Here is a 144,179-nt window from a genome sequence, read left to right on the forward strand (position 1 = left end):
CATGCTAGTAACGGGTTGGACCCCCTTTTGCCTTCAGAACTGCCTCAATTCTTCGTGGCATAGATTCAACAAGGTGCTGGAAGCATTCCTCAGGGAGTTTGGTCCATATTGACATGATGGCATCACACAGTTGCCGCAGATTTGTCGGCTGCACATCCATGATGCGAATCTCCCGTTCCACCACATCCCAAAGATGCTCTATTGGATTGAGATCTGGTGACTGTGGAGGCCATTTGAGTACAGTGAACTCATTGTCATGTTCAAGAAACCAGTCTGAGATGATTCCAGCTTTATGACATGGCGCATTATCCTGCTGAAAGTAGCCATCAGAAGTTGGGTACATTGTGGTCATAAAGGGATGGACATGGTCAGCAACAATACTCAGGTAGGCTGTGGCGTTGCAACGATGCTCAATTGGTACCAAGGGGCCCAAAGAGTGCCAAGAAAATATTCCCCACACCATGACACCACCACCACCAGCCTGAACCGTTGATACAAGGCAGGATGGATCCATGCTTTCATGTTGTAGACGCCAAATTCTGACCCTACCATCCGAATGTCGCAGCAGAAATCGAGACTCATCAGGCCAGGCAACGTTTTTCCAATCTTCTATTGTCCAATTTCGATGAGCTTGTGCAGTTTGCAGCCTCAGTTTCCTGTTCTTAGCTGAAAGGAGTGGCACCCGGTGTGGTCTTCTGCTGCTGTAGCCCATCTGCCTCAAAGTTCGACGTACTGTGCGTTCAGAGATGCTCTTCTGCCCACCTTGGTTGTAACGGGTGGTTATTTGAGTCACTGTTGCCCTTCTATCAGCTCGAACCAGTCTGGCCATTCTCCTCTGACCTCTGGCATCAACAAGGCATTTCCGCCCACAGAACTGCCGCTCACTGGATGTTTTTTCTTTTTCGGACCATTCTCTGTAAACCCTAGAGATGGTTGTGCGTGAAAATCCCAGTAGATTAGCAGTTTCTGAAATACTCAGACCAGCCCTTCTGGCACCAACAATCATGCCACGCTCAAAGTCACTCAAATCACCTTTCTTCCCCATACTGATGCTCGGTTTGAACTGCAGGAGATTGTCTTGACCATGTCTACATGCCTAAATGCACTGAGTTGCCGCCATGTGATTGGCTGCTTAGAAATTAAGTGTTAACGAGCAGTTGGACAGGTGTACCTAATAAAGTGGCCGGTGAGTGTATGGTTATTATCTACCACTCAAACATTGCATTGAAGTATCATATAGATTCAGTAAAACGGTAACCAATAGACTTGGCTAATATAATGACGCTGGCTTGTAAACGTGAGCATCGTGATCATTTGTCGTTAAAAAAAATAAAACCCATGAAATGATATTCATATGACATGCTAAAAATTATATGTCACTCTACCTGGGATGAAGACATTTCACACGCGACGCAAGCAGAACACCTGCATGTGACCTCCTCCTACAGTGTTCAGGGCAATAACATGGTTGTTGTCAACAAATGCGCGTGCATGTAAGATGACAGAGTTTACGACAGCAGTAGAGGACAATACTGTTTCCCAACTGTAGGGGGACCCCGAGAGTAAAAAATACCTGGTGTTACTTTAAAAGCTGAGAGCCAGGCATACTGCGCAGGCTCAAACTGAGCCTGTCTTTTGAGCAACCTGTATGTCTTCTAGTAGCTGTGCCGAGTGAAATCTGAATAATTCCCTTCCGAATGTCACAGAGATGGAGAGAGTGAGTATTAGCTGTCCATGAGCTAGCAGCAGAATCAACTTTATGACTCTCTATGGGCTTCTGCCTTGACTTTATCGGACTTTATGCCTCCACGTAGTGATGGGGACGAGACCCGCCGAGTCCAAGTCAAGACCGAGTCTTTGAAGGGTTGAGTCGAGACTGAGTGTAACAAGGTGCAGGGAAGAAGGAGACAGGAACCGGATAATATTAAAAAATAAAACTTTATTTAAACAAAATAAACAAACAAATTACCTGCCAGCAGCCCCTCACAGACGACTGCTGGCTACCGAAAATAAAACATAAATACCGACCTGCAGCCCCTCGCGGACGACTGCTGGCTTACCAAATAAAATATAAAATACAAACAAAAGCAGGCCTGTTCCTTTCTCGATCATCCACTCCGTCGCCATCAGTTTTGATATACATAATTTAATATCACCCCAGTTAATAATCAAAAGTTAGGCCTACAGACTAAGCTAGATTGGGAATTGTTTAGAGCAGTTGTCTTACCGTCTTAAAGGGATAGTTAACTTTGAAATTAACTTTTGGTATGTTTTAACTTGCGTCAAGGGCACCCAAGATATAGGTGTCTTTGGCAGACTCGCTGCTCCTCTTGCCGCCGCTCACATCAGGCAGCAACTGAAGATACTGATGGCTCTGATGGCAGTATCTTTGCATTGCACCATGGGATGTCATTTCCAAATAATGCCCGTCAACATTGCATTTTATTATTATTGTTGTTATGTGTTGTGTGGTTTTTTAATATGAACATAAAAAATGCACTGGAAAAAAAATCTTGAGGAAAATTACGAGTCCTTCTCCTCCCACTGTGGTCCGAGACCGAGTCGAGACCGAGTCTTTGAAGGAACAAGTCGAGACGAGTCCGAGAAAGCAGAAAACAGTCTCGAGTCCGAGACCAGACTCGAGTACTACATCACTACTGTACCTCCACGTCCCCCCGATTGCCTGCGAGCTTCTCCTCCTGTCTATACGGTCATTTCTCTACTGTGTGACAGAGAGTCGATTTGTTATGACACAATCGTTAGCCTATTTTTACAAAAACTGCTTCTACGGGGCCATAACGTAAGATACAAGATAATGGAGCCTCTTTATACATTGTCATGTTTCTTTAAAAATAAATAATGGACAAATGAAGTCTTTGGACGCCTCAGATGTAAAGTTATTCGCTGTAAGTGACGCCAAAATGAATGGGAGTCAATGGAATGCTAACAGCAGGTGAAGATCTGCTACAATGGCGACTCGGTATTTATAGTCACACAAAACAAAAAAAAATCAGATAATCTCGCTAACTGCTTTAGCATAATCGCTGCCCTCTGAATCATACCGGTAATCGAATCGTGAGGTGCCTAGACTCCCACCCCAGTGGAACACCCCTGAAACAATCCCAACTACATATTTTACACCACTCACAAGGGAAAAGTCACTACTTATTTGGATTCCCTCGGTTATGGAGCTATTAATGTCTCATTCTAAGGTAATAAAAACATTACGGCTAATTAAGTAAGTTCTTTATACACCACTGAAAACATAGTTATGGATGTCATATTGCATTTCTGTTAATAGATACTCAACTTTGTTACACATTGCACCTTTAAGGCTGTTTCATCCGATTTAAAACTAGTTAAATTCATTGAGTGATTTGTAGTTTGTAAGAGAGAGGTGCGATTGAAACGCTTCTTACTGGATGTCGCAACGCTGTTTAATAATAGTGTCCGGGACCGGGAGTAAACACAACTCCTTTAAGCTTGCGTTTCGTTATCCACTGGACCGTGCTGCCTAGTTCAAAGTAAACTAGTGAAACGACTGAAACCAGCGCTATTTTGTTCTCTATTTGTTGTTACTGACCGAGAAACCGCTTCAGGTGGACAAATCCGAATCGTTTCAGACTGTTATGCACGCGCGTTTGGCCAATTCATGGAAAGGAAATAACCAAACCAACGAATGATTAATATCGCTGGTTCAGTCGACAGAAATACGGGACACACATAAGAACTGCTGAAATATTCGGACTGTAAACTTTTCTCTCAGGTCAGTCGGAGCGCTCATGGTACACACACAGTGCGGATAGTCGCCCAGCTGCACGCGCCACTACGGCCACGCGCGTATCTAACCAAATTAAGCCGCACCACCAGAAAATAGGAGGCGGGAGGTTGGGGTGCCCTCGGCCGTATGGAGATGATTGGCGGGCCGCACTTGGTCCGCGGGCCGCCAATTGAATAGCCCTGATCTAGATAGTAGCCTATAGAAAACTGAAAGATAGTGCTCGACTTGGCGACCCATACAAAATCTCCCGCGACCCACTTGTGGGTCGGGACCCCGCCTTTGGGAATGACTGGTCTAGCTGACAAGCTTGAGTGTAAGAGGGCATCCATCAATGCCCAACCCTTTAACAACCAGGATGTGCGCCGACACCCACAGCTGTTCGTTCGAGAGGGGGAAAGGGTGAGGGCTAGCCGCTCAAACCCTGTTCTCAACCCCCTGAATGTAGCCAGGGACTGGCAGATGCGAGTCGACCTAAGTCAGAAGCTCATTTTCCCTCCTGAGATTGCAACAACCAACCTGCGACCAGACCTCATTCTCTGGTCTAAGTCCTGCCGGCTCGCCTTCATCGTAGAATTGACCGTTCCCTGGGAGGATGCCATCGAAGAAGCGTATGAGCGCAAGAAACTGCGCTATTCCAACTTAGCAGCTGAGGCAGAAGAAAGAGGCTGGAAGATAAGGGTGCGTCCGGTGGAGTTGGGGTGTAGGGGCTTTGTAGCCAGCACAACAGCAAAGCTTCTTAGGGAAATTGGAGTCAGGGGGCAGGGTTACAGACAAGCCATCAAAGAACTGGCTAACACCGCAGAGAGGACGAGCCATTGGCTGTGACTGAAGAGGAGTGACACCACCAGGGCTGCTAAGGCGAGCAGCTAACCGCGGGACACACACCCAGGCTTGATCAACCTGTGGTGGGCCTGCCTCAGCAGAGGGTGTATTGTGATATTTGGCCGAAACACCCTGTGATGCTGCGGTACACAACTGACGATGTGTCCCGCTGGTAAAGCCCTATAGCAGCCATCCTTCAAGAACTTCCAAATTAGAAGTGGTGCAACATTAGGGATTGCAACATCTAGTCCTTTATCAATCCGTTAGGTGTGTGTATATGGACAAGCAGGACTTTTTTATATTTATGTTGTTTGTGTTGGAGTCTGTGTTGTGCTCAAGGCAGGTCGTTTTTAGGTGTTATCCAACATGACATCATGACTTTTGCGTAAACATACACGCCACTTTCGAGTCAAGTGTTATCTCTACGCATTTTGAGCTATCTGCGTGTATGTCTACGCCATTAACGTCTGAGTGATTCCGCGTGTCTGAACACAACTCACTCGACGTGCTGCAGAAATATGCGCATGCCCTTTCCTGCATATTCCAAAGGGAGTGGTTGATGCAAATGTGTGGGTTAGTGACGTACCATAACCCAGCTGTAGTCCCAATCGAGTCGTTTTTGTAGGCGTTTACACTTCCTGGTTTTTAAAAGACGATATCTCTGCTTACATTGAACTTTCAGCGCTGCAACTTTGCAGATACTGTTCATGCACCAACAGCAACATGACACACTATTTAAAATGAAAAAAGTGAAATCGCAGTCAACCCCCCCCCTTTAATAGTGCAGTCGATTCTGTTGTTTACATCCGAGTGCCTCCATAATGGCCGCTCATCCGGGTTACCGCCCAGAACGTGACGTCGGTGAAAACCCTCAGATCACTCTGCTAGCCCACCACTGCTAGTCAGCGAGTAGCCTACACTCGCAAATAGAACACTTATCTCAAACAATATATGTATTAAACTGTTCTTACCTCTGTAAACATAATGTTGACCTCCTTGCAGCAGATGACTTGTGAAGTGTGCACGTACGAGTGCGCGCTGTGAGAGTGAGCAGAAAGGAAGAGCAGTTCTGTTTTTTGGCCACAGGTGTCAGTCGCGAGTTTAAATTTCAGGAAAAGCCGCATCCTCGAGCTACAAAAGCTTTCTGGAACCACAACCACACCTGGGGACCCTTTGATGGACATGGGCTGCCAATACTGTCAATCAACACACTCTTAAACGCACCACGTGGGACTAGAGGAAGGACGGAGTAGGAAATGATGGAGATAGAGGGTGCGGGTGTGAGTGGAAATAAACGGAAGAAAAAGAGCTCATTGGAAATATCAGATGTTTATTCTGAGGTAAAAGATAGGGAAATGGGAAAAGAGTTTAATGTGTTTATCACACTAGTGCAGGAAGGAGGGACTTTTGATGTATGGAGTCCAATACAACTTTCGAAAGCCATACATAAGGAAGGTTGACTGAAAAACTCCACTATGCTGGCCACTATTGTAAATCATTTGCCACATTTAACACCTTCTCAAGCAGCTGATGTATCATGTGTGATAGGTGAAATGTGGATGGATGTAGATTTGCACAGATTATGTGCAGTACACTTTTTTTAAAGGCACATATAGACAGATGGTTATGCACACACAAATTAACTTCTTAACATACAGTTTCTTTATGGCGAGACAGTGCTGAACTTTACCCATAAAGTTCTGGCAGGTGATAAACTATCAGGTAACCACATCTTTTCCCTGCTCATAATCTTTTGTCCTTTTATAAATATTATCCTCTTGGTTAAAATGGTGTCTAAATACATTTACATTTGACTAACTTAATCATTTTTTATAAATTTCATGATTGCAGGGATGCTTTGAAAAGTTTTGCATTTCTGTTTTTTGTACCAGGGGGTGGCAATATTTCATTGATATTGGCTGATTTTGACTTCTAGATTGCTTGTTTGACATAAAATACATAAAAAATAGTTAAGTGTAATTTATTCCTGTGATCAAAGCTGAATTTACAGCATCATTACTCCAGTCTTCAGTGTCGCATGAGAAATTATTATGTTGCTCAAGAAACATTTATGATTATTACATTTAAATATATTACATAGATTTACATTTTTATTTCAGGATTTTTCGATGAATAGAAAGTTGAAAAGAACATAATTGATCTGAAATGGAAAGCTTTTGTAACATTAATCACTACCATTCAAAAGTTTGGGGTCAGTAAGAATTTATTTTTTTATTTTTGGGGGAAAGAAATTAGAAAATACTTTTATTCATCAAGAATGAGTTACGTAAATTGATCAAAAGTAACAGTAAAGACATGTATAATGTTAGAAAAGATTATATTTTAAATAAATGCTGTTCTTTTGAACTTTCTATTCATCATAGAATTTTGGGGGGAAAATGGTACACGACTGTTTTCAACATTGAAAATAATAATTTATGTTTTTTGAGCATAAAACCAGCATATTTTAGAATGATTTCTGAAGGATCATGTTACACTGAAAACTGATATGTAAACAGCAACAGTAATGATGTTTCAAAATTCAGCTTTCAAATTACATTTTAAAATACATTAAAATAGAAAACAGTCATTTTACAGTTTTTCTCAATTGCTTTGGCACATTTTTCGAAACGGTCTTAACATTCTCTAAACTGTGAGTGCAAATGTCACAACTGTTTGCAGGAACTTCAAAACTTTATATAGCATGTCTGCAAAATGTAGTTACTCACCCAAAACATTTAATTCATGCTTCAAAACCTAGTTATTTTGTCAATAATTTGGCCAAGGCCACCAAAATCTAAAGTATTTTTGTCATTGTGTGAGCCACACTGGTCAAAATGTTTAGTTGTTTTTTTACCACAACAGTCAACCATGAAAATTAAGGGTTTATTGTAAACAAATCTCATATTTGTTGAGAAAAGTCAATATTAGGTAGAAAAAAAAGGAAAAAACAGTGTTTACAGTGTTTATTTTTGTACTTCATGTGTATACACAATACAAGTGCATTTACTGTACATGTAAAGTAACTGACAAGAGTAACAAAATTTCACTTTACATTTCATATTTGTGTATTACCACAAATACACAAACAACAAATAACATTCATGGAAAAAAAAAAAAAGAAACAAATTATTCTTGGTGGACATCTTGTCGCTCACGTTGGTCAGGCCAAAGATTTTCATCAACATCACATCTGATGTTACCATTGCCACACACCATGGAAAAAATCTCCTTGAATGCTGCACCCATCCCCTGCAATGGTCAGATTTATGACATGATCCACAAGTGTGGCTCTGATTTCATCAGAGACTCTGACTCTTCTATTTCCACCTCTTCCTCGATTATTTCTTCCTCTACCGTATTCTAACACGCCTTCCAATTGCTCTTCCATGAGCATGTTGCTGCAGTTCAGGGTTGTGAATGTCCTCCATTCTATATATATATATATAATTTATATATATATATATATATATATATATACTCCCAAAGTTGATTGGTTAAATGGTTAAATGGTTGATTCATATTAGAGGTAATTTGCAATTCGATTGCGAATGCAATTAGAGGTCATGTGCCAATTTAGCAAACACTACAAACAATGTCAATGTCAGATACATTTTAGAATAAACAGTACATTCATGTGTACTAATAATGATAATTGAATAGATCGTTTTGAATGTGATGGCTTACACAATAAAAAATGTCTGAGAAGTTCTGAAGTGTTTGACAGTATAAGTGAGAATCGGGTCATCAGTTTTGAACAACAAGCCATATGCAATTATTTGTTGTCCAAACTGCAGACAGTTGTATGTACTCTTTGCACACATGTGCCAAAGCATTTGCAATTTGCTCAAATCAATAAGAAATTCCAATCTGATGTGAAAAAGAAGCGAATTGTTCAGAGATCTGAACTTAATGTTTTGGGAAATAAAAAAAAAACATTTGAGAACTGAGCCAAAGCAATTGAGAAAAACTGTAAATTGTCATATTATTTCACAATATTACTGTTTGTCATTTTTTTTTTCATCCAATAAAGCAGCCTTGGTGAGCAGAAGAGACTTCATTTAAAAACATAAAAAAAAAACTTACTTATCTAAAACTTTTGACCGGTAGTGTATATCAGACATATTATAGACGGACGGATGCTATCAGACAGACAGACAGACAGACAGACAGACAGACAGACAGACAGACAGACAGACAGACAGACAGATAGATAGATAGATAGATAGATAGATAGATAGATAGATAGATAGATAGATAGATAGATAGATAGATAGATAGATAGATAGATAGATAGATAGATAGATAGATAGATAGATAGATAGATAGATAGATAGATAGATCCTATACAGACAGTCAGAGATAGATCGATAGATAGATTCTGTTTGCTCCACATTTTTCATAGCGTTTTATTGTGCGTTCAAAAACGCAACTACAAAGCATGTAAAAACATAGAAAGGATATCGAGCAGATACCCGCTGTATGAGTTAGCCTAATGAAGCTTTAAGCGCTTCGTATTAAACTCCCCACGGCACATTCGAAAGTTACGGCGGAACCTGAGCGAGCTGGGCTTGTCTCTGCGTCAGAGACAGTTCACTTATCGATTGGCTGCTCCTTGTGCAACGAGGAGGCGTATAAATAGACACTTTTAAGGAATTTCACAGACATTTAGTGGGGCACACGGCGTGGAGGCTGGCTGACAGATTATCGTGAACAATTTTCGTTAATCTCAAGCGAAGAACATGCAGAGCTGCGCTAAATCCTGGCGGGTTGTCATCAGCAGGTCGATGAACGCTCGCGTGCCGTATAGGAATATCAGCAGCAAAGGGGATATTTTCAAGAAACTTCGCGGTTTAACTGTAGATTTGTCTGCAAATGTGCGCTGTATGGGCACCTCACAGGTTCTGTGGTCCAGAAAGATTGAAAGAATTCTGCCGAGACACGATGATTTCTCTGAAAGGCACATTGGACCGGGTGACAAAGAGAAAAGAGAGATGCTCAATACTCTTGGACTTGAGGTAAGACCTATTTATTCGAATTAAACCGCATATTTTAAACTAATATGCATCAATGCAAGTCAATTTAAACGCTTTAAATCTGCATTTTACCCGCATCTTCAACTTTCTAATGTGCAACAATTTTCGCGGTTTGTGTTGATACAATTAATAAACAATATAGGCTAATAGTTCACATTTTGATTTTGATTTCAGTCAATCGCTCAGCTAATAGAAAACACAATTCCCGCATCCATCCGCCTGGGAAGAAGTTTGAAAATGGACGATCCCGTGTGTAAGTTGCTCTTACTCTTCTCAGCAGCGGCAAACAGAGGAAACACGTGTTGTTTGTTGTTGTTAATTCATCATATATTTGCATTGACTGTCTGTGAAGCAAACCGCGAGGTTGCATTTCATAAAATGTAAAACTATTTTGGTGGCAGATTGTAGGGCAGCGGAATTATTAATTGCATTGTCTTTCTATCAAACATATATTTTTATTTCGAAATATTTCGAATTGGGGTTTTTCTAACGGACCAGACTCCAACAAAGGAGTCTATCTGAGCGAGGAATGTAGGTTACACGCTCTTTGTGTGCCAATAGACCTTACTGGAGGGTTTTTCACCGTTAAGTCTTCCTTTGAACATATTAGGAGTTGTTTTTGCGGAGCCCGGCGAGCAGCACCAATCTCCTGACGCCCTCAGCCGATGCCAATAGGATGACAATTAGAGTGTAAAGTTCAGCGTCACACGGCCAGTTTGATCTGGTTAGCAGTAGCATTACATCACGTGTGCACCGCTCAACATATAACTTTGCATAATAATTGACAATTTAATAAGAATAACGACGTGTAACAGGATGAACTTCGAGTTGATTTAGCAGTCATAACGTCTAACAATTATTTAAAAAAATATATTTTCTATAAAAATCGACGATTTACATAGAAACAACACCTATTAAACACCGGTGTGTGAATAACACGGTTTAATTTTAATTTCTGCTGACAATACGACTATTAAAATTTAAAACCAAATTTTTATTATATTAACACACTATGCAGATGTAAAAAAAAATAATAATAAGAGCAATATTCTTACACCACTCACTAGACTGTTTCCCCCCTTCCCAAATCATTGTTATGAATGACAAAAAAGGTTTTAAAAGAAATATGGTCTAATTTATTATAGTCACTACGAGCTTTGACATATGGCAGGAGTCAGTTTTCTCCTCTGCTTGTGTGTCTTCAATGAAGCAAGCCATGCTGAAGCTGATGGGGGCTATACTGGATTCTGCTGGTTCAGCTGCACAGAGCTTGAACTGCAAATCCTGCAAATTCACTGCTCAACAAGAATAGACTGCTTTGGCACTCTAGTTTCAAATTTGTAGTTTCCATAATGTGCGTTTCTCTAGCTGTTTTTACTACTGCATTATATTCGCCCCGCTCAGTTGCTGTGTTGCTAAGCTGCAACAGAATGCCTCGGGAATTTGTGTCTCGGTATGAACCGGCTACGGTGCCCTCAAACTACAACCATTAAACTAGTTCCCAAGCCATCAGAAAATGTCCCATATGTGCCCTTTATCTACTGTTTAACTGCTAAATTATAAATTGCAAAAACTCTTAATCAGTGAGATCACATGCTCTTGTATTATTCATCAGGTCAATGTAGGTCATATGTTGCAATTGGTGTGTTGTTTTTTTAGGGGTGTGCTTAAATACCAGGTGTGTGAAGGCAGTTATTAAGTACTCCTCATTATATTAGTCATGTGAGAAGCTTCCAAAAAATATTGTGGCCACAGTCACTTGTAAAATGAGGCTTATTTCAATTTGATGCAAGAGAAACCATGAGGCTATTTTTGTTTATAGAATGAGCTTCGATCTGAAAGACGTGATCAGATTTTTTTAAGTATGTGAGCACTGTAGGGAGTTTTACACCGTTTGTTTTAACCTCCGATATCCAAATCGTTCTAATCCCTGTACTTTAAATTCCACAGGTGAGAATGAAATTCTCGACTCACTCCAAAAGATTGCATCGAGGAACAAGTTGTGGAGGTCCTATATTGGAATGGGCTATTATAACTGCTCAGTCCCACAAGTCATACAAAGAAACCTGCTTGAGAATTCAGGATGGTATGTATTGTCTTGATTTATTTCACCTTTTGGTGGAGCACAGCCAAAAGGGGACCAACAAAACAATTTTGACACATCAACCCTTTGTTTCTGTAATGAGACTTACGTTCATTAGTTTCTCATGGTCAGTACAGTTCAAGTCAAATAGGAAATTGCATTTTGATGATTCTTATTACATAAAGGAGTAGCACGCCCAGCATCAGAAGTGTCTTGTGACTCAAGTGGAAGGTCTTTGGTTAGAGCTTTAGTGAGTTTATTTTGTGTGTGTGTGTTCTCTATAGGGTCACTCAGTACACACCATACCAGCCTGAGGTCTCTCAGGGGCGTCTGGAGAGCTTGCTTAATTATCAGACAATGGTCTGTGACATCACCGGAATGGCAGTAGCCAATGCATCGTTGCTGGATGAAGGTACTGCCGCTGCAGAGGCCATGCAGCTCTGCAACAGGTTAGTCCACCAACTGCTGGAAACATCTGTAAAGAACATGATGCCATTTTAGTTTAGACTTCAATTTTAGACATTTTTGTAAAATGCAATACAATATTAATCTGTGGTTTGTTTGTTCTCTTTAACCTTTATTTAACTGACGAAGAAAATATTTTCACAGTTTTCACTGACCAACTTATAAATGATAAATATAAACACATTTTTATTTTGATGGCTGCAAAACTCTCCTAAAAAGTTGGAATAGAGGCGAGAGGAAAAAAAAAAGAATCTAGAATATCCAAGTTAAACTCTTTTGAAACAGTCCACAATAAGTAGATGAATTGTTAAAGGGGTGATGAACTGAGAAATCAAATTTTCTTTGAGCTTTTGACATCTAAGAGGTCATCATATTATAAGAATATCCTGTAAGTTTCAGAACTGAAAACGTCCGTGTTAGTCCAATAAAAGCTTTTATTTACACCAGCCTCTGAAAACGTCTCGTTTTTAAAAGTGGGAAACTATGACGTCGAAGGGGTTAAAACACCACCCCCGCAGAAGAAGATCAACACCTACTTCAACACAGCCGGTTTAGCCCCGCCCACCAATTCGCGCATTACACGCATAGCTAAGTAGCCTAACATACATGCCTATGCCTATCTCGTGATGACAAACCGGATCGATCTAACGAGCAATACAGAATATTGTGCAGCGCCTTGTTGTGGAAGAAGACAGTCGCTGCATAAGCTTCCTGTGGATTCCAATAGGACTGTATGGATAAACTTTATTTTTAATGACGTTCCAGCTGATGAGGAAAACATCGTCGTCTGTTCGCTTCATTTCACTGAGGATTGTTTTGTAAACAAGACTGGATTTCCAGACCGATTAAGAGTAAAGAACAGTGCTGTGCCGTCTATATTGGATCTGACAGGAATGGGCTCTATGCACGGCGTTATTTCCGGTGAAGGATTAAGGATGCTCGATAACTTCCGCCGATCATAGAGTCCAATGCAATACCGAGAATTTATATTTAATTTTATACTCCATGGTTATACTAATGAAACGTTAGTCACAAAAACAGATAAAACAGACACCCCTCGTTGTGTTTATGCTTCTTTTTAAAATTATATTATATAAACATAACTATATATAAAATTACATCTAAACGTATGTACATTTCGTTTCAAAGACGGGAGGACAGCAAATATTGAAGACTCTGCCATAATCCCGTTTTCTCCGGTTTTCCTCCGCTTTAATCTACACAACCGGAAATGGACGAGCATCCTTACGTCAAATGCGGAACTTATGCGTGCATATAGCCCATTGTGCAACACACGGACTCTTGGTTGAACATGCATGGGCGAATCCGGTTACCATTTTACAACATTGGACGTTTTCCCCCACGTACACCGACGGGTGAGTTAAACTCATTATAACATGCAAAACTGTTATCCACTCACAGCAGTGGGTGTTTATTTCCAAGTCTTCAGTGCGACACGCCCATAAAAACCGACCGTTTTTCAGGAAGGCTCACAACTTGGGTACAAAATAGCCTATTACTTATTCATTTTGATGTTTTTGAATCCAAAAACCAAGCGAACGTCTTAAGTTGACCTCAGACAACAATATAATAAAATTTTAAAAGCCAGTTCATGACCCCTTTAATAGGTGATGGTATCGTGATTTAGTGTAAAAGGAGCATCTCAGTCTTTGCTAGCAAAGATGGGTCACGGCGCACCACTTTTCTAAATACCATGAGAGCATTGTCAATTCAAAAATTTCAACGATGCAAGATTACAAAGAATTTAGGTATTTCACCTTCTACCTTACATAATATTGTGAAAAGGTCCAGGGTATCCAGAGAAATCTTGAACATTTAGGGCAAGGCAGGAAATCTCAGTTGAATGTGTGTGACCTTTAAGCCCTCAGATTGCATTGCATTGCATGAGAAATTGTCATGCTACTGTTGAATACAGCTACATGGGCTCGGGAGTACTTTTGGAAAACCATTGTCATTTAACAGTCTGCTTCTTCATCAAGGAATCAATGCCACTTGAATCTGTGTTGTTCAAGGAGAAAGCTATACATCAATTCTATCCAGAGATGTTCTATAGGCCCAAGCCTATCTCAGGTGGTCCAAAAGACAGTGGAAATGTTTGCTATGGTCAGATGACCCCAGATTTCAGCTTGTTTTTTGGGAAAAAAAAGATATCAAGTCCATCCAGTCTTTCATTAGCGCCATCAAGATGACTTTCCTGGGAAGCAAGACAATGCCAGGCCTCATTCTGCACATGCTAAAACGGTTTATAGACACTCTACACTGTAGAAGGGATGTGCTATCTTGAAAAGAAGACCCCGAGAACTACGGCCACGGACTGTTGAGCAGATGTCTTGTATCAGGCGAGATTGGGCAAAAGTTCCACTTGCAAAACTTTAACAATTGGTATCCTCAATTCCTAAACATTTAAAAAATGGAATCAAAAGGTGATGTGACACAGTGGTAAACATGCCTCTGTCCCAACTTTTTTTGAGTGTTGCTGCAGCCATCAAAATCTAAATTTGTTTATATTTACGACAACACACTTACCCTGGGCAGTGAAAACTGAACAAAAAAAAAAAAAAAAGAATGTACTTTTGTTCATTCTCTTTAACGTTTACTTAACAGATTCTTGATTTAAGTGCATTGTACAAAATGTACCAACTTTTCTGGCTTTGTGGTTGTATTAACAAACACCTGAAACACTCATATCCCCAAGGCTTGGAGTGAAGATTAACTCACCATGTCATTTTCATAGGCAAAACAAAAGAAGAACGTTCTACATTGACCCACGCTGCCACCCACAGACTATTGCAGTTGTGCAAACCAGAGCCAAGTAAGGAAGTTCACCAATTTATAGAATAAAACATTCTATCTCTCCATCTATCTAATCCTAATGAAATGTTTGGATGCCATAGTTACATTGGTGTGAAGACTGTTCTCAAGCTTCCTCATGAGATGGACTTCAGTGGGAAGGATGTTAGCGGTGTGCTCTTCCAGTATCCAGACACTGAGGGCAGGGTGGAAGATTTCACAGCACTTGTTGATCAGGCTCACAAGGGTGGTGTATGTAACTTTCATTTTAATCTTTGTATATATTCGGTTTTGCATGAACCATTAACCTCATTTAACCTTGAGACTCATTCCCTCACCATTCCAAACCTGTATGACTACTTTCTCCTGTGTACAACCAAAGAGGAAAAACTGAAAACTTTCTTTCCATACTACTAAATAATGTCAGTTACTGATGTCAGACCGGTCGTCGTGGCATGTTTGAATATGTTGAAGTGAGATTTTTAAATGTTTCTTCGCCTGTGTTCCATGTAGAAAAAGTCTGTTTTATTTGGAGTGACATGAGGGTGAACTATCCTGTTTCCACTACAGAATCCATTTTGATTTTTTTTGTATACAGATGCATTATAGCACATGATTCATGCATGATTCAATTGATGTTTTTTTTTTTCAAAGGCACTGGCTTGCTGTGCTACAGACTTGCTGGCGCTCTGCGTGCTGCGTCCTCCGGGTGAGTTCGGAGTTGACATCGCCTTGGGCAACTCTCAGCGCTTTGGAGTTCCTCTCTGTTATGGTGGGCCTCATGCCGCATTCTTTGCAGTCAAAGAAAATCTGGTCAGGATGATGCCTGGAAGGATGGTTGGAGTAACCAGGTGAGTCTGACCCTTTTTTTTTTTTGCAATAGTCTCAGGGCCTCAATGTAGTTTGCCTCATCAGTGTTGGTATTAATCGTCAAATGTTTCCTTTTATAGAGATGCAGCTGGTAAAGAGGTTTATCGTCTGGCTCTCCAGACCAGAGAGCAGCACATCCGCAGAGACAAAGCCACTAGCAACATCTGCACTGCCCAGGTAGAGCTTAAATAATCAGAAAATACTGTGTGTGTGTGTGTGTGTGTACTTGCACAACTATCTTTGTGAGAATCGATTGAGCTTTGGCTTGGTCCTTACTTTCTGAGACCCCTTTAAAGGCCTGTTTGACTTTTTAAAATTAATGCATTACTATATCGCATTACTCCATAAAACAGTGTTTCCCAACCCTGTTCCTGGCGGCACACCAACACTTGCGCGTATTCTTTGTCTCCCTTATCAAACACACCTGATTCGACTCATCAGCTCATCAGATGGGTTAATGAGCTGATGAGTTGAATCAGGTGTGTTTGATTAGGGAGACAAAGAATACGCGCAGTGTTGGTGTGCCGCCAGGAACAGGGTTGGGAAACACTGCCATAAAAAATGGGTTATGTTGTTTTGCTTTGCTTTTCTTTGTTCTTTAATAACAAAAACTTTCGTTCATCTTTGGAACAAATATTAAAGGGTTAGTTCACCCAAAAATGAAAATTTTGTCATTAATGACTCACCCTCATGTCGTTCCAAGCCCGTTCATCTTCAGAACACAGTTTAAGATATTTTAGATTTAGTCGGCGAGCTTTCTGTCCCTCCATTGAAAATGTATGTACCTTATACTTTCCTTGTCCATAAAGGCAATACAGACATCATCAAAGTAGTCCATGTGACATGAGTGGGTTAGTTCGAATTTTTTGAAGCATCGAAAATACTTTTTGGTCCAAACATGGCAAAAACAATGACTTTATTCAGCATTGTATTCTCTTCCGGTTCTGTTGTCATTGCTCGTTCACGATTCCAATGACGCTGCTGACGTGTTATCTTGTGCGCCCGATTAGGACGATTAGGACATCCGCGACATGCGCACTTTCAAACCATTTTTTAAAAATATTGCAATACCAAAATACAAACAATATAGAAAAGCTTGAATACAGCGTCTCCATCAGACTGTAAACGAAGCTCGGGCGCACAAGATAACACGTTAGCAGCGTCATTGGAATCGTTCATGGATAATTCACCTCAGAGATTGAAATTAAACAAATGGAAACAATAATGTTGAAACTGTGAACAAACAAGTGTATTCTTTGACGGATTGTTTTAGTAATTTATGTTTAATAATGTTTAAATGGTGTCATGTTTGTGAATTTGATTTTCTTGCGATTGCTGTGCACTTCTCGTGAGACTCCGCCCACACACTGTTCTGATTGGCTGTGGGTTTTGACCGATTGGACAGAGAAATTATTTGTTGCTGGAATCTTGTTGCATCGCGTCTGGTTAGGACACGGTGTTAAGGCCCGTACACACCGGGACGAATATCAGCGCGCGTTATTCGTCAGCGTTTTTCAACGCGTTTTTTGTGTTCACACCCAAGCGTTTTTCGCTGACGATGAGCCGAATGAACATGTAAATTAATTCCCTGACATTAGATATGGTGCTTAATGTAAAACAGAAATAATAATAGAATACTATAGGGTGATCATATTCATGTCTCAATGTTTTATTATGACAGATGAAATAAATGAAATAATGAAATAGATGAAACGAATGAAATAATAGCCTAATGTCTTCTGTATTAGAAAAATAAATATATAAATAATAATAAATTACTAAAAGAAATGCCTCCAAATGTAACAAAAAATAGCTCTCACAAACTTACAAAAACGAACTAACAAAATCTATTTATATCTTTAGTTTTCATTCTCTTTATCTTGTTTTTCTTCCTCGTCCACCTTGTTTGCCCTTCTATATTTTGCTGTAGAACCGATCTTTCCCAGCAGTTTTTTTGAAAACCAGGACATGTTCATCACTTAAAAACAGCCAGGACAGGACGTGGAAACAGGACATGTGTAACGCAAAGTTGAGATGTCGCCCAGAGATAAAAACATAGCACTAGCTGTCGGATGAACAGATGCACGAGAGACGAGAGTTGTCATATTTCCCCGCGTTTAATAAAACCACTCAAACGTCACACTCGTCCTCCTCGTGATACATGGGGATCGAGCAAGAAAAAAAAACACAAACAAACATCTGGTCACAATAGAAAAATAAAATAAAAGAAAGAATACAAAGAGTCGGCAGAGCGGTTATCTCCTCTCCTCACTTGTCAAAATCTAACTGACACTACACACACTATGCGCAGTTCTCATCTCAACTCAGATTTCTATAAAGCACAAAGTGACCGTTTTACACATGTCCCGGGAAAACAGGACTGTTGGTCACCCTATCCCTATACTATACTATTATTACAGAAATACTAATATAAATATTATCTTATAGCTCTTTATGCTCCGAGACCAGCAGCTCAACATTCATCTTGCCCATAGGTATCTTATCTCTTCTTCACCGTATGTGTGCTCGGCAAGACCGTTTTGTGTTCGCGCGCCCCCAAGTTGTGTTTTACTGTAACTTCAGAAGTACCTGACACGTGAGCAAACCCGCCAATCTCGTTGGTCGGATAGGTTTTGACGCGGCGCGTCAAACCAAAAAAACGAACCCGAGGCGTTTTTTTAATAATGGCGCTTTTACGCGTGGCGATTTTCGCGTCGGTGTGAACACTCACATTGGCGCCCATTGTTTAGTCACGAGACGTTAAACGTCGACGAATAACGCGCGCAAAATTCGTCCCGGTGTGAACAGGCCTTTAGGCTAAGGAGCTAGAGGTAGCGTTGTGTCAATGAATGTTCTCACAAAGATGGCTGTTTAAGAATTTGTGTCTATTATCTGTGAAGTTACTAACTTTTTAATTTCTTTACTCAGGCTCTTCTTGCAAACATGGCTGCCATGTATGCTTTGTATCATGGTTCTCAAGGATTGAGGCACATTGCTGAGAGAACCCACAATGCAACGTTGATTCTCGCTGAGGGCAAGTTGTTTGACTCCTGTTGACTCTTTTTACAAGAATAGCTGGGTTTCAGTCACGTGATTATGAATGACGTGCGAAATTCAGATGGAGGGCAGGGAGTGAAGAGCGCAATGGACGAGGTGGAGGAAAGTCCATATTGTACTACTTTACACGCTATTACAAGAAAAAGATATAAACAAAAAATCAAACATATGTTGGACGTGATCCTTATTTTATGAAGAGGAGCGATTTTTCTACTGAATTGAGATTTTCCAGCCATCGAGGCGGCATATCAGCAATTACCTCGTCTTACAGACATAATTTGACTTTACAAAGTTCGGAAACGTTACACGTTACACAGTCACTTAAGTTTCATTAACTCACCTTTGACGAAGTGATCACTAACTTTACACACATGGGCATTATCCCATTCGGCTCCTCACGACCGCAGACGTAGGTTTGTAAGCCGTTTTTCCAGAGTTTTTCGATCAATTTCTTGCATTTTCCCCCCTTATGAACAACAACTTTTGGTACACGATAAAAACTCCTTGTGGTTTGATCGATTCAAGTAACCATAAATGATTCAAAACACAGGCATTTTGACTTTGTTCTAGTGCTTTCTAAATACAGCAAATCACTTCCTGCCCCCCATTTGTATTTTGCGCCATGGCAACGCAGTGACGTGACGTCATATGAAAACAAGCTATTGTATAGGGATTTTTGTGATGCTGATTGTTTCTTGTTGTGATAATAGGGCTGAAAAGAGCTGGACACAAACTCCAACACGAGAACTTCTTTGACACGCTGAAGATCAACTGTGGCGTGGCTGGCAAGGACATCTTAGAAAAAGCTACGCAACGGGAAATCAACCTGCGGTTGTACAGTGATGGAGTGGTGAGACCTTTGAACATTGTTAAACCCAAATGGACAAATATTTTTTTATTTTATTATTCATTTGTTTAATGTTTTTCATTTCTTGATGTGGTTTTAGCTCGGAGTGTCTCTGGATGAAACCGTCTCTGAGAGAGACTTGGATGATCTGCTCTGGATCTTCGGGTGTGAATCGTCAGCTGTAAGTTTTTGTCTGATTCGGAAAGATTTTCAATATTGCTTTAATCTGTTTGTCTTTGTTCCCTTATGATATATTGTGTTTTTTTTTAGGAACTTATTGCTGAGAAAATGAGTGAGCGATCAAAAGGATTGCTGGCAAGCCCTTTCAAGAGAACCAGCAAGTTTCTCACCCATCCAGTGTTTAACAGGTCTGTTTGCTGGTTTCATTGCTAGCTATTGTTTTTAAGAAATCTGTTTGTGACTGAAACTTTCTACTAACTGTGTGGATGTGCTTTTTTCTGTATCATAATTACTTGTATTGCTTTCAATTTCAGCTATCACTCAGAGACCAATATTGTACGTTACATGAAGCGCCTGGAAAATAAGGATATTTCTCTCGTACATAGCATGATTCCATTGGTAAGTCAAAAATCAGAGTATCACCGTTTACACTGGGATTTATTCATTGGGAAACATCACAGTAACACAAACTCCTCTTTTGAATTCAGGGCTCATGCACAATGAAGCTGAACAGTTCCTCAGAGCTCATGGTGAGTCGCTATTGCTCTGCTGTTCTAGAATAGCCCTCCTTTTTTCTCGTTCTTTTCTCTGACATCGCCTCACTTCAACCAATCAGAGCAAACTTGATCGTAGAGACCATTTGTACCAATGGTTCTACAATCTACTTCCGATGCTTCCGATGATTTTGAGAAAATCGGCCCTGATCTTTTCATTGTTTGACCGTAAACTTTTCCCAACAGCCAATCACCTGGAGAGAATTTGCAAACATCCACCCCTTCGTGCCATTGGACCAGGCTGAAGGTTATCAGCAGCTCTTCAGACAGCTAGAGAGAGACCTTTGTGAGATTACAGGATATGATAAGATCTCCTTTCAACCAAACAGGTAAGTGTCTTGCCTGAAATTGCTGTTACGATATCAAGCAGATGATTCATTCTGATTGCAAACAGTGGTCCTGTAGGCAAATCACGTGTCAACACGACTCTCAGTTTCATTCAGGTTTCTTGTGCTGATAAGTTTGGGGGTGTGTACGCATCTCGACGTTTTGCTTGGTTGACACTTTAACAGGATCATTAGTATACTGTACTCTTGGGCAAGAGCCATTTGAAGCAATCTTTGAACTCTGTTGTGCTGAGGCAGAATGGTTACATGATGCTTGCTATTGATTTCTTTGTCCTGTAGTGGCGCGCAGGGGGAATATGCGGGCTTGGCTGCAATCAAAGCCTATCTGAATTCCAAAGGAGAATCCCATAGAACGGTGAGTATCATCCTGCAGTAAAAAGCCCTGCTCATTTAACCTTAAAGGGATAGTTCACCCAAAACTGAAAATTCTGTCAGTAATTACTCTCCCTGATGTTGTTCCAACCCCGTAAGACTTTCGTTCATCTTAAGAACACAAATTAAGATATTTTTGATTAAATCTGAGAGCTGTCTCACTCCTCCATAGGCTTCTATTGTAACCTGCTGGCCCAGAAAGTAAATTAAAACATTGTTAAAATCGTCTACAGTGGCTCTACCTTAAAGAGATACTCCACTTTTTTTGGGCAATAGGCTCATTTTACAACTCCCGCAGAGTTAAACTGTCGAGTTTTACCGTTTTCGAATCCATTCAGCCGATTTTCTGATATTTAGAAGAATATCAGTAACCAGAAAAAATATATACTATGGAAGTCAATGGGACCAGAAACTGTCTGGTTACTGATATTCTTCTAAATATCCGAAAATCGGCTGAATGGATTCGAAAACGGTAAAACTCAATTGTTTAACTCTGGGGGAGTTGTAAAATGAGCCTATTTCCAAAAAAAGTGGAGTATCCCTTTAAGTTTATCAGGCGACGAATACTTTTTGTGCAAAAACATAAATAAAAAGATTGACTTTATTGAACTATTCATCTTCTATGTGAGCCTTGGAGTCAGTTCACGTAGTGTAACAGTGCAGCGCTAAGTCAGAACGCAGGCTCGCTATTGGCCAGCATCACACTCATGACCAGCGTCGGCCAATAGAGAGCCTACGTTCTGACATAGCTGAAGTTACACAACATGAACTTGCGTTATAATCAAAAATATCTTAATTTGTGTTCTGAAGATAAACGAAAGTCTTACAGGGGTTGGAACAATATGAGGGTGAGTAATTACTGACAGAATTTTCATTTCGGGGTGAACTAACCTAAGCCTCATGTTTGAACTCAGAGCCTTTTTAAAAATTGGGGAAAATTGCTGAAAAAGTGGAAAGTTGTTTTGACAAGTTGGGACTGGAAAGAAGATCAGCGATCAGAGCGTTTAGTCAAGTCATTGTAGTGTTTTGTAACCTGGCCTTTGTTTTTTATCATCTCCCTAATAAGCAGATCTTAGATAGCGGATGCAGCTCTTAAACCAGCCAAGGTTCAAACTGCCACGGTTGAGTAAATAGCCATAGAAAACAACCTCCCCATTACGGGATTCTATTTCAGTGCAAGGTTCCATATTTGGTGATTTTCAAGATTTGCAGTCCTTGGACAATGAGTTTGTTTATGATGACCTGCTGCAAATTGCATAACGTTAAGTGTTTGGTCCACTGTGCCCTTAGTTCAGAAAGCCCTTAGCCATACAGCCTGTGACATTTTGACAATTAATGATTAAGTGCAAGACTTGATTAAAATTGAATACAACCACATTAGAATTGTTATTTTACTCATCCTCTTGTTAATCCAAATGCCTGTGGAACATAAAAAGAGGCATAAACGAAAGTAGACCTTTGCTCCATTAAAGGGTTAGTTCACCCAAAAATGAAAATTATGTCAGCATTTACTCTCCCTCATGTTGTTCCAACCCCGTAAGACCTTCGTTCATCTTCAGAACACAAATTAAGATATTTTTGATGAAATCTGAGAGCTGTCTCACTCTTCCATATTAGTCCATAGGCTTCTTGTGGGATTGAAACTTGCCGGCCTCAAAGTTATTAAAGACATTGTTACAATAGTCCAAGTGACTATAGTGGCTCAATCTTAAGTTTATCAAGCGATGAGAACACTTTTTGTGCGCAAAAACAACAAAAATAACGACTTTATTTCAACTATTCATTTACTTCTCTCTCTGCCTCGAGTCAGGTTACTAGTTTAACAGCGTATGATCTGTTGTTGTACGTCACACGCATCACACACATGACCAGCATTGGCCAATAGTGAGCCTACGTGTGACGTAGCTCTACGCTATCACACTACGTTAACTGACTACAGGCCCATAGAGAAGGAAGTGAATAGTTGAAATAAAGTCGTTATTTTTGTTTGTTTTTGCGCACAAAAAGTATTCTCGTCGCTTGATAAAGTTAAGATTGAGCCACTGAAGTCACTTGGACTATTTTAACGATGTCTTTAATAACTTTTCGTGGCCGGCAAGTTTCAATCCCTCAAGAAGCCTATGGACTAGTATGGAGGAGTGATCCAGCTCTCAGATTTCATCAAAAATATCTTAATTTGTGTTCTGAAGATGAACGAAGGTCTTACGGGGTTGGAACAACATGAGGGTGAGTAAATACTGACAGAATTTTCATTTTTGGGTGAACTAACCCTTTAAATTAGTCCCTTTGGCTTCATGCAAGGTACAGACTGAAATTTGTTTTTGACGAGTAATTTGCAGAATATGTATCTCACTCAAAGAAAAATGATCACATATTGTCATCTTTCTTAGTGTTGCAAATCTATTTAACAGAAAGTTTATCAATAAGAGCAAAAAATAGGTTCTGCGTAACCTAAAGTAAGTTTTCTTGTTTGTTTTGTCCATTAATCTCAGATATTAAATCTGTTATGGATTTCTTCAGGTCTGTCTGATTCCCAAATCAGCTCATGGAACGAATCCTGCCAGTGCACAGATGGCGGGCATGAAAGTTCAGGTTGTGGAAGTGGACAAAGATGGCAACATTGATGTGTCTCACCTTAAAGCCATGGTATGTACAATGATTTAAAGAGTTAAATATTACATCACTTATCAACAGAGGAAGCCTTTGCCTTCTGTTCGAGGGCTATTTCCACCGATATACTGATATGCCTGATAACATTATCACGTCAGTGTTAAAGGTGTAAAAGTGTGTAATGTCTGCCCCACTAGCGGCACCAAACAAAAATGCAAATTGCAAAAATGACTAGATTAAAACCAGTTTCCTGAATGCACCTTGGTAAAGCAAACAAATAGACCCAACTCGCACATTGTTGCTGTGTCATGATGCTCAAATGTTTTGAAAGCTCAGTGTTTATACTTTTTGGTGGGAATCAAACCATGAATGGCTTGGTTTTGTCTGGGGTAGGGAAAATGACACTTTGTCTTTTAAGACTCGCTTTACCATGTTTTTGATAGGTGGACAAACATAAGGCCAACTTGGCCGCCATAATGATCACCTACCCCTCCACTAACGGTGTGTTTGAGGAGAACGTCCGTGAAGTGTGTGAGCTCATTCATCAGAACGGTGGACAGGTGTACCTGGATGGTGCCAACATGAACGCACAGGTAAGATGAAGATGTAACCGTAAGGCTTTACAGTACTGTGGTAATTAGAGCTGCACGATTAATCGTTAAAATATCACAATCTCGGTCTTGCTCCTAAATGACAACAATTCGGCTATGTCTACTAAACCTATAGATGAAATCACACCGGAACATTTAAATCTGGGTTTGCACTGCTGCCGAGTCGGAGAAAGCGGTTGTATTAGTATAAAACCATACAAAGGTCTTTTCAACCACACAGTATCATTATTTGTTACAAATATTCAAATTATCACAGAAGTACTAGGATAAAAGTTTTTTCACATAAACACGGACGTTTACGGTAGCGATTAAAATGGAGCACATCACCTTTTGAAAGTAACTTGGCGCATTACATCAGTAGGTGGTGACAAGTGACTTTTAAAAAATGTATTTCTCAGTGCATAATTTTTTCAAGAGATTTTTTTTCAAAAATGAATCGATTCATCCAGTAATGAAACCAGTGAAGTATTTGACTGATTCAATAAATCAAACAGATATTAAAAAAATAATAAATAAATAAAGCATTTTTAAATAGACAGCAGCAATTAACATTTTGTCAGAACCTCTAGTAAATTGCATGTTATTATGTTTAGTTGTTTACTCAGATTGGTGGTCTATATAAAAAATCCAGTTTCTCATGCAGCTCTAATAGTAATCATTAACATTACTTGGGCAATGGTTAACATGAACTAAAAATTATCAATGCTTTTATTACTCTCTTGGTTAATCTTAACTTCTCGTTTTTTTACATTAACATTTGTATTTGCATTGAGTAAACGGTGCACCGTGATTCTGAATTAATATTAAGCTGTAAACATTTTAGAAGCTTGTGTTTCAATAAGAGGGATTTTCGCTGTTTTACATTAAATGTGCGTTTTCTTTTTGGAGTTTTCATGTTCTTGTTTCCATTTGATTCAGGTTGGATTATGTCGACCAGGAGACTATGGCTCAGATGTGTCTCATTTGAATCTCCACAAAACCTTCTGCATTCCTCATGGTGGTGGCGGCCCTGGGATGGGACCAATCGGAGTGTAAGTGTTTTGAAGTGAACAGACCTTCCCTATGGCACCTGTACCTGAAATGTTGATCTGTTGACTTCTGTTTGCCTCCAGAAAACAGCATCTTGCCCCCTTCCTGCCCAATCATCCAGTGGTGAACATTCAGTTCACGAATGCAGGAAGTTCTCTGGGCACCATCAGCGCCGCTCCCTGGGGCTCCAGCGCTATCCTGCCCATCTCATGGGCTTACATTAAGGTCAACACTCCCTCTGCACTTCCTGTCTTACCTTGTGAATATTAGTGATGTACTGATATCAATATTGACCAAAACAGACTAATTATCGGTTACATTTAGTAAGGTTTCAGTTAACATGAACTAAGAATGAACAATACTTAAAGGGGAACTCCGGCGCAAAATGAACCTTTGGTCTAATTACACATTGGTACATAGTCAATCGTTCCCTGAGATTCTCGAGCATTCGAACAACGAACGCACTTGGCTCGGTGTTCGTGGTTCGACTGCTCGAGACTGTTTTCCAAAGATGGCTCCTTCCTGTTTTCACTAAGTGGACTGTCTTTCAAAAATAGCTTCTTATTAAACGGTCTGTACACTTACAACGTTCTCAATGCTTCGGTTTGCATGTAGGGACCCTGATTATGTTACTGTGTTAGTGTTGGGCTGTTTTGAGCCTTGTTAGTGGTATTAATTAGTGATTTTTATTTTCCATTACCCTATATACTAGCGTTATAAGCTAAACAGTTTTTTAGAGTTAAAACTCTTTACATTTGATAATCATAAAAACAAAACTCAGGGAACGGTTGACTATGTACCAATGTGTAATTAGACCAAAGGTTCATTTTGCGCCGGAGTTCTCATTTAAACATTTATCAATCTAAATTAATGTTAATTTCAACATTTACTAATACATTATTAAAATCAAAAGTTGTATTTTTTAACATTTATTTAAAGCACTGAACCTATCAAACAATGAACAGTATTTTTATTAACTAAAATTAACGAGGATTATTAAATACTGTAGTTTATGCATTTAATTAACAAACTAACAATGAACAAAATGTAACAAATGAAACCTTATTGCAAAGTATTAACTACATTTCTATACTATTTGCCTAAATGTATAAAAATAAAACGCTCAAACATTCATGTTAAATCCTACATGTGTATTTGGGCATCACAACGTCATATGGTACAACATTTACTTTAATATTTGCTAGAGATTGCATTGTGATTCAATTACTAGTGATTTTAAATGATGGTAAAGGTACTCTAAATATAAAATAGAGGACATGAGCTGCACAATATCAAGTTAATACAAGTAAATAAATAAACTAATATTGGCTGATATAGTACCAATATATCATGTATCCCTGATTTATTAATCTAATATTTGATTGATTATTCCATTCAACAGATGATGGGTTCAAAGGGTCTTGGACACGCTACAGAGGTGGCCATCCTTAATGCCAATTACATGGCTAAAAGACTGGAAAACAACTACAAAATTCTTTTCAGGGGCACTAAAGGTTGGCGTTACTGATTGAAACATTGTTTTTTCTGATCTTAAAAAAAAAAAAGTAAAGTACCTCACAAACATTTCTGATTATTTGCAGGATTCGTTGCTCATGAATTTATTTTGGATGTGCGGCCTTTTAAAAAAACTGCAAACATCGAGGCAGTTGACGTAGCAAAAAGACTCCAAGATTATGGTAAATAGAATTAAACATTTAAAGCAGGTTGTTTTATGGAGGACCATTTCCTGATTCTCCACAACCTTTTATGACAGGTTTTCATGCACCGACCATGTCATGGCCTGTGGCTGGAACTCTAATGATCGAACCCACGGAGTCTGAGGATAAGGGCGAGCTCGATCGCTTCTGTGACTCGCTGCTGGCTATCCGACAGGAAATCGCAGACATCGAAGAGGGCCGGATGGACTCGAGGGTTAATCCTCTCAAGGTGAGGGTCAACTTAATGGAGCTTTGGACTATATGTATCCCTCTTGCCAACTTAAATTAGACATATTTATGTACAGAAGAATTAATAAAGCGCTTTATTAAAAACATGAGCTTATTGCCTTGCCCGATATAAATTTCATTTTGTTGTACGTGTCGTCCAAAGATGGCTCCTCACTCATTGGCCACTATTACCTCGACCACATGGGACAGACCGTATTCCCGAGAGGATGCTGCTTTCCCCATGGTGTGTACCTTAAATCAATGTAAAATGCAGACTCCTCGCACGAAACAAATGCGTTCTTATTAATTCAGTTTCAAAATGTATCTTTAACCCTGTTATTTCAGCCTTTTGTGAGACCCGAGACCAAATTCTGGCCCACAATCTCAAGGATCGATGACATCTACGGAGACCAACATCTCGTCTGCACCTGTCCACCCATGGACGCCTACGAGTCTCCATATGAAGAAAGAGCTTCCTCGTGACCTCATTACTCAGTGACGCGCTTCTTCATCCAAATGAACCATTCCCATCAAATATGATCATACATTCTTACCTGTGATTTACAGTCTCTTTCGGTACGTTCACGGTGCCTCAGATTTTCTTTTGCATACAATGCTGCACAAATAGCTGGCCTCTTCTCCTGTTACTCTACTAAAACAATCCAAATCTGATTCAGATACAGTAATCGACCTGAATAGGGGGTCATTTTTGTTGTTGTTTTTTATATTTTTATTCACCGTGTAAAAATATTTGGGTGTTTTTGGTTTTATGTAGGTATAACTTTCTGGCACTGTTCTCGATGTTAAAATTAATTTTATAGATGTAATGTATGTTTTCTAATTATTTAATAAATAGAACCAGTTTGTAGCAATTTAATAAATATTTTAAAAGAAACACTGGTTTACATTGTCTCGTAAATCAATGGTATTATTACAAGTCGCACAACCAACAGAACAGACTCTCTAATTTGAAATGGAGTTAAGCTGCGTCTCATACTGATCATCGTTTCTCTTTTTCCATAAATTTCCAGTCACTATTCCAAAGAATAAAAGCAGTCCGAGATTTCGGTTTGAAGCAAATTTTTTCCAGCAGTCCTCAGGTCTGTTGATGTCCACAGTGTAAATCTATGGAACACACACACATAATATTGTCAATGCAAAACTTCTTTTATTTGAGAGAGTTCCTCAGAAAATATTGATATGCAGGTAATAAGATAAATTAATCTAAACTAATTTTAATCCCAAATGTTTTTTTGTTTTTTTTTGCATTACTGCTCCACTACAGTGAATTGCAGTGGTTGAGAAAAAGAGGGGGGGAAATCACAAACTTTTGAAATGGCTTATTATTATGGTAAAATATTATAATAAATTTAAATATACTGTATATTTACATAAATTAGGGCTTCCATAAATATTAAAACCTTCATTTTGACCATTTTGAGAAAACGCGAGACAAACCATTTTAACTATTTAACCATTTTTTTTGCATCATTATCCTGTAAATATTGTAAAAGTTCAATAAACAGAAGCAACAAAAATATTTATTAATATAATTCGAAGCATACGCATTTTGTTTACAGCTTACTATCATGTGACTGACCACATGAGCAGCACATTCCTGGGTTCGTTGGGTCACAGAACTCGCTCCTCCACCATGAACAACTTATCCAAATCCATTCATTTTATAGTTGAGGTGCCATGAAAATGTATTTTATTTACAGACCTCCACATGGCCATCCAAATACGGCTAAAGGCTTAAATATTATCACTATTATCAATTACAGTTTTTCTTGCTCACCTGATGTGCGAGATGAATAGCCACTGCAGACACCGCACAATAGTAGGGCAAAGTCTGGTCCGCATTAACTCCTGCTAGAACCAGCCCTGACAACATCGCCCCAGTAAAGCCACTCAGCCACAGTTTGGTGTTCTCCTGGAACCTCAGAGCTGTAGACTTCACACCCACTTTTAAATCATCCTCTTTGTCCTAGTCATGAGGGGGAGATGAATCAGAAAAATGTACACTACACTCATTCATGTCAGGGTGTGTTGACTAATCGGACACCGTACCTGATGGGCATAGATTGTGTCATAAATCAATGTCCACATGACACCAGACACATAGAGAGGCAAACACACAGACCAGTCACATGATCCCTTCACAGCAGACCAACCCAGAAGAGCACCCCAGTTAAACGTGAGACCTACAGGTGGACAAATCATGTCTAAGTACTTTCACTTTTACATTCTTTTAGAGTAATATGAAAGGGTGGGGTTTGAGAAAGATTAAATAAACGGTAACACACCTAAAACAAACTGCGGCCAGTATGTGATTCTCTTCATGAGAGGGTATGTGACCACCAGCGACAAAGAAGCAGCTCCAAGAGCTATGCTAGAGAGATGGGAAGTCACAGTTTATCAGAAATGAAAACCTGCATGAAACAAATATTGTAATCATCCTTTCTTCCCATTTTAATGTATATTTTAAAGACAGAAAAAAATGCAGTTGATTTTATCCATAGGAAATTCTTTGGAATGTTGCTGTTTGCTAATAGAACACAAGTTTGTTCCAGAAGTAAAAACTCCATTCGTTTTCTCCACAGGAAAATTGATTTTAACAACAATTTATAAACCTTTAAAGACAGACAAACAGTGAGCTACACAGTTGTAAGGGTTGGGGTGGATATTCTTGAACCCACTGCCGTTTCAATGTATATCCTTTAAATGGTTGGTAATCAAGTTATTAATATTTATCCTTCTAAATTACATAGTCAATCTTATATTAAAGCATTTACTTTACTTTTCAACTTCAAACACTAGAGAATAATGACAAATATTGTCTCGACCTTTTACTAGAGAAAGTATACCTTTTTAGGCTTTCGGACAATTCCTCGTCAAAGCTAGCGCTCAACTAACTCAGACCTTGAAAAAGCTGTGTATATCTGTGTGTGTGTGTTTGTACCCCTTTGTAACGGAGCAACTGACATGCAGGGCCAGGGGAGATGAAATTACCATCTGACAAACAAACTGGAGCCTAGAAACTCAGATTGGTGACCTCAGTGGGTCACTTTGTGCCTAAACCAGGAATTGGACTGACATCCTGATTATAAATGGAGATAGGCTTCTGGGGGCGAATTACAGAAACTTTCTATCTTAAGTCTTAAAGGGATACTCCACAATAACTATGTTATTCCCTTAACTAAGACGAGTTGATACATACCTCTGTCGCCAATAGCTCTGGCGCGCAAGACACTTTGATAGCAATTAACTAGCCCTGTTCATTCAATATGGGCCAAGCAGAGAAGCGACCAAACACCTCCACGTTTTCCCTATTTAAATACAGTTACACTAGCAGCGTCACTCGACCTGGGACGGTGACACAAAATAAAACAGTTATCCATTTTACACGCTTAGAAAAGCACAACGTTTTATTTTGTGTCACCGTCCCAGGTTGAGTTACTCTACTCGTGTAACTGTATTTAAATAGGGAAAACGTGGAGGTGTTTGGTCGCTTCTCTGCTTGGCCCATATTGAATGAACTGGGCTAGTTAAGTGCGATCGAAGTGTCTTGCGCGCCAGAGCGATCGAGTGCACGCACTGAGATGACAGAGGTATGCATCAAATCGTCTTAGTTAAGTGAATAACCTAGTTTAATATGAAAAAAAAAACGGTGGAGTATCCCTTTAAGTTTAGATCTGACAAGTTAATTCAGGATTTTTCACAAATTTGTATTACAGAAGCATATCTTATGTTGATTTAGGATTTCTCATCCTAAATCTTACAAAATCTCATCTTATCTGTAGTTAGGAAATCTTAAACCCCTCCAGCGAGTTCTGTAATCAACTCTCAGGTCTGTTACCAAGCAACCAACTACATGCAAATAGCTTCTGTGAAGTAAAACGGAAAAACTCAGATAAATAACTGAAATTAAAATGGAGAAACAAAATAAGTGGTGCTTTTCATTGAGTCAAGCTTGGTAGAAAAGGCAAAGCCTAATCCTTTTATTTCATATGAGTCTGTAATTATTTGTCAGAGTTTTGTTGTCAAAGTGATGTACATCTCTTGGGTGTTCACAAAGTCGTTCCACCATCAAACTGTTCTTCATCTTGTATCATTAAAAAATGCGACGTCATTCTCAGACAGGGCTATTATGTTATTTTATAGTTGGCTTTTAAGTTATTTTGCCACCACTGGGGTTGTCCTAAAGTTAAGACAATTTTTAGGATTTTTTGTGGTTATCTGTGCCTTAACCAATCAGAATCATTCAACCAGACGCGATAATGTGTAGAGTATAACTGCTGTTGTTTTGACAATGTACTGTACGGCAGAGCGGCCTACGAGCTTCTTGCTATTAGTATAATATCAACTTGAAAGTAAAAATTCTGCCCCAGTCCCAGTTGTTATCAAAAAATACATACAAATATTGTATGTATATATTTTAAAAGACTATATATTGTATATATTTTAAAAGACTAAAATATGAAATACCTGTAGTAATTGAGGCATAGCAGGACCCCCAGTGCTAAACTCAGCTGGCCTCCGAGGAAAACCAGAGCCTGAAACCGCGTGATCTCCCCTGATGCAATGGGCCGAGTGGCTGTCCTTGACACCTACCAGAAACAAGACAGACCCCAACATCAGATCACAACATCTGCCAAGATCAAATCCACATTTGATATTATTAAAAAAATGCCTCAGTATTTTTTATGTCCATGCAATGAAAGTCGATTATCACCAAAACTGGTAAGGTAACCAACATTCTTTAAAACATCTTATCTTATGTACCACAGAAAAATGTCATAAAGGTTTGGAAGGGTAAGTGATAAGAGAACATTCTTTTTTGATGAACTAAGTCTGACACTGACACTGTTTATGGCACGCTGACACAGGTAAGATTAGGAGATAGGTTAGGTAAGAACGCTGAACAGCAGATGATAATGCTGAAATTTATGGAAGCTTTTTTCCACCACTGAATAAAAAATAATAAAAGCAATTTGCGACTTTTAATCTTACAATTCTGACTTTTTTTCTCGGAATTGTGAGCTATAAAATCGTAATTGCGAGTTTTAAAGTCTGAATTGCGAGATATAAACTTGCAATAATAAACGTCAATAATAAATGTCAGAGTTGCGAAATGTAAAATAGTTAGAATAGTGAGAAAAAAATGACGCCATTACATTTTGTTTTTTATTCTGTGGCGGAAGCAATCTTCTACAGTATAGAAATGTGCAACACTGGTGGAACAGAAATCCACAAAAACAATAGATTAATTTTTGGGACTAAGGGAAGAATGTTAAGTATCTTAAAGTCACCATAAAATCACTTTTTTGTGGAATATTGCAGTAATTATTATGAATAGTTTATTATTATGAATAATTATTATGAATAGTCTCTGATGACGCATTTACTGGCACAAGGGCAGGACAACCTGTCTCACATGAGATGACAGCAAAAAAGCAAACCACAGTGATCCAAAGATCCAATTAATTCCCAGTGGGAAAAAATCAAGTCCAGCCCTACATTTTTTCTTGTTCGAGAAGCTGTTTCATGCGGATATATGTCAAAATAGGGAAGAAAAGTCAATCGCAACTTCCATTTCATCAAATCAAACAACTCAAGGTCTAACTTAGGACCAAGAAGCAGAACCGGAGCACAGAACGTTTTAAATTATTATATTAATAAAAAAATGACTAACGTTTTGACGCATGACGAAGAGGACACATGGGCGTCGAAACGTTAGTCATTTTTATTAATAAAATAATTTAAAACGTTCTGTGCTCCGGTTCTGCTCCTTGGTCCTAAGTTAGACCTTGGGTTGTTTGATTTGCTTCCTGTGTCCTGTTCAGTGAGCACAAACTAGGCTGAAGCGCAAGTGATCCCTTTCTAACTAACTTCCATTTCAAGTTGATTTTAAATTCATGTGCTCATACCTTCCTGTCAAAGTCTTTATCCCACATGTCATTGATAGTGCATCCAGCTCCTCTCATAAGCAAAGCTCCGACACCAAACAGCACAAGCATGCGCAGATCAGGAAGGCATCCCGGATCTGCCGCCAGCCCAATACTCCACGTACAAGGCAGATACAGTAGCCATGTTCCTACAAGAACACTTCATTAATATTACAATGAAACAGATAATGTTTGAGCTTCCTAGATAATGTGTCTTTGATATGAGCTCACCTATGGGTTTGTCCAGTCTCATTAATCTGAGGTACGGCTGAACAGATGCTGGAGCTGCATTGACAATCCCAGCAGGAGTGAGGCTGAAAAACTTTCTTCCGTAGCTGTGACCTGCCAGTGAAGGAGACCATATTCTCTGTTTGTGATCATCACTTGTGTTAAAGCAGGATGTGGTTATGTTTTCATGGTGTCTTCTGAGGCTTGAAAAACGGGCAAAACAGATCTGTGGTAGATTCCTCCTCACTGCATGTGGCTTAAGCAGTGTTAGTAGTCTGGTGCACATCATTTTGTCTGTTGAGCTGTCATGACCAACTTTTAGTGAGAAATGTCACGGCTGTAAAGAAGTGAGGTGCTTTATTCATTGTATACTTGCTTTCATGTGTAAATGAGGGACCTCTTCGGGAACAATGCACCTGACAATAAACAGCAGAGAACACAATACACCGTATTCAGTACAGATTACTGACGAGTCATGAAAATGCAAAGTTGAGTGAAAATAAGGCATTTTCTTGTAAAAAAAAAAAAAAAAAAAAATGTGTGCCACTATTCTGTAAGTGTAATCAAACTGAATATAATTTTAAGATTTTAAATACTGCGCTCCTTCTGTTACACTCTTCCCACTGAAATGTCCCCGATTGATCAAACAAAGGTGTTACAAAGAACAGCAAACATAATATGTCATACCGCTGGGAAAATGATAGATCATGTAAAGGATGTTTCCCCGTTGAAACGTTTTTAAATCATTAATTTCTATTGGACATATATGACTTACAACGCTATGTGACAGCTGAACAAATTTTGAAGTCCTTTACATTATGGTGTGCGCCAATGTGGTGTTCCTCCTGAAACATTTGTTTAATGTATAGTTCCGCCTGCTTGGTGATTTATTTATTTTTTTCAGGTGTACTTTTTGTCTTTCATGTTATTATTCAGTATTTGTGAGCGACAATTTAAGATGACATTTAAAGAAATATCATAGCCAATATGCTGTTAAACATTTGAAAACATATCATAAAATATGATTTAATAAAAAGGCAGGCTACTTTAACCAAACAAGTATGACGCTGTTCATAATGATTGTGTCTTTGCTATGCAAGCACTAGCAAGCTCAAGCTACATAAATTGGTTACAGGCAAACCAATAAAAATTAACAAAAATACTCATTTATGTAGAGACAAAAATGCTTGTGTGGTGAACTCCTCGTTTTTAACTGTTATTTAACATTGTCATAATATATTTATAAATAGTGAAAGGTTTCGAAAATAAAATGACAGTGCTTTCTCAACAAACAAACAAAATATCACTAAATGCTCATTCTCTCTATCCAGAGGCAGAAGACCCCTAATTATACTGTTTAAAATAATAAATAATGACTTGCGTCATTTTTAAATAATTTTGCTTCACTTATATTACACACTTATAATGTTTAGAATTTGTTCTAAACATTATAAACTAACTCCCTCTCGTGGTCTTTGGAAACCACTACAATGTTGAAAATTAAATTGAACAAATAAATTAAAACGTTTTTGTGGGGAATTATTAATTTATTGATTTTTTTTGTTATATTTTCATTGATAATGCATGTCTTATGATCATCAGTTCTGACAGATCAGACAGACGTGGACTGTGACTATATTATGCTTACAGTATAGCATACAATATGCCTCAACTTCCAAAGTAAAACAGTCTGCATGAATCTATAGTGTGTTGGCAAGCTCTCATTTGTAAATGTTTACACACTAGAAATCTGCTGTATTGCTCGTGCTCATCCCACTACACGTCACGGTTGTCGTAACTGGTGAAATGAGACACCGAACGCGCGCTTCCTGGTGTGTGTTCATGATGGGGGAGTGTGTGGGGAAGTAGCAGCATCTTCTAGGAACTTTGATTGCGCACTGCGAGCTCAAGGTAAGATATCTGTAGAAGTGAACTGTACCGTCTAGGTTAAACGAAGAAAATATCCGACTTTAATGTGTTACAAACTGCCAAATCTCTTATATTAGATTTGACAACTGTTTTCCCGGAGACTCTCAAGCAAGGCACACTGGAGTGAACTATGAATGGGCGGTGTTAGTTTATGACCTGTCCATGGTGAATGTTAAGAGTTTTGGAATTTGTAATAAGTTAAAAAAAAAAAAAATCAATCCTCGATTAATTAATATTAATTGAAATATTATTTAATAATTTTTGGCAACACTTTATTTACACGTACGTACTCTACATATGCATAATTACAAGCAACTAACTGCAAACCAGGACACCCCTAACCCTAAAGTAAGTACGTGCTGTCAATTAATATTAGCCAGTAGTTATCTGTGCAAATACATCAAGAACACTAAAATATTTATCAAATGCTTCCTTAGTTTCCTTATTACACGTGTTACATACCTGGTACTTACTCAAAAGTGACAGTAAATTCTGGTACTGAGTCTGACAGTAAACAAGCAACCATAAACCAAACACTAAAAGTCTAAAGTATGTGTTGTCAGTTAATATTATCCAGTTCTTATTTTTGCTATAACAACAACAAGAACACTGAAATATTTTTTGAATTGCTTTTTGGTAACACTTAATTTTTCCATGTCCTTGTTACACATGTTACATATATTAGTAGTGACAGTAATAATGCAAAATTACAACCAAACCTTAACCCGACTAAGTACTTATTTTGTGCAATTACACTGTACTAAGGTCACCAAATATAGGATATTATACATATATATAATATCCTAAAATGTAAATGGTGATGGAATGGTGATGGTATTAAACTACAATACCAAGGTATTCATATATATATATATATATATATGAAGAGTTCAGATGCAAAGCCTCTAAGTACCATTTGAAATTTTCTCCTAGAATGATCATTTTTATCAAGCTTGTATATTTAAGTTCAGTAATTTCACTTAAATGACAATTAATAGGTAATCTTTATTGCAATTTAAGTGAAATTACTGAACTTAAATATACAGGCTTGATAAAAATTATCATTCTAGGAGAAAATTTCAAATGGCACTTAGAGGCTTTTGCATCTGAACTCTTCATATATATATATATATATATATATATATATATATATATATGGTACTGACTGAATGATTTGTAAATTATATTTGCATGACTTTGATAAAAACATATGGTACCATCATGTCCAAAAATAACTTTACCATACCAGTACTCTTATTGGTACTTTATTAGGTACTTTACATACTGTTGTTCATTGTTTGTTTTTTGTTCAGTGATTCAGTTCAGTGCCCACAGGAGATGCTTTAAGATTTCTCGGCTGTAAAGAAAAACAACCGGAGTGGAGAAATGGCAGGTGACAAAACTACATCTGAGGACGTTCACTCTTCCAGGGTCATCAGGATGGTTTTCTTGGCACTGCTGCTTGACTTGCTGGGTTTCACATTAATACTTCCACTGCTCCCTTCCATCTTGGACCACTACAGTCAAACTGGGGTGAGATCATCATTTGGATATATTGTTATAAAATCTCAAAGGGTGTTTGAATGGCTTTCTATTCAAAAAGAAATGCTGCTGTAATTTGACCTAGATTAGTCATGCATGTAACTGTAGACTGCATGACAGTGCATAATGCATTCCATTCGGGACATGTTTCCCTTTCTTATAACTGAAGAAACAGAGCATTTCAAGTAGAAAAGTCAGCGATGACTTAAGTAATTGCATACTGAATGAATGAACTTTATAATATTAAATAGTTTAGTCTGTGGAAAGCCTCCAAGGTCAGAGCTGTTCTTTCTTATCAAATGACGCTGACAATGGCTTCATTCACCTTTTCATGTTGCAGGCTCTCATTGAACTATTCCAATTAATGTGTTATGCGTAAAATGTCTTACTTGGATACATTTTCCCCCACTGAAATCAGATTTTTTCTTGTCTTCTCAAAGCAAAATTACTTAAAAATGAAAAATATCTGTCAGTAGGGTGAGAATGAGTGGGGTAAAATGCACTAAATGGGGAAAAACATTTATTACCATACTGACAGTTTTTTTTCCCCGTTTTTAAGTCACTTAATTGGAAAAAAAAATGTTTAAGAAAATATAAGATATATTTAATATCTTAAGTCATTTTCCTGCTCAAGTAAATGTATCTTGATATAAGATTCAGTAATTGGCTATGTGTATAAAATGGCTTTCACATATGATTTTGTTGTAATCTCGGCATAACTTTTTTTCCTGTGTTTTCCACAGGACGGTGTTTATCAGTCATTACAGAGCGTAGTGGACTGGTTCAGAGGGGCAGTTGGAGTTCCTTTGGACACAAAATATAACAGTGTTCTTTTTGGAGGTAACTTCAATAGCCTATTCTGGCTGATATTGAGGGTTTCTTTAAATGCAGCACATTATTCGAACTGACCTTTTGAATTGAGGACATGTACATTGATTATCTTCTTCTTTGGTATCTTAGGTCTGATAGGCTCTCTCTACTCTTTACTACAATTTCTGTCATCACCCATTATTGGGGCTCTTTCAGATGATTATGGAAGAAAACCAATGCTCCTGTTGACAACTGTAAGTATAGACTGTACTGACAAATTTAGATCATATAGGGCAGCGATTCCCAAACTTTTTTGTAAGTCAAACCCCCTTGACCTAAAATATTTACCTGGAAGTAGCCCCTGAGATTTTAAGTTAATATTTCTATAAATTAAAAGCCCAACTCCCAGGTTGAATTGATACAATTAATCAAATAAATGCATTCCAATTCCCTAAAATATAGGGTATTAAGTAAGAGAGATTGAAATTCTGACATATTAAAGGGACAATTCACTTTGAAATAAATTTTTGATGTTTTAGCTTACCTCGAGGGCATCCAAGATGTAGGTGTCTTTGTTTCCACAGTATTTTCAATTTTGATATTTTTAGGTCAAACCGTTCTTGTCTGTCAGTCATATAATGCAGGTCTATGGTCACCACCTCAAAGAGGATGCACAGAGAAGTCCAAATTAAACATGATTTAATGTCTCTTAAATGTAAGTACACATTGATGGCCTAAAGGCCAATTTATACTTCTGCGTAGGGTGCGTGCAGTAGGTAAGGCGTAGCATACACACAGACGCATACCATACCGCGTACCCTTCGCCGTAGCCTGTTCGCGCACCTCCTCAAAAATGTAACTACACGTCGCGACGACGCGGACCGCAAGATCTGTGATTGGTCGGCTTGGTAGCATCGCATTTCCTCCTACGCATTTCCACACGTACCATCTCCTCCGACGTCTTCTCTCATTTCTGCCTTTTAGTTTTAGTAATTTCTCTAAAATGAACTGTTTTTCCACCTCAATAAGCTCCAACTCCAACATGATCCACTCTCTTTCAGTCGCCATTGCTTGTAGTAACCTAGCCGTGAGGAATCTAAACACAGTGGAACATTAAAACCCTCTGCCGCCAACTACCGTTTCAGAGCAGTACTGCAGAGCAACAAAGACCTGAACACAGAAGTATAAATGCCTAAGTGCGTAGTCTACGGTGTACACTACGGCTTACCCTCGCCGCAGAAGTATAAATTGGCCTTAAGACACGAAACGAGCGGGTTGTGTGTGAAAACGAACAGTATTTATATAGTTTTTTTCCTCTTGTAATCACAGTCACGTCCAAGTACTCTGTACGTCACTCATTGTTTACACAGAGGTTTCAGAAGTGTTACCCTTCACTGTGAAGATCTAAACATATTTAGATATACAGGAAATTGCAATGGAAGACGATTTCGATATATGAACAGACAACGTTGATATTTTTTTCCACAACCGCGCAAGAGATCACTTCCGGCGCTTGTGCAGACCGAAGTGCCCATGCCTTCAGATCACTTGGACGTGGCTGTGGTTACAAGAGGTAAAAAAGATATAAATACTGTTCGTTTTCTCCAGGGCCTGAAATTAACTTTTTCGACCACCGGCCACTGTGGCAGGTGGATTTAAAAATTCACCTGCCACAGAGACTTTTTACCAGCCACTTTTTTTCTTTTTCTTTTTTTGCCTCATATTTTGCCTCAGCCAAAAAATGGCTCGTAAAAAGAACAATATTGTGAAATTCCTTTAAAAAAAAAAAAACCCGGGAATTTCACAATATTGTTCTTTCACTTGTAAGAATACACATTTAAGTGCTGTCAAGTAATAATAATAATAACTCTAAGAACATACATTTAAAAAAAAAAATTTTGTTCATTGATTTTGACACTCACACAACATATATACAGGCTATACTATAGTATATACTCAACAGATAGACATAGCCTACCGCAGCTCGTAAGTAAACAAATTACACGCGGCTGTGTTGATGGCTGATTTAGTCACGTAGACAGATCCTGACAGCTTTAGTTACAGCATTCAGGAACTATGAACTCAATTAATATTGTTATTACTGGTAAAGTTACCGGGTACCGGATATTTTCTCACTGGTTCCCAACTCCCAACATGCACAGTTGCACACGCACACACATCTGTGCAACTGTCATTGTACTGTAGCCTACGTCAGCGTTACATTATCTCATCCCATCTCGCCAACAGTTTAATACTCGCACATCAAAACGTAGTCAGAAAAGGGCCTCATCTTCTTCTGATCGCATGAACGTTACGAAACAACAGTCGCTGTCATAAATCAGCCGCTCACGAACCTTGCCATTGCCACCAATTGTCCACTTTATATTAAAATGTCTTCTTTTGCTTTTCTTTTTCTCATCCTCATCGTTTTGTTGGCTGTTTGTTTCAGCTGGCCTCTTTACCTCAGTAATGTGCCGCCACATTTTAGTTAAAGTCAAACGCAATGGCGGACTTAGTTGAAATGTAAAAATCCTAATGAATCACTCAATTCTCATTGGCTACCTACCTGCCAATGTGGCAGGTAGATTGACAGTGTTACCCGCCAATAGAAAAATTCACCCGCATTTGGCAGGTGGTCGGGTGTTAATTTCAGGCCCTGGTTTTCTCACAAACCGCTCGTTTCGTGTCTTAGGCCATCAATGTGTACTTACAGTTACGAGTCATTAAATTATGTTTAATTTGGACTTCTCTGTGCATGCTCTTTGAGGTGGACTTATGGGTGGACCCCATATACCTCCATTATATGACTGACAGACACGAATGGTTTGACCTAAAAATATCAAAATTGAAAATACTGTGGAAACAAAGACACCTACATCTTGGATGCCCTTGAGGTAAGCTAAAACATATCAACAATTAATTGCAAAGTGAACTATCCCTTTAACTTTAATGTATGTCAATCACTCAATACAAGGCCTTTTGTAGATCTAAGTAACATTGTCTTTGTTTTTCAGGTAGGTCTCATGGCATCCTACATTCTGTGGGCTTTCTCTCACAGTTTTACTCTGTTTCTGCTGTCTCGAGTAGTGGGAGGCATTTGTAAAGGTAATGTCAGCCTGTGCACTGCTGTTGTGGCGGACCTGCCTTGCCCTAAAGCAAGAAACAAGGGAATGGTGAGTTACGGTCATTAACATCATTAATTGATGCTTTCAGGACAGATTTGACTTTTTTAACCTTATAACGTTTGAGTGACTTGAAGATTCATTGAGTTTGTTTTCTTCTCAGGCAATGATTGGTGTTGCTTTCTCCTTGGGGTTCACATTGGGTCCATTAATGGGAGCATACTTTGCTCTGAGACTCAAAGACGCTGAGGTGTTTTATCAAGGCCCTGCCATGCTGGCTGTCTTTTTTTCTTTAGCAGACCTTCTTTTTATTTTCTTCATGCTGCCAGAGACTTTACAAAAGGTCAGCAATGTGACAATATGCAATTAGCTATAATTTAGTGACTAAAATAATGCTTGGGGTATGTAATCTGCCATTTTAGGTACATTGTAATAATATAATGTATAATATGTAATTCTCAGTGAACTCATTATTCAAATGAGCTTTAATATGTATAGGCCTGGTTTCACAGACAGGGCTTAGATTAAGTCAGGATTGGGCCTTAGTTCAACTAGGACTTTTAAGCAGAAAGAAAAATGGCACTGACATATTTTTAAGATATGCAAGGTACTCTCAGATAAAACAGCCCAAAAAATCATTTTAGCCTGGGACTAGGTTTAAGCATTGTCTGTGAAACCAGGGGATGGTAACATTTAAATTTGTCATGAAATGGAAATTCACCCTATCTATTTTCTAAATGCATCTTATTGACCATAATGAAAACTATTCATAGTACTAATAATACTTTCTTGAAATAGTTAACCTAATTTGTTTCAATATATGAGCAAATTTATTCTAGTTTTAAATTAATTTTTCTTGGGAAGAAAGACTGTACATGTGCTTGACTTTAATTCATTAGCCACAGTGCTGTGTGACACTTCACATCTGATGTTTGACCCACTTAAAGGGATACTCCACTTTTTTTGGAAATAGGCTCATGTTACAACTCCCACCAGAGTTAAACAGTCGGGTTTCAGCATTTTTGAATCCATTCAGCCGATTTTCTGATTTTTTGAAGAATATCAGTAACCAGACAGTTTCTGGTCTCATTGACTTCCATATTATATATTTTTCCTACTATGGAAGTGAGACCAGAAACTGTCTGGTTACTGATATTCTTCTAAAAATCAGAAAATCGGCTGAATGGATTCGAAAACGGTAAAACTCAACTGTTTAACTCTGGGGGAGTGGTAAAATGAGCCTACTTCCAAAAAAAGTGGAGTATCTCTTTAAAACGCGGTAAACAGTCTAACAATTGCGATACAAACAAGTGTGTTTATTGGTACGCTTGCATTCAGATCTGCCTCCATCCAATCAACAACTGATGGATAGAACCGAATCCCAACCCTTCATTTTAATCATCACTAAGATGTGTCACATTATGGAAGAAAATATCTGGTGCTACTTCCATTACATCGCAACTTTAATCACTTTCTGAATAGACTTCAACTTAATTTTAATTGTTTATAGCATTTTCTTTAATTCTAAATGCTTTTTATGACTCAGAGGGCATCGGGATCTTCAGGTATTCAACAATCTGGAGATCTTCTTCACCCTGTTGCACTTTTCAAATTCACTGCCGTCACAAGAACAGAGAATCCACCATCTGAACAAAGTGAGCGCATAAAGTTTCACCCAACCGAGAAGTATTGAACCACCAGGTTGAATAACAAAAGATCTGTCACACTAACTTTTTTTTTTTCTGATGACTTTTCTTTACAACAGAAATGCAAAATCTCAAGGTGCTGGGATTGGTTTACTTCACATACCTATTTCTCTTCTCTGGGTTAGAATTCACCTTGAGTTTTCTGACTCATCAGCGCTTCCAGTTTACCAGGTAAGGCCTGAATCTATAGCTAACACAACTTTTCTGAATGTCACAACTTCTACAAAACGCCTATAAAAGCTGTGGTTTGTGCTGCTAACAGCATTCAAAGAGAAGTCTAACATTACAAAGCATGCCATTGTCTTCAACAGATAAACCATCCGTTGACAGTTCAGGGCTTAAACCATGAGATGTGACCCAGGAAGTTGAGAAAAACAGCCTGTGGGTTTATTTGTATGTAGTCATTAGGAACCAGGAAGTTTTGGAGAATTTATTATAAATCATAAACAACTAGAATGGGGGAAAGGAACTGAGCAAAGGTCGAAGAAAAGTGTTAGCAGCCCCTAGGATAATATACCAATGAACAGTCTGAGATATGTTTTGCTTAATCAGAACTGTGACATACATGTATGATTGAGCAGCTGAAGCCTGGGTCTTGCCTGAGGTTTTGTAAAGTCAAACACTGCCTTCTTCTGTTGTAGCATGCAGCAGGGGAAGATGTTCTTTTTCATCGGCATTACCATGGCAGTGATCCAGGGCGGATATGCCCGCAGGATCAAACCAGGTCATCAGATCCAGACTGTTCGCGTGGTAAATTCTTTCATGCATCACTGGATCACAAGTCAATTCAAATTGTCTTGCGGTTTTCTTGGAACTCTAATGATTAACTACTCAAAGCCCTGCACATTATGACTACATATTTGTTTTCATGTTTGTGTATTTCAGGCAATTATATCACTTGTACCAGCCTTCTTGCTCATTGGAATAGCATGGAATTTGACACTACTCTATTCAGGCTTATTTTTGTACTCTTTTGGTAAGCAATTGTGCATGCAAATGCATTGTTATCATTGTTATTATTATTATTTTTTTGCATTAGTATTTCAATTTGAAATAATGTATGTATTTATTCATTCAGCTGCTGCTATTGTTGTTCCATGCCTTTCAACACAAGTGTCTGAACATGGTGGGTTGCTTTGTTGTTGAGTGCCTTAAAGGGATAGTTCACTTTGAAATTAATTTTTTGATATGTTTTAGCTTACCTCAAGGGCATCTAAGATGTAGGTGTCTTTGTTTCCACAGTATTTTCAGTTTTGATATTTTTAGGTCAAACCGTTCTTGTCTATCAGTCATATAATGGCTGTATAGGGGGCCCACCCTGGGTTCACCTCAAAGAGCATGCACAGAGAAGTCCAAATTAAACATGATTTAATGACTCGTAAATGTAAGTACACATTGATGGGCTTAGACATGAAAAACTTTACACGAGTATCGTGTCTTTTTAAAAATGATCCTCTCTCTAAAAATGAGTATCGTTTTTACCTCTTGTAACCACAGCCACGTCCAAGTGATCTGAAGGCACGAGCGCTTCGGTCTGCGCAAAACGATAAAAATACTGTTCATTTTCTCACATTTACTAGTGATTAAATCATGTTTAATTTGGACTTCTCTGGGCATGCTCTTTGAGGTGGACCCCATAAACCTCCATTATATGACTGATAGGCAACAGCCTAAAAATATCAAAACTGAAAATACTGTGGAAATAAAGACAACTATATCTTGGATGCCCTTGAGGTAAGCTAAAACATATAAAAAATCAATTTCAAAGTGAACTATCCCTTTAAGATTTTATCCATTCTGTAGTTTTTTTGAGAGGTCATTACTTAAAGGGATAGTTCACCCAAAAATGTAACCACTCACCCTCATGATGTTGCAAACCTGTAAGAATTTCATTCATCTTCAGATCAGAACACAAATGAAGATCTTTTTGATGAAATCTGAGCGATTGCTGTCCTTCCATTGACAACTCCTCAACTGACTCTTCATAAAGTGTTCATAAAGAAATCGTAAACCTAATCCATATGAATTGAGTGGTTTAGTCCAAAATTTCCTGAAGAGACACTATTGCTTTATATGATGGACAGATTGAATTTAGGCTTTTGATCAGCGAACATAAACAGAATCTCAACCAAACCTGCTTGACGCACTGTAAGAGAACAAACCTCTTTGGTTCTTGCGGAAGCTCAAACGTGCTGCGTAACACAAGAATGAACCTCACTGGTTTTCACACATCAAGCGAACATGCTTGAGCTTCTGTTAACCACAACTGATGTGTGCGTTGATGAGTGTTTTTATGTGAATAAATGTCTCTTCAGAAAAGTTTGGACTGCTTAACTGCTTAATTCATATGGATGAGTTTTACAATATTTTTATGACCTTTTTTGAAGCAAAGTGTCAAAGTGTCAGTAGCATTGTTGTCAATGGAAGGACAGAAATCTCTCAGATTTCTTTAAAAATATCATCATTTATTTTCTGAAGATGAACAAAAGTCTTACGGTTTCAGAAAAAAAAAATCAGGGTGATGAATAATAGAATGAAACATTTTCGATTCAGTGATCTCTTTTCACTTTATTTATTTAAAATGTATACTCATGCAAATACCATTGGTATGCTAAACGACGCTACCATAACAGTATTACTTAAAAAGGAGAAAGATCCTGAAGAAGTAAGTAGCAGGCCAATTTCTTTTTTAACATGTGACCCAAAAAAGCTTTGTCCAACAGGCTTCGGTCTGTAATTGATAAACTTGTTCACCTCGATGAGACAGGTTTTATACCAAATAGGCACTCCTTTTCAAATCTTAGACGTCTTTTTAATATAGTTTACTCCCACAACACACATGCAGAGGACCTGGTTATAGTTTCTCTTGACGCAGAGAAAGCTTTTGACCAATTGGAGTGGTCTTATCTGTTTAAAGTTTTAAGAAAGTTAAAGTGGGGTGGGGTGAGTGGTAATGAGAACTGTTTTTTATTTATTTATTTATATATTTATTTATTTTTACTTATTTATTTGTTTTATGTTGCCTTTATGCCTTTGTTTTTTAATGAGGAATCATAAAAAGTGATGTAACAATGATTGTCAAATTGTTGGATTCCCTATTAAAAACATTTTAAACACAAACATTTTCTGTGAACTATCCCTTCAAAAGGATAGTTTGCCAAAAAATGAAAATCGGCTTGTTTTCTTCTGTGGTACAAAAAAATAAGTTTATTTTTATTTTTTTATTGTGGTGTCCAAATAGGTTTGGTTACCATTGACTTCCATTGTATCGACAAAAAACGAGACATTTCTCAAAATATCTTCTTTTATGTTCCACAGAAAAGAAAATGTCACTTAGGTTTAGAACAACATGAGGATGAGGAAACAATGAAATAATTTTTTATTTCTTGAACTGTCCCTTTAATAATGATGGTAATGATCTCTCACACTTCTAGTTTGAATGTGTGATGGTGTTAATGATGTCTGTGTTGATGTCTTAGGCTCAGCCAGTCAGAAGGGAACCGTAATGGGAATTCTTCGGAGTCTTGGAGCTTTAGCTCGAGCATTAGGCCCTATTGTGACTTCTACAGGTAAACAACAACAACAAAAAAGATGTAATGTCTTTTTTCATGATTGATTACGTGAACAACCCTAACTATAACTTAGAATTGAAATTAAATGTCCCTTTCAATTACTGTATGGAATCAGTCTGTTCCTTTGGTTTTTTTTTTTTTTTTTCAGTTCTCAGCAAATCATAACATTCTTATTATTTTTATTTTTCAGTGTACTGGTTGGCTGGAGCAGAATTATGTTTTATAGCCATTTCAGTGTTCTTTATAGTCCCTCTGATTTTACTGAACCAGCTGAAGAGACAGAAGGAGGCGTGAGATCAAGAATTTTAGGATTCACTATTGTGTCTTCAGGGGGGTCAGACCTCAGACCTCTTTTTCCTTGTTGAAAGCCTTAAAGACCACTAAAGGTTGTTCCTCTTAGTGTTTGTTTACAATACAAAGAAAGAAACATACAATACTTGTAACGATTATGAAAATGTTTACTTTTATTTTGTAAAAAAAATAACAGACTGTAAATAGTAAAAAAAAAAAAAATTCATCAATGTAACGTTTTTTTTTTTTACAACCCAACAACAAGTGCATTTATAAGCCTGACAATTTTATAAATATTTCACACACAGGTGTTTATATAACAAATGTGTATTTCTGAATGTAATACATTCATAAAACAATAAAGATGATTGTCTATTACATTATTTTAAATTGATCTTATTTTTTTATTCATTTGTATAACGTTATAGCATTGAAGTTTGTTTTAATGTTGAATGTTGAGAAAATGGTTATTGTTGGATAAAACTCGTAGAACAAAATAGTTTTTGCTACATAAAGAACGTTTTTTTTCCGTATATATTGTTAAACGGGTTATCAACTAATTTATCTGCTGAATATTACACATTGCAACCACCAAGTGTGTTGAGTAATGTATCAGACCGCCCTTCAAAATAAAAGTTCCCGCACCGCCTGAGCTTGTTGTTAACTTTGAGCTTAATCTTTAATTATTTGGCCTACCAGTTTTCCATCTGAGTTGAACGGTCTACGTCTTTTTAAAATGGAGTTGGTTAAAGGCCGGAAGGTATGAAGCTTTTAATATTTGTTGGTTTTCCATAAACGTTAGTTTATCAGAATGACTGTCTTGACATTAGCTCGCCTAAACGAGCTATCTAGAAATCCAATGCTGGTAAACCTGAAACAGAAGAGCTGTCGACAGCTAAACATGCGTCATACTGACCTTCTACATGTTAGTTGACATGTTAAGGCAGCTTTAAGTTTGAATCAAAGTTTGCATGATGTTCACTTCAGTACAGCTGACTGCTAACCGATCCAGTAACGTTACATCTCCATTACGACAACAGCCCTGCTAAAATATACCTTTACCGATGAACTGTTAAACGTCAGTTTGTAGCAGATATTAAACCGTATTTTTAACCGAATGTGCCTTTGAGTGGATTATGACATAACACTGTTTACTGGGTGGTGCAGTCTTTAACTTTGGGTTGCTGCGTCATTTGTCATTTAACGTACACATGGATTCAGCATCGTTTGTTTAAACCTAGATTTGTGCACTAACGTTACATGTTTCAGCTCGTGCGTGTTGTCTTATCATCTGTCTGTTCTTTGAACCTGTCTTTATGCTCACAGATAATGAAGGCTGGAGTTTTTGAACCTCTGAAGTTGTTTGATTCATAGCCTTCCACAGCAAAACAAAATGGAGGATCATTTAAAAAGGTAAATATAAGTGATTATATGTGGCACCTGTCTTTATTTTCCAGTCAAAACAGATGATTCATCAACATAATATAGTTTTTCCAAATAAGCACATTCAGTGCCCCCAAAAGACTGAGATACCAAAAATGTCATTGATATTTAATTGAAATGGCATTGCATAATATAAACTATCAAATAAGTGCTTTGGGGAAATACTAGCCACAATTTAACTAAATTAAAACTCGGGAATGAATTCGTACAGCATGACCCAGATTTACCTAAAACATGAGTTTGTGGCAGTCAATTCTTAATTTGTGGCCATGATGGCTTCCTGTGCCACTATGAAAGGCCTCACAGGTGTTTATCAAAGTAACAACAGGAGTGCTTTATCATTAGTCTAGCTAGCCAAACTTAGAAGATCCAAAAAGGCGTCATCATATCCATATTACAGTTTTTCTCCGTCGCTTTGGTGCATTTCTCACATCACTATTTACATTTGCACAACAGTTAGTGCAGTTCTCAAAACAATTAGTACAAACTGCAAAACTTAGTTTATAACCTGCAAAAGTGTGTCACTTGCTCAAAATGGATAACTCATTCCTCAAAAGCAAGTATTCATGTCATTGAAAGTGTCAGTGTCGTCAAGATGAAAAGTCCTAACACCAGTGTTTATGAACAAGATAGTCAAATGGCTTTGTCATGTTTTCATTATGACAGTTTACTCTGTAAGTGTTTGCCAATACAAAAAAAGTCAGATCTTGGTGACACTACCTGAAAATGCTCAAGACAGTCCTATAAACTATTTGCACAGCCATTTGAAAACTACAGTAAAGTTTCACATTACTGTATTTATGTAGTGAGGTACAGTAATTGAGTACAAGACACTGAATATGTTCACATTTTTACTGCATGGTCTTTGCAATTCTAATTTGTTCAGAGCGTTGTGCAAAAGAAAATATACACCCTTATTTACAACAAACATAAACCCCCTTTGGGTAGATCGGTGCACAACTGTAAACAATATCACAGTACATATTGGAACTGATTATACAACATACATATACTGTAAATCATTCATGCACATCCCTTCTCATCAGTGAAAGCTGAGGTTCACCTGCGAGAAATTGTTCAATTTAGGATAAAGTTTTTTTTTTAAAAGATATATAAAAAAAAAATTGGCTTGACGGATTTTGACAATTAGTTTTTAACATTTTTGTATGTGATGACTCAAGCAATGAAACGTGGACTATTAGTTTTATATGGAATGACTATTCAGCATTCACAAGTATAGTTAGTTTGGACTGATATGACATAAGCAAATGATAATGTTATAAAACAGCAGTGAGTTGTATAAAAGCAATTGATGCATGTCCAAAAGCATTTGCAATTTGTTGGAAGGAGTGAGAAACTGCCACTATGATGTGCACAAATGACTAAATGTTGTGGAGGTTGAACTAACTGTTGTGCAAATGTAAATAGTGATGTGAGAAATGCGACTGAGAAAAACTGTAATCAAGTGTTTTGTTTTATTTGATTTTTTTGTCATGTTGTTTTGTTCATCATTTAAAGCGATCTTATCTTTCCACAAGACTCGAATTAAAGTGCCTGATAAATTTTAAAACGTCTTTATGACCATTTTAGATCCTGTACTTTCAATGAATGGACAGAAACCTCTCAGGTTTCATTACAAATATCTTAAAGGGATAGTTTGCCCAGAAAGGAAAATTCTGTCATTTACTCGCTCTCATGAAATTCCGAATCCAAACCCTTAAGACTTTTGTTCATCTTTAGAACACAAATGAAGATCTTTTAAATGAAATCTGAAAGTTTTCTGTCCTTCCATTGACTTCTACGCAACTACCACTTTGACGCTTCAAAAAGTTCATAAGGAAATCTAACTAATCCATATGAATTGGATTTGATCCAAATTGTCTAAAGAGACTTGATCGCTTTATATGGTGAACAGATTGAATTTAGTCTTTTATTCACATATAAAAATTGATCAGCAAGCATAAACAGAAGCTCACTTGACTCACAAGAACAAACCTCATGAGCCTCATTGGTTTTTGCACATCAAGTGAACATGCTTGAGCTTATGTTTACCACAACTGATGTGAGTTAACGAATGTGCATGAGAATAAAAGACTAAATTCAGGCTCTTCATCATATAAAGCGATTGTGTCTCTTCAGACAAATTTGATGACTTGAAACCATTCAATTCATATGGATTAGTTTTACAACCTTATGTCCCACTTTTAACACACCCGATCAAGTGTCAAGGTGTGTGATGAGCAAGACACCTAATGTGAATGTGAGGCAAATGTAAAGCACTTTGGTGGCCATAAGGTCTATGAAAGCGCTATATAAATGCAGTCCATTTACCATTTACAATATTTCGTCTTCATTTTAAACTGTATATCATTTGATTGAATCGTCCAACTGTATTTTGGGGCCACTGCACATCACATTGCAGTGAAGAATAATAGTATGATACATATGAAAATAGAATGATTTTTTTTTTTTATTACACACAGAACTCAATCTAAAAACACCACATGCCAGTCATCACCTGAGGACTGGTTCAAGAAAAGGCAGAGATCAGTAGACAATGATTATGACGCGGCACAGAGTATGCACGGCTACAACAGCAGCTTTCACACCAACAAGAGCGCTGATTTCAAAACCCGCAGTGGTTTAAAAAAAGGCTCAAACCAACAAACTGGAAAGGTCTGATTCTAGGTCATTTGGATGATTTGCGTCTTCATACTGTTGCGCATTTAAAAGCCTAATGAAGTTTTTCATCTTTCAGATGTCAAAGGACAACAGAGCTGAGCCTTTCTCTCAGGACAAACGACTTAGCCGGAGATCAACAGACAGAGGTGCTAATTCTTTTCAAGAAGACTTTTGATGATAATTTCCTGATTGAATCGCAATAAATTTGATTCTGTTTTCCAGATTACAGAGGGACCAAACCTTCCCCAAACCCCGCTGAGAGAGCCAAAGCAGCTATTACATGTAGTAGCACATTTGAAATGAAACTTGCCGATTTCCCGGAATTGGGTGATATCACACCAAGCAACCATACAGCAGCTTCCCTGCACCAGGAACCAACAGTATGTTCTAGTGCAGTCATGCCAGCAGAGCGTCAGAGTTCACCAGCACTAATTTGTAAGGTAACTTTCATGGATGATGGTTTGAGCCAAGAACACATTGTTCTGTTAAAGCACAACCTGTTCTAACAACTTCACGGTCTCACTTAAGCTTGACAATGTTGTTTGTTAGAATGTACCGAAACGAAGAACCAAGTCTGCACAGCAAGTCCCGCCCAGTGGAAAGTGTGACATGTCAGTTGCTGTCAAAGCAGGTAAAAGATACGCAAACATGCTTCAGAAATCCAAATGGACCCTATTTATTTTCCTAAATTCACCATGAAATCAATTATACCTTTTTTCTAATAAATTATACATTATTTATCTGTGCACATCATTGTATTTTTTTTAAAGTTATGTACCCTTGTAATCTTTGGTGTCATGTGAGTGACATCACGGCAATCGCAAACCACAACAATCTTATGACCCAATCAATTCCAGATTGACAAAATGAATTCCCAACCTAATTTTTTTTCTTGTTCGAGAAGCCATTTCACCCAAACATATATGTAACATAGAGAAGAAAACACCATTGCAACTTCTGATCCATGCCAACTTTAATAATACACGTCGTCTTTTGTTTTGTTTTTTTGCACAATTCGTCAGTTCATGTTATTTCAAGGAAAATAAACAGTGAGTGTTGTAGTCGAGACCACCTCACTTGAGTCCGAGTCTAGACCGAGACCAGAGAGAGTCGAGTCCGAGTCAAGACAGAGTCCATAGAGAGTCGAGTCCGAGTCGAGTCCGAGACCAGAGACGGTCGAGTCCGAGACCAGAGACGGTCGAGTCCAAGTCGAGACCGAGACCAGTGAGGGTTGATTACCTAATTTACTTTTATTTACTTTGAGAAATCCTTTTTTTTTACTGAATTTACTTAGAGTTTAAAAAATATGATCAGTTTAGGGTAAAAAGGCCACATAGTAGGTGGTGTTAAAAGTAATTTTATTACAATTTGTCATGCGCAGTTGCGCACTAGAAAATCACCAATCACTGGGCGTGTCAATCAATTTAAAAGAAATATTTTATTAACATACATTAATAATCATGAAAAATATTTTGAATTGAACACGAGTGGACTCGGGAATAAGTCCGAGTCCTAAAAAAAAAATGTTCGAGTACGAGTCAATTCCGAGTCCAAATGCACACGAGTCCATGACAGTACCAAGACCATTAAAATATGGTCTCGAGTCCGAGACGAGTCCGAGTCTCGAGTACTACAACACTGAAAATAAATAAATTGAATATTCAGTTTCATGTCACTGGGAAATATATTTCGGAAATGGGTCTTTTTTAAATTCGACTTTTAAATTCAATATTAAAGGAATTAAATGGATCTTTTTTCTTTTTTTTTTAAATTCAATCTGGTTAGATCAGGATAGTGCAGTATCCAATTCCACTGGATCTTCTGCTCACTCCTGGGCAAACATTGCCTCTCAGCCTCCCAGAGTCATCCAAAAAATCCCCAAAGCCAACACATCTTCCCAGGTAAACTACTTCACTGTGTACCAGCATTTTGAGCATGTACAAAATAGACACAATTTGAACACATTTTCTGTGTCTAGGAGGATTTATCCACACAGCAAGTAGAGCAGAAAACAGAGAAGAAGAGGAGGAAGAAAAAGAAGAAATCCAAAACCGTGTCAGAGAACACAGAAGAGACACTAGAGGAACATCTGATACAGCAGGAGCCACCGAAGTTTGAGGTAACAACTGTTTGTCAAATCATATATTTTCAGTTGTTACTAATTGGTGAATGATGTTTAAATCAGTGTCATTATTGTTTACTCAAACTATTAAATAATTTTTAAAACTTAAAAAAAAGCTGAAATAAAATATTATTATTAAAAAAAAACTTTAAAAAGATACCTTGCCTTGGCAACGAACTGAAATTAGTTCAAGATGATGTACTAAAATTACTAAAACCAAAATGTAATTTATTAAAGGTGTAGATATATAAGAAATGAACAAAAATGCACAAACTCAAACTAAAATTAAAAATAAAAAGTTCTGTAATGGAAAATAAATAATAATAAAATAACTGGTATACTTTGGTTTTAGAAGCTTTTCTTCCCCACCGTTTTGCCCTTTGATAATATTTCTTTTTAATTGTTGAAATAAATCGCCCTTCATTTTCTTATGTTTGATTGTTAACCTACATTAGAAGAAGCATAATGGTGATTATCTAAGTGTTGTTTTTGTAGGATGAAGAGGAGTTTCCAGACCTGTCACTTGCATTTGTGAGTTTACTCTTTTGGCCTGAGCACATTGTGATGACAGCAGTTCAAATAAAATGTTTGATATGCACATGCTTTATTGTATCATCTGTAATTACATTGATTCAGGAACTCAAAGGACATTCAGAAGCACAAAAAGAGCGATTGTCTCTACATCCAGGGATAAAACACAAAGCCACTACACCCGCTTATGCCTCCGGTGACGCTAAGAAAACACAGGTTGGTGTCTGTTTCCAGTGCAATTGCAAAACAAAACACTCTGGCCATCATGTATAAGGGTGTGCAGTTAAATCTGATTGAACTTGACAATACCATGCAATGTAAAATTAATCACTAAATTATTTTTCTGAAAAATGAGACTGTCGCATATTGTAATCGATTCTTATCTCATCAGACTAGTCAGAAAAAGTCAAAGGTTCCTGTACAGCTTGACCTTGGAAACATGCTGGCATTTCTTGAGAAGAAGCAACAGTCTCAAAAATCCAAACAAGATCAGCGTCCAGTAACACTTTCAGGTAAGAAATTTAAGTGGAGACACTTTTTTTTTTTTTTTTTTGCTTTTTTTGGTTGGTGTAATGTTAAAAATGTGTTAAATTTTTTTAGAATTTTTAGAAATTTTTTAAAATTTTAATTCTGTCATCATTTGCTCATTGTTGCAAACCCAGGACACAAATCGATAAGACACAAATCAAGATATTTCTGAGCTATATTATTGAGATTTCTGTCCCTCCATTGAAAGTCTATTCACCCACTACACAGACGGTTCATAAAGAGAATGTAAAATTAATTCATATGAATAGAGTGGTTTAATCCAACTCTTCTGAAGGTGAATAGATTTAATTATAGGCTTTTATTCACATTATAAACATTGGCTGCGTTCAAAACCTCATACTCTCTTAAGTAGGTACTTATTTTGAATACGTAATTACTTCATGACTGCTAAAAATAGTATGTTCTATATAGTATTAGAGCCCGACCGATTAAGGATTTTGAAGGCCGATACCGATACAAATATTTTTGGGTTTTAAAATCCGATATTCCGATATATCGGCCGATATTTTTTTTTTTTATTAAATATTGTTGGATTTCACACACGTGTAAGAAGAAAAGCTAAGTTTCCGCAAAAGATACGTTTGATAATTTTTCTCTATGTCTAAATGTTCACTCCTCGCAAGTATAACTTACATTTTACAATGCAGGGACTGTAACTAGAGATATGCTAGTTATAAATACAGTAATATTTACTTTATTTAGGCAGAAAAAGTTCATTGTGGTTTCCAAGCTCATTAATGTTAACGTTAGCAGTCTTCCACTGATGATAGTGGCATTAGCTAGCTTTGTGGTTAGCTAGTCTATGATGAGCCATAATTTAGCAATAGATAACATCATACTGCAAATTGTAAAACATACATTTTCAATATAAAAGGCCAAAGAGAGATGATTAAAGCGTGTTTCGTCCATTTTTATTTTATTTTTTAAATATTCATTTATCGGCCATTATAACTGCCGATACCGATATTTTGGAAAATGCCTAATAATGTTGATAATGCCTCGGCCGATAATATCGGTCTGGCTCTAGTATGAATGTAATACGGACGGACTACATTCGCCATGTTCTCATTATCATTTGACTTTCCAGCGCCAGTAAAACCGCTGCACTGCCATTCACAAATCCTCTCCCGTGGCCTCATGGGATAGTAAACTGTCCATTGGATGCACACTTCAGTATCTCGCCAGAAGTAGTAGGTCATCCGGGTACCTTTTACCTAATCTTTTATGAGTTCTGTGAATTCGGACATACTTCTTTTGTCACATACTGTTTTTCGCCTACTATGTAGTAGGGAAGTATGCGATTTCAGATGAAGCCATCGATCAGCAAGCAAACAGAAGCTCAACCGCACTTGCTTTACGTGCAAGAGCAACCCTCATTGGTTCTGGCAAAAGCTCATATGTGCTGGTGTGATGCGAGAATGAACCTCATTTCTTCTCGTGCGTCAAGCGAGCACGTTTGAGCTTCCATTTTTGAGCACTCTGCTCTATGTACATTTGCTGATCATATGGAAGGAAGCGTAAATGGATGGAGAAGCGTTGGTCACTGTAAAGCTACGTCTTAGTTTGTGCTTATCTTGGCGAAAGCTGAGTACAAATCAGCATGAAGTTTTAACATCTACTCGCGTGTAATGGAAATCATGTGAAAAAAGCCTAAGTAAAATAATTTGTATATAAATTGATCATGTCTCTTCAGAAGACTCAAATTAAACCGCTCAATTCATGTGGATTACTTTTCCTTTCTTTTTATCAATGTTTTGAAACGTCAAGAGTTCTGGGTGAATAGACTTTCATTGGAGGGATAGAAATCTCTGATTTAATTAAAAAATATCTTTAATTGTGTTTTGAAGATTTACAAAAGTCAAACATGTTTGGAACAACTTGAGGGTGATTAAATGTTGGCAAAATTTTCATTCTTGAGCGAGCAAACCCTTTAAAGACTTCAAAGGACACCATGATGTTAGTCACCACGTTGAATATAACAAATACTATTGTTGATGTGTTAGTTGGAGGAGCTCTACCTGTAGTCCACAAAGAAACTTCAGTTCAAAAAAAACAATGGCAGCAAGAGAAAACACCGCACAACCCGCTGGACTCCACTTGTCCCTTAGTGAAGAAGGGAAAACAGCGAGAAGTTCCCAAGGCGAAAAAACCAACACCTCTCAAAAGAGTGAGTCGATTGTCCATTTGATGGTGCAGTGTGTCATTTCTGTGTTGTCAAACAGAGTTATCATTAAATTTGGTGCTGCTATTAGTGCAGAAATCACACACCTTAAAAATAAATAAATTCTGTTGAATCTCTCTGTATTTGATAAGCATTCTAAAAGATGTTTTGCATTTTGAACAATTGAGGTCATTCTTCGGGAGAGAGAGGAGAGAAAACAGAACCGCCTGCTGGAGGAGAGAGACCTGGCTCGAGTATCCACTGAAGCTGTTGAAAAGGAAAATAGTAATAGTGAGAATCCTTCTGAAACAAGCCTGCCTGACAATGATCAGCATCTTCTCACAAGTATGGAAGTATGTTCACAATCTGTATCAGATATAGATGAGAACCCTGGACTCGGTGGTACTGAGGAGTCAGAGTGTGACCAGCCTGGTTGGCCATCTGATCACAAGTTGGATGACAGTGTGTCAGAAAATGCAGCACTAAAATCCTGGAATCCCAATTCCAATCCTAATCTTCCCAAAATCCACAGCAGGAAGTTCAGAGAGTAAGAAAATATATGTTGTGTTTTGGTTCTAGTAGGGGTGAGCGATATAAGCAAAATCTTATAATCACAATACAAGTCTTTTTATTGCACTTTAACGATACATATCATCATGAGTCATTTTTGCTTTAAAGGGACACTATGCAGTTATTTTAGCTTAATTTAACAGCTTCAGTTATTGAAATGGTTATATGACTTCTTTCGGGTTGAATGGGGGCGTCTCTTGTTTTTGAAATCAAGTGACCAAAGTGCTCGTTGCCGCTGCGATCAGTTTCAGTGGATTCAATGTTCTATTGTGATATTCAAACGGACGCGCGCTCATTGCTCAATCCGTTGCGGGGACTGAGAGACTCATTACGGTGAAATCACAAAACCCAATGCACAAAAAACATGTCCCTGCTTGAAACACAGCCACTAATAAACAATCGGTGTTGATGAGGAAAAAAAACTATACTATTAGAACCTGTGACACACATGGCAAAAGATCTTCCTCTGCACCATTAAAGTTCATGGGGATATGTATTTAATCACGTGAAAATTCTCACCACTAACAACATATATTAGATCACATTAAACGACAAATTAAACACAATGTACTATTGTATACTATGTAACACGTCATGCCCTCCGTGAGTGGTATTTACGACAGTAACATTAAAAACAAGTACTCCACAGTTACTCTAGGGGTCGCTGTTTGACAAAAACAGCATTCTTGCCTGGTGTGGCTTTAAAGGGTTAGTTCACCCAAAAATGAAAGTTCTGTCAGCATTTACTCACCCTCATGTTGTTCCAACCCCGTAAGACCTTCATTCATCTTCGGAACACAAATTAAGATATTTTTAATGAAATCTGAGAGCTGGATCACTCCTCCATACTAGTCCATAGGCTTCTTGAGCTAGGGATTGAAACTTGCCGGCCTCGAAAAGTTATTAAAGACATCGCTAAAATAGTCCAAGTGACTTCAGTGGCTCAATCTTAAGTTTATCAAACAATGAGAACACTTTTTGTGCGCAAAAAACAACAAAAATAACGACTTTATTTCAACTATTCATTTACTTCTCTCTCTGCCTCGAGTCAGGTTACTAGTTTAACAGAGTATGATCTGTTATTGTACGTCACACACATCACACACATGACCTCGTCGCTTGATAAAGTTAAGATTGAGCCACTGTAGTCACTTGGACTATTTTAACGATGTCTTTAATAACTTTTCGTGGCCGGCAAGTTTCAATCCCTCAAGAAGCCAATGGACTAATATGCAGGAGTGATCCAGCTCTCAGATTTCATCAAAAATATATTAATTTGTGTTCCGAAGATGAACGAAGGTCTTACGGGGTTAGAACAACATGAGGGTGAGTAAATACTGACAGAATTAAAATTTTTGGGTGAACTAACCCTTTAAATGAGGTTTTTGTAATATACAAATTTAAAATATCATAGACATAATTTCAGAATTATTTTCACCAATACTAATACTAGCCTTACTAAAAAAAATAAAAACTCAAGCTAACTGAAGACATGTAAACATTAAAATAATAACAAATTAATTAATTACAAACAATAGGACTTTTTTTATATATATATGTATATATAAAAGAAAAAAGACACAACTAAAATAGCCCTACCTGAAAAAAATGCAAGTGCTAAATAAGAAATGCTACATAAATTGTATAAAGTTGTCAAATGTATAAAGAAAACACTGCGTGGTCTTCAATGTGTAAATTGTTCTTATTAAAATTACAAAAAGTGTTTTTGTCAAGAGCAGTGACTGATTTTTCTCTTTTGTTGTTTGATTAACATGAATGACAGACAGCAGGAATATTGGGCTGTCACTTTTAAGAGCTGCCCGTATCCATTATGCAGTTACACATGCGTTTCCTTTCGCAACTGTTTACGTTCGTTTAAAGCATAAATGACTGTACTAGGATACTTGTGAAGACAGGCATTTTCTGAGAGTGTTTAACCATGCAGGGCCAATAAAGCGTCAAAAATAACTCTGTTTAGTACACACAGCCGCTTCACTTGCTCTCAGTTTAAAATCACTTGTTTTTAAACCATAATGCTTAAAATCGCATTCAAACGTTAAGCTTTTGTGACACGCATGCAGTACAGAAACGTCACAAGTGTTTCAAAATCAATAGTTTCAATAGCCCTATCGGTTGACAAATTTCTATCCGTTAATCATTTCTACCTGTATGTCGCCCACCCCTACTGTAGGTTACAGTTTTGTTTCTCAAAAATGTGCAAGATATGTTCCCAAAAAGACTTGTAGATATGATGAAATGAATTCCTGGGTCCTGAAATTCACATCTTTTCAAGTGATGGAAGAAAATAAATGTATTAATAATAATAATTATTCGTATTAATTTATATTAATTTAACCAAGTTTTTCTCTATTTCTACAGCTACTGCAACCAAGTGCTTAAAAAAGATGTAGATGAATGTGTGAGCGGCTTACTGAAGGAGCTGGTGAGGTTTCAGGATCGTCTTTATCAGAAAGACCCCATGAAGGCCAGGATGAAGCGCAGGCTGGTCATGGGCCTACGAGAGGTGCTGAAACACCTCAAACTCAGGAAGGTCAAGTGCGTTATCATCTCGCCAAACTGTGAACGTATACAGTCCAAAGGTAGCGCGAACTTAGTAGGGCTGTGAAACGATTAATCGCGATTAATCGCATCCAAAATAAAAGTTTGTGTTTACATAATATATGTGTGTGTGTAGTGTGTATAATTATTTTGTATATATAAATACACACATAGGCATGTATACATTTAAGAAAAATGTGTTATTTATATTTATGTATAATATAAATTTTGCATAAATATATATAAATTATATACATGCATGTGTGTGTATTTATATATATATACAAAATAATTAAACTCACTACTACACACACATATATTATGTAAACACAAACTTTTATTTTGGATGCGATTAATCGTTGCGCAGCCCTAGAACTTAGCACAAACTCACATTTCAACATTGCTGCTTGTATGTTGTTGCTGATTGATGGCCTGTTGTTTTAATGTAGGAGGTCTAGATGAGGCTCTTCACACTATCATTGACACATGCCGGGATCAAGATGTCCCGTTTGTGTTTGCCTTGTCGAGAAAGGCGCTGGGCCGCTGTGTTAATAAAGCCGTCCCTGTCAGCTTGGTGGGGATCTTTAACTACGATGGCGCACAGGTGAGTACTAGAGGTTTCTGGTTGTAGTTGTGGTAAATATTGTTGACTATTGTTAAGAATCTTGAGTGGCATTGCTGTTCATTTAAAATAAGTCATTCGACTTAACTGATTGTTTTAATTGAGTGAACTTAGCTGATTCCCGTACATGTAATTATTTCATGGCCACAGGACCTTTATCACAAAATGATTGAGTTATCGGCCGAGGCCAGGAAAGCCTATGAGGTGATGATTGCAAATCCGGAGACAGAACCGCAGGAACAGCAGGAGGAGCTACAGGAGGTGGAGCCGTCAGGAGAACCTTCTGGAACAGAGGAGCCAGAGTACAGTACGTCCTAATTAAAACCTAAAAATAGTGTGAATTCATTGCTTTTACGTGCAATACGGTTTCATTATTCTCTTAGTTAACTACTCTGTTAAACTACTCGTAACTCTTAAATGTGTAACTTATTTGCTTTGTTTATAGGTATGCCAGCCATGAATAGCCCCCAAGAGTTTTTGTGAAACTGAATCGGTGATTGATGATATGTGTACACGTATTGTGTAAGATCTACACAAAATTGATGAAATTAGATTATTTTACACAATGTGTGCTCAAAGTTCTCAAAAATGAGAACTGAAAATGTGAATTCTCTGGAATTGACACATTTGTTAACCCAAAAGTTCTGTCAGTAATTACTCACCCTCATGTTGTTCCAACCCCAGAAGACTTTCATTCATCTTCAGAACACAAATTAAGATATTTTTGATTAAATCTGAGAGCTGTCTCACTCCTCCATAGGCTTCTATTTTACTTGAAACTTGTGGGCTTAGAAAGTAAATAAAACATTGTTAAAATAGTCCAAGTGACTACAGTGGCTCTACCTTAAGTTTAACAAGAGACGAGAATACTTTTGTGTGCAAAAACAAACAAAAAGAACAACTTTATTCAACTATTCATCTTCTATGTGAGCCTCTGACGTGAGTTCACGTAGTGTAACTACGTTGGTTCACTATTGGTCCGCTTGAGTTTTTATGGAAGGACTTTTTGAAAGCATCATTCAAGTGCTAATCATTTGATCTGAACACGTAATAATGTATTTGCTCAATGCATTTTGATGGTTTTAATCTGTTCTTTTCACAGTTAAAATCTGGAGGAAAATGCTTGAGAAAAATTACAACCACCCTTTCCTGAATTTCGAGGAGCAGTTTTCATCCGTTTCCATTGGTTCAGAGCAGCTGCTGGATGATGATGTAGGAAGTTGATGGAAGTTCATAGACGAATGAGGCAAAAAAAAAAATGTGTTTGTTTTTTTGCAGTGTCGATCATGCTTCTGTGACACGGAAACGGATCCACTACAGTGTTTCCAACCCCATGTGAGCCTCTAGCACCTTGTTGTGAGATGTGTCGGGAATAGCTTGAAATACCAAATGTGCCTGTTTAGAGGATTTTATTAAAAAAAATGTAAACATATTTTCCTGTGACCTGGAATGGTGTATTAAATCAAGAGGGAATACAGCTGATAATAGCGAACAGCCCTTGACTACATATTTTCTTATAGAAATCCTACTTAGTTTCATGTTTCCATAGTGTGAATGGTGAATATTTTTGCAAATAGCCAATATCCCTCTATTTCTAATCAAATGAGTGTAATAGTTTGATAAAATCATAGGAATGATCTAAACCACTAAACCAATTTATGTATATGTTTACATTGGTAAATCAAATGTATTTTGCTTATGTTGAATGCACAATTTTACTGATCATGATCACTGTGTTTGCAGCCCACGTATCGTCATTATTGGCAGGTTGCCGTTTAATTCTGAAGACTCATAAGCGAATGATTGTTACGACCGTGAACTGTTTGTAGGAACACCTCTCCCTTCTAGTCCTAGAACTTATTAAACATCTCTTACCTAAACCATAGCCTCCACTTAAAATTTATTAACCTTCCTCTGGCTGTTCCTCAACACTAGCTAATCCATTAATACTGAGTTCTTGAGGTGGTTCTCCTTAATGTGAGTTTAGCTCTATGTCTTTATGCTATCGGCTGCAGTTAATAGGGAATGTGTGTGTTGTGCAGTCGTGTTTATGGTATATTCATGTAGCATAGAGCTAACGATTCACAACTTCACTTAGTAGTAACACTATTTTTCACGTATTAACCTTTTGCCCTGCTTCTGTGTAGTTTTGAGAATGTTGACCTTGGGACCAAAACATTGTGATTGTGAAGGTTATAGAGTTTTCTCCAGTATTTGCAATAAATTCATTGCAATAAATGATCTTGTGTCTGAAATGCCTTGTCTTTGGAATACAAATATAAATTTCAAAGATGTCTGAAATGTATAGCCTATGTAGGGTTAATGTTAAAAAATAGAAAGAGTTTTGTCTGTCAGTTAACCTAAAACTTAAATCAGTCATTGTCTTCTGAATAGACAGTATCAGTTTTGCATAAACTGATGATTACTTCGTAAGACCTTCGTTCGTCTTCGGAACACAAATGAAGATATTTTTGATTAAATTTGAGAGCTATACCACATTGGCTCCTAAGGGACTGCCTCTTGACGGCCCAAAAAGTCAATGAAGAAAATGTTTAAATATCCCAAGTGACTACCGTGGCTCAACTATATGTTTATCAAGAATACTTTTTGTGCGAAAAAACAAACAAAAATAACGAGTTTATTCGACTATTTCTTTTCGTCCTTGTAGGCCAGAACGAGACTTCCTTATAGATTTCCACAACGCATGCGCGAGAATTGCGATGTGTAAGCTGGTGTAAGCAGATCGCAAATCTCGCGCATGCGTCGTGGAAATCTAAGGAATTCTCGTTCTGGCCTACAAGGAAGAAAAGAAATTGTCGAATAAACTCGTTATTTTTGTTTGTTTTTTCGCACAAAAAGTATTCACGTCGCTTGATAAACATATAACGTTAGTTGAGCCACGGTAGTCACTTGGGATATTTAAACATTTTCTTCATTGACTTTCTGGGCCGTCAAGAGGCAGTCCCTTAGGAGCCAATGTGGTAGTTATACAGCTCTCAAATTTAATCAAAAATATCTTCATTTGTGTTCCGAAGACGAACGAAGGTCTTACGGGGTTGGTACAGCATGGGGGTGAGTAATTAATGACTTAATTTTCACTTTTTGTAGTCTAAAAGTTTTGCTCGTCTGGACTTTCCCTCAGGATTTAATGAAAATAGAAAAAAATGTTTTGTAGAGGAATGACAGTCTTATAGGTTTGGAACGACATTAGGGTGAGTGAATTGTGAGAGAATTATCAAATAAAACACCATCACATGAGCTATCCCTACCACAAACATCTGACTTGGGTCTACAAATGTATGTTTATGGGCTATTAAGAATGTGAATAGAATGTTAACTGGAATAAACCACAAATTCTTGGCCGAATCAGTTCTTCGACTCAAGAAAACAAGAAAACGTTCAACTTTTTGATCATAGCTTTTTATTTTAGCTTAAGACATGAAATGCAAAACTTGTGTTTTTTGAAATGGTACAACATAAAACAATTCCTAACCTTTTAGCAAGTGTCTATGGACTTTGTCCAGCAGTGGATAGAAAACTGCATTACGCATGCTATTGTCAGTGAAAGAATGTGAGGAGCTCATGCTAGAAACAACAACGCACCTCTGTGCTGCTAACAATAATTTCCCACATCATTTTCATCAAACGTCTTGACCTCACACTGTCACATCACAAACAAAATGAATGCAGTATACCACAAAAATTAAAAAAAAAAATAATAATAAAATGCCTTGCATTCTAATTTAAGCTAAACAAAAAAAAAAAAAAAAAAAAGCTGCAAAACAGTACTATCATTTTCTTTCATGCTGAACCGAATGTTTGTCCTTGCATAGTGGTAGGTCAATGTTTGACTTTAAGCCATTCTTTACTGCTGCACTGCAGACCATAAATGTTCCATGATGAGACCAGCTGACCCGACTATGTCTGCCGCCGTAACTGGCTCCTCTGAGGCGGTCCATGTAATTATTATTTTTTTTTAAACATCAAAGACCTGCCAGACCAAACTGGGCTCACTGCCCTTGTGTTTGGTTAAGCTTTGACAGCAGTTAAGCTTTCGTGCCAGCACTTTACACAGACCTAATCTATTATTTGACATTAGTCTTAATTCTTGTTATTGTCTTTGTGAGTTTCCAAGTTCATATAGTTGTATATCAGAAGGATGCGTTCACAGTTTGCTTAGGCAAAATTTTAACATTGAATCAGTGTTTAATCATTTTTAAATTAAGTATAAATAAAATGGATTGTGAGCGACACAAATAGTAGATCTAGTTCAATAAATACACCGTAAAATCATTAGCTGTTTTGACCAAAGAAATCTCACACTTTTTATATTCATAGAATCATTGTGAATAAATATACAAAAGGCTCATGTCTGCATATTAACTATAAAAAATGCTTAACAACAATCATCTTTAAAAGATCAGGAGCAGCAAAAGCATTAAGAAAAGTGCCAGGTCTTTAGAGAGAGTGGTGAAACTCCAGTGTGGTGTTTTGAATGTCTGCTATGAGGTAGTAGGTTGAAACATTTCAAGAGGTTTAACAATTAATATAATTATCTTTAGTGGGGTATTTTTTAACAGCTGTTGGTCGATTTGTAAAGGTTAAAGGATTAGTTCACTTTTAAAACAACTTTTGCTGATAATTTACTCACCCCATGTCATCTAAGATGTCCATGTCTTTCTTTCTTCAGTCGAAAATTGATGTTTTGATAAATATTCCACGATTTTTCTCCATATAATGGACTTCAATGGACCCCAACCGTTTCAAGGTTCAAAAGACCGTTTCAGTGCAGCTTCAAATGGCTTTAAACGACACCAGACGATGAACAAGGGTCTTATCTAGCGAAACGATCGGTCATTTAAAAAATAATTTAAAAAGTTTAAGTTTTATAAGCACAAATTCTCGCCTTTTGACCAAATGACTCAAAAAAGATTTGTTCATTTTGATGAACGAGTTCGAACAGGAGTCACGAACGCTCATCACAGAACAAAGCAAGGCGAGCATTTGTGCTTATAAAACTTAAACTTTTTAATTTATTTTTTAAATGACCGCTCGTTTCACTAGATAAGTCCCTTACTCATCGTCTGGTGTTGTTTAAAGCCCCTTGAATCTGCACTGAAACTGTCATTTGGACCTTGAAAAGGTTGGGGTCCATTGAAGTCCATTATATGGAGAAAAATCCTAATTTCTTTTCGACTGAAGAAAGAAAGACATGGACATCTTAGATGACATGGGGGTGAGTAAATTAACGGCAAAAGTGTTTTTTTTTTTAAAGTGAACTACTCCTTTAAGAATGATGCTGTCTTTTAATCTCCTTTTCGACCCATTGCTGTGTTGTATCTGTCAACCTGCACAACTACAGCTACTACAAGAGGTGCATTCAACAGTATTGCTAGCAAACTATGGTTGCAAGTTTTGTCGTTACCAACTTAGTTCAATGATTTAGTGTTTCCCAAAACCATAGTTCCAACAAGTATTCACAAAAAAAGTTGTATGGTAGAAAGTACGGCTCTTAACCTGTAGTTATAAATGACATGGACTTAGATCATGCTCTCAAGGGAAATAAGCAAGGTAATGTGGTACAATATATATCTTTCATTCCATATACTGTATACACTCGCCGGCCACTTTATTAGGTACACCTGTTCAGCTGTTCAATAAGGCAAATATCATATCTTGGCAGCGACTCAATGCATTACGGCATGGTCAAGACGATCTGCTGAAGTTCAAACTGAGACATTAAGTGATTGAACTTGGCATAGTTGTTGGTGCCAGACGGGCTGGTCTGAGTATTTCACTGCTGATCTACTGGGTCTTTTACGGGTTGTGTGTCTGTATATCTACACAGGATGGTCTGAAACATATCCAGTGAGCAGCAGTTCTGTGGGCAAAAATGCCTTGTCAAACGTCAAAATGTTGGAAAGGCAACAGTGACTGCAGCGTACCCAACATATAATGGCTACTTTCAGCAGGATAACGCACGGTTTCACAAAGCTCAAATCATCTCAAATGGGTTCACTATACTGAAATTGACTCCACAGTCACCAGATATCAGTCCAATAGAGCACCTTTGGGATGTGGAGGAATGGGTGATTCACATCATGACAAATCTTCAGCAACTGCGTGATGCTATCAAGTCAAGGACCAAAATCTCTAAGGAATGTTTCCAGCACCTTGTTGAATCTAAACCACAAAGAATTAAGGCAGTTCTGAAGGCAAATGGGCGTCCAACTCAGTACTAGCAAGGTGTACCTAATAAAGTTGCTGGTGATTGTATACAAACTTTAGTTTGGAAAGAGAATGAAAGCACAGTTTTTGATGTGAGCATGAGTGAATGTGCTCTAGCATCCCATGATTGAATCAGACATTAGGAAATAAAGCAAAATAATAGCAAACTCAAATACTGATTTAGTCCTCAGATGCCATGTTCACTATTTAGAGCAATAATCTGACATAAATTCAATCATGAACCGATTAATTAGCAGAAGTTATTACTCCACACAATTCTAGATGGTTGAGCCATAGTGGTTGTGAAATAGTGGTTTTGGGAAACAATCATGACTAGCTAGTTAATTTCTCCAATGACTGCATTGATATGGCAGTTAAGCAGCCATTTATATCACTGTATGGGAAACTCACCACAGATTTCTGAAATAACCCTTCTCACATCTCTACTAACAAAGTGCTTGATAGTTTGAACAGGACACTACAAGACAAAATAGTCTCAAAAGTTAAAGTCACAAAATAGTCAAGGTCCACTTGAAAATGTTGTCACGGTTTCCATGTATCCCAGAGGTTCGATGACACCTCCAGTTTCCTCAGCTCCAGAAGTTTTGTCACATTTGACTTCTTTGTGTCCCTGTACAGGGATGCTTTCTTGTAGTACAAGGATATTATCACTGTTAACGTCACTGACCATACTGTAGTCCTCCCCTACCATGGGCTTTCGGCCTTGTTTCTCTTCGTCAACCTCAACGTACCCTGTAAATCTACTAGGGGTGATGCTGACGTGCTCACATTTGCTATCAGAGATCATTTGAGTGTTTTGGTCCTGAGCTTTTACTGGCGAGCCATCGGAATAAAGATGAAGTCGTTGTTGAAGATCTTCAAGGACACCGATGGTGGAACTTAGCTGTTTGGAGACAGTCCCGGGGTGAGTTTTTAGCCCCTGACTGCGGTTGCATGTGGTCTGGATGCTGTTTTGTGCAGTTTCTGCGGGACCGTTTTTCCCCTTTTGGTACTCAAGATGAGCTTTGCTATCAAAATCCGTTTCCTCATCATAGTCAGAGACCACGAGATACTCCACCTGACGGTCTGAGCTCTGGGCTATTTGTGGATATCCCAGAGTAACCAGAGCACTGAAGATCTCCTCAGACTTCCCACTCTGTGAAACAAGAAGTAAAATGACCTTTGTATTTTGGCACAGCAGTTTTGTGGAGTCAATGGGCTCTACGCACTGCGGTATTTTCGGTGAAGTTCTAAGGATGCAACGATGTAGAGTCCAATGCTATACCGAGAATTTATATTGGCTTTTATACTCTATGGCTATACTAAAGAAACGTTAGTCACAAAAACAGACATCCCTCGTTTTGTTTATGCATAACTATATATAAAATTACATCTAAACGTATTAAAGTTTCGTTTCAAAGACGGGAGGACAGTAAATTTTGAAGACTCTGCCATAATCCCGTTTTCCTCGGTTTTCCTCCGCTTTAATCTCCACAAGCAGAAACTGAAGAGCAGCCTTGCGTCAAATGCGGAACTTATGCGTTCATATAGCCCATTCATTGTCAGTTGGAAATGTTTTTTGAGACCATGATAGAATGAAGAAAACCTCAGTACATATTGTTTTGTGAAACTTTCACGATGTAATACATACTTAAGTTAAAAATGATATTAAGCAAACCCACAGCATGGTAAAGGGAGTGTTACATTAACACTAAAGCCGCCTTTCCACTCATAGACTGTAAAAAAAGATGGACGACGCCCCGTCGCTCTTTTCCATCAGAGTGAACTGAAGCCGCCAGTGTCTCGATATGACGCTGACATCTTGGACTTGAGTCTGCGCACTTGCTTGTTTCGGGACCAGTCATGCGCAGTCGTGAGCAGGAAGTAAAGCCGCGAAATCAAGGCCGCGCCCTCATTCTCGCTGAATCAAACGCAAGCACATGCCCCGCACTTTCATTAAGTGACCTCTGTCTGCTTCGTTCAAATAAGGTACCTCGTTAAAGTAAGGTAGGACCTCATTAAAATAAGGTAAATACAACTACTAACCACATAATCAACATTATTAAAGAAAGTCCGCTGGTTCTTCAGTGACTACCTCGCACAGTGAACCTGTCAATCACAGCTGTCAATCATGATGTCAGAGCACCGTTATTTTATCTTCACATAACTAACTAAAAACAAACTTATTTTAAAAACAAACACTTGAAATTACATCAACGTGATAGAAACTACAGTAAATGACGGAAACTATCTTTGGAAAAAGGATATGTGAAGTGTTTAATTGTTTAGTTGGTCTCGCGTCCCATTGAATAACATGGGGAGGCGGGGGTTATGAGCTATACTAGGTCCGGTCACAGGGGGGCGATCGAGACGTTTTGGCTTCACTTTTGAGGGCTTGTACGGCACGCTTGTTTCCACTGCACACGACATTCGTATACGATTGTCGGATATCGCCCCTAGTTTCAGTCGCACAGAACTTTGAAATTGGTCGTGAAGCAACCGCTACCCTCGGATATTCACAAAAATTAATGATTTTAATGAATGTAAAGCATGCATGAATATAACCCTCACAAAACAAACCTACACAAAACAAATGACCCTCAATACATCTCAAATAAAAACACAGTAGATTTTATAGAGCTAATCAATATAAATATTGATTTAATAATTATAAAATATTTTTTTTCTGTCATAGTTAATAATAACCGACATTGTACAGAAAAAGCGAATTTTCCGCATACGTCTATGATTGGAACTCCTCGACGCTCCCGTACGACTCTCCATTGGAAATGAATGACTTCCGGTCCCACGGCTGTCGTTTGTCGTGTGCAGTGGAAAGTCGGCTTATGTCTTAAAGTGCCACTATTGTGCTTTTTCAAATATTACCTTTCATGCAGTGTGTAAAATAACTGTCTGTGCAGGTAAACGATCTGCAAAGTTGTAAAGTCGAAAGTGCACGATAAATAAAGTTATTGTCTTCCAAACAAAACAATCAAAAGGTAACACATTTGCACAATTGCATAATGTCCACCTATGGTCTTCACTGGCTGCATGCGAACAACCGTCTACTTTGACCCACCCTAAAATACTGTAGCTGGTTTGCGTTTTTATGTCGAGAAGATGCTGTTTTCTGAAAATACAATTAGAAATATACACATCAGTTTGTTGATGGACATACACTAATCGTGATGGTGAGGAATTACAGTTGTAACATCTCATAATGTACGTCAAACTGAGTAGCGCATCAATGAGAAATGTCCTGGTCAGATCGTCATTGCGGTTGAGGTTCGGGTTAAATAACTAGTTGTTCCAATGTTTCATCTGGCGTCCGGATTGATATGTTAAAATTAAATCGTTACCATCTTTACAGTGTGTACAATCGCCGAGGACTGAGGAAGCCTCTGGAGCCGATATTCAGTTATGGTAATGAACATTTAGCTTCCGACACGCGCTTTATGTGGTAGACCAATCACAACAGACTGGGCAGTCTGCCCAATCAGAGCAGAGAAGTTTCACGGAAAGTTGTCGTTTGAGATAATCGTTTGAGAATCATTGAAAAATGTGGTGATGTGCAATGTTTATTATGGGAAAATAAATGTGTTTTTGACCTTGGATGCATGTAAACACAGCCTGTTCTCATCCTTTAACGTCATCTAGAACGCTATATGCAAAAACGGCGCTATACTACGCACATGGCACCCTTTATCGTTAATATAACACGCGAACCCAAGGCGTCATAAATCCTTTAGCGTGAATATGACACGCAGACCCTACCCCACACCTAAACTTAGCCCTCACAGCGTGTGTTATATTAACGATAACGGGTGCCATGTGCGTAGTATAGCGCCGTTTTTGCATATAGCGTTCTATATGACGTTAAAGGATGAGAATGCGTTGGTAAACATTGTAGGAGACCTCCAAAACAAAATGAGGTACCTTTAATATAGCATAGTAGGGGCACTTTAAAGGCACTATATTGTAAATAAAACAGCACTAACATTATAAGTCAATCTCGGGGAAAATGAAATTATAAAGTAATGCATGATATGGCCTCTTTAGCTAGAAATGCACAAATTATGGTAGTGTCTACTGTACCTTAAGGAGCTGAGTGTCTATGCCACTGATCTTCGGTTCTGGAACTGGTGGCAGTAAAAAATGCTTCACCCTAGAGAAGAATGCGAAAACGCAGAATTAACTTATTTCTAATGTAAGAGCGGGCATAGTCTTATTTAACTTGAAGATGCAAAACTTTTGCTGACAGCTGGTTCCAGTTGTTTCATTTGAGAAAAAACATTTGATTATGCAGCTTGTTGTAAAAAAAAAAAAAGTATTTGTACAGTATTTGTTATCACATTATTGTAATTTATTATTATAGTAATGAAACATGTTTCATAGCACAAATACTTTTACCATTTACTACACATTGTTATTCTTCTAGTTATTGACCTACAGTTGCTAGTGAATCAGAAAACTGTTGAAAAATAAGGTGGATTCAATATTACGTTAATGTTCAATTTGTCTCATGCACATAATTCTGGATTCTAAAGGAAATCCTGGGAAAACTGTTATCTTTTATGCACTGTCATTAGTGTAAACCCCTTGTCATGCTTACTGTTTCATCTTGACTGTCAGCACTCCTGCAGTCAGCAGAAAAATTATGACAGATAGAGTGACGGCAAGGATCATAACTGCGTTCTGTGTTTCAGACATAGCTGCAAAATAAGAGACACACAGACTTGTTTTTACTTTAAAGTGTCATCATCATCCTTTAATGCTGTATATTGAGTTAAACAGGTCCTGAGTTACAAAGCACAAAGTCCACTCCAAAGGAGTTATTCTCTTCATCAATAACTAAGCACTGTTTCCGAACTGCCTGAAATGCCTCAATTGTTGTCTTCAGTTGTCTACCGGGAACGTCATTTACACAGTAATTCCCGTCCAAAGCATATGCAAATAAAGGCCAGATGGTTAAATTACATTAGTAGTGCGTCGAATTTGACATTTCCAAAACACTCAAAGCAGTTGACCAATCAGATCGCATTGCATTTTTCGCAGAGCTGGGAACTAAACCGAGAGTTTCGGAGACACTGCGATGAGAGATGCTGCAATAGGCTAATGTAAAATATGTGACTTTTTTTTAATTCAAGCATAAAAAACAATTTTAGTAAGACTTTGAGGTCTTATGTCCCCTTTAAAATGTTTAAATGCAGAATTGTTAAAAAAAATATCTTTATTATTATTACTTTCCTCTATCCTGCACACTGTTGTGTAAGGCTAAACATGCTCAGTAATGTAGAACAATGGCTGGAAGGTGTGAAAGATTGAGTTGCTGTTGCTGGTATCATCTTACTGTCTGGAATCTGGATGAAAGCGGATGGGCTCCATTCACTCCAGAAGCCTTGGTCTAGTTTGCAGCGCACTTGCACGACGTACTTTGCTCCCGGCTGAGGACTATAGATGCTAAACTCCAACTGTTTTCCAGCACCATATGACTACAAACACAAGAAGAATGTGTCTCGATCATAATAATTACATGGTATCAAAACTTAGAAATGCAAAAATTAGCTTCTTAAAACCTATTATAAAAAGGAGAGTTTCTTTTTCATAATAAATTTAAAAATTAATCATAATTTAGAAGCAAATGTACATATAATTATATGGAATTTTTAGATAGTTAAAGGAGTAGTTCACTTTTAAAAAAACCTTTGCTGATAATTTACTCCATGTCATCCAAGATGTCATCTTTCTTTCTTTAGTCGAAAAGAAATTAAGGTTTTTGAAGAAAACATTCCAGGATTTTTCTCCATATAATGGACTTCATTGGGAACCAAACGGTTCAAGGTCCAGAAGACAGTTTCAGTGCAAACTGTCCAAAGGGCTTTAAATGATTCCAGACGATGAATAAGAGTCTTATCAAGCGAAACGATCGCTCATTTAAAAAAATAAATAACAAAGTTTAAGTTTTATAAGCTCAAATGCTCGCCTTGCTCTGTTCTGTGATGCGACTCTCCTGTTCGAACTCGTTTATCAAAATGAACAAATCTTTTTTCGAGTCATTTGGTTCATTCAACGAACGAAATGAACGAATTGACACTGAAAAAGATTCGTTCATTTTCAAAACCTTATTTTCTTTTCGACTGAAGAAAGAAAGACATGGACATGGATCTTGGATGACATGGGGGTGAGTAAATTATCAGCAAAAGTTTGGTTTTTTTAATTGAACTACTCCTTTAAAGTCCCCGTGAACCGGAAGTTGCAAACGATTTTTCTCCAGTGCTGTGACGTATTTCCAAGTGAAACGGAATATTGAACAGAGGGCAGGGTTTTACTCTAGCGCTCCTCCTCTCCATCTCTCGCTCATAGCAAACTAACGGTTTGAGGGGAGTGGTTAAGCGTTTCCCCACCCAAGTTGTGAAACCTACGTCATCAGAAAAAGACACCGTTCCAGACCGGAAGTAACTTTTCAGATTTTGATTAAAGATTACTAAGGTAAAACATTTTTTTAATATATATTCACTTGCACGGATTAATTGTTCACCACAAGACTAGTAATATGCGCTAACAAAGTAAATGGGTTCAATTTTGATTTCACGAGGACTTTAAAGAAAATCCAAAGTTTTATTTATAGACCCCAAGTTCAGTTTTACAAATCATAAGAACATTTTTTTCAGAACCTTGGTGACCATGAAACATTTTGAATCTCACCTCCCAATCGCTGCTGTAGGCCTCGTCTCCGCTGTTTTTTAAGCGAACTTCATATTTGATGGTTACCCAGCCTGAGCGGGTGTCTGCGTCATGGGGAGGCTGCCACTGCACCAGGAAATATGGACTGTTCTTGGTCAGCATCAATGTCACATTCACATTCTCTGGAGGGTGAGGCTGCACTGTGTGAAAGAAGATCAATCATCTTAAATGACATTCAACTGCACAGACACAGGGGTGGGTTTACCGATTTGGGGGGTCCTAAGCAAAAGTCAGGACCCGCCATCCCCCTCACCAATATGCTTCCACTTTCAAAAAGCTTACAACAGAGGCAGACACGTTGCATACACATGATCACCACTGTTGTTGTGACTCCTATCGATTCCAATTTTTCTGGTAAAAATAAATAAATAAAAATCAAACATTTAGATATCAGACATATGTATACTGTCTTTTTGCAAAACATTTTGTTACAGCTGAACACCACAAACAAAGCCCAGCAGCCTCAAGAACACTTACACGAGGAACTTTGCCTATAGGATTTAACAAAAATATCAGCAAAAACAACTTATAATATACATTCAAACCATTAATAAAGACCATGAAACTGTTTGTTTAATAATAGACATTATTTTTAGTAATAACAGAAACGAAGAAATTAGCAGTAGCACAAATAAATACAACTGAACCAAGCGCAATAAATCAAAAAATAATCAAATGTAAAATAACACTGCATATAGTTTTCTTTTTATAAATAAAATATAGATGAATCCTTTGTAAAGTTAAAGGGTAACTAAACCCCTGGTCAGAGCCTGACTCCACTCCACTGGCAATATTTGAAAAATGCTGGAAAATTGGGCAGAGCCCAGCAGAGGGGGGCGTGTACCTGAGACGCATCTCTTTGTATGGAACTTGCCTACGTCACCAACAACCGCTGTGTCGCGTACCACCGCAAACATCCAATAGGAAAATTCAACTGCAGTAGCCACCGTTCAACCTGAAGAGGGCAGCACTAAGACGTTTTTACACCATATATTGTAGAAATAGAACACTTTATAAACAAATGCCATAAAAGTTACTTGAATCAATGACTGGTATTAATAAAGATCCATTCTTACAGATCATTAACTAAAAAAAGTTGGTTAAGTGTTTAGTTACTCTTTAAAGTTATTCAGTCAAGATCTGACAAAATTGTCAAAGTGTCCTTGTGTGTGTGTTTGTCTGTTCAAAAGCAAGAGAACTCAATTAAATTCAGTATTTTTTTCACCCCATATGAGAGGCGAGTGCATCTTCTTGCGCTTGAATGGTTGAAAATCACATTAAAGGAGATGTATGTAAGACATTTATTTCAAATAATCATAAAATGGCCCTGATATATCACAAGACATTAAGAAATCATGTTAATTTCAAATACTTATATCACTGACAACAGTAGTCCGGCCAGGATATTGTCATTTAAAAAGTGAAGTTGCAGCCCTCAACTGATGTTGATGAAAGTGATTGCAGTACCAGTTTTGGCCACAATCGGCTCCACATACGGCTCCTTTAATTGTGAACACAGGAATCGATAAGCGGTAACAAATATCTGATTCCTGACCTTAAGTATGCGATTCGATTTCCAACCCTATAGCTGCCCTGCCAGTAAATACAGGCAATGACGGTGCGGACACAGCTTGTTCAGTGTGTGACCTGGGACTTCAGCATTTACTTTCAGCATTGTATTTCTTTTTTCAGGTCCTATTGGGTATGTGCGCTTCATGGTTGTTTCGTTCTACTTATCCAGACCGCCTGGTAATAAGTAATGTCAAACGGAGACATGAATTGAGTCAATTGCTTTTGTCCAGCAGGGGCCCCCAAGCCTGCGGGGCCCTATGAATTTGCATGGTTTGGGTGGTAGTTAACAACGCTACTGCACAGACACGATGTTCCATTACAATCAGTGTGCAACTGAACAGTGACAACAACACATTTACTTAAAAAAAGGAATGAACTGAATAGGGTCTATGGATGGCTATCCCACATATGCTTCTTGTACACTACCATTCAATTCAATTGTATTTATAAAGCATAATTTAAAACAACAGCAGTGCTGTACAATGTACTAGAATGAATTAAAAATACAATAGAACCCACCATAATAAATAATGAATGTAAAACAGGGCATAAAAAACACCAGACAGTAAAAGACATCACAAGTTGTATGCTAAAGAGAAAATATGTTTTTAACTTTGGTTTGAAAAAAATGAACTGTTTAGCAGCATTTATAATAGAAAAAGGTTGAGATACAGCTACTGTGAAAACGCAATCATCCCTAGATTTGAACTTTGACAGTTAATAAACTCTGGTTGGTGGACATAAGAGTTCTCTCTTGACGGTGTTCACACAAAAGGTCAGAGAGGTAAGATTTGAAGAGTTCAGATGCAAAAGCCTCTAAATTTTCTTCTAAAATGATCATTTTTATCAAGCTTGTATATTTAAGTTCAGTAATTTCACTTAAATGGCAATGAAGATTACCTATTAATTGTCATTTAAGTGAAATTATATACAAGCTTGATAAAAATGGTCATTTTAGAAGAAAATTTCAAATGGCATTTAGAGGCTTTTGCATCTGAACTCTTCATTTATTGACAAAGAAAATCAGCTTTGCCATCACAGGAATAAATAAATGTTTTAATATATACATTCAAACAGAAAACAGTTCATTTAAATAGTAATATTGTGAATTTTTGGTCAAATAAATGCAGCCATGGTGAACTTTTTTTGAAAAACGAAGCATACTCTGTCTGAACAACTGTTTTTATACACTTAATCAGTTAAAAAAAAAAACCCAGTGTGTTAGAACATCAACCATATGCCAGCAAATTCAAGCATCTTGGATATTCGATACATGGCTTGAGTTTTGCAATATGCAAGACACAAACCTGTTCCTCCTCATTCTGTTCAGTCAGTCAGAGCGGCCTCTGTTTAGTGCCATTTAGTACTTTTCCATTCCACTCAGACGCTCTAAAAGTCGTCACCGTTTAACTCACCGTTACAGATGGATAAACCCAGTGCACACACATTTCTAGCAGGAACTGCAATGGTTTAGGGGAAATAACTAAACTATATAATTGCAAATGCAGCGTTATCTGCCTTGTGTTCTACTAGAATGATCTAACTGATAGTAACAAAAGCCCTGTAATAAACAGTTTCAGCATGAGGAAATTAAAGGAGTAGTTCACTTTAAAAAAAAAAAAAAACTTTTGCTGATAATTTACTCACCCCCATGTCATCCAAGATGTCCATGTCATTCTTTCTTCAGTCGAAAAGAAATTAAGGTTTTTGATGAAAACATTCCAGGATTTTTCTCCATATAATGGACTTCAATGGGAACCAAACGGTTCAAGGTCCAAAAGACAGTTTCAGTGCAAACTGCAAACTGTTCAAAGGGCTTTAAACGATTCCAGACAATGAATTTGAAAAAAAATGAACAAATCTTTTTTTTTGTTTCATTTGGTTCATTTAACGAACGAAATGAACAAATTGACTCGGGAAAATATTCTTTCATTTTGATGAACGAGTTCGAACAGGAGTCACAAACGCGCATCACAGACGACCATTTATGCTTCTAAAATTTAAACTTTGTTATTTTTTATTGTTATCGTTTCGCTAGATAAGACCCTTATTCATCGTCTGGAATCGTTTAAAGCCCTGAAACCAGTAAGGTTTGGTTACCAGTAAAGTGTTTCATATGGAGAAAAATCCTGGAATGTTTTCATCATTTCTTTTCGACTGAAGAAAGAAAGACAAGGACATCTTGGATGACATGAGGGTGAGTAAATTATCAGCCAAAGTTTTTTTTTTTTTTAAAGTGAACTACTCCTTTAAGCTGCATGTGCCTTTATGTAGCAGCATATTGAGATTAAATAAGGGATAGGCAACTTCAACTTCTCTCCTGGAGGGCTGAAGTTTATCTCCATTTCTAATCAAATACACCTCAAAAATCTAATAAATGTCTTCATGAATCCTTGAAAATGAAAGGAAGGGATGGAACTAAACTCTGCAGGACAGTGGCCCTCCAGGACTGAAGTCGCCCATCCCTGTTTAATATACACTATATTTAGCAGGCAGCTCGCTGCACTGTGGCTGTTGTCAAAACAACCCTGAAATTGGTCTCTGTAGTAAAACATCATTAACCATTCATGCATGCTCAGTTTCCCCTAGGGGCATTTTGCAAGCACATGAAAAAAAATCCATTTTTTGATGCATTTTAATATATTGTAAACACAATACATGAACTCACCGATATCCATAACATCAACTTCCACAGATTCCGAATAGGCTTTTCCCAGTGCATTGGAGGCCACCACTGTGATGTTGTATATGATCCAAATGGAAGTGTGGCGCTTATCAAAATAACAAGAATTGTTCCCCGCCTTATGATAATCAGGGCATTCAAAGACTTCCACGGAGCTGAAAAAAGTTTATTGATGGTTTAAAAGTTTAAACTGATGACCTAACTTTTGGACAACAGATGAACCAAAACCTGAGATGTATAGTTATACAATATGTAAACATGAACTCATAATAGCTTTAGTGCGCTTATTAATAGATGTGTGTGCCATGTACAAATGTTCATATTTAGAGAATAACAAAAAAATGACGAGAGCTACAAATATAAACTACAGTTCGAAAGTTTAAGGTCAGTAATATGTTATTCAATAAATTCATTTTAAAGAGTTGTTTTCAGCAAAGATGCATTAAAGTGATCAAAAATGTGTCAGATATACACTGTAAAAAATATTGTTGGTTTAACTTAAAAAAGTTCAAATGGAAGTTTAAAATGGAAAAATTGAGTTAATACAATGGAGGAGTGTGATTTAATCATCAGAAACTCAAAATACGTTATCTGAACTAATGATCTAAGTTGATTTGACAAAAGAAAAATGTTGTGATTACAAATCATGAAAACATTTTTTTACAGCTCTTCCTTTGAATTCATCAACCAGAATAATAACTGCATTTTTTAATCAAATAATAAATGCCATCTTGTGAACATAAAATACTTCTTTCAAAAGCATTCAAAAATCTTACTAACCTACACATTTAAACAATAGAGTAAATCGTTGGATATCTTATTGCGCCAAACAAAGCCTACCCTGTAAAAAAAATATTTTCAAGATTTGTTATCACAACATTTTTTTCTTTGGTCAAAATAATTTATTTAGTTGAGATAACTTATTATTTTGAGTTTCTTGTGATTAAATCAATCTCCTTCATTGTATTAACTCACTTTTTCCAGTTTAATCAACTTAAAATTTTAATGCAAGCAGGTTACTTACTTTTTAAGTTAAACCAACAATTTATTTTACAGTGTATATTCGAAACTGTGTCAGAATAAGCGCACACACTGTAAAAAAAAATGTTGTTTTTTTTTAACTTAAAAAATTAAGTAACCTGGTTGCCTTAAAATTTTGATTGTTGATTGAACTGGAAAAAGTGAGTTAATACAATGAAGGAGATTGATTTAATCATCAGAAACTCAAAATAATAAGTTATCTCAACTAAATAAATTATTTAAGTTGATTTGACAAAAGAAAAAAAAATATTGTGATAACAAATCTTGAAAATATTTTTTTTTTACAGTGCAATGAGGCATCTGTCCATGAATTAATACAGTGGAAAAGATGTTTTGTTTTTTAAAGGCAAGTTAAAAGGTACAGTTATTATGAATAGTGATTTAGGTTGCACTAACCTCTCTTTTCTATAATACAGGTGGTAGCTGGTGGGCAATCCACCAGTGGATCCAGGCTCCCACCAGCATGTAAAGGTCTCTTTCTCAGGTGACCGACATTTTGTTAGTCTGGGCCTCCCTGGGGGAGAATGACCTGGAGAGATATTGTAATTGAAGAGTATATGATATCTGTAAAAGCCTATTATAGAACACCCTATTACTGACTATTCTGGAAATAGTCCATATGTTGTGTGTTTATGGGTATTTCATATTGAAAAATAAAATGTATTATTAAAAACTATACATATAGATATTTGGTTAAACTCAAAATATAGAATTTAAAAATATGCACCCTGTTAGCGACATCAATTCAAATACAGGAATTCAATTCTGCACATGTATAGACAAAAGAAAAAAAAATCCTGTGTGCACTAAATTGACTGGCTGACTTTGTTTTTAAAGTCCTGCTTTGCTCACTTACACATGCTGTGTGGGATCCAAGAGAGAAGCCATATCAGAGTCAGCGCCTGCTCTGCATCTCTCCGCATATTTCCTGCATTAGAAATAAACGTCCACAAAGTCAATAAGGTGTCCACTCCAAGCATGTTAAGTACCACCTGTAGAGTTTGTTTCTACTTTAAACATCAATCTAGACATCCAAAACAACCACTTAGCATGGGTAAACACCTTCACTCATCACGCCGCTGAAAGGTCATTATTTATACAATCGCATCAAGTTAACAAACTCTATGCCAAGACATATATAAAAAAAGATGATCCTTCTCTGATTTCACGAATAATAGCCATGACGGTATTAGTGGATTGTTTTATTGTGTATGCGTATGTAGTAAATTAATACACTCAGCTAAGAAAAGGTTCTATCAGTGCGTCGTATTTGGAACCCCTAAAAGGCTTTTTTAGGGTTCTGTGTAACCAGGAAAATATGGAACCTTTTTGGTTCATTCATTATCATTTGTTTAAATATTTCATATTATTGACAAACACCAAGTCCCTAAAATGTATTTATTAATGCATGTGAATGATCACAAAATTCAAAATATGAGGGTTAGAAAATGTATATATTTATATCATTTTATGTAGTTAATCAATATCACACAAAGAGTGCCATATCAGCTTTTCTCCTCCAAAAAGCAGCATGATTAAAATGTGATATTAAGTTACTACAAGTTTAATCAACAATAATTTAATTACAACTACAAAATGTTGCAGAATAATGTAATATATGAATGCATATTAGACTATAAAGAACCTCTGTCCCAAAAGGATTCTTTCTTGTCATTATAGAACTTTTTTTAGCATAGAAGGTTCTTTGGAGTTGAGTAAAGAACCCTATGTATGCTTCATAGAACCCCAATGAACCCTTTTTTCAAAGAGTGTGGTGAAAAGTGACATTCTGATTTGATAAGGCTCTGATTATGAGAGCAGCACAATCACAAACTAATCATACAAAATTATGTTCTCTATTCAAACAAAAAAAGCACAAGCACATCATGATCACAGAAGAGATGTTTAACACAGAAACAGAAAAAATAGGACAGGTGCAGAGAGGTGACATAATGGAAAGTTACTGTCATAGAAATGGTGAGTTCCAATGAGAGACACAGATTGAAAGGGCCATTAATCTGCTTTATGTTTTTGGATCATTTTTAGAAACACTTGGCAACAATATCTTGTTCCAATCCATACAAAGCATTTTGAGTTTACATGTTTTAGTTACATGGACATGCCATCGGCTTTCTTTGCAAACTTCAAAATGGTCTTCGTTTTGCCAAGCCAAGAAAGTCTTCAAAATGCCAAGGACAAGATTAACCCAAATGTTCATGCAATGAACTTGCTATAAATCTGACAAGCTACAGTATTGTCTGTGACAGTCTTTTATTTTCCCACATTATATGCATATGTTGAGAAGGAAGTGGGCTGAAGTCCAGGTTTAAAGTACCTCAAAACATTTGAAATTAAAGGAAAAGTTTATTTGAAAATGAAAATTCTGTCATCATTTACTCGCCCTCAAGTTGTTTGAAACCTGTATGAATTTCTTTGTTCTGCTGAACACAAAGGAAGATATTTTGAAGAATGTCCGTAACTAGAAAGTTGATGGAAGTCATCAGTAGGAAAAGAAATTCTATGGAAGACCGATAAAGGATTTTGAAGGCCGATACCGATACAAATATTTTTGGGTTTTAAAATCCGATATTCCGATATATCGGCCGATATTTTTTATTTATTTATTTTTTTTCCAGAAACGTGCAACAAAACATTAACAGATTTCCCTAACATAGTTATGTGTAGTTATTTATGAGTTTTAACTAAAATAATATGATAAAGCATTTTAAAATGAAACTTTTTATTTTATTGTCACAACAGAACAGAGGAACATGAAAATATATTAAAGTTTTGATAAATAAAATAATTATTAGTCCCTACATTGCCTTATAAGCTACCTTATAATTACAATATCAGCTTGCTTATCCCTTTACCTGCACTTTTTAAATTCTTTCCATCAAGCTACATCAAACCATTTTCAATCATCAGTTGCTGCCTGCCTTCTAAAAAACTACTATTTGGCGATTCTAATCTAAATCCATTACAGAACGACAGTCTGCAACGCACACTTGGCGTCGTTGGATTTCACACACGTGTAAAAGAACTAGTAAAAGAACTAGTAAAAGAAGCTAACTTTTCTGCACAAGATATGTTTGATACTTTTTCTCTTTCTAAATGTTCACTCCTCGCAAGTCTAACTTATATTTTACAATGCAGGGACTTTAACTAGAGATATGCTAGTTATAAATACAGTAATCATTACTTTATTTAGGCAGAAAAAGTTCATTGTGGTTTCCAAGCTCATTAATGTTAACGTTAGCAGTCTTCCACTGATGATAGTGGTATTAGCTAGCTTTGTGGTTACCTAGTCTATGATGAGCCATAATTTAGCAATAGATAACGTCATAGTGCAAATTGTAAAACATACATTTTCAATATAACAGGCCAAGGAGAGATGATTGAAGTGTGTTTCGTCCGTTTTTATTTTTATTTTTGAAAAATTAATTTATCGGCCATTATAACTGCCGATATCGTTATTTTGGAAAATACGTAATATCGGCCGGCCGTGTTACATCGATCTGACTCTAGAAGACAATGGGGTCCATGAAAGAAATTAGCCCCTCACCACCCAAACATTAAGCAAATAACTAAATATTTAAAAGCTGGCAGTGGAGGTCAAGTACCATCAAGGATCAAACTAAATCTATAAACGGTGTAAAGAATTGTCATAGAATACATATTTTGCAATAGGCAACACAAAAGCAAGTTTTTACCAAAAATCTTTTCATCTGATGATCAAAATATTACTAGGGTATGGAACAGCAAACTGCATAGCATTACTGAATTTAAACTCCAATCTCATTTAGTCTTTTCTCCAGGGGCTAATTTTGCCACCGCATTCTCAGTCACTGATAACAACATGATAGCCATAAACAAACACACATTGCTTCAGTACGCTGAGACGAGGCAGGTCAGACTGTCAACCCATGATCCCAGTTCATGATCCCAGCTGAACAAAAAAATGTATAGGCTGGAGAAAGAGATTTTGTCATGTAGACTATGCTTCTGGTCCACAGTGATTTTGCCAAGTAAGATGTTCCTGGATCAATATTTTACTATTTTCCAGTCTGTAAATTTAGCCATAACTGTATTCCTACCCCCGGCCCTAAACCTAACCCTGCCCATAACTTTTTCCTTAAATCTGAGGGAAATTATAAAAAACAAATTAAATGATCAATAAGGTATGACAACATATGTTTTTGCATTGCAATTTTATTAATTTTTTATTATATATACATATATATAATATATTTTTATACTGTACAAGATTCAGCTATTTTTTTTAATTTTTTAATTTAATTTTTTTTTTTCAGCTAAGTAAGTTTAATGTAATTTAAGTTGAAATGACTTAAACATCCAAGTTGATTTAAGTTGGTTAATTTAAATCTTTTTTTTTTCTTTTTTTTTCTTCAGTTTAGGTAACTTTAAGTAACACTGATGAAGAAGCACCTAACCCTGGTTGTAAGCCAAACCTTGACAAACTGTAAACATGTCTCTCAAATGATTGGTTGATTGAAATGTTTTTACAGGATCAACAACACGTTGTATTCGTGAAATCCTTGCTTCCTTCAATATAATCCTATTTAAACAGCCAATGAAAAATAGGCTACATAAAATAAAATTATCTGTTTAAACATATAGGCAAGTCAATTATCCAAGAATGACTAAAGAATAAGGTAGCCTAGTGCAAATTTTAAAGACGCAGCTGTTTATCCTTACATGAAATACAAATTTTGATCGAGGTATTATGGCACAGAACAAAATAAGTGCACAAGAGTGTCCACCGCTTTATAAACATTGTAATATCGAGTCTTAACGCGGAGACTCACCTGGATCCGCCACCCAATCCGTGACCGATATTACACACACAGCTTCACCTGTGATTTTCCCATAATCCACAAACGTGCTGCATTTTAGACTGTTTCCCTAAAACAGTTTATCCGAAGCGATGTCTCCCCTCAAAACGCGCACTATCAGAGTGAAAAGGCCAAATAAAAAGTCAGCCTTTTGACACCGCAGTCCCAGTCTCCTGTTGCTTGCACACAAACAGCCTTAAAGCTGCTGTGAGTCTTGAGGAGTGGCATATTGGGTATGATGTTACTTGCATCACACACATCACGGGCCAATGGTGACACGGTGACGGCGTGTGTTAGAGCAACTGAAGCAGATGAGGAAATTTCGTCGATATAAAACATTGATGTTCGCCTAATAAAGCCATTTCTTGATGTTTAAAAATGTTTTTTTCTTCTTCTTTTTTTATTTAAAGTTATGGGAATAAGGCTGTCAAAGAGAAAAAAAAACACACAGATAAATAGATAGTGCTTTAAGTGTTCTTGTTGATAGGACTTGGCAGTGAATTCCCATGCAGCAGGCCAGGGCCCACTAGAGGGCCTCAGCAAACTCCCAAGGGGACCCACAATGACTTAATTATTTTAAATAAGATAAAACAAGCTTAAAAAAAAAATCAAGCTATTTCTTAGTTTAATTCACCCATTTTCTTTGAAGAAATCAGGATTCCCTCCCAGACAAATTTGGATTTATAAGTCCTAATATTTATTATTTCATTTAGTCATTTAAATGAATAAAATCTCTTTTGGTCTTCCTACCTTTTTCCAGTACAGAATAGCTTATAAACATTATTGAATCAAGATGCACTTGAGTTACTTCGTTGTGATAATTACTGTATGTGCCGTTTATGCTTAAAATAAGAAAAACAATAATCTTGGTTTCCCTTTTAATTAAATTTAATACATTTTTAAATTAAATTAAATTTACTTTCTTTTTTATGCATAAACTCGATAGTTTTGATTATCTTTTTTTTTTTTTTTTTTTTTCCAGAAAACAAGGCCTGGCTGCACTGACTGCTGTTCGATTAAACAAGGATTAGGCTTTATTTTAATTGGGGCATTTTAGTAGCTTTTAAAGGTGCCTTAGAAAAAAAATATTACTGATATGTTTCTTGAGAAAAATGATACATGTCAGTGCAATTTTCGGTAACACTTTACTTGAAGGGGTGTGCATAAGACTGACATGATGTCATGTCATAAGTATGAAGGAGGGTTTATGCATGTTTGTGATAACTGTCATTAAGTGTCATTCGCTCAGTTATGACATTTTTAATGCAAATATGACATTGTTTGAGATATCTTTGTTATGACATCTTGACATAAAACAGTACATCATAACCTGTCAGTGTCTTTGTCATGACAACTTGACATTACTAAGACAACACAACCTGTCATAAACATGACATAGCATATTAATTATCAAACTTAAGAAACCACCTAGCTTTATTGGTTAACATTAGGCTACATTAAACTGTCAGGTGGTTGGTTTTGACATTGACTGTCATGAAGTCATTATAACTTTTTAATGGCAAATTATTAGTACCACTGTAGTTGAGGTCACGAAAAATATCCGTGACCCAGTTATAGACCATTTCACAAGATGTAAACAACACTGGTCCAGAAGCACTTCCTGTTTCAGTTTGTAACTGTTTTCTTTATTTCACATGTAAAAAAAAAAACATCTTAAAGATGTTTGTTTAACTTTTTGATTCAGTTTTAAATGTTCTGTTGGTTGTATTTTATCCCAGCTTTTATGTAGTGTTAAAAAACTGAAACAGGAAGTGCTTCTGGACCAGTGTTGTTTACATCTTGTGAAATGGTCTATAAGGGCCTCATGACAGCCAATGTGAAAGCCATCCACATATGACAGTTTAACTTAATTTTATGTCAAGTTGTCATGACAAAGACTCTGACATGTTATGATGTTATGGTTTGTCAAGTTGTCATAACAAAGACATCTTAAACAATGTCATATTTGCATTCAAAATGTCATTATTGAGCGAAAGACACTTAATGACAGTTATCATAAACATGCATAAATCCTACATATGTCATGTCATGGTTATGAAGGTGTCATGTCAGTCTTATGCACACCTCTTCAAGTAAAGTGTTACCCAAGTTTAAGACAAGTTTAAGACAGCTCAAACATACATTTTAGACGTATACATTTTAAACATACATTTTAAACATACATACTATTTCTAATAGTTTTAAAAGCCCATAGAAAATCAGCGAGTCTCTCTCTCTCTCTCTCTCTCTTTGACTACAAGAACACACTTCCGTTTAAAGACTCTTTGAACTCGGGAGAGACGAGATGAACACCTTCCTCTTTGTTAGACATCAGGAAGTGATGCATACACACGTATGTTTAGTAAGTTGGATTTCCCCGCATCAGTCAGTGTGCAGCGAAGGATTAATGGGATAGGCTACACGTATAATGGGATACATGTCAACTGATCTGCCTGAGGTATGCGACCGATGTTTACACTCTTTCTGATAGGCTATTAGGCTACTTCATTGTTTTCGTGGTGAATTCTAATCTGTTTTATCTCTGTTTGCTTGCCTAAACATTTACTGTTAGAAACTCATAACAGTTGAGTAGGCTAATCTGCATTTGAAAATAAAAAACAGGATGGCGCTGTCACAAAGTTACAAACCTTCATAAGTTTACAAACCTTCATCACTCGATATGCGGTTGGTGAAGTCACTGTAAAAAGTGAAACTATCTTAAAGGTTGTTCAAGATATGAAAATGTTGCAATGTACTCTTCCTTTCGTTCCAAACCTCTGATCTAAAAACTTATCGACTTACTCTTCTGTAAAAAAAAAAAAAAATAATAATAATAATAATAAAAGATGATAAAGTGCCTCCATTCAATTTAATTGCATTTTCATACATTGTTGACTTGGACTCTAACATCTCATTAATTTGTATTCCACGGACAGAGATAAAGTCTTTCAGGTTTGGAACATCATGAAAGGTCACAAATTATGACTGAATTTTACATTTAATTTAAACTAACCCTTTAGTCACTCAGCTGACCCAAATAAAAAAACTTTAAGTGGAAATAATTTAATGAAGGTTGATTCAGATCTATCTATCTATCTATCTATCTATCTATCTATCTATCTATCTATCTATCTATCTATCTATCTATATATATATATATATATATATATATATATATATATATATTAGAGCCCGACCGATTAAGGATTTTGAAGGCCGATACCGTTACAAATATTTTTGGGTTTTAAAATCCGATATTCCGATATATCGGCTGATATTTTTTATTTTATTTTTTTTATTAAATATTGTTGGATTTCACACACGTGTAAAAGAAAAGCTAACTTTTCTGCACAAGATATGTTTGATACTTTTTCTCTATGTCTAAATGTTCACTCCTCGCAAGTATAACTTACATTTTACAATGCAGGGACTGTAACTAGAGATATGCTAGTTATAAATACAGTAATAATTACTTTATTTAGGTAGAAAAAGTTAATTGTGGTTTCCAAGCTCATTGTTAACGTTAGCGGTCTTCCACTGATGATAGTGGCATTAGCTAGCTTTGTGGTTACCTAGTCTATGATGAGCCATAATTTAGCAATAGATAACATCATAGTGCAAATTGTAAAACATACATTTTCAATATAACAGGCCAAGGAGAGATGATTGAAGCATGTTTCGTCCATTTTTATTTTATTTTTTAAATATTCATTTATCGGCCATTATAACTGCCGATACCGATATTTTAGAAAATGCCTAATATCGGCCAATAATATCGGCCGGCCGATATATCGGTCTGGCTCTAATATATATATATATATATATATATATATATATAGGCTAAATATATAAATGTTTAAGGTAAAGTTTATATTTTAGGTGTTGGTCACCATCAAGTTTTTTATTTCAAGATTTTTTGCTGTTTTTTTTAGGTCATGTGGTGTCAAATAAATTTAAAAAAATTGTCATATATAGAAAAAAATGTATATCTTTCATATGAAGTATGTCAATGTTTCATATTGCAGGTGCTTTGCTGAACATTTAAACCTGAGTTCAGCACAGTTGTGCATGAGCCATTATCCTCAATCATGTCAGATTTGAATGACAACATAAATTTCTTGAAAGAATCTGTGTTAAAGAGACTCTGTGAGTCTCTTGATAAGGCCAACAATAAGGGATGGCGAAAACTGGGGGAGATTGTGAAAAGTGACAGCCGATTCAAAGTGAGGTAACAACTCTATTTTTCTTTATTCATGTTTCATTTTAATGTAATATGCAAATATGCACAAATAAACTCACAGACCCCACCCCCCTTCTACTCACATGGGCAGTCTCAATGACATGGACATGTGTTCACTGAAGGCTTTGGAGGCGGAAGGTAGTCCCTCCCGCACTCTGCTCAAACTCATTGGAGATCAAGGATGTAAGTTGGGTGAACTGGTTGAGTTTCTACATACTATGGGTCATACGGATGGGCTGCAGTTCCTTAAACCTCCAGGTACAACTGCCTTAGTGGAAACATCTTAAAGAGAGAGTTTATGTCTCAACACAGTATCTTATGTTGTTTGTGTTGTACTCAGATATTTAATCACAGTCGTAAAAGTGAAATGCTTGAAGAAGTAACATTTGTAGACCCACACATAATCTTTTACCCCACATTTTCTTAACTGATTATCAAAGAAAATCTGAATTCTGCACTGTAAAAAACACATCCCTGCCTTAAAGGAGTAGTTCACTTTTAAAAAAACTTTTGTTGATAATTGACTCACCCCCATGTCATCCAAGATGTCCATGTCTTTCTTTCTTCAGTCGAAAAGAAATTAAGGTTTTTGATGAAAACATTCCAGGATTTTTCTCCAAATTATGCACTTTAATTACTGGTAACCAAATGGTTCAAGGTCCAAAAGACAGTTTCAGTGCAAACCGCAAACTGTTCAAATGGCTTTAAACGATTCCAGACGATGAATAAGGGTCTTATCAAGCGAAACGATTGCTCTTTTTTTTTTTAAATCATGAGCATTTGGTTCATTCAAAAACCATGAGCATTTGGTTCATTCAACAAACGAAATGAATGAATTGACTCGGAAAAAGATTCGTTCATTTTGATGAACGAGTTCGAACAGGAGTCACAAACGCACATCACAGAACAGAGCAAGGCGACCATTTGAGTTTATAAAACTTAAACGTTTCGCTTGATAAGACCCTTATTCATCGTCTGGAATCCTTTAAAGCCCTTTGAACAGTTTGTACTGAAAGTGTCTTTTGGACCTTGAACCGTTTGGTTCCCATTGAAGTCTGTTATATGGAGAAAAATTATGGAATGTTTTCATAAAAAACCTTAATTTCTTTTCGACTGAAGAAAGAAAGACATGGACATCTTGGATGACATGGGGGTGAGTAAATTATCAGCAAAAGTTATTTTAAAAGTGAACTACTGCTTTAATTTTTTTAGTACAATTAATTTGGATGTTTAAGTAATTTCAGAGTCTTGTATATTAATTTTGAGTCTTGTATATTGTAAAAAAAAAGTTGAGAATATCTTACTTTTGATAAGTTAAAGTAATGTGAAAACATATGTTGTCATAACTTATAGATCAGTTAGAGAAAGTGTAGAGAGGCATGAAGCACGGCTCAGACAGAAATCACTTTCAAACCAATCAGCTTTCTGTTGATTAATGTGGTAAATCCACGTGACCAGTTTGAACATCAGACAGAAACTTGAAATGAAATTCTTGTGTGGATTGCTATTGATTTTGAACAGAACAGTAAATGTGGCCGTACCTTTACACTCTTATTGGCATTTGAGAACATTATGAAATTTGCCAAAACATTTAAGTAACAAACACACAACGCTTTAAATCACATGTATTTATATTCTGCAGAAATTCCTGGCATAGATACTGTGCAGACATAGCCATAAGTGATTTTTGGCATTCATAAGCCAGTTTCAGATGCTGTTTCCTCAATTGATCTGACAGGAATTCAAATCCTCATCCAGCCGCAGTCAGTGGCTGTCATTGCCGGACATAACCTCCGTCTCAGCTGTTGTGCTGTTGGTGCTTCGAATGTGCAGTTTCAGTGGTTTAAGAAAACAGAAGAGGTAAACTAAAGGACATTACATTGAGGAACAATTTATTGTTAGTCATTCACACGATCATATAACTAACGCAACCCTTCAGGTACATAACAGCTCTTCCCCAGACCTGGTGTTCAGCCCAGTCCAGGTCAAAGATGCAGGGTTTTACATCTGTAGAGTGAACTGTGGAAACACATGTGAGTTCAGTCAGTGGGCCCAAGTAGACGTCCTTGATGTTCCACCAAGATATGGTAAATCAGAGACTAGAGAGACATTTGTTTGAATTGTCATGATATTGTCACTGTATGTCACTGATATCAAAATGGATGTTTTTTTGTTCAGGACTAGTGTCTTTGGCATCAGAGGGCAGACCGAGGGTCCTGATCCAGCCTCAGCCTCAAAGGCTGCTGGTGGGTGATATACTCTATCTGGAGTGTGGAGCAATTGGCAGACCCCTACCACAATATCAATGGTACAGAAATGGGGTGCCAATCATAAAAGCCAACAAGAGGAAGTACACTGTAAGAGGATAACATTTTCTATTGTACTATATAGTGTTGTATGTCATTACGGAGACCGTTTTACTCAGTAAATAGCAAATTTCACATTTAATAATAACAAAGAAACAGCAAGCAAAGAATTAAACGTCAACATTTTAAAGGGTTAGTTCAACCTAGGCATGTGCCGGTATCAAATTTTCATGCTTCGGTTAATCGATTGAGCTTTTAACACGGTATACGGTATTTTCGCAATATTTTAATTATCACAATATTAAAAAACAGATGCATTGTGGGTATCTAAAAAAACAAACACTTGCATCACAATGTGTAATTGTGATTTTCAAAACATATGGTAACTAAAATTTAAACAGAATTGTTTAAAGTTTTGTGACAACATGTTACAATGTTTACATGGTACAATGACTGGTAGGCTACTTTTTGTATTATTCAATTAAATTCTTGGATTTGATTTCAGTCTTAATTCAATATTGACTCATTGGGATAAATATTATTTAGGCTACAGTCTGCATGTTAATGTTTCTCAAGAAAAAAATATATCACATAATGCTATAAGCTAATATGCGTTCGAAAAGTTTAAATTCGAATTCACGGTATTTTGAAGAGCCTGCGATAACAATATCGTGCATATTCATTACCGCGATTTATCGCATTACTGAATACCGGCACATGTCTGGTTCAACCAATCATCAGTTACTCACCCTCATGTCGTTCCAAACCCGTAAGACTTTCGTTCATCTTTAAAACACAAATGAAGATCTTTTAAATTAATTCTGAGAGATTTCTTCATCTCCATTGACGGCGTAACTACCACTTTGGCGCTTCAAAAAGTGCATAAAGACATTGTTAGACAAATCCATATGTATTTTCTGAAGAGAAGCAATCGCTTAAAGGGATAGTTCACTTTGAAATAAATTGTTGATATGTTTTAGCTTACCTCAAGGGCATCCAAGATGTAGGTGTCTTTGTTTTCACAGTATTTTCAATTTTGATATTTTTAGGTCAAACCGTTCTTGTCTGTCAGTCATATAATGCAGGTCTATGGTCACCACCTCAAAGAGCATGCACAGAGAAGTCCAAATTAAACATGATTTAATGTCTCTTAAATGTAAGTACACATTGTTGGCCTAAGACACAAAACAAGCGGTTTGTGTGAGAAAACTAACAGTATTTATATCGTTTTTACCTCTTGTAATCACAGCCACGTCCAACTGATCTGACGGCACGGCCATTTTGGTCTGCAGAAGCGCTGGAAAGCGCTGGAAGTGATCGCGCGGTTTGAAAAAAAATCAACGTTGTCTGTTGATATATCGAAATCGTCTTCCATTGCAATTTCCTGTATATCTAAATATGTTTACATCTTCACAGTGAAAGGGTAACACTTCTGAAATCTCTGTGTAAGCAATGAGTGACGTACACGCACGAGAGATCACTTCCGGCGCTTGCGCAGACTGAAGCGCCCTCAGATCAATTGGACGTGGCTGTGGTTACACTAGGTAAAAAGGATATAAATACTGTTCGTTTTCTCACACAAACCGCTCGTTTCGTGTCATGTTTAATTACATTTACGAGTCATTAAATTTGCATGCTCTTTGAGGTGGACTCATGGGTGGAACCCATATACCTCCATTATATAACTGACAACAACAACGGTTTGACCTAAAAATATCAAAATTGTAAATACTGTGGAAACAAAGACACCTACATCTTGGATGCCCTTGAGGTAAGCTAAAACATATCAAATTTTAATTTTAAAGTGAACTATCCCTTTAATATGATGAACAGATTGAATTTTCTTGTAAAACATGCTCCAGTTATCTGTTTTGTTTACACATTATTTTCAGTGAAGTGAGAGTGATTGAATAATATGTTTTGGTTTAAACTAGGTCAAGAATTTGTTGCCAGAGCACCAGGGAAGATATCGCTGCGAGATCTGCTGCACTAATGAACGAACGTGGAGCAATGAAGTCGATGTTGTTGTTACTGGTATGGATCAAGTCTTTTGTTTTATATCTATTCTTCGGTTAGATGTTTTCTGATCAAATCAGTGTTCTGAACAGTAGTGCGTGACAAGTAATTCTAATATAAATAACTCCAGGATGCCAAGATATGGTCTTTACTATGTTAAGTGTATCCTATCCAACTCTAGTGCAGAGACGGTAACCTCTATGTGGGACCTCAAATAGCACAATGTTGATTTGTTATGGCCGTGTTAGTGGACTGCCTTATTGAAAGAAGTGTGAGCTGCTCTCTCTTTAGGTTCACTTTATATACACTCATTTTGTGGTCCAACTTCTTGTTCCTCCTCAAGAAAATCCTTGCCATTCTGAAATGAAAGATCCAAGAATATCTCTACAAATTTCAGGAGCAATGGAGTGCTCTGAAGGTATTATGTAGATGTAGTGGCACCTCTCTAACATCTATGGACTTTTTTGGTATCCATCTGAATCTGGTGCATGTCCAACCTAATCATCATACTGTCATGCCGATTAATGCATGCTATAACAGCTTTTAATGAACCTTTCAGGTTCAAAACAAGCTCCATCAACAGCAATAGCATAAATAATGTGAAATGCATTACATTAATCATGTTTTTTTTTTCTGTGGTAATCGACGGTGTGCCACAGTTGAGCTTGTATTGAACCCGGAAAACTCCTTTAAATGTTTTTCCCTACTCTCTTGACTACTCTTATTGATTGAGGTGGTGGAGAACACTGATAGATCTGATGCCTTCAGTAATGCAGCTCTGCATGTCTAGTAACACTTTACTTGAAGGGGTGTGCATAAGACTGACATGACACCTTCATAACCATGACATTGAATATGAAGTAGGGTTTATCCATGTTTATGACAACTGTCATTAAGTGTCTTTTGCTCAATAATGTCATTTTGAATGCATATATATCATTGTTTAAGATGTCTTTGTTATGACAACTTGACATAAACCAATCAATACATCATAACCTGTCAGTGTCTTTGTCATGACAACTTGACATAAACTTAAGTTAAACTTTCATGTTGTTGGCTTTCACATTGGCTGTCATGAGGCCATTATAACTGTGTCATGAATATTTTTGTGACCTCAACTACAGTGGTAGCCTACATATTGAATTTGTCTTTAAAAAGTTAAAATGGCTTCATGGCAGCCAATGTCAAAACCAACCACCTGACAGTTTAATGTAATGTCAACCATTAAAGCTAGGTGGTTTGATAATTAATCTGCTATGTCATGTTTATGACAGGTTGTCTTAGTAATGTCAAGTTGTCGTGACGAAAACACTGACAGGTTATGATGTATTGGTTTATGTCAAGGTGTCATAACAAAGACATCACAAACAATGTCATATTTGCATTTAAAATGTCATAACTGAGCGAATGACGCTTAATGACAGTTGTCACAAACATGCATAAAACTTCTTTCATATTCATAACATATCATAACATAGGTGTCATGTTAGTCTTATGCACACCCCTTCAAGTAAAGTGTACCCAGATCATTTTGCAAGATGTAAACAACACTGGTCCACAAGCACTTCCTGTTTCAGTTTTTTAACACTACATAAAAGCTTGGATAAAATACAACCAACAGAACATATAAAAACGAATTAGAAAAGTTAAACAAACATCTTTAAGATGTTTTCTTTACATGTGAAATAAAGAAAACAGTTACAAAATGAAACAGGAAGTGTTTCTGGACCAGTGTTGTTTACATCTTGCAAAATTATAAATAATGCAGTGTGAGAACATGACCAAATGTGTGACGAAATAATTTTTCTTAAAGGATTAGTTCACTTAAAAATGTAAATTCTGTCATCATTTACTCGCCCTCAAGTTGTTTCAAACCTGTATGAATTTATTTCTTCTGCTGAGGACAAAAGAAGATATTTTGAAGAAAGTTCGGTAACCAGAAAGTAACCAGACACCATTGTCTTTCATAGTATTTGTTTTCCTACAATGTAAATCAACAGGGTACATCAACTGTCTGGTTATTGACATTCTTCAAAATGTCTTCCTTTGTGTTTAGCAGAAGAAAGAAAATTATACTGGTTTGAAACAACTGTAAATGATGAGTAAATGATGACAGAATTTACATTTTTAAAAGAATACTCCACTTTTTTGGAAATAGGCTAATTTTACAACTCCCTCAGAGTTGAGTTTTACCATTTTTGAATCCATTCAGCCGATTTTCTGATATTTTCTGATATATTTTTCTAAATATCAGAAAATCAGCTGAATGGAAAACGATTTTGAATGAAAAACGGTAAAACCCAACTGTTTAACTCTGGGGGAGTTGTTAAATAAAAGTGGAGTATCCCTTTAAGTGAACTATTCATATAAGTGGCATTAAGGGTTCACTGTGGCAGGATTGGGTCAAATCTCATTTTTCGGTCTCGGAAATGTTCTCTATTTGTGATCTATAAACTTTCTTTTCATTATCGTCATCATCATGTGCCTTCGGAGAAGAATCCTCTAAATACCTACTATGTACGTCTCTCTTTTTCAGATGACTTTCTGACTATTGAGAAAGGTAAGTTTTGTGTTCCCATTACATTCGGCCTTGAAGATTTCTTGCTTTTAATACGTCAGTGAATGATTATGACCTTTTTCATCAGATTACAATCTTGAGAAACCTTATGGTGAGTAGACCAAACATATTCTGTGAATTAATTTAACTCAAAATGGAGCTGGAGTCTCTCATTTTCCACAGTGAATATGTGTTTCTCCCTTCAGCTACAGACAAAGTGGCCCTTCTGATCGGTAACCTCACATATCGAAACCACCCACAGCTGAAGGCGCCCATGGTGGATGTGTACGACCTCACTAATCTGCTGCGGCAGCTCAACTTTAAAGTGGTGTCTCTGCTGGATCTGACCGAGTCAGAGATGCGGAACGCCGTGGAGGAATTCCTGTCTCTGCTTCATAAGGGAGTTTATGGTACTGTGGTTTCTGCTATAGTTTATGCTACCGTAGTTCACGACGTTTTATTGCAGACTACTATAAACATGGTAATTGCCTTGTAAGATCAAACTAACATGATTTTTGGAAAGTATGTAATTGCCATAATAACCATGCCACTAATAACTAATTGCTTGAATGCTGAATTTAGAGGTGTTTACGAGTCTATTAACTACAATAATTTCTCACCCTCATGTCATTCCAATCCAAACCTGTATAATTAACATTTTTCTGTGGAGCACAAAAGGAGATCACACTTCTCATTTCCCATTTTGCTTTTTACACATATTAACACTCGCCGTGTCACCTATCAGTTATTAGACACGAGAACTAATAACATTTGACATTTTTGATGCCAAACCTGTCACAACACATTTTAATTTGCCATGTTTAAAGGTGTACTAAGCTTGTGCTGATATTTGGTATAATATTGTGGAAATTAACAGTATGGAAAATTCTAGATACCTCATTATCCAAATTGTTTAGATTTTTAGAATGCACATTAGCTGCTTTTTCATCAAAATTGACATATTTAGGCCGATTTTCACATTGGTCAGAACAAAGATGGCAGACAAGCCGTGAAAATGCTTATTATTTATTTAAATACATTAAGTCAGCATGAAACAATAGTCTTTTCTTCCCTCCATTGTGATCCGATTGGACTTGATTTTGTCTATCGGGTATTGATTGGATCATTGGATCGTTGTTGTTTGCTATCGCTGTGTGATCTCATGTGATTGACAGTTTCGCCCTTGCAACGAGAGAAACGTCATTAGAGATGTTGCTGCAAGAGAGATTGGGAGTTATTTAGATTAAAGATAATAAGGGCACATGAATTTAAAAAAATAGTAATGTGCATAAATATTGCAATATTCCATAAAAACAAGAGTTGTCCATTTTGATTTCATGGTAACTTTAATATTATTTTTCAAACAATCTGGACTAAAACAAACATGCCAGTCCAGAAAATATATCTTGATATTGTTAAAGATGTTCTGTTCTTTATAGTTGTGCTCTTTAATTTTATTGTGCACTGTTTATTGATTAAATGTTTAAGGTTCTTTTTGTTATTTAGAAATTTTTTTGTAATTTAATAATATGTGATACCATGATAAAAATGTTTCAGCAACCATTGTGATACGAAAATTTGATATCATCATCATAATGCCTAATATGTTCGCTTCAAATTAAGATTTTCATTAAATATCTTGCAAAGCTATCAGCGCAAAAGTCACATTAGACTAATTTTTTTGTTGACAGTGCAATTCACCATCGGCTCTTGTTATATGGAATAGAAGAGAACAGACAATATTTAAAATACCGTCTTTTGTGTTTAACAGTAGAAAGAAACTCATGTGGCTTTTTGAATGACATGAGGGTGAGTAATGGTGACAGGATTTGTTTTTGTTTTGTTTTTTGGCTGAACTGACTCTTTGACGATTGCTCCTCCTTGTAGGTTTGTTGTATTATGCTGGACACGGTTATGAGAACTTTGGGAACAGCTTCATGGTGCCCGTGGATGCCCCAAATCCATACCGCTCAGGCAACTGTCTCTGTGTTCAGAGCATTCTGAAACTGATGCAGGAGAAGGAGACTGGACTCAATGTCTTCCTCCTGGATATGTGCAGGAAAAGGTGGGGATTTTCCTTTATTCACACTGTATTCACATTGATTGCCATCATTCTAATACTAGTACACTGTTTCAGAAATGTACATGACGACGCCATGCCAAATGTCATGCTCAAAGTTACAGCCAATATTGTGTTTGGATATGCAACGTGAGTTTTTCATCCAGAAATAACATGCCGAAGTACATTATGTTCTCTATCTGAAATGTTACGCCATGATATGTTATTTTTGTGAAGTTGCCAAGATGCTGAGGCTTTTGAATTGAGTTCGAGTGGGTTCACCAATGGAGTCTTTATCAAATTCCTGAAAGAGCGCCTCCTAGAGGATGAGAAGATAACTGTTCTGCTGGACAGTGTGGCTGAAGGTGAGTGAACCATGAGCATGTTGAAGTTAAATGAAGCATTACAGCTTTTAACAGTTAAATGCTGGTCCATTAAGCTCAAACAAATGATTAACTGCTCTGAAAAGAGTACTACTATTTTGCACTATAACTACTACTTCTACTAACCATTATACGTTGTCATTTCAATGATCAATTTAGATATTAAAAAATTAAATAAAATATAAATAAAATGTGTCAAACATGTATATTTCATCTACCTTTGCTTAATGTGTGTTTTCATTATCAAAGAACTGTAATGATTATTTGTAGATATGGGTCAGTTTGACCCCACAAAGGGTAAGCAGGCTCTCGAGATCCGCAGCAGCCTGTCTGAGAGACGATCCCTCACCGATCCCATCCGCCCCGGGGACTACTCCCATCCAGCTGAGGCACACAACCTGCTCTGGTCTAAAGCGCATGGTATTTTCAGCTACTTCAACATATTGTGCAACTCAGTATAAAAAAAGGTTCAAAGGTTTTGTCTAGAAGATGTAAGCAATGGTAAAACAGAATATTAATAATTACAAAAAAGGCATTATTTGAAAATTACATTTTAGTTGCAAGTATTGTGACAGATGATAAAAACAAAATGTATCAGTTAAAATCACAATCAGTTATTAGACCAAACTCCATGTAATCCGTTTTATATTAAGTAACAGTTAAATTGGTATATTTTAATCAACCATATCCTTTTTTTCTAACAAATGTTCAGTGCATTTTTATTTTGCTACAAAATTCTTATTCTTATTATTTTATCAACTGTATGTTTGAATTGAAATCACTGTCATGATGATTTTCACCTCTTTTTCATTGTTGACGATACCCCCCAAAACCAAAAAAATCTTGGGTCCCACTTTATATTAAGTGGTTTAAGTACTATATACTTACATTGAAATTAATAATTTGATACAATGGACTTGGGTACAATGTAATTGTGTGCATACATCTTTTTACAGTGTACTTCTATTTTAAAAATACCAGCATGTAATTACAGCTATAATTAATTTATGTAATTACATTTGTAATTACACAGTTGACCCTTCCCTTACACCTTAACCTAACCTTAAAGGAGAACTCCTTCGCAAAATAAACCTTTGGTCCAATAAAACATTGATACCCAGTCAACCGTTCTCTGAGATTTGTTTTCATGATAATCGAATGTAAAGAGTTTTATCTCTAAAAACTGTTTAGTGTATAACGCTAGTACGGGGGGCATTTTTTAAGTAAAAAGAAATCGCTAGTTTATACCACTAACAAGGCTCAAAATAGCCCCACACTAACACAGTAACATAATGAGGGTCCATACATGCAAAACGAAGCATTAAGAACTTTGTCAGTGTACAGACCGTTTAATAAGAAGATACTTTATGAAGACAGTTCACTTCGCGTATACAGACAGGAGCCATCTTAGAAAATAGTCTCGATAAGTCGATCCCCAAACGCCGTTCATACAGTTCAGAAGTTCGCTGAACTTCATACAGTTCAGATCACTCAGCACGACGTTCGTGGTTTGACTTGTCGAGACTGTTTTCCAAAGATGGCGCCGCCTGTATACACAAAGTGTACTTGTGTATACTGTTTTATAATACAACAAGAACACAATAATACATTGTACTTATTTTTCGATGTAAGTACATTGTACTTAAAGCCACTTAATATAAAGTGGGACCAAATCTTGTTGATGATATTAAAGGGATAGTTCACCCAAAAATGAAAATTCTGTCATCATTTACTCACTCTCAATCTGTTCCAGACCTGAACCTGAAAACAACCAAACAGTTTATGGGACCCATTGACGTTCATAGTATTTTCTTTTCCATACGACGGAAGTCAATGGGGCCCAACTGTTTAGTTACCTATATTTTTTTTAAATTAACTTCTTTTGTGTTCAGCAGAAGAAAGAAAGTCATAGAGGTTTGGAACAACATGAGAGTGACTAAATGATGACAGAATTTTCATTTTTGGGTGAACTACTCCTTTGACACAGATGATAATTCATGATAAGTGAAATAGTACTTGGCATCAAACTAACAGTTTGCATCTGTTTTAACCCAGAACTGCCGGAGAGTAAAATTCTGGACTTTGACTGTGGAGTTCAGATAAAAATGGACTTTGCTGCTGAGTTTTCCAATGTGCTGGTCATCTACACCAGCATTGTGAAAAAGTCAGAGGAGATGCTGTCATGCCAGGCGCACATAACTAACCTTCCTCTGGTAAGTGGTCTCTTTGTTTTTATTTTGAAGAAAGAATCTGCAATGCATTATTTATTCATATCCATATTCAAAACCAGTAAGATTTTAAGATGTTTTTTGAGCAACACTTTTTAAAGTATACTTTTATTCAGCGAGAATGCATCAAATTAATCAAAAGCAGTGGTGGAATGTAACGAAGTACAAATACTTTGTTACTTTACTTAAGTACATTTTTCACGTATCTTTACTTTACTTAAGTAGAATAAATAGTGCATACTTTTTACTTTTACTTCGTTACATTTTGCAGCAATTATTATACTTTCTACTCCACTACATTTCTACAACTTCTGTTACATTTTCATTACATTTTCTGATCAGTTTTTCCCCGGCCAAAACGTAATCTGACCGTCCGTCCGTTGCACGTTTGTCTCACCAGTGACGTTTGGTTGCCATAGATACAGTATATCAACCCGGTCACACTAAATGCATCTCGCACGCAGTGCATTTATAGTGCAATTTATACGCGAAAATTAGTTTTTACGTGCATAGGAAACGCACCGTGTGTAATATACGTTTGGTTAGGATTATGGCAAGCCAAGAGGTTCAGAATTACACCATAAATTAATCGCGTTTACTGCCATAGTTATTAACATATAGTAAGGATAAGCATGATGTGTATATTGCCTAATTTCAAGCTTGTTTCAGAAATGGTGACAACATTTTTTTTCCCATCATTATAAGAGTATTAGTTTGAATGAGTTAGAATTAAATGTTTTATTAATCATTAGAAAATAGACATTAAGAAAATAAATTATGCAAGTACTTTTACTTTTTAATACTTAAAGTACATTTAAAATCAGGTACTTTTTACTTAAGTATTGTTGTCATTGTGTTACTTCTACTTTTACTAAAGTAAATATTTATCTGGTTATTTGTACTTTTACTTAAGTACTGAGATTCAGTACTTCCTCCACCACTGATCAAAAGTGACAGTAATCACAAAAACATCCGTTTCAAATAAGTTCCTTTGTAGTTTATAGTCATCAAACAATCTTGTAATGGTTTTCATAAAAAAAAAAAAAACAAGAAGTACAATTTAACATTGATCAGAACATGGATCAGTTAACATTGATAATAATAATTAATGTTTCTTGAGCAGCAAATCAGCATATTAGAATGATTTCTGAAGAATCATGTGACACTGAATACTGGAGTAATGATGCTTTGTGATCACAGGAATGAATTACATTTTACAATATTAAACTAGAATTTCCCCCCACAATATTACTTTTTTACTGTATTTTAGGGTTGGGCAACGATTGATCGTGATTAATCGTATCCAAAATAAAAGTTTGTGTTTACATAATTAATATATGTGTGTGTAGTGTGTATAATTATTTTGTATATATAAATACACACACATCCATGTATATATTTAAGAAATATTTGCATGTATATACTGTATATATTTTTATACATGGTTTATATTAAATATAAATATTTTATATATTAATAACACATTTTTCTTAAATATATACATGAATGTGTGTGAATTTTTATATACAAAATAATTCCACAGAGGACCAGACATATATTATGTAAACGCAAACTTTTATTTTGGATGCGATTAATCGCGATTAATAGTTGCCCAGCCCTAATTTTGATTAAAGAAGTGCAGCCTTAGAGAGTATAAGTGTTTTCAAAAACATAAAAAAAATCGAGCAGCTTAATTATTTAGCTATACAGTATAACTTTTTTTGTAAGTACAATCTTAATTGGATTAATAACAGTTTTAACATTTTACATGAACTGTGTTCTTTTGACATTTGCAATGCATTTGAATGTTTTGACTTTGAAGGACCTGGATGTAGACCCTAAGCTGATGAATAAGGAAACTCTGGAAGAAACGGGAAGCTTCTTGCTTTCAGGCAGTCTTCCTCAGCACTGCCTCTACACCAGACTCAGCTCAGTGCAGAAACTCAAGGTACATCTTAAGACTTCTTCAACACATCATAACCTAGAAAGATACACAATAGGTCTATAGCTAGATTGAGCTTTCCAATGCATTTTTCGATTGAATTCAAAGCTACTTTGATCCCTTTTTTTCCTTCTCACACTTTCTTCCTGTTTTACAGGAGGAACTAGCTTTCACTGTGTGCCTTCAAGTCCAGTTTAACTGCCTAGATGACCTGGTCCAGTGGAACATGGACGTCAACATCGGCAAGCCCCTCACCGCCAAACTGGATCTCAACCGCCCCACCAGGAAGAACAGCTGCCAGCTGACGTGTCCCATGCCGCACAGTCCCTCGACCAGCCCCAGCCACAGTCCCGCGTCTGACCGTCGCTTCACCCAGCAGTACGCCAACCCCTACCTCAACGTCTGCGAGCCTCTCCACGGAGCTGTGGGGGGTTACGGGGACTTTCGATTGCACGGTGACCATACACATGAATACGAGAACATGCCATGCTCACCCTTCCTGAACCCACTGAGCATTCCCATTGAGACCACTGATGACATTGATGACATGCAGAATGAGTTCATGAATAGTTTGCAACTCTATAACAATCCTTGATTGAGTACAGATGAAGATTCAGATGAACACAAACGAAAATGTTTAGAATAATAATCCAACTCTTTGAGTTCATAATGCAAGTGGATGGGACCCTCAAAGCGGATGCTTCAAAAATCACAGAAAACAAACACAATGGTAACCCTTATGACCCCGATTGATGAATCATGTCTTCCGAAGTGAAACGATTTGTGTGTGTATATAGCGCACAGCATAATATAAGCGAATTTTGTGGGGGTTTTTAAAGTGTCAGCTTGGGAGGTCCCGTACACCTACATTATATGCATTCACATCAGCTCGTCTGTTTATTTTGCTAAAAATCTTCATTTGTGTTCATCTGAAGAAAGAAATTCATACATATCAAACTGCATGAGAGTGAGTCAACCGGGCTTAGACTACAGGAGTTTCAGGCCGATGTATGCCTGATTTACCCCTCCCTACATTTGGAGAAGAAAACGCGTCGGTCGGTTGGTTCTGTTATTCGGCCCAGATTATCTGGTAATGTGAGGCGTTTACAGATCAAATCTTAAAGGGATAGTTCACTTTGAAATTAATTTTTGATATGTTTTAGCTTACCTCAAGGAGATCCAAGATGTAGGTGTCTTTGTTTCCACAGTATTTTCAATTTTGATATTTTTCGGTCAAACCATTGTTGTCTATCAGTCATACACTGGAGGCTAAGGGGGTCCACCATGGGTTCATCTCAAAGAGCATGCACAGAGAAGTCAAAATTAAACATGATTTAATGACTCATGAATGTAAGTACACATTGATGGCCTAAGACACGAAACGAGCGGTTTGTGTGAGAAAACGAACATTATTTATATCGTTTTTACCTCGTCCAATCACAGCGATGTCAAACTGATCGCTTGCGCATGCGCCGTAAGTGATCGATTCACGTCACTCTTTGTTTATACAGAGATTTCGGAAGTTTTACCTTTCACTAAACATATTTAGATATACAGGAAACCGCAATGGAAGACGATTTCGGTATATCAAATGTTTAGTATGTTTAAAAATATGTTTATTGAGTGACGTAGGCGTGCAAGCGATCACTTCCGGCAGAACATTGAACTGATTCAGTTCGGTTCAGCTGGACATTGCACAACTGATTCAGATCACTTGGACGTCATTGTGGTTACAAGAGGTAAAACGATATAAATACTGTTCGTTTTCTCACACAAACCGCTCGTTTCGTGTCTTAGGCCATCAATGTGTACTTACATATACGAGTCATTAAATCATGTTTAATTTGGACTTCTCTGTGCATGCTTTTTGACGTGGACCCCATACCTGCATTATATGACTGACAGACAACAACGGTTTGACTGAAAAATATCAAAATTGAAAATACTGTGGAAACAAAGACACCTACATCTTGGATGCCCTTGAGGTAAGCTAAAACATATCAAAAATTAATTTCAAAGTGAACTATCCCTTTAAACCTCCCGATCTGCTCGCGGACACATTGGGGCCACCCCGACAATAGAGCATCACAGTCCCGCCCACAGCCCAAGAGAGCGCTGGTGCCGAAAGTAAATTTCCCATTCATTTCTCCCATTGACATTTTGTAAAATCCATATCTAAAGAGTATTAGATCATGTCTGAGGAAGTATAACCAGCTATGGCTGAACTCATAAGCATACAACATATCATTTCGAGTGAAAAAACAAAGAGAAAATCCAAAAAAGTCTAGGGTACAAACCTGTGTACATATTTTCATTTCCGAGCAAAGGAACTACTCCTCCCATAAACCACTGCGCCTCACTAAAGTTGACTGAAGTGACTTCCAAATCTGACAACGGCCACGTGAACTTTTTCCTCAAGTGAATTTTATAAAGTGAATGTGCAGGGAAACTCCTTTTCCTCGATTTACTGAAGCAAACGCATTTGCAAATGAGTTCATAATGCAAGTGGATGGAAAAATATTGAGCATTCTAAAAACATTCTAAAACATTGAGCATCTGGCTCGCTCATAGGCTGTTGCGGCAACTGCACATCCAATGGCGCGGGGGCGTCTCAGAGGTGCGACCAATGAACTTAGCCCTACGTCATTACACGATCTTCAGGTCTTCACGTGCCTTTGCGGGGTTTCAGACACGTGACACGACACAACTTCCACCAATCAGATGCATCACTGTGGGATCGTGGGATTGTTCAGGATTGTGGGTAATGAAGTACTTATCCAATACATCGCGAATAAACGGCATTTATCTTAAAACAAGGTTGGTGCCCCATGAACTTTTGGCGCTTAAGTGAGCATATACAATCGCTTAGTACAACCATAGCTGGTTTTAAGTCTACCATGTATGGTTACGTTTTTATGGCTTATATCTCAAATGTCAATTGAGAAATTGTATTGAATTTTTACTTCCGGCACCGGCTGTGGGCGGGACTGTGATGCTCTATATCTAACATGTTTGATATTTAGGGTACGTTTACACGACAACATTTGCTAAAATTAGAAAAAATGTACATATGACAACAAACGATCCCCGTCCACACGGATCCTTGAAAACGACTATTAACGCTGTGTTATGCATGCCAGACAAGTAGTTGGTGATGTCACTGTAAAGAAAGACTACACCTGCGCACATACACATTATTTTACTACAGTCCCGGGGACACACTTACCGACTAGCTGAAACATTCTAAGACTGAACACACTTACAGACTGTCTGCAATTACTGCAGCAGATTGTAAACACAGACTGTGAACAACGACTGAACACAACTGACTCGGCACTTTTCGGCATGATCAATCGTTAGTATCAAAATACATTCATAATCGGCCTTACAGTCGTTAAGTGTATCCCCAGCTTTATGTGCATGATGCAACCAGATTTTACAATCGGTTAAAACTCCTGTAGTCCGAGTTTGGCTTAAATGATGAGAGATTTTTCATTGTGGGTTTAGAATGTTAAGGGTGAAGCTGTCTCCTATCCAAGCTTAAATGTCCAGACTATAAATTAATTAGCATTCCATTCATAAATTGACTGTGTTATTTTTGCATTTGCAAACATTATATCTCAAGTGGTCGGGTTTAATTTACAGCAGTTTTTAGTCTTCACTTTTATGTGGCTAACTTATTACGGCACCTTCAAAATATTTGATCATACAGAAAATATTGTATTTATGTAAGTAATAAATAATATAAGTATTTAGTCATGTTAAATTATCATTTATATTAAAAAATCTCGTCTCATTACATTTAAATGTCTTTTCCAAAAATAACCTTTATTTTTAAATAAAAAGTGCATGAATCAAATAATATCTTTATATTTTAGCATGTTGATATTGGTCATAAGTCGTAACATTTACTTTGCAATTCAAGACGACTCAGTGATCACAGTTTGGTTAAAAAAAGAAAATCAAGGAACAATAGAAAAACAAAGAAAAAAAGATAGATTGAAAAGAAAAAAAGGACAAACGAAAGAACTAAGAATAAATGAATTTCAGAACCAGGACACTGATCTCTGGACATCAGGTTATTGAAACTGTTAATAGTTTCACTGCATAAGTAAATGAGTGTTAAGATTAGATAGACGTTACATAACAGTGCACTTCTCCTCAGCCTTGGATTTCATCTCCACAAACGTGGCCTGAGCCTTTTCTTTGATCTGCTCCATATCCATGTTCTGAAGGTTCTGCATTTGATCCATGATGGATTCCTTTTCCTCCTCCGGCGGCGCCTCTCCGTCCACCATCTTGATCAGTTCTTCTGGCACGTCAATGTCATCTCCGGCCTGCTGAATCATAATCTCGTCCTGTTCGCTCTGGGGAAAAACACATTAGCATGTCAATCAATACTAAATTGAAAAGAATAATGTACTCCAAACACATATAGTAGGTGGTGACATTACGCTTTTTAGCTATACTTCAATAATGATAATGGTAACCCTTTATGGTAACACTTTACTTGAAGGGTTGTGCATAAGACTAACATGACACCTCCATAATCATGACATGACATATGAATATGAGGGATGTTTTATGAATGTTTATGACAACTGTCACTAAGTGTCAGTCGCTCAGTTATGACATTTTTGATGCAAATATGACATTGTTTGAGATGTCTTTGTCATGACAACTTGACATTACTAAGACAACACAACCTGTCATAAACATGACATAGCAGATTAATTATCAAACTTAAGAAACCACCATAGCTTTATTGGTTAGCATTACATTAAACTGTCAGATAGTTGGTTTTGACATTGACTGCCATGAAGCCATTCTAACTTTTTAATGACAAATTCAATTAGTACCACTGTAGTTGAGGTCACGAAAAATATTCATGACACAGTTATAATGCCTCATGACAGCCAATGTGAAAGCCAACCACATGACAGTTTAAATTAATTTTATGTCAAGTTGTCATGACAAAGACACTGACAGGTTATGTATTGGTTTATGTCAAGGTGTCATAACATAGACATTATAATGTCATATTTGCATTCAAAATGTCATTATTGAGCGAAAGACACAGTCATAAATATGCATAAACCCTACTTCATATTCAAGACATATGTCATGTCATGGTTATAAAGGTGTCATGTCAGTCTTATGCACACCATTTCAAGTAAAGTGTTACCCACTTTATTTTACAGTGTCATTGTTACATGTAGTACTGAATATAAATTATGCATAATTACATTGCAATTAACCCTAAACCAAACCCTTTTCCTAACCTTATAATAAGTGCATGTTGTAAATTATTATTACCAGAGACTATTTATATAGAGACATGTCACTTCCTCAATCCTTAATACAAATGTATCCACAAGTTTCTGAGGGGCGCTCCTGTAAAAAATAAAGTGGGTGAAACTTCCAGTTAGGCGGCGGAAGTAGCATTCCAATGGTATTTTGTGTGTTAGTTAGCCAAGAGGCTAGCTGTTTTTCTGAGAATTATTTTACTATTTAAAGACGCAAATCTTTATGAGAGATGTTGTTACGGAGCTCAGGGACAACATGTGCTGTTCACGGTTGTATGTATAACCAGACTAAACTAATTCAGTGGCTTAAACGGGATTGTTTTGAACATAAACCGAAAAACGAAATCAGAGTGATCCTGCCAACGACTGTAGTTTCCATCACCTCCCAAAAGACGACGAATCTTCCTGTGTACATTTGTTTAAATTCTTAATATTTTATAAACTCTATCAGCATGTGATTGGCTGTTCTCTACTGATGTTACACCTAAACTCAGGATCAAAGCCTGTGTTGACAGAATACCAAATGTGCCAGTTAATGTATTCTAGTAGCACATTCATTTATAATTTTGAATAAACTCCAAAGCACAATGACTAAGTGTGTATTTTTTATTTTAATTGTTTGTCAGCTCGCACAACTGTCTGTCACCATGCCTTGATGAGTATTGATTATTAATAATGGTATTATAATACTCCCAATCAGCTACTGCGGAGGGTAAAGGTACTGTTATTTCACCCTTTTGAATTTGGTTGAGGTTGTGTTCCCACATCGTTAGCTAGTTTGGATCGCTATAACTTGAATGACTGTCAACTGTTGAATGAAAAGTGTTAAGCATGTCAAATCGCGCTTTGTTTACTTCGAACCGGAAGTCGCGCCCACTTTTGACGCAAGGCCTCATGAGGCGTAGGAAACTTGTGGATAGGGAAAACCCGTAACACCAAAGATGGCGGTTGTATGCAAATGCCCTGCCCCTCCCGCTGGATAGCCAATCATCTGCTTTTAACGGTCAAGCTGGGAAACATTTAAATACGTTACTGATTGAAAAGGCGGCAGATTTGATATGCAGTGTATGTGTGCGTTGTGTAAATATCAGACATCCCAAGTCTCCCAGAAGTTCCAGGTGTCTCCCGCAGATTGATAGAGGCTCGTTGATGCCCGCAAATGAGTTCAAATCTCTCGGAATCTAGGGCGACCGAGCAAGAGCGCGCGCACATATATGCTGCGTCCGAACCCCTACTCCCTACCCCCTATATATGGGGTAGAGAGCAGAGCACTATATAGTGAGCTCACCAGCATAATAGAATAGATCGTCTCTCGGCGCCGTTGATTACATCATCTGTCAGCTGGTGCCGAGCCGGCTCTGGGCTAAATATATTTTTTAAAATAAATACATGACATTATATTGAGCTTATTTCTCCAAAATTTGAAAACTAAAAGTGATTTCTGGCCGTTTTTGTTATAATGAGCTACTCCACACATGATTATAACTTATTTTTACGATCAGCACAATGCATGATGGTATGTAGGGCTTAGATTAGTGACCATCGGTTGTACACTACTTTTCAAAATGCATTCTGGGATACATTGAGTGGACTATATAGGATATAATAATCATCACTATTCGGACAGCACTACAAAATGGCGAGCTCACTATAGTCCACTATATAGTGAGTAATGAGTGATTTCGGACACAGCAGTCCGAAATAGCTGCCCGGAGGCGTTGCCAAGATGGCGGCGAGTGGCATGACTTGAAAGGACTTTGTTATTACTCAGTACTTGTACATTATATATTTATATTTATATATAGTATGTATGTATGTATATAGTATATATATATATATATTATATATATATAAATAATAATGATTCTTTAACATTGATATTATATGATGACCCATTTATGACCCATTAATACCCATGTCTGTCTTTGGAAAAAACTGGATAGGCCTATATGAGGTAGCCTTAATTGAAGACCGATTTATACAACTGGAAAGGCCATGTAAATTATTAAAATCTTTTACCTCAGTTTTCATTTTTACCCTAGGGAGTCAGACGTCTCTGAAGATGATTTCTAGTCTAACCATTCTTATTAATGAATCTTCATTTCATATTCATTAATAAGATGTCATTCGACATGAAATCGACATTTTACGCTTTTGGCAAATTGGTGGGTAGGTTTAGGGGCCGGGTTGGGGGTGGCCTTTCATAATGACTGTTAATTCACATCAAATTGAATTCACATCAAATTGCCATTCCAGGTTGGAAACTACTATAGAATCACCCTATACGGCATTGCTTTTAAAGCTCAGTTTAGAGAATCACTGCGGGTGGTTAAGCCTTATTCATCCAAAGTGACTGTGTAGTCTTACCATTTTATGACTTAATCTCCTGCCACAATCTGCAATGGAAGCTTTCACACACGTGATAGTTTAACCATCTTTTCAAACCGATGCTATTAATGTGCTGCTTACAGTCAGTCAGGGACAGGAATAACTCAATTAAGGCAAGACATCTCAGGTGAATAGGATTAAATAAAAACAAATTACCAACAGATATCAACACACGTCCTCGGTTGATTTATTACATTAAGAATTGCCCTTTTTTTTACATGACAGATTTTCTTAAATTATATGTTTAAATATGCAAATAATGCAAAATATGCAATGTATTGCATACATTTCCAAAACAGAAATCTGAACATTGTTTAAATTTCTTGTTTCATTCAGTCGACATATTAGAGTCGAAGGTTTTTACAGAGAGGATTTTGGATATCTCTTTTAAATATTAACCATTTTTTAGGAATAATATGTTTTATACATTTAATATAGATAGTAATACAACTATAAAGTTTTGTGAATGTATAGTTTCTGTATGGTGTTATGCCATCATTGAGAAGGATTCCTGGATTATTTGTGTCTGCATGGGACTCTCACCTTTGGAATTCGATATTTTTCTCTTAAACAAGTCCTCAAACAAGCCCTTTCTGCTTTTCTTGTAGAATATTCTGCATCTCTCTCCATCCTTGAATGATGGGGAAACACAGAGAACAGGAATATAAAAGACAAAAACAGCAAAGACACCAGTTGCATTCAAGAGAAATCATAACAACAGACATCATAACTCACATTTAGTTTCTTGTAATGCTCAGTAACTCTTATCTGAGTATCATATTTCACGCTAAACATTTTTTTAAAGATGTGTTTGGAAGGGTCAATGAGTTTCTAAACCTGTCTCAAATGCAGTAAGAGTTTAATTTCTAACCCAGTGTCCTTTAAAAGAGGTTCAAACTTACTTTTCCTCCACCATCTGCTTTTGATACTCCTCATATTCCTCCCTGGACATCCCATCATGAGACATTTTGTTGTTCCTGCTTCTTCACCTGGCTGATCACAATGAATGTGAACTGATGTTCTTTGCAAAAGAAAGATGCCCTTCTTCTTTCTTTCCTTTCTTTCTTTCTTTCTTTCTCTGAATCAAGCTTCATTCTAGCTCCAGGATTGGTCTATCAGAGTAAATCCAATGAGAGGCTTTTCTGGGCAAGAGGCCTGCAGACAAGTTGCATCACCAAGTACATCCTGATTCCTGACAATGACCCAGGCCAAAAAAAGAGTAACAATATTCTGCCAAATTCAAAGCTCGTCTGAGGCCTCTGTTTCCATTGCCAGTAATTAGATTAATTAATCATTTGCTCAATATTTGCTACTTTGTCAAGGCCTTGCAGTGTTTTGTAAAAACTTTTAAACTTTGTGTGTGTGTGTGTGTGTGTGTGTGTGTGTGCAGATATAGACTCACCTGAAGGATTATTAGGAACACCTGTTCAATTTCTCATTAATTCAATTATCTAATCAACCAATCACATGGCAGTTTCTTCAATGCATTTAGCGGTGTGGTCCTGGTCAAGACAATCTCCTGAACTCCAAACTGAATGTCAGAATGGGAAAGAACGGGTCGGTCTGAGTATTTCACAATCTACTCAGTTACTGGGATTTTCACACACAACCATTTCTAGGTTTTACAAAGAAGGAAAAAGAGGCTACAATGTGCAAGAGTTCACCAAACTTGGACAGTTGAAGACTGGAAAAATGTTGCCCGGTCTGATGAGCCTCGTTTTCTGTTGAGACATTCAGACGGTAGAGTCAGAATTTGGCGTAAACAGAATGAGAACATGGATCCACCGTGCCTTGTGACCACTGTGCAGGCTGGTGGTGGTGGTGTAATGGTGTGGGGGATGTTTTCTTGGCACACTTTAGGCCCCTTAGTGCCAATTGGGCATCGTTTAAATGCCACGGCCTACCTGAGCATTGTTTCTGAACATGTCCATCCCTTTATGCCCACCAAGTACCCAGTAGGATAATGCACCATGTCACAAAGCTCGAATCACTCATTGAACATGACAATGAGTTCACTGTAAATGGCCCCCACAGTCACCAGATCTCAACCCAATAGAGCATCTTTGGGATGTGGTGGAACGGGAGCTTCATGCCCTGGATGTGCATCCCACAAATCTCCATCAGTGCAAGAGCCTATCCTATCAATATGGGCCAACATTTCTAAAGAATGCTTTCAGCACCTTGTTGAATCAATGCCACGTAGAATTAAGACAGTTCTGAAGGCGAAAGGGGGTCAAACACAGTATTAGTATGGTGTTCCTAATAATCCTTTAGTTGCTGTATAATGTTGATATATTGTCATATATTATGGATAAATGTAATTTTATTTGTTCATTATTAAATTAATTATTAAATTATTATTGAATGAAAATTCGATATATAAATGTCCCCCCTCCCCTCTATTTTCATTGATCCACTAGATGATTGGGTAATTAATTGATTAATTAGGTGAGGTGGGATAATTTATTATGCTGATAGTTGTATATTTGTTGTTTTCCTGACGAAGACCTTGTGCTCGAAACCTTTCAAGTTAATAGCAGTGTGCCAGTTGTTTTGTGTTTTCTTTAAACACTGAGATGTGCCAGCAGTTCACATTCTCTGCTCCATCTCAACAGAGGGTGATGTTACAGGCTCTCCTATCATCTGATCAGGCAGTGCTGTGGCCACCTCCTGACACTCATGACTAATTTAAAGCAGGAAGCTGCAAGCATACACCAGTCTTGCCAAGTCACCATGGCAGCAGTAAGGAAGGGTGAAGGGAGGGGGGTTGTTGTCCCTGGGGACCTGCTTCCGAAAAGAAGACGCACCACCAGTAAAGATGCCTCGCACACAGCAGAGCTGCAGGGACGGAGCGCTCCTCTCCATGGCTAATGTCATGCTTCTCATCTTACTTCTTCTCAACTGTGATGGGATGAACACATCAGGTTTGGCACGTCTGCTTGTTAGTCTAGTGTAACATTAGGGCAGTGTTTTGTTATTTTCAAGCTTTGACATCATGACCTTGCTATCAGTTAGACTGAACTGAACTCCTCTAGACTGTTATTCCAGTGTTTCTATGGGACGTTAAAGTAATTGCACTATTCCTGAATCTTTTTACTATTCAAGCTTATAGGCTTATTATAATGCAAATCTCATTTAACCTTGACTAGGCCTGTTGTAAATTCAAGGCAACATTTGACATTGGAATATGACACATTGTCTTTTTTCCCAGAGACAACCTCTTCCCCAGAGTCTAATCCTGTAATTACAACCAAAAAAGCTGCATCTAAAGGTACGGTTTCCCTGTCATATCTTAGCCAATAGAAGCATGCATTTGACCTCAACGAATGTATTTAAAGGGATACTCCACTTTTTTTGTGGAAATGGGTTCATTTTACAACTCTCCCAGAGTTAAACAGTTGGGTTTTACCGTAATCTAATCCATTCAGACGATTTTCTGATATTTAGAAGAATATGAGTAACCAGACAGTTTCTGGTCCCATTGACTTCCATATATTTTTTCCTACTATGGAAGTCAATGAGAGACCAGAAACTGTCTGGTTTATGATATTCTTCTAAAAATCAGAAAATCGTCTGAATGGATTCGAAAACGGTAAAACTCAACTGTTTAACTCTGGGGGAGTGGTAAAATGAGCCTTTTTCCCCAAAAAAGTGGAGTATCCCTTTAAAAGTGTACAAATGATAAAATACAAATGTACAGTAGTCATCATAAATCGCTGAATTTACTTTACATAATTGCAACGAAGAGGTTTGTTTGCTGATCCGGCTACAAATGTTTTGGCATACAGGTCAAAGTCAAGTCATTATTGAAGAACTTACAATCCTGTCACCCCAGTATATAGAGCTTTTATGTAACCTAACTGATTTACCAAATAACCCCCTGTACATTACTGGCTATTGGACTAAAGATGGACAAGAAATTGAAAACTCTGAAGAAACTGTAAATAGAAACAATGAACAGTATGTTCTTAAAAGGACGTAAGTGGATGTCTATTTACACAAAATTATTAAATGTCATTTCTATTAAATGTTGAAATAATGCAGAAGTAAACAAGAAATTGAGGATTACTAAACAATGACTTTGACTGCTATTGTTTAACCTTCTTTCATAGTTTCAGTATACAGACCAGAGACCTGGGAAATTATTCATGCCTCTTCAGAGAAATTGAGGCACAAGTAACATTTGTTTTAGATGGTATGTTTATCCTTTTATGCACATCTTGGAATGGTTTTCTTATTTACCATTGTTAGAGATTTTGCCGGTTAAACTGACATACTGTGCTTTTCCTCAAGTTCCGGTAATGAAAGACAAAAGAGACAAGCCGATTGTGAGCTACATTGGAGATTCAGTTGTACTCCAGTGTAAACTCAAACACACACCAAACACGTGGAACTGGTACAAGGCAAACAACACCGAAAAGGTGAATCAGAAATAGGGAATGTGGGATTGATTGTTTACTACACAATAAAATGCTTATTCATATACAGTGTCTTTTTATATACTATTATAGTATCTATTCATATTTTGAATTAGCTTTTATTTTTTTATTTTTAGTTTTAAATTTAGGTATGTATACTTTTTGTCATTTTCTTTCATTTTCCTATTTTTATGGATACACTATTTTACTGTACAGTAGTTACCCAAGAAAGTACTGGTAATATAAGGTAACTGTTAAGGTTCGGTTTAGGAGTAGGTTCAGGGTTAGTACCGATAACATCGTCGTATGTACAGTACATGGGGAATATGACTGTAAAATAAAATGCTATCATGTTTATTTAATTTTTAGCCAGTTTTGGTAACACATTACAACAAGACAAGGTTTAATTTGTTAACATTAGGTCACTACATTAAGCAAACATGCATTAACAATGAAAAATGCTTCTAAAGCATTTATTAAATTCAGTTCACATCCAGATTAATCAAAATTAACATTTGAATTACATTTTTTTGGTAACACTTTATTTAAAGGGGTGTACATAGACTGACATGACACTGTCATGAACATGAAGGAGTCTTTATGAATGCTGTCATTGAGTGTCATTCGGTAAATTATTACACTTTTAATGCAAAGTTGACATCGTTTAAAATGTCTTTATTATGACAACTTGACATTAACCAAGAAATCATAACTAGTCCAACGTGTTCCACTTTGCTAGCGGTAAGGGGAAATATTAATGACTCTGTTGTTAAAGCATTTGACAGTGTAATAACCCTTAATGACATCTTTATAACTAGTACAATGTGTTCCACTTTACTTGAGGAAAAGTAAAATATCCATGTCACAGTTATAATGGTGTCATTACGGCCAAAGTCAAAACCAACCAACCATAACATGTAATGTTAACACAAAGCTAAAAAGCTTCTTTAAATTTGATGTTAGTTATGACATATTTGTGACAGGTTGACAGGTTATGATTTCTTGGTTAATGTCAAGTTGTCATAACAAAGACATTTTAAACAATGTCAACTTTGGATTAAAAGTGTCATAATTTACTGAATGACACTTAATGACAACAGTCATAAACATTCATAAAGACTCCGTCCTTCATGTTCATGACAGGTGTTCTGTCATGTTTTTGACAGTGTCATGTCAGTCTTATGCACACCCCTTCAAATAAAGTGTTACCTTTTTTATTACATTTTAAAATTGACTAATGCATTTTTAAAATCAAAAGTTGTATCTGTTTATATTTTTGAATGGTCCTGAGCTAACATGAACTATAAACAATTACTGTTGTATTGTTCATTGTTAATGTTAGTTCATTAAATAAATAATGTTAAAGGGATAGTACACTCAAAAATGAAAATACTGTCATCATTTACTTACCCTCAAGTTAAACCTAAACTTATTTGTAAGTGTATATGGGGGGAAGAAGATATATATTCAAAATATCATCTTTTGTGTTCAGCAGAAGAAAGAAATTCACACAGGTTTGGTACAACTTGAGGGTGAGTAAATGATGACAGACTATCCCTTTAAGTAACTGGACCTACTTGACAGGTTTACCAAGGCAGCATTTATTTTCATCTAATATTTATATTTGATATTATTTCATCTTTATTTCAGATAGTGTAAATGATTTTTAGTTGTGGTTTAACTTATAGTTATCAATAACACTGTTCATATTAATATTTTTCTCTTCACAGGTGTTCATCAATGTCACTGCAAACCCTCTGAACTACAAGATCCTTAATAATGGAACTATAACAAAACTGACTGTACTGAATCTGACTGAGGAAGATTCTGGAAAATACATCTGCAGTGCCGAGTTTGACATCAAACCCAGCGAGTCCTATATGGAGCTGAAGGTCATGTCGTACACCGAGCCTCTCAAACCCTTCATAGCCATAGTGGTTGAAGTCGTTGTCCTGGTCACACTGATTTTGCTTTGGGAAAAATGCAACAAGCCACAACAGAACAACTCTTCTGGAGGAGGTACAGTAATACTTCGGTGATTAATAGGAAGATCGCCATTCATATTTATATGCACTGAAAAAATATTTTCATTCATCCAATTAAAAATTTTTAGGGTACTGGTTCACATCTATATTTTATAACTTGAACCAATGAAACCAATGTCTATGAAAAGTTTTTTTAAACTTGGTACAAAGTAAATTTTTCATGTTGAAGAATTGTCATCTAAACAATAATCTATAGATTTAATTGAAGCAAAACTTCTCATTTAAGAAATATGTATTAGAAATGATTTATTTTCTCCAAACAAATATATATAGATTTAATTAAACAATGATGTATCATTTTTAAAAATAAATGTTAATAGAAATTATTCATTTTAAACAAACAAAAAGATATGAATTTAATAAAACATGTTTCCCATCAGGTAACATTGCTTTATATTTGATCGATCCAAAATCTAATAAATAAAAAAATACAAATAACTTGCATTGCAAAAAGATTTATTAACCAATTTAAACACATCAGAAATTTCAGTGCTCAAGTTTCATATTTTAACTTCAAGGGCTGCCAAACATTGACCTTATAACGGCCTTAAAGGGATAGTTAAATGAAAGTTCTGTCAGTAATGACTCTCCCTCATGTTGTTCCAACCCCGTAAGACTTTCGTTCATCTTCGGAACACAAATGAAGATATTTTTTGATTAAATCTGAGAGCTGGATCACTCCTACATAGGCTTCTAAGGGACTACAACTTGACTATTTTAACTTAAAAACTTTTTGGGGCCGGCAAGTTTTAGTCCCTTAGAAGCCTATGTAGGAGTGATCCAGCTCTCAGATTTAATCAAAAAAAATCTTCATTTGTGTTCCGAATATGAACAAAAGTCTCACGGGGTTGGAACAACATGAGGCCGACTCGAGTAATTACTGACCGAACTTTAATTTTTAGGTGAACTAACCCTGCAGGGAATTAGGGAAAGAAAGTCCTTGAATATGTCATATTTACTATGCAATTTTAATGCATGATTATTGTGAAGTAGTGTCTATGAATTAGTGCTAACACAGGTGGTGTTTTAGTGTAAAGTGTTTATTTTAGTGTAAACTTCTAAAGCAGTACTTTTAACTTTTTATTGCCTAAGTATTTCATGTTAAAACCTAACAGAAAAAAAATATCAGTGGCATAAGACTATAAGATATTAGATCATGTGAGAAGATTCTTGAAATTCTAGATATGTGTACTTCTTAGAGAGAGAGAGCAAGTGTGTATGTGTGTGTGTGTGTGTGTGTGTGTGTGTACGGTCTTAAAAATGAGCTGGCCCTGATCCGGCATGATTCTGGACCAGATCCAAAACAGAGCTGGACCAGATCTGGCCCACATTTGGGCCAAATCACCTTGAAGGAATCCGGAGCTGGCCCAGTTCTGGTCCAGATGAGGAGAAAACGGAGCCGTGCCGGTATTGGCCCGTTGTTCCAAAAGACAGAGAATTTACGACGTGTCTGGGCCAGATCTGGGCCAAATGATTTGTACTATCTTGTAAGGACCCAACCAATCAATTCTCAGTGCGGGCGGGCTTTTATCTCCACTCCCGAACAGAATTAATCAGAAATGACTTTGCAAGTTACTTGCTAGGGATGATGTTAAGAAGTGATATTCATTTTGCTATGTTTTTAATGATTACAGGATAGCTCAACTTCAACATTTTAGCTGTAATGCCACATGCAGTAGCTAATATTAAGAAATATGTTGAACTTTTACTTTTAAAAATGTTTAACGTTACAGTTAATGCTAACTTTGAAGGTTTTGAATACATAAGTTACATTTGTAATGGTGTAGCCTATTTTCATTTAGATGTGGTATTATTATTTGTGCAGTAGCTAAGATTAATTACTGCATAAATTAATTAAGATTAAGTAATAAATGGAATAGATTGTAAAATATGCTGTTAGCTATCATTTGGATGGTATAGTATCATGAGCCACAATTAAAGTCATGTGACGCTCATGATTGTGTGATAATGTTCATTCCTCGTATTAGTGATCTAGTACCAGGCCTTCATTTATGTGTGAGAATTTTCAGATTAATGCTGGAATTATTGATTTTATTTGCCAATTTCTATAAAAATGCTTTCTATTGGAGTCGCACCGGTGTGTGTGTTTATGTGCGCGTGCACATGTGTGTGTGTGTGTGTGTGCAAGTGACCATGCTCATTGCACATTGCATTTGTGCTCTAATCTAGAATTTTCTGATTTATTCTGGATTAATTGATTTTTTTTTTTTTTTTACAAATGAAAAATAAAAAACGTGTTTTTTGTTTTGTTTTTCCCATTCACTTCAATGTGGGGTCAATAAGGTCTTGAGTGTGACTTTTTTTTTTACATACCTTTAGAACAACCGAATCAAGCCCAGTTTGTGTGTGTGTGTGTGTGTGTGTGTGTGTGTGTGCGTGTGTGTAGATAGATAATGTAGGAAAAGTAACAAAATTTTATGCAACTGAGATGAAGGGAACCATGTTTATTTACTTCGGAAAAGTCGATTGGGGTCATATTGACCCCAGAGCTACGGGCTTTATGGAAAAGCTGATAAAGACACAATAAAGGTTAACATTCATTGAGTCATTTTTGCACATGCAGCTTTCTCTATCGTGAACGAGATTATTTTATTCCCCGATGCTGATGTAGTCCGGAACGTTAAATCTGAGGTAGGCCTAGAGACATATATTTCTCGCGCACTGAAAAAAATATTTGACCAGATATCGCTGACCAGATTTAATGAGGGATTCTTACAGAAAATCTAAAGAAAAGTTGCTTCTACCTCGGCTGTTTCAATGAATTAACTATCCCTTTAAGGCCGTTGTAAGGTCAATGTTTGGCAGCCCTTGAAGTTAAAATATGAAACTTGAGCACTGAAATTGCTGATGTGTTTAAATTGGTTAATAAATCTTTTTGCAATGCAAGTTATTTGTCTTTTTTTATTTATTAGATTTTGGATCGATCAAATATAAAGCAATGTTCCTTGATGGGAAACATGTTTTATTAAATTCATATCTTTTTGTTTGTTTAAAATGAATAATTTCTATTAACATTTATTTTTAAAAATGATACATCATTGTTTAATTAAATCTATATATATATTTGATTGGAGAAAATAAATCATTTCTAATACATATTTCTTAAATGAGAAGTTTTGTTTCAATTAAATCTATAGATTATTGTTTAGATCAAAAAAGTATTTAAATTAATTGACTTTCTTCAACATGAAATATTTACTTTGTACCAAGTTTAAAAAAAAAACTTTTCATAGACATAGAAAATATTGGTTAGGGTAAGTTATTTATTTTTCATTGGTTCAAGTTATAAAATATAGATGTGAACCATTACCTTAAAAATGTTGAGGGAAAATATTTTTTTCAGTGTGGAGCGGTCACAAATGAAAATTATCTGCAATTTTCCATTTTGCAGAGAATGATGTCTACTCTGAACAAACCAGAAAACTGTAAGTGCATTTTCAGATCAGTTCACTCAAGCCTATTGTAAAATAGTTAGACTGGTTTTGAGTTTTCTCAGACATTGTTAGTGATGGTGCTGATTTCTGTTCTAGCACTCATGATGACAGCAATGGATTTGAGAACAACATGGCAAGACAAAGAAAACTGGAGCACTGAGATCTACATTAAATCAGATGAAAGAGCAACATGGGATTATATAAAACATTTTTATTCTGCTTTTTAAGCAATAAGGCTTTTTGTTGGTCACGGCAATATCCTATATCATATATATGCATTCCTACTATTAAATGTTTTAAAACAGCATGTTTTATAGTTAATAGTGCTTATACACTGTAAAAAGAAAAGGTGCCTGTAGGAACCTTTTGGGGTTCTTCACTTTGCCACGCCGGCGGAACCGTCTGTAGATCCTAGGAACCCTTTAAAAAAGGGACAGTTCTCTGAGGAACCACCCAGGTTTCCTGAGGAACTCTTAGGCACTGTATGGAACCGCTTTGGGTGCCTCCAGGAACCAATTTTTATTTATTTACTTATTTATTTATTATTACTATTTCATGTTGTTACTATGGTTAGCATTAACTTCTATTATTATAAACAAACTGAACCAAATACAAGGTAAGAATTGTTTATTAAAATTTAGCTCCATTTTAATACATACACTTCCATGCACTCGGGAAAAGAAGCTAGTAATAGATTAATATCACTGAATAGAATACACAAACAAATAGTATAATACATACTGTAAGCAACATGAATACTCAACAATGTACAGTATATACAATAGGGTATACAAGAAAAGACATCTCAACAAAATGCATGGAAACACGTCACATTAATAAAAAAAATAAAAAAACAATTAAGTTAAGTTGTGTCAATGACTTTTTTTGCCTGTGTAATTTCACAAATTTGACCGCACCTTTACTTGCTGAAACATAAAATGCAATCATTAATAAAATCTTAACAAGGGACATGTGAGGTTAACGAGTTAGAACAGTACAATTTTCCGTTTGTTTTTCCTCTTTACTGGTGGATGGTCCAGGCACTTCAATGATTTTCAGGTCTACAGGAGGATTATTTTTCTTGTTCAAACTTGTATTTCAGCTTACCGAGGTGCCTGCAAAGAACCAAAATTACTGTCAGCAGTGTTATTAAAGTGATAGTTGTGAACTGAAAATAATTTCCTTGTGACATTCCGAACCATGAAACCATTCTTATGTACACTTGTTTAGTTCAATTCAATGCAACAGTTTATGTAAAAATGGTTAAATATTGTGTTAATCTCCAAAAATGTCACAGAAAAGATAATAAAAATATGAAAAATTAAATTGAAAAATTGGTCCACAACTCATGTGTTATGAGTTGTGTTGCAAGTCTCCTGAAGCCATATAATAGCCTTTGTTTTCTGTCTAAAAAGACTACAGTTCGATTTTTTTTTATATTCAAATGCAAATGATTAAAGGGGAAATGAAGCAGTGAATCAAGTTTACATGATTTACAAGATGGATTTCCAATATAATCAACAATTATATAAGAAACATTACAAATGTAAACATTTAAAAGAAAAAAGGAAAAAACTTTGTATCTTTCGCCGCCAGGGCGCCGCCATTGTGCAGTTGGCGTCACGGGGTTGGTTGGCTCAAGTTTAACAGGCTCTGGGCATTGAAAATCGCGACATCAAACTGTGTTTATACCAGTGTTTTGACCGCGAACGACTAATGTTAGGTACAGTCATTAGACTAAAAGACGACTTCTCATGTTACTGCACATAGAAACATTGTTCGCGATGTTTGCCGTCAGATATTCCCGTCTCGTCAACATGTAAGTTAGCATGTAACGTTATTTTTTAAAGGGGAAATGAAACGTCCATATTTTCGCAGTGGTAGTGCTAGTAGCTACAGCCTACATACCAGGAAAAAGTGTCTCCGCTCTGACATCCTTCAGGGAAAGCATCGCCGCTTCCACACGTCTACCTCCCAGCACAGCATGGTAAACGTGCGCGCCGGTGATGCAGAATTGACCACGCAATACATGCTCAAGATCAACCTCTTGACAACAGATGGACTCTGACGCGGAGGGCATCGAAGTAACGCTACAACAGCCACACTGACACCTGGTAAGTTAGCGTTGCAAACCTGCTCTTCGCCCCAAACCACCACCGGCTGTTCTACATAGCAACGTAACTTAACGTTACATTGTGTTGACGAGACAGGAATATGACGGCAGACATCGCGAACAATGTTTCTATGTGCAGTTTGTCAACATATAACATTAGATGTTGTCTTTTTGTACCTAACATTAGTCGTTCGCGGTCAAAACACTGGTGTAAACACAGTTTGATGTCGCGATTTTCAATGCCCAGAGCCTGTTAAACTTGAGCCAACCAACCCCGTGGCGTCAACTGCACAATCGCGGCGCCCTGGCGGCGAAAAATGCAAAGTTTTTTCTTTTTTTCTTCTAAATGTATACATTTGTAATGTTTCTTATATAATTGTAGATTATATTGGAAATCCATCTTGTAAATCATGTAAACTTGATTCACTGCTTATCACGAGGGAGCAATTTGACCGATGATTTTGGCTAAGGTAATAGACTCGCTGTTTTTGCTGATGCTGAATCGTCTTTAGCATACAATACATTCATTAAATGTAACTAAGTTAAACGTGTGTTTAAACTACACCCGGGGAAACTCACTTCACCTTCAGAGGCTCTGGGGCAGCTCAGTCTCTCCAGTCGGGTTGCAGGGCCACTCCACCGCCCCACAGCAGACTCGCTGTGTCTGTGTGTGTGTGTGTGTGTGTGTGTGTGTGAGAGCCAGACTGAGCGAACGCCGCTCTCTGCTGCAGGTTGAATCAGGGGGAGGGGCTAATAATAGGCTACATTTAAAATGACAAAATTAAATTGTTCACTTTTGGTAAATGTATTGTTTATTTCATTATTTTGAGAAGCGTGTGGAGTGGCAGGTTATTTTTACAAGTAAATTTTTTTTGGATCATCAAAGTTAGGGGGGCAGCTAGGGGGGGCAAGGCTCTAAAGTGCCCCCCTGTAGAACCGCCCCTGCATGCGAACCACAGACGTCCCCCCGGAGGGGCAGCGGTACAGGGAGACCGGCATGCGCACAGGAGTTACCCCGTGCGGATGCACAGTCGAGCCCCGTTCCCCGACAGAAGAGACCAGGGAAGGACCAGCGTTCCACGGGGGTCTGGCAATAGAGGGGGAGGGGAGTGGTGTAGTCGAGGGACGACACATGCTCCCATCCGCACCCTCAGAGACAGAGAGGAATGAGCGGGGCGACGCACTGGGACGTCGTGCGCGCTCATTCCAGTCTGTGTGCTCAATGATAGTGTCAGTTTTTCTTCAACCAGCTCAAGGCGGTTGAAGGAGGAGCTAGCTAGAACAAAAGATTCTCCACCGGCCCTCCACCGGGGGAAGGAGGGGCCCTGCTACCGCCTCCTGTGAAAAACCGTGACACTATCACTGAGCAGCCCGTCTCAGGAACATCGCTTCGCCTGGCGTTAGTGGGGCACGCGGCCTGAGGGGGCTGTGATGCTTACCTGTGGCCTCCTCCACGACGCGAACTGGCTGAAGGCTGCTGCTGGGGCCGCGTGGGAGGGAAGGGAGCCGCAGGGGGGCGTCCTCGGCGGCGAGCGGGCAGAGGCGTCTGAGCCGACGACTGGGTGGAGGCAGCAGCTGGCCGTCGGGGCAGAAGTGTAAACCCGCCTCCGTCTGCTCCTAGGTGGTCGAGAAGTGCTGGGCAAAGTCCTGGACCGCACCGCTGAAACATTTAGATGATGCTCCTGGACCACAGTGGTGGGCATCACCTGACCAAGGGAGCGAGCGGCCGCTTCCGTCGCCCGTTTGAGAGCAAGGTCGGCGGCAGGCTCGCAGCTCGCTTGGTCCGTCCCCTCCTCGTGCACATTCCTGAGCAGCTAGCAGGTGCTCATCATATGCAGGGCGGAGGCTGCCTGTCCCGCCGCTCTACAGGATCGCGCCGCCATAGATGACGAGAACCTATAGGCTTTGGATGGGCATCTGGGAGCACCGCGGGAGGATGCGCTCTGCGGACGCAGCTGCATCGCAACAGAGCGCTCCACCGGGGGAGTCCCAGCGTACCCACAGGCAACCGCGTCGCCGAGGGGAGGAAAGGCGGGGAAACTGAAGCACGCTCTCGGGGGGACACCCAAGTGTGTGTCAGTTCCGCATGCAACTCGGGGAAAAAGGAAATTGGGGTTGGCTGTGGCCGAGAGGCGGCAGCGTTACCCAAAAACCAATTATCCAGCCCCGTGAGATCGGGACAGGGCGGAGTTCCACTCCCACCCGATGCTCACGGAGGCCCGAGATAGCATGGCCGTCATCGCGGGATCAGACATGGCGACGTTGACGCTCCCGAGGGAGGCAAACGCAGCCGCATCCTCACTTCCGGAGGAGTCAAGCCCGCCTTGTGATGCTGCGATCGACATCGCATCATCCTCTGGAGCGCTGAACGAAACAGACGGTACCTGCAAAGAGGCAGACGCCTGAAGCGATAAAGCGCTCACTGGCTCTAACACTGGAGTGGTGGGTGTGGCCCGAGGAACTAGCGTCGGGGGTTGTGCCACACAATCACCATCATATCACCCTGTCCGCGAGTCGAAGAGCTTCTAGAAGAAGAAGCAGAACGAGTAACGGACAAGGGGACTATCACTTTATCAGCCTAGATCACAGTGTAGAGATGCTCATGTTCCCACAGAAGGAACATGAGTCATCCACGAATGCTGCTACTGCATGCTGAAAGCCCAGGCACACAGAGCAGCGATCGTGGCCATGAATCGATCGCACCCAGAAGAACACGGGCGAATCGTCTTTAAAAAGACGTGCCGCGTGCAGCTCTTTCACTAGAGAGGAGGAAATTCACTCTTTCAGCGCTGAGGCGACCAGGGAGAAGCGCAAAGTCTGGCAGACCACTGCTCAGATCGCAGGCAATGCAGAGACTCGCTGGGTACCGCCGTCACACCAACACTGAAGAGGACGCCAGTCTCGAAGAGTCTTGAATCAGTGAGAATGGCTTGAGGAGTGAAGAAATCTCTTGGCTCCAAAGCGAAAACATACTGCGGTTGCGTTCACTTCCTCCTTTTATAATCACGGAGTAGGGCGGAGTACGCTATGCAAATTTCCGCAGCCCCAAGGCATTGCATGCCATTGGCTCGTGATTAAATACTCGATGAGGATTGGCTTTCTATGCGAAACCCCCAATCTCCATCACTTCTGACGTAACTCGAAGTGACTACGAAAGGGAACTATATTTTAGATTATATTTGATCATTTTTTTTAAATTGTTTGTCATTTTTTGGCAATCTAGGGCGTGGCCTGTGTCCCACCCACCACTACCTTACAGGACACACCCTAGTCCTAACTCCAAGTTTACTCGGGGCGAACTGTCAGGTATTAGTTGCGCTTTGTCATTTGAAAATTTATTTGACTTTGTTTCATTACAAACAAAACTATATTTTGGATTTTATTTTACGATTTTTTTTTAAATTGTTTGTCGTTTTTTGGCAATCTAGGGTGTGGCCTGTGTCCCACCCACCACTACCTTACAGGACACACCCTAGTCCTAACTCCAAGTTTACTTGGGGTGAACTGTCAGGTATTAGTTGATTCAAAGAGTGTTATTATCTGTAGAGGAATGGGGGAACACATGGGGCTTCAAAATCTCTCCTTCTAAGACTAAATATATAATATTTGGTTTTAAAAGAAAGTTACCAAAACTAGGGCTATATATGTATGGGTCTCCATTGGAGAAGGTAAAGGTTTTTACATTTTTAGGCGTTTGGTTTGAAGAACGTATGACTTGGGCTGTGCATGCAGATAAAATTGTGCTGAAGTGTGAAAAAGTTTTGAATGTAATGAGAAGTTTGACTGGGTGTGAGTGGGGGGCTAATAGAGAGACGATGCTGCTAATTTATCAGGCCATGATTAGATCTGCTCTAGATTATGGGTGCTTTGTGTATGGATCTGCTTCCAAAACTGTTCTATCTAGGTTAGATGGGGTGCAGGCAAGGGCTTTGAGGCTTTGCTGTGGGGCCGTTAGAACTTTCCCAGTTCCTGCACTACTCATTGAAATGGGAGAAATGCCCTTATGGTTAAGACGTATTAAATTAGGGTTGCAGTACTGGGTAAAACTTAGTGGGTGTAATCATACCTTCCCAGCAAGGTGTCTGTTACAAGAGGTTGCTGGAGCTCATAGATATAATACATTTTTTGTCATAGTAAATCAGTGGGCAGGGAAGATGAGTATGGATCAAGGAGGTATTTTAGAGCACACAAGCTGGTTACCAAAACCATATTGGATGTTGCCTGAAATTAATATTGAGTTGGGTTTTTTACAGGAAAATGATAAGTGGAAAGTGGCACCAAAAATAGGGCAATATCTTAATTCAATTAGTCAGAGCACAATGATTATTTTTACAGATGGATCTCGAGATCCAGTTAGTGGGAGAGCTGGATTTGGGGTGTATGTGGAACAGTTAGGGTTGGAAATTAGTCGGCGTATTTCTAATGGAAGTTCTGTCCTCACTGCTGAATTAATGGCAATTCTATGGGCTTTATGGTGGATTGAGGAAGACAAACCTAGAGAAGTTATTATCTGCTCTGATTCTGTAGGTGCTCTAGATAATTTAAAAGTAGGAAAATCTAAATCTCGTCCTGACATTGTCAATGACATCCTGAATGTGGTTTTTAGTACTAGGTTTATTTGCAACATCAGTTTTTGCTGGGTCCCCGGGCATGCTGGGGTGAGTGGGAATGAACGAGTGGATAATATTGCAAAGGAGAGCTTAGGAAGAGAAGTAGATGTTCATGTATTATTAGGAAGAGTGGAATTAAGAGAAAAAATTAAAGAGAGATTAATAAAAGAATGGCAGAGAGGGTGGGAAAAGGAAATTAGGGGTAGACATTACTTTTCTATACAACCTGAAGTTAGGAAAAGATGCTCATGTAACTTTTTGTCCCGCAGGGACTCAATGTGCAGATTGAGATTGGGGCACTGTGGGTTGAATTATTCTTTGCACATTGTAGGGAAGCATGTTTCTGGCTTGTGTGAATGTGGGAGTCTTGAGACTGTAGGGCATGTTTTCCTGGAATGCAGAAAGTATAGGGTTGAAAGAAATGTTCTCTTTAGTAAACTGTCAGGACATGGAGTTAAGGCTTTTTCTGTTTTATTTTTGTTTGGACACAGTGACGAGCATAAACTGATCTCCAAAGCAGTTCTTCAATTCTTGCATGACACAGGATTGTATGTAAGAATTTAGTACAAACTTTGACCCGTGGAGGGCAGTAATACGCTCAGCAGCGTCTACGCTGCTGGAACCATACAAGAAGAAGAAGAAGGTATTAGTTGCGCTTTGTCATTTGAAAATGTATTTGACTTTGTTTCATTACAAACAAAACTATATTTTGGATTTTATTTTACAAATTTTTTTTTAAATTGTTTGTCGTTTTTTGACAATCTAGGGTGTGGCCTGTGTCCCACCCACCACTACCTTACAGGACACACCCTAGTCCTAACTCCAAGTGTTTACGTGGGGTGAACTGCCAGCTTTGTCTAATTTTCTAACTTTCCAAGGTATACAATGCGCAGTACGCTTTTTGTCCATTGCTAATTTCCCCGCACATAGTACAGCACTACAACTTCCCTACTCAGCTGATCTGAAATGGCAGCTTTTACCTAATTGTGCAGACACATACAGGTTTTCTGGATGCAGACTAAGGGGCCGTTCACATATCGCGCCTAAAAACGCGTAGAAAACGCTAGGCGCACGCGTTCTCCTTTTTCCAAAGAAGCGCTAGGGCGGTTGCACTCCGGAGGCGTCTGTCGTTGCTAAGCAACCATCAGCTGCGCTCTCCATTACATGAAGTAAATTTCAGAGATGGATTTCCACCACCGAAAAACCCTTGCTGTAACTCTGTTACAAGATTTATTTACTCAGAAAAGTTAAAAAACGCCACAGTGTTTGGGTGCACCCCATACTACTAGGTAACAAAAATGGCGAGGAAGCTAATTGGTTGGTTCGTGTCACGTGACCTACGGTGCGCTTGCGGCATTCTGAAAAGTTGAGATGTTTTTATCTCGATGCGGCGCGGACGCGCCTGGTAAAAACGAGCGCGTCGCACCGCGACCGCGTCACTTCCATTATGAGCGCGCATACCGCGCGCCTACATTTGAAATAACGAACTTGAGCGCGCAAAAGACGCGATATGTGAACCGGCCCTAAGACAGACTGTGCCATAGGCAAATAATTGGTCAGTTCAGCCCAGAGGACTGCACCAGAGCTAGGAGCCATTGCGACGAAAAGGCAAATTAACCATAGATTTTCTATTTTAAAACAATTATATCTAGGTATTAGTAGGGCGTTGTCATTTGAAAATGTGTTTTACTTTGTTTCATTACAAACAAAAGTATATTTTGGATTTTATTTTACGATTTTTTTTAAATTGTTTGTCGTTTTTTGGCAATCTAGGGTGTGGCCTGTGTCCCACCCACCACTACCTTACAGGACACACCCTAGTCCTAACTCCAAGTGTTTACGTGAGATGAACTGCCAGCTTTGTCTAATTTTCTAACTTTCCAAGGTTGTCCGAGGGTCATCGCCGCTGTGGGGAATCCGCAGTGCCATCGAGCATGGTGCGCGAGTCGCCGCCGCTCGCCGTGGGCCGGAGCCTGCTGCCGTCCGCCGCATAAGGGGAGGAGCAGGGAGTGGGGGACTCGCGGCCATGGACGCTCTAGGCGGGGCGCTGGGGTGCGTTGCTGGTGGGACGCCAGAGCTCGCCGCCGACCGCCTGGGAATGGAGGGGCGGCTGCCTTCCGGGAGGGAGAGGAGGAGTCACCGCCACTTGCCGTGGGCCGGAGCCTGCTGCCATCCGCCAGTTGAGGGGAGGAGCAGGGAGCGGGGGACTCCTGCCGTCTGCCCAAGGCACCCGAGGAGCCGTCGCCGTCCACCGGGGGCGGGGGAGCGTCGAGGCGTCCACCGATGGCCATCCAGCGTCGCCTAAAAATTGGTCAGTTCAACCCAGAGGACTGCACCAGAGCTAGGAGCCATTGCGACGAAAAGGCAAATTAACCACAGATTTTCTATTTTAAAACAATTATATCTAGGTATTAGTAGGGCGTTGTCATTTGAAAATGTGTTTGACTTTGTTTCATTACAAACAAAACTATATTTTAGATTTTATTTGATCTTTTTTTTTTAATTGTTTGTCATTTTTTGGCAATCTAGGGTGTGGCCTGTGTCCCACCCACGACTACCCTAGAGGACACACCCTAGTCCTAACTCCAAGTTTACTTGGGGTGAACTGTCACGTATTAGTTGCGCTTTGTCATTTGAAAATGTATTTGACTTTGTTTCATTACAAACAAAACTATATTTTGGATTTTATTTTATGATTTTTTTAAAAAATTGTTTGTCGTTTTTTTGGCAATCTAGGGTGTGGCCTGTGTCCCACCCACCACTACCCTACAGGACACACCCTAGTCCTAACTCCAAGTTTACTTGGGGTGAACTGTCACGTATTAGTTGCGCTTTGTCATTTGAAAATGTGCTTGACTTTGTTTAATTACAAACAAAACTATATTTTGGATTTTATTTAACGATTTTTTTTTAAATTGTTTGTTGTTTTTTTGGCAATCTAGGGTGTGGCCTGTGTCCCACCCACCACTACCCTACAGGACACACCCTAGTCCTAACTCCAAGTTTACTTGGGGTGAACTGTCACATATTAGTTGGGCTTTGTCATTTGAAAATGTGTTTGACTTTGTTTCATTACAAACAAAACTATATTTTAGATTTTATTTGATCTTTTTTTTTTAATTGTTTGTCATTTTTTGGCAATCTAGGGCGTGGCCTGTGTCCCACCCACCACTACCCTACAGGACACACCCTAGTCCTAACTCCAAGTTTACTTGGGGTGAACTGTCACGTATTAGTTGCGCTTTGTCATTTGAAAATGTATTTGACTTTGTTTCATTACAAACAAAACTATATTTTGGATTTTATTTTACGATTTTTTTTTTAATTGTTTGTCGTTTTTTTGGCAATCTAGGGTGTGGCCTGTGTCCCACCCACCACTACCTTACAGGACACACCCTAGTCCTAACTCCAAGTGTTTACGTGGGGTGAACTGCCAGCTTTGTCTAATTGTTTAACTTTCCAAGGTATACAATGCGCAGTACGCTTTTTGTCCATTGCTAATTTCCCCGCACATATTGCAGCACTACAACTTCCCTACTTAGCTGAACTGAAATGGCAGCTTTTACCTAACTGTTAAGATGGATACAGGTTTTCTGGATGCAGACTAAGACAGACTGTGCCATGGGCAAATAATTGGTCAGTTCAACCCAGAGGACTGCACCAGAGCTAGGAGCCATTGCGACGAAAAGGCAAATTAACCACAGATTTTCTATTTTAAAACAATTATATCTAGGTATTAGTAGGGCGTTGTCATTTGAAAATGTGTTTGACTTTGTTTCATTACAAACAAAAGTATATTTTGGATTTTATTTTACGATTTTTTTTTAATTGTTTGTCGTTTTTTGGCAATCTAGGGTGTGGCCTGTGTCCCACCCACCACTACCTTACAGGACACACCCTAGTCCTAACTCCAAGTGTTTACGTGAGATGAACTGCCAGCTTTGTCTAATTTTCTAACTTTCCAAGGCTGTCCGAGGGTCATCGCCGCTGTGGGGAATCCGCAGTGCCATCGAGCATGGTGCGCGAGTCGCCGCCGCCGCTCGCCGTGGGCCGGAGCCTGCTGCCGTCCGCCGCATAAGGGGATGAGCAAGGAGCGGGGGACTCGCGGCCATGGACGCTCGAGGCGGGGCGCTGGGGTGCGTTGCTGGTGGGACGCCCGAGCTCGCCGCCGACCGCCTGGGAATGGAGGGGCGGCTGCCTTCCGGGAGGGAGAGGAGGAGTCACCGCCGCTTGCCGTGGGCCGGAGCCTGCTGCCATCCGCCAGTTAAGGGGAGGAGCAGGGAGCGGGGGACTCCTGCCGTCTGCCCAAGGCACCCGAGGAGCCGTCGCCGTCCACCGGGGGCGGGGGAGCGTCGAGGCCTCCACCGATGGCCATCCAGCGTCGCCTAATAATTGGTCAGTTCAACCCAGAGGACTGCACCAGAGCTAGGAGCCATTGCCACGAAAAGGCAAATTAACCACAGATTTTCTATTTTAAAACAATTATATCTAGGTATTAGTAAGGCGTTGTCATTTGAAAATGTGTTTGACTTTGTTTCATTACAAACAAAACTATATTTTAGATTTTATTTGATCTTTTTTTTTTAATTGTTTGTCATTTTTTGGCAATCTAGGGCGTGGCCTGTGTCCCACCCACCACTACCCTACAGGACACAACCTAGTCCTAACTCCAAGTTTACTTGGGGTGAACTGTCACGTATTAGTTGCGCTTTGTCATTTGAAAATGTATTTGACTTTGTTTCATTACAAACAAAAGTATATTTTGGATTTTATTTTACGATTTTTTTTAAATTGTTAGTCGTTTTTTGGCAATCTAGGGTGTGGCCTGTGTCCCACCCACCACTACCTTACAGGACACACCCTAGTCCTAACTCCAAGTGTTTACGTGGGGTGAACTGTCACGTATTAGTTGCGCTTTGTCATTTGAAAATGTGTTTGACTTTGTTTAATTACAAACAAAACTATATTTTGGATTTTATTTTACGATTTTTTTTAAAAATTGTTTGTCGTTTTTTTTGGCAATCTAGGGTGTGGCCTGTGTCCCACCCACCACTACCCTACAGGACACACCCTAGTCCTAACTCCAAGTTTACTTGGGGTGAACTGTCACGTATTAGTTGGGCTTTGTCATTTGAAAATGTGTTTGACTTTGTGTCATTACAAACAAAACTATATTTTAGATTTTATTTGACCATTTTTTTTAATTGTTTGTCAATTTTTGGCAATCTAGGGTGTGGCCTGTGTCCCACCCACCACTACCCTACAGGACACACCCTAGTCCTAACTCCAAGTTTACTTGGGGTGAACTGTCAGGTATTAGTTGCGCTTTGTCATTTGCAAATGTATTTGACTTTGTTTCATTACAAACAAAAGTATATTTTGGATTTTATTTTACAATTTTTTTTTAATTGTTTGTCGTTTTTTTGGCAATCTAGGGTGTGGCCTGTGTCCCACCCACCACTACCTTACAGGACACACCCTAGTCCTAACTCCAAGTGTTTACGTGGGGTGAACTGCCAGCTTTGTCTAATTTTCTAACTTTCCAAGGTATACAATGCGCAGTACGCTTTTTGTCCATTGGTAATTTCCCCGCACATAGTGCAGCACTACAACTTCCCTACTTAGCTGAACTGAAATGGCAGCTTTTACCTAACTGTGAAGATGGATACAGGTTTTAAGGCTGCAGACTAAGACAGACTGTGCCATGGGCAAATAATTGGTCAGTTCAACCCAGAGGACTACAGCAGAGCTAGGAGCCATTGCGACGAAAAAGCAAATTAACCACAGATTTTCCATTTTAAAACAATTATATCTGGGTATTAGTTGCGCTTTGTCATTTGAAAATGTGTTTGACTTTGTTTCATTACAAACAAAACTATATTTTGGATTTTATTTTACGATTCTTTTTTTAAATTGTTTGTCGTTTTTTTGGCAATCTAGGGTGTGGCCTGTGTCCCACCCACCACTACCCTACAGGACACACCCTAGTCCTAACTCCAAGTTTACTTGGGGTGAACTGTCACGTATTAGTTGCGCTTTGTCATTTGAAAATGTATTTGACTTTGTTTCATTACAAACAAAACTATATTTTGGATTTTATTTTACGATTTTTTTTTAATTGTTTGTCGTTTTTTTGGCAATCTAGGGTGTGGCCTGTGTCCCACCCACCACTACCTTACAGGACACACCCTAGTCCTAACTCCAAGTGTTTACGTGGGGTGAACTGCCAGCTTTGTCTAATTTTTTAACTTTCCAAGGTATAGAATGCGCACGCAGTACGCTTTTTGTCCATTGCTAATTTCCCCGCACATATTGCAGCACTACAACTTCCCTACTTAGCTGAACTGAAATGGCAGCTTTTACCTAACTGTTAAGATGGATACAGGTTTTCTGGATGCAGACTAAGACAGACTGTGCCATGGGCAAATAATTGGTCAGTTCAACCCAGAGGACTGCACCAGAGCTAGGAGCCATTGCGACGAAAAGGCAAATTAACCATAGATTTTCTATTTTAAAACAATTATATCTGGGTATTAGTTGCGCTTTGTCATTTGAAAATGTGTTTGACTTTGTTTAATTACAAACAAAACTATATTTTGGATTTTATTTTACGATTCTTTTTTTAAATTGTTTGTCGTTTTTTTGGCAATCTAGGGTGTGGCCTGTGTCCCACCCGCCACTACCTTAAAGGACACACCCTAGTCCTAACTCCAAGTGTTTACGTGGGGTGAACTGCCAGCTTTGTCTAATTTTCTAACTTTCCAAGGCTGTCCAAGAGTCATCGCCGCTGTGGGGAATCCGCATTGCCATCGAGCATGGTGCGCGAGTCGCCGCCGCTCGCCGTGGGCCGGAGCCTGCTGCCGTCCGCCGCATAAGGGGAGGAGCAGAGAGCGGGGGACTCGCGGCCATGGACGCTCGAGGCGGGGCGCTGGGGTGCGTTGCCGGTGGGACAGCCGAGCTCGCCGCCGACCGCCTGAGAATGGAGGGGCGGCTGCCTTCCGGGAGGGAGAGGAGGAGTCACCGCCGCTTGCCTTGGGCCGGAGCCTGCTGCCATCCGCCAGTTATGGGGAGGAGCAGGGAGCGGGGGACTCCTGCCGTCTGCCCAAGGCACCCGAGGAGCCGTCGCCGTCCACCGGGGCCGGGGAGCGTCGAGGCGTCCACCGATGGCCATCCAGCGTCGCCTAATAATTGGTCAGTTCAACCCAGAGGACTGCACCAGAGCTAGGAGCCATTGCGACGAAAAGGCAAATTAACCACAGATTTTCTATTTTAAAACAATTATATCTAGGTATTAGTAGGGCGTTGTCATTTGAAAATGTGTTTGACTTTGTTTCATTACAAACAAAACTATATTTTAGATTTTATTTGACCTTTTTTTTTTAATTGTTTGTCATTTTTTGGCAATCTAGGGCGTGGCCTGTGTCCCACCCACCACTACCCTAGAGGACACACCCTAGTCCTAACTCCAAGTTTACTTGGGGTGAACTGTCACGTATTAGTTGCGCTTTGTCATTTGAAATGTATTTGACTTTGTTTCATTACAAACAAAACTATATTTTGGATTTTATTTTACGATTTTTTTTTTAAATTGTTTGTCGTTTTTTTGGCAATCTAGGGTGTGGCCTGTGTCCCACCCACCACTACCCTACAGGACACACCCTAGTCCTAACTCCAAGTTTACTTGGGGTGAACTGTCACGTATTAGTTGCGCTTTGTCATTTGAAAATGTGTTTGACTTTGTTTAATTACAAACAAAACTATATTTTGGATTTTATTTTACGATTTTTTTTTAATTGTTTGTCGTTTTTTTGGCAATCTAGGGTGTGGCCTGTGTCCCACCCACCACTACCTTACAGGACACACCCTAGTCCTAACTCCAAGTGTTTACGTGGGGTGAACTGCCAGCTTTGTCTAATTTTCTAACTTTCCAAGGTATACAATGCGCAGTGCGCTTTTTGTCCATTGCTAATTTCCCCGCACATAGTACAGCACTACAACGGCCCTACTTAGCTGAACTGAAATGGCAGCTTTTACCTAACTGTGAAGACGGATACAGGTTTTCTGGATGCAGACTAAGACAGACTGTGCCATGGGCAAATAATTGGTCAGTTCAACCCAGAGGACTGCACCAGAGCTAGGAGCCATTGCGACGAAAAAGCAAATTAACCACAGATTTTCTATTTCAAAACAATTATATCTGGGTATCAGTTGCGCTTTGTCATTTGAAAATGTGTTTGACTTTGTTTAATTATAAACAAAACTATATTTTAGATTTTATTTGATCATTTTTTTTAATTGTTTGTCATTTTTTGGCAATCTAGGAAGTGGCCTGTGTCCCACCCACCACTACCCTACAGGACACACCCTAGTCCTAACTCCAAGTTTACTTGGGGTGAACTGTCACGTATTAGTTGCGCTTTGTCATTTGAAAATGTATTTGACTTTGTTTCATTACAAACAAAAGTATATTTTGGATTTTATTTTACGATTTTTTTTTAATTGTTTGTCGTTTTTTTGGCAATCTAGGGTGTGGCCTGTGTCCCACCCACCACTACCCTACAGGACACACCCTAGTCCTAACTCCAAGTTTACTTGGGGTGAACTGTCACGTATTAGTTGCGCTTTGTCATTTGAAAATGTGTTTGACTTTGTTTCATTACAAACAAAACTATATTTTGGATTTTATTTTACGATTTTTTTTTATTGTTTGTCATTTTTTGGCAATCTAGGGTGTGGCCTGTGTCCCACCCACCACTACCTTACAGGACACACCCTAGTCCTAACTCCAAGTGTTTACGTGGGGTGAACTGCCAGCTTTGTCTAATTTTCTAACTTTCCAAGGCTGTCCAAGAGTCATCGCCGCTGTGGGGAATCCGCATTGCCATCGAGCATGGTGCGCGAGTCGCCGCCGCTCGCCGTGGGCCGGAGCCTGCTGCCGTCCGCCGCATAAGGGGAGGAGCAGAGAGCGGGGGACTCGCGGCCATGGACGCTCGAGGCGGGGCACTGGGGTGCGTTGCCGGTGGGACGGCCGAGCTCGCCGCCGACCGCCTGAGAATGGAGGGGCGGCTGCCTTCCGGGAGGGAGAGGAGGAGTCACCACCACTTGCCGTGGGCCGGAGCCTGCTGCCATCCGCCAGTTAAGGGGAGGAGCAGGGAGCGGGGGACTCCTGCCGTCTGCCCAAGGCACCCGAGGAGCCGTCGCCGTCCACCGGGGGCGGGGAGCGTCGAGGCGTCCACCGATGGCCATCCAGCGTCGCCTAATAATTGGTCAGTTCAACCCAGAGGACTGCACCAGAGCTAGGAGCCATTGCGACGAAAAGGCAAATTAACCACAGATTTTCTATTTTAAAACAATTATATCTAGGTATTAGTAGGGCGTTGTCATTTGAAAATGTGTTTGACTTTGTTTCATTACAAACAAAAGTATATTTTGGATTTTATTTTACGATTTTTTTTAAATTGTTTGTCGTTTTTTGGCAATCTAGGGTGTGGCCTGTGTCCCACCACTACCTTACAGGACACACCCTTGTCCTAACTCCAAGTGTTTACGTGAGATGAACTGCCAGCTTTGTCTAATTTTCTAACTTTCCAAGGCTGTCCGAGGGTCATCGCCGCTGTGGGGAATCCGCAGTGCCATCGAGCATGGTGCGCGAGTCGCCGCCGCTCGCCGTGGGCCGGAGCCTGCTGCCGTCCGCCGCATAAGGGGAGGAGCAGGGAGCGGGGGACTCGCGGCCATGGACGCTCGAGGCGGGGCGCTGGGGTGCGTTGCTGGTGGGACGCCCGAGCTCGCCGCCGACCGCCTGGGAATGGAGGGGCGGCTGCCTTCCGGGAGGGAGAGGAGGAGTCACCGCCGCTTGCCGTGGGCCGGAGCCTGCTGCCATCCGCCAGTTAAGGGGAGGAGCAGGGAGCGGGGGACTCCTGCCGTCTGCCCAAGGCACCCGAGGAGCCGTCGCCGTCCACCGGGGGCGGGGGAGCGTCGAGGCGTCCACCGATGGCCATCCAGCGTCGCCTAATAATTGGTCAGTTCAACCCAGAGGACTGCACCAGAGCTAGGAGCCATTGCGACGAAAAGGCAAATTAACCACAGATTTTCTATTTTAAAACAATTATATCTAGGTATTAGTAGGGCGTTGTCATTTGAAAATGTGTTTGACTTTGTTTCATTACAAACAAAACTATATTTTAGATTTTATTTGATCTTTTTTTTTAAATTGTTTGTCATTTTTTGGCAATCTAGGGCGTGGCCTGTGTCCCACCCACCACTACCCTACAGGACACACCCTAGTCCTAACTCCAAGTTTACTTGGGGTGAACTGTCACGTATTAGTTGCACTTTGTCATTTGAAAATGTATTTGACTTTGTTTCATTACAAACAAAAGTATATTTTGGATTTTATTTTACGATTTTTTTTAATTGTTTGTCGTTTTTTTGGCAATCTAGGGTGTGGCCTGTGTCCCACCCACCACTACCCTACAGGACACACCCTAGTCCTAACTCCAAGTTTACTTGGGGTGAACTGTCACGTATTAGTTGCGCTTTGTCATTTGCAAATGTATTTGACTTTGTTTCATTACAAACAAAAGTATATTTTGGATTTTATTTTACAATTTTTTTTTAATTGTTTGTCGTTTTTTTGGCAATCTAGGGTGTGGCCTGTGTCCCACCCACCACTACCTTACAGGACACACCCTAGTCCTAACTCCAAGTGTTTACGTGGGGTGAACTGCCAGCTTTGTCTAATTTTCTAACTTTCCAAGGTATACAATGCGCAGTACGCTTTTTGTCCATTGGTAATTTCCCCGCACATAGTGCAGCACTACAACTTCCCTACTTAGCTGAACTGAAATGGCAGCTTTTACCTAACTGTGAAGATGGATACAGGTTTTAAGAATGCAGACTAAGACAGACTGTGCCATGGGCAAATAATTGGTCAGTTCAACCCAGAGGACTACAGCAGAGCTAGGAGCCATTGCGACGAAAAAGCAAATTAACCACAGATTTTCCATTTTAAAACAATTATATCTGGGTATTAGTTGCGCTTTGTCATTTGAAAATGTGTTTGACTTTGTTTCATTACAAACAAAACTATATTTTGGATTTTATTTTACTATTCTTTTTTTAAATTGTTTGTCGTTTTTTTGGCAATCTAGGGTGTGGCCTGTATCCCACCCACCACTACCCTACAGGACACACCCTAGTCCTAACTCCAAGTTTACTTGGGGTGAACTGTCACGTATTAGTTGCGCTTTGTCATTTGAAAATGTATTTGACTTTGTTTCATTACAAACAAAACTATATTTTGGATTTTATTTTACGATTTTTTTTTTAATTGTTTGTCGTTTTTTTGGCAATCTAGGGTGTGGCCTGTGTCCCACCCACCACTACCTTACAGGACACACCCTAGTCCTAACTCCAAGTGTTTACGTGGGGTGAACTGCCAGCTTTGTCTAATTGTTTAACTTTCCAAGGTATACAATGCGCAGTACGCTTTTTGTCCATTGCTAATTTCCCCGCACATATTGCAGCACTACAACTTCCCTACTTAGCTGACCTGAAATGGCAGCTTTTACCTAACTGTTAAGATGGATACAGGTTTTCTGGATGCAGACTAAGACAGACTGTGCCATGGGCAAATAATTGGTCAGTTCAACCCAGAGGACTGCACCAGAGCTAGGAGCCATTGCGACGAAAAGGCAAATTAACCACAGATTTTCTATTTTAAAACAATTATATCTGGGTATTAGCTGCGCTTTGTCATTTGAAAATGTGTTTGACTTTGTTTAATTACAAACAAAACTATATTTTAGATTTTATTTGATCATTTTTTTTTAATTGTTTGTCATTTTTTGGCAATCTAGGGTGTGGCCTGTGTCCCACCCACCACTACCTTACAGGACACACCCTAGTCCTAACTCTAAGTGTTTACGTGGGGTGAACTGCCAGCTTTGTCTAATTTTCTAACTTTCCAAGGCTGTCCAAGAGTCATCGCCGCTGTGGGCAATGCGCATTGCCATCGAGCATGGTGCGCGAGTCGCCGCCGCTCGCCGTGGGCCGGAGCCTGCTGCCGTCCGCCGCATAAGGGGAGGAGCAGGGAGCGGGGGACTCGCGGCCATGGACGCTCTAGGCGGGGCACTGGGGTGCGTTGCCGGTGGGACGGCCGAGCTCGCCGCCGACCGCCTGGGAATGGAGGGGCGGCTGCCTTCCGGGAGGGAGAGGAGGAGTCACCGCCACTTGCCGTGGGCCGGAGCCTGCTGCCATCCGCCAGTTAAGGGGAGGAGCAGGGAGCGGGGGACTCCTGCCGTCTGCCCAAGGCACCCGAGGAGCCGTCGCCGTCCACCGGGGGCGGGGAGCGTCGAGGCGTCCACCGATGGCCATCCAGCGTCGCCTAATAATTGGTCAGTTCAACCCAGAGGACTGCACCAGAGCTAGGAGCCATTGCGACGAAAAGGCAAATTAACCACAGATTTTCTATTTTAAAACAATTATATCTAGGTATTAGTAGGGCGTTGTCATTTGAAAATGTGTTTGACTTTGTTTCATTACAAACAAAAGTATATTTTGGATTTTATTTTACGATTTTTTTTAAATTGTTTGTCGTTTTTTGGCAATCTAGGGTGTGGCCTGTGTCCCACCCACCACTACCTTACAGGACACACCCTAGTCCTAACTCCAGGTGTTTACGTGAGATGAACTGCCAGCTTTGTCTAATTTTCTAACTTTCCAAGGCTGTCCGAGGGTCATCGCCGCTGTGGGGAATCCGCAGTGCCATCGAGCATGGTGCGCGAGTCGCCGCCGCTCGCCGTGGGCCGGAGCCTGCTGCCGTCCGCCGCATAAGGGGAGGAGCAGGGAGCGGGGGACTCGCGGCCATGGACGCTCGAGGCGGGGCGCTGGGGTGCGTTGCTGGTGGGACGCCCGAGCTCGCCGCAGACCGCCTGGGAATGGAGGGGCGGCTGCCTTCCGGGAGGGAGAGGAGGAGTCACCGCCGCTTGCCGTGGGCCGGAGCCTGCTGCCATCCGCCAGTTAAGGGGAGGAGCAGGGAGCGGGGGACTCCTGCCGTCTGCCCAAGGCACCCGAGGAGCCGTCGCCGTCCACCGGGGGCGGGGGAGCGTCGAGGCGTCCACCGATGGCCATCCAGCTTCGCCTAATAATTGGTCAGTTCAACCCAGAGGACTGCACCAGAGCTAGGAGCCATTGCGACGAAAAGGCAAATTAACCACAGATTTTCTATTTTAAAACAATTATATCTAGGTATTAGTAGGGCGTTGTCATTTGAAAATGTGTTTGACTTTGTTTCATTACAAACAAAACTATATTTTAGATTTTATTTGATCTTTTTTTTTTAATTGTTTGTCATTTTTTGGCAATCTAGGGCGTGGCCTGTGTCCCACCCACCACTACCCTACAGGACACACCCTAGTCCTAACTCCAAGTTTACTTGGGTTGAACTGTCACGTATTAGTTGCGCTTTGTCATTTGAAAATGTATTTGACTTTGTTTCATTACAAACAAAAGTATATTTTGGATTTTATTTTACGATTTTTTTTTAATTGTTTGTCGTTTTTTTGGCAATCTAGGGTGTGGCCTGTGTCCCACCCACCACTACCCTACAGGACACACCCTAGTCCTAACTCCAAGTTTACTTGGGGTGAACTGTCACGTATTAGTTGCGCTTTGTCATTTGCAAATGTATTTGACTTTGTTTCATTACAAACAAAAGTATATTTTGGATTTTATTTTACAATTTTTTTTTAATTGTTTGTCGTTTTTTTGGCAATCTAGGGTGTGGCCTGTGTCCCACCCACCACTACCTTACAGGACACACCCTAGTCCTAACTCCAAGTGTTTACGTGGGGTGAACTGCCAGCTTTGTCTAATTTTCTAACTTTCCAAGGTATACAATGCGCAGTATGCTTTTTGTCCATTGGTAATTTCCCCGCAAATAGTGCAGCACTACAACTTCCCTACTTAGCTGAACTGAAATGGCAGCTTTTACCTAACTGTGAAGATGGATACAGGTTTTAAGGATGCAGACTAAGACAGACTGTGCCATGGGCAAATAATTGGTCAGTTCAACCCAGAGGACTACAGCAGAGCTAGGAGCCATTGCGACGAAAAAGCAAATTAACCACAGATTTTCCATTTTAAAACAATTATATCTGGGTATTAGTTGCGCTTTGTCATTTGAAAATGTGTTTGACTTTGTTTCATTACAAACAAAACTATATTTTGGATTTTATTTTACGATTCTTTTTTTAAATTGTTTGTCGTTTTTTTGGCAATCTAGGGTGTGGCCTGTGTCCCACCCACCACTACCCTACAGGACACACCCTAGTCCTAACTCCAAGTTTACTTGGGGTGAACTGTCACGTATTAGTTGCGCTTTGTCATTTGAAAATGTATTTGACTTTGTTTCATTACAAACAAAACTATATTTTGGATTTTATTTTACGATTTTTTTTTTAATTGTTTGTCGTTTTTTTGGCAATCTAGGGTGTGGCCTGTGTCCCACCCACCACTACCTTACAGGACACACCCTAGTCCTAACTCCAAGTGTTTACGTGGGGTGAACTGCCAGCTTTGTCTAATTGTTTAACTTTCCAAGGTATACAATGCGCAGTACGCTTTTTGTCCATTGCTAATTTCCCCGCACATATTGCAGCACTACAACTTCCCTACTTAGCTGACCTGAAATGGCAGCTTTTACCTAACTGTTAAGATGGATACAGGTTTTCTGGATGCAGACTAAGACAGACTGTGCCATGGGCAAATAATTGGTCAGTTCAACCCAGAGGACTGCACCAGAGCTAGGAGCCATTGCGACGAAAAGGCAAATTAACCACAGATTTTCTATTTTAAAACAATTATATCTGGGTATTAGTTGCGCTTTGTCATTTGAAAATGTGTTTGACTTTGTTTAATTACAAACAAAACTATATTTTAGATTTTATTTGATCATTTTTTTATAATTGTTTGTCATTTTTTGGCAATCTAGGGTGTGGCCTGTGTCCCACCCACCACTACCTTACAGGACACACCCTAGTCCTAACTCTAAGTGTTTACGTGGGGTGAACTGCCAGCTTTGTCTAATTTTCTAACTTTCCAAGGCTGTCCAAGAGTCATCGCCGCTGTGGGCAATGCGCATTGCCATCGAGCATGGTGCGCGAGTCGCCGCCGCTCGCCGTGGGCCGGAGCCTGCTGCCGTCCGCCGCATAAGGGGAGGAGCAGGGAGCGGGGGACTCGCGGCCATGGACGCTCTAGGCGGGGCACTGGGGTGCGTTGCCGGTGGGACGGCCGAGCTCGCCGCCGACCGCCTGGGAATGGAGGGGTGGCTGCCTTCCGGGAGGGAGAGGAGGAGTCAACGCCACTTGCCGTGGGCCGGAGCCTGCTGCCATCCGCCAGTTAAGGGGAGGAGCAGGGAGCGGGGGACTCCTGCCGTCTGCCCAAGGCACCCGAGGAGCCGTCGCCGTCCACCGGGGGCGGGGAGCGTCGAGGCGTCCACCGATGGCCATCCAGCGTCGCCTAATAATTGGTCAGTTCAACCCAGAGGACTGCACCAGAGCTAGGAGCCATTGCGACGAAAAGGCAAATTAACCACAGATTTTCTATTTTAAAACAATTATATCTAGGTATTAGTAGGGCGTTGTCATTTGAAAATGTGTTTGACTTTGTTTCATTACAAACAAAAGTATATTTTGGATTTTATTTTACGATTTTTTTTAAATTGTTTGTCGTTTTTTGGCAATCTAGGGTGTGGCCTGTGTCCCACCCACCACTACCTTACAGGACACACCCTAGTCCTAACTCCAAGTGTTTACGTGAGATGAACTGCCAGCTTTGTCTAATTTTCTAACTTTCCAAGGCTGTCCGAGGGTCATCGCCGCTGTGGGGAATCCGCAGTGCCATCGAGCATGGTGCGCGAGTCGCCGCCGCTCGCCGTGGGCCGGAGCCTGCTGCCGTCCGCCGCATAAGGGGAGGAGCAGGGAGCGGGGGACTCGCGGCCATGGACGCTCGAGGCGGGGCGCTGGGGTGCGTTGCTGGTGGGACGCCCGAGCTCGCCGCCGACCGCCTGGGAATGGAGGGGCGGCTGCCTTCCGGGAGGGAGAGGAGGAGTCACCGCCGCTTGCCGTGGGCCGGAGCCTGCTGCCATCCGCCAGTTAAGGGGAGGAGCAGGGAGCGGGGGACTCGCGGCCATGGACGCTCTAGGCGGGGCACTGGGGTGCGTTGCCGGTGGGACGGCCGAGCTCGCCGCCGACCGCCTGGGAATGGAGGGGCGGCTGCCTTCCGGGAGGGAGAGGAGGAGTCACCGCCACTTGCCGTGGGCAGGAGCCTGCTGCCATCCGCCAGTTAAGGGGAGGAGCCGCCTGGGAATGGAGGGGCGGCTGCCTTCCGGGAGGGAGAGGAGGAGTCACCGCCGCTTGCCGTGGGCCGGAGCCTGCTGCCATCCGCCAGTTAAGGGGAGGAGCAGGGAGCGGGGGACTCGCGGCCATGGACGCTCTAGGCAGGGCACTGGGGTGCGTTGCCGGTGGGACGGCCGAGCTCGCCGCCGACCGCCTGGGAATGGAGGGGCGGCTGCCTTCCGGGAGGGAGAGGAGGAGTCACCGCCACTTGCCGTGGGCCGGAGCCTGCTGCCATCCGCCAGTTAAGGGGAGGAGCCGCCTGGGAATGGAGGGGCGGCTGCCTTCCGGGAGGGAGAGGAGGAGTCGCCGCCGCTTGCCGTGGGCCGGAGCCTGCTGCCATCCGCCAGTTAAGGGGAGGAGCAGGGAGCGGGGGACTCGCGGCCATGGACGCTCTAGGCGGGGCACTGGGGTGCGTTGCCGGTGGGACGGCCGAGCTCGCCGCCGACCGCCTGGGAATGGAGGGGCGGCTGCCTTCCGGGAGGGAGAGGAGGAGTCACCGCCACTTGCCGTGGGCCGGAGCCTGCTGCCATCCGCCAGTTAAGGGGAGGAGCAGGGAGCGGGGGACTCCTGCCGTCTGCCCAAGGCACCCGAGGAGCCGTCGCCGTCCACCGGGGGCGGGGAGCGTCGAGGCGTCCACCGATGGCCATCCAGCGTCGCCTAATAATTGGTCAGTTCAACCCAGAGGACTGCACCAGAGCTAGGAGCCATTGCGACGAAAAGGCAAATTAACCACAGATTTTCTATTTTAAAACAATTATATCTAGGTATTAGTAGGGCGTTGTCATTTGAAAATGTGTTTGACTTTGTTTCATTACAAACAAAAGTATATTTTGGATTTTATTTTACGATTTTTTTTAAATTGTTTGTCGTTTTTTGGCAATCTAGGGTGTGGCCTGTGTCCCACCCACCACTACCTTACAGGACACACCCTAGTCCTAACTCCAAGTGTTTACGTGAGATGAACTGCCAGCTTTGTCTAATTTTCTAACTTTCCAAGGCTGTCCGAGGGTCATCGCCGCTGTGGGGAATCCGCAGTGCCATCGAGCATGGTGCGCGAGTCGCCGCCGCTCGCCGTGGGCCGGAGCCTGCTGCCGTCCGCCGCATAAGGGGAGGAGCAGGGAGCGGGGGACTCGCGGCCATGGACGCTCGAGGCGGGGCGCTGGGGTGCGTTGCTGGTGGGACGCCCGAGCTCGCCGCCGACCGCCTGGGAATGGAGGGGCGGCTGCCTTCCGGGAGGGAGAGGAGGAGTCACCGCCGCTTGCCATGGGCCGGAGCCTGCTGCCATCCGCCAGTTAAGGGGAGGAGCAGGGAGCGGGGGACTCCTGCCGTCTGCCCAAGGCACCCGAGGAGCCGTCGCCGTCCACCGGGGGCGGGGGAGCGTCGAGGCGTCCACCGATGGCCATCCAGCGTCGCCTAATAATTGGTCAGTTCAACCCAGAGGACTGCACCAGAGCTAGGAGCCATTGCGACGAAAAGGCAAATTAACCACAGATTTTCTATTTTAAAACAATTATATCTAGGTATTAGTAGGGCGTTGTCATTTGAAAATGTGTTTGACTTTGTTTCATTACAAACAAAACTATATTTTAGATTTTATTTGATCTTTTTTTTTTAATTGTTTGTCATTTTTTGGCAATCTAGGGCGTGGCCTGTGTCCCACCCACCACTACCCTCCAGGACACACCCTAGTCCTAACTCCAAGTTTACTTGGGGTGAACTGTCACGTATTAGTTGCGCTTTGTCATTTGAAAATGTATTTGACTTTGTTTCATTACAAACAAAAGTATATTTTGGATTTTATTTTACGATTTTTTTTTAATTGTTTGTCGTTTTTTTGGCAATCTAGGGTGTGGCCTGTGTCCCACCCACCACTACCCTACAGGACACACCCTAGTCCTAACTCCAAGTTTACTTGGGGTGAACTGTCACGTATTAGTTGCGCTTTGTCATTTGCAAATGTATTTGACTTTGTTTCATTACAAACAAAAGTATATTTTGGATTTTATTTTACAATTTTTTTTTAATTGTTTGTCGTTTTTTTGGCAATCTAGGGTGTGGCCTGTGTCCCACCCACCACTACCTTACAGGACACACCCTAGTCCTAACTCCAAGTGTTTACGTGGGGTGAACTGCCAGCTTTGTCTAATTTTCTAACTTTCCAAGGTATACAATGCGCAGTACGCTTTTTGTCCAATGGTAATTTCCCCGCACATAGTGCAGCACTACAACTTCCCTACTTAGCTGAACTGAAATGGCAGCTTTTACCTAACTGTGAAGATGGATACAGGTTTTAAGAATGCAGACTAAGACAGACTGTGCCATGGGCAAATAATTGGTCAGTTCAACCCAGAGGACTACAGCAGAGCTAGGAGCCATTGCGACGAAAAAGCAAATTAACCACAGATTTTCCATTTTAAAACAATTATATCTGGGTATTAGTTGCGCTTTGTCATTTGAAAATGTGTTTGACTTTGTTTCATTACAAACAAAACTATATTTTGGATTTTATTTTACTATTCTTTTTTTAAATTGTTTGTCGTTTTTTTGGCAATCTAGGGTGTGGCCTGTATCCCACCCACCACTACCCTACAGGACACACCCTAGTCCTAACTCCAAGTTTACTTGGGGTGAACTGTCACGTATTAGTTGCGCTTTGTCATTTGAAAATGTATTTGACTTTGTTTCATTACAAACAAAACTATATTTTGGATTTTATTTTACGATTTTTTTTTTAATTGTTTGTCGTTTTTTTGGCAATCTAGGGTGTGGCCTGTGTCCCACCCA

At 38.7% G+C, this 144,179-nt stretch overlaps 8 protein-coding genes across 13 annotated transcripts; 5 read left to right on the plus strand and 3 right to left on the minus strand.

Annotated features, from left to right (window-relative positions):
• The first annotated feature begins 9,151 nt into the window (after positions 1–9,151).
• Positions 9,152–28,316, plus strand: gldc (glycine dehydrogenase (decarboxylating)). Its single transcript, XM_039662040.2, has 25 exons — positions 9,152–9,621; positions 9,814–9,892; positions 11,590–11,725; positions 12,007–12,171; positions 14,943–15,020; positions 15,103–15,250; positions 15,653–15,849; positions 15,949–16,045; positions 18,797–18,902; positions 19,636–19,775; positions 19,873–19,953; positions 20,043–20,140; positions 20,267–20,351; positions 20,441–20,482; positions 20,693–20,835; positions 21,133–21,208; positions 23,746–23,871; positions 24,279–24,428; positions 25,365–25,477; positions 25,559–25,700; positions 26,878–26,989; positions 27,077–27,172; positions 27,250–27,422; positions 27,585–27,665; positions 27,767–28,316. Exons 1-25 carry the CDS (start codon positions 9,346–9,348, stop codon positions 27,902–27,904), a joined length of 3,078 nt encoding a protein of 1,025 aa, XP_039517974.2. The 5' UTR covers positions 9,152–9,345; the 3' UTR covers positions 27,905–28,316.
• On the minus strand, positions 28,279–34,443 carry coq2 (coenzyme Q2, polyprenyltransferase). 2 transcript variants are annotated; one of them, XM_039662041.2, is made up of 8 exons: positions 34,373–34,443; positions 33,601–34,013; positions 33,352–33,518; positions 31,910–32,031; positions 29,728–29,813; positions 29,492–29,625; positions 29,220–29,408; positions 28,279–28,546 (listed from the first exon to the last, which is right to left on the minus strand). In XM_039662041.2, the coding sequence occupies exons 2-8, from the start codon at positions 33,884–33,886 to the stop codon at positions 28,385–28,387; spliced, it is 1,146 nt and encodes a 381-aa protein (XP_039517975.2). In that variant the 5' UTR covers positions 33,887–34,013; positions 34,373–34,443; the 3' UTR covers positions 28,279–28,384. The 2 variants fall into 2 exon arrangements, with proteins under 2 accessions (XP_039517975.2, XP_039517976.2); XM_039662042.2 differs by having other exon boundaries at positions 34,285–34,435.
• Positions 34,444–35,404: 961 nt separating this feature from the next.
• On the plus strand, positions 35,405–46,949 carry slc75a1 (solute carrier family 75 member 1). Of its 2 annotated transcripts, XM_039661923.2 has the most exons (13): positions 35,405–35,508; positions 36,840–37,059; positions 37,812–37,908; positions 38,029–38,132; positions 40,893–41,051; positions 41,164–41,343; positions 42,547–42,655; positions 42,766–42,877; positions 43,348–43,456; positions 43,592–43,682; positions 43,785–43,832; positions 46,186–46,275; positions 46,469–46,949. In XM_039661923.2, the coding sequence occupies exons 2-13, from the start codon at positions 36,913–36,915 to the stop codon at positions 46,570–46,572; spliced, it is 1,350 nt and encodes a 449-aa protein (XP_039517857.2). In that variant the 5' UTR covers positions 35,405–35,508; positions 36,840–36,912; the 3' UTR covers positions 46,573–46,949. The 2 variants fall into 2 exon arrangements, with proteins under 2 accessions (XP_039517857.2, XP_088986208.1); XM_089130082.1 differs by lacking the exon at positions 43,785–43,832.
• A 220-nt stretch (positions 46,950–47,169) lies between these two features.
• Positions 47,170–62,049, plus strand: secisbp2 (SECIS binding protein 2). Of its 3 annotated transcripts, none has more exons than XM_039661922.2 (17): positions 47,170–47,329; positions 47,896–47,982; positions 50,496–50,688; positions 50,771–50,840; positions 50,917–51,134; positions 51,244–51,325; positions 52,480–52,595; positions 52,673–52,813; positions 53,312–53,347; positions 53,453–53,563; positions 53,739–53,859; positions 55,900–56,063; positions 56,246–56,604; positions 59,007–59,227; positions 59,636–59,790; positions 59,959–60,115; positions 60,911–62,049. In XM_039661922.2, exons 2-17 carry the CDS (start codon positions 47,963–47,965, stop codon positions 61,030–61,032), a joined length of 2,286 nt encoding a protein of 761 aa, XP_039517856.2. In that variant the 5' UTR covers positions 47,170–47,329; positions 47,896–47,962; the 3' UTR covers positions 61,033–62,049. The 3 variants fall into 3 exon arrangements, with proteins under 3 accessions (XP_039517856.2, XP_088986206.1, XP_088986207.1); XM_089130080.1 differs by lacking the exon at positions 47,170–47,329 and adding an exon at positions 47,623–47,647; XM_089130081.1 differs by lacking the exons at positions 47,170–47,329; positions 50,496–50,688.
• Positions 62,050–63,247: 1,198 nt separating this feature from the next.
• Positions 63,248–83,138, minus strand: prlrb (prolactin receptor b). The gene is made up of 9 exons (XM_039662439.2): positions 82,906–83,138; positions 78,933–79,004; positions 78,473–78,605; positions 77,021–77,190; positions 72,742–72,920; positions 71,387–71,528; positions 70,649–70,748; positions 70,132–70,201; positions 63,248–67,192 (listed from the first exon to the last, which is right to left on the minus strand). The coding sequence occupies exons 2-9, from the start codon at positions 78,997–78,999 to the stop codon at positions 66,557–66,559; spliced, it is 1,497 nt and encodes a 498-aa protein (XP_039518373.2). The 5' UTR covers positions 79,000–79,004; positions 82,906–83,138; the 3' UTR covers positions 63,248–66,556.
• A 2,065-nt stretch (positions 83,139–85,203) lies between these two features.
• Positions 85,204–101,404, plus strand: malt1 (MALT paracaspase 1). 2 transcript variants are annotated; one of them, XM_039662492.2, is made up of 18 exons: positions 85,204–85,390; positions 86,958–87,160; positions 87,264–87,430; positions 88,911–89,032; positions 89,112–89,259; positions 89,351–89,529; positions 91,413–91,512; positions 91,838–91,912; positions 94,031–94,054; positions 94,140–94,163; positions 94,258–94,461; positions 95,939–96,116; positions 96,189–96,260; positions 96,348–96,475; positions 96,764–96,913; positions 98,549–98,706; positions 100,544–100,669; positions 100,821–101,404. In XM_039662492.2, exons 2-18 carry the CDS (start codon positions 87,021–87,023, stop codon positions 101,256–101,258), a joined length of 2,433 nt encoding a protein of 810 aa, XP_039518426.1. In that variant the 5' UTR covers positions 85,204–85,390; positions 86,958–87,020; the 3' UTR covers positions 101,259–101,404. The 2 variants fall into 2 exon arrangements, with proteins under 2 accessions (XP_039518426.1, XP_039518427.1); XM_039662493.2 differs by lacking the exon at positions 91,838–91,912.
• A 1,678-nt stretch (positions 101,405–103,082) lies between these two features.
• Positions 103,083–109,391, minus strand: cplx4b (complexin 4b). The gene is made up of 3 exons (XM_039662553.2): positions 109,260–109,391; positions 108,901–108,988; positions 103,083–105,030 (listed from the first exon to the last, which is right to left on the minus strand). Exons 1-3 carry the CDS (start codon positions 109,322–109,324, stop codon positions 104,803–104,805), a joined length of 381 nt encoding a protein of 126 aa, XP_039518487.1. The 5' UTR covers positions 109,325–109,391; the 3' UTR covers positions 103,083–104,802.
• Positions 109,392–110,999: 1,608 nt separating this feature from the next.
• On the plus strand, positions 111,000–119,443 carry emb (embigin). The gene is made up of 8 exons (XM_039661798.2): positions 111,000–111,281; positions 111,569–111,628; positions 112,146–112,335; positions 112,470–112,552; positions 112,651–112,778; positions 114,506–114,794; positions 118,233–118,266; positions 118,372–119,443. The coding sequence occupies exons 1-8, from the start codon at positions 111,176–111,178 to the stop codon at positions 118,433–118,435; spliced, it is 954 nt and encodes a 317-aa protein (XP_039517732.2). The 5' UTR covers positions 111,000–111,175; the 3' UTR covers positions 118,436–119,443.
• The last annotated feature ends 24,736 nt before the right edge of the window (positions 119,444–144,179 follow it).

This window comes from Pimephales promelas, chromosome 4, assembly GCF_988280905.1.
Source record: "Pimephales promelas chromosome 4, fPimPro1.hap1.1, whole genome shotgun sequence".
Taxonomy (NCBI): domain Eukaryota; kingdom Metazoa; phylum Chordata; class Actinopteri; order Cypriniformes; family Leuciscidae; genus Pimephales; species Pimephales promelas.

Bases quoted from the DNA above. Each gene is read 5' to 3' on its own strand.
- gldc (XM_039662040.2), top strand. From the start codon at position 9,346: ATGCAGAGCTGCGCTAAATCCTGGCGGGTTGTCATCAGCAGGTCGATG. The intron at 16,046-18,796 runs GTAGAGCTTAAA...TTCTTTACTCAG, and splicing joins GCAACATCTGCACTGCCCAG to GCTCTTCTTGCAAACATGGC. The intron at 25,478-25,558 runs GTAAGTGTTTTG...GTTTGCCTCCAG, and splicing joins GGGATGGGACCAATCGGAGT to AAAACAGCATCTTGCCCCCT.
- coq2 (XM_039662041.2), bottom strand. From the start codon at position 33,886: ATGATGTGCACCAGACTACTAACACTGCTTAAGCCACATGCAGTGAGG. The intron at 33,519-33,600 runs GTGAGCTCATAT...GTGTTCTTGTAG, and splicing joins GAGACTGGACAAACCCATAG to GAACATGGCTACTGTATCTG. The intron at 29,626-29,727 runs GTGTGTTACCGT...GTCCACCTGTAG, and splicing joins CTGGCCGCAGTTTGTTTTAG to GTCTCACGTTTAACTGGGGT.
- slc75a1 (XM_039661923.2), top strand. From the start codon at position 36,913: ATGGCAGGTGACAAAACTACATCTGAGGACGTTCACTCTTCCAGGGTC. The intron at 37,060-37,811 runs GTGAGATCATCA...TGTTTTCCACAG, and splicing joins ACCACTACAGTCAAACTGGG to GACGGTGTTTATCAGTCATT. The intron at 37,909-38,028 runs GTAACTTCAATA...TTGGTATCTTAG, and splicing joins TAACAGTGTTCTTTTTGGAG to GTCTGATAGGCTCTCTCTAC.
- secisbp2 (XM_039661922.2), top strand. From the start codon at position 47,963: ATGGAGGATCATTTAAAAAG. The intron at 51,326-52,479 runs GTAAAAGATACG...CAATCTGGTTAG, and splicing joins GTCAGTTGCTGTCAAAGCAG to ATCAGGATAGTGCAGTATCC. The intron at 56,064-56,245 runs GTGAGTCGATTG...TGAACAATTGAG, and splicing joins AACCAACACCTCTCAAAAGA to GTCATTCTTCGGGAGAGAGA.
- prlrb (XM_039662439.2), bottom strand. From the start codon at position 78,999: ATGCGGAGAGATGCAGAGCAGGCGCTGACTCTGATATGGCTTCTCTCT. The intron at 78,606-78,932 runs GTAAGTGAGCAA...ATATCTCTCCAG, and splicing joins TTGGATCCCACACAGCATGT to GTCATTCTCCCCCAGGGAGG. The intron at 70,749-71,386 runs GTAAGATGATAC...CTTATTTTGCAG, and splicing joins TTTCATCCAGATTCCAGACA to CTATGTCTGAAACACAGAAC.
- malt1 (XM_039662492.2), top strand. From the start codon at position 87,021: ATGTCAGATTTGAATGACAACATAAATTTCTTGAAAGAATCTGTGTTA. The intron at 89,530-91,412 runs GTAAGAGGATAA...GGTTTAAACTAG, and splicing joins CCAACAAGAGGAAGTACACT to GTCAAGAATTTGTTGCCAGA. The intron at 96,476-96,763 runs GTGAGTGAACCA...GATTATTTGTAG, and splicing joins GCTGGACAGTGTGGCTGAAG to ATATGGGTCAGTTTGACCCC.
- cplx4b (XM_039662553.2), bottom strand. From the start codon at position 109,324: ATGTCTCATGATGGGATGTCCAGGGAGGAATATGAGGAGTATCAAAAG. The intron at 108,989-109,259 runs GTAAGTTTGAAC...CCATCATTCAAG, and splicing joins AAGCAGATGGTGGAGGAAAA to GATGGAGAGAGATGCAGAAT. The intron at 105,031-108,900 runs GTGAGAGTCCCA...GTTTTTCCCCAG, and splicing joins AAAAATATCGAATTCCAAAG to AGCGAACAGGACGAGATTAT.
- emb (XM_039661798.2), top strand. From the start codon at position 111,176: ATGCCTCGCACACAGCAGAGCTGCAGGGACGGAGCGCTCCTCTCCATG. The intron at 112,779-114,505 runs GTGAATCAGAAA...TTCTCTTCACAG, and splicing joins AGGCAAACAACACCGAAAAG to GTGTTCATCAATGTCACTGC. The intron at 114,795-118,232 runs GTACAGTAATAC...TCCATTTTGCAG, and splicing joins GAACAACTCTTCTGGAGGAG to AGAATGATGTCTACTCTGAA.